We start from the raw sequence: 136,838 nt of genomic DNA on the forward strand, positions 1-136,838 counted from the left end.
GTCTCCCTTTTTCCTTTATGTTTTCTACTACATTTGTGTTTTTTCCTGGTTAATTTATTACCACGCCTTTTCATTGAAATAAATGAAATAATTGTAAAATAATCACGTTTACATAACGTATGACTAACGCAAGATGTAATTAGAATTCAACTTACGTCTGATCCAAGTGAGGTTTGCTGCGATTATTATTCGATAACATTTACTGGGCACCTATAGGCGGCTCAGTTAGATTCGAGCGCCAACAATACCGAAAGCAAATTTTAAACGCGCCATTAGGCGCCAACAGTAGCGAAAGAGTTAAAGAACGAAAAGTTGTTAAACTCCTTCAGCAGTCTTCGACTTTTTAATTTCACCGACTTCTCGACGAATCCGTCGAATGCAACCTTTTGCTTTTAATTACGCAAGAGATGTTAATGTAAGAAACTTTTCTAATGATCGGTTCGGTCTAAAATGACTCGAGATGGAGTGACTATCATCCGCTTCTCCTCGGCAGTTGCGGAAGCAAAGAAAAAGAAAAGGGAAAAAAAGAAACGGGAGACAAATGGCAGAAAAATCGAAAGGGCAGAGTCATTGAATTTTTTTCGAATAACTAGACCAACATCAGGAAAAATAAAAAAAAAGAGAGAGAGAGAGAGAGAAATGTTATCGATTTACGAGCGTCGCGCGTATTCCGGATACGTCGGCTCCATAAATACGAGCCCGGGCACACACGCAACTCCTCTCGATATATCGGCTATAAATACGTATTTTATCTGTCGCGGGATTCCAAATGAAAAACAGTCGTCAAGAGCTCATGGGATTGCCGAGGTGAAAGGGTGGAACGACGTTTTTCGAGGGTGTACTGGAGGTGGAAAACGACGCTCGAGGGACGAACGAGAAACGAGCGAGGCTTTCGTCGCACGCGCGTTTTTCCAGCTATAGGTGAATTCATAAACGGGGGAAAACTTCGGTCGGTGGCCATCACAGCCCTCTCCACTCCTCTCTCTCTCTCTCTCTCTCTCTCGCTCTCTGCTACGTCAAAGTCCGGTGGAATTAAATCTGGGAGGTATTTCCACGCTCCACGAACGCGAAACGAATTCTGAACAGACATGACAAATTGATTCTGTCTGATCGTTTCGAACGTTACTCTCGAACGCGTTTTACATAACGAGGCTGAGAGAACTGAGAATTCTAATCGCGTCGCGAATCTCTCAACGACGACGACGTTTCTTCGTTTCTTCGATTCCAGGAGGGGGAGGAATTAGCTTTCGCGCTTTCGTGACCTCGGTTATTTTCACGTGTCTTGCACAGAGGGGACAGCCGAGAATTCTAATCGAGAGAGACACTTGGTTTTTCATCGAGATCGCGCGCTGAGGTTAAGAATATACACCGTACTTGGAACTTTCGACTCTCGCGTAATTTATTCCGATTAAACTTCAACCGGGCAACCGAGTGAGTTGATGGTAGTTTCCACCGAAACACGTTGTATTACCAACCGGTTCGTTGGAAATTCAGGCGAAAGACAAACAAACACAAGCAGGACCGCGGGGGAAATACATGTCATGCGATTCGTCGTCGCAGTGTTGTGCGACTTGATTGCCATCGATGCTCTGATTTGTAATGCCGAGGGAATCCTTTCTTCGACGATTAGCAAGCGTTTTTTCTTCAAGAAAATTCTTTCGTGCAGCTTCTCCGATATTTCGTGGCGCGAACTGAATTTTACGTATTTCATCGTATAGATTTGTAGGATGGGCAAATTCTGGAAAAGGGTCCAGAATTTTCTCCAGTGCCCGATGATTGCAGATGTCCCAAGTGATGTAGCATAAGCAGTAGAGAAAGTTAGGCCTGGGACTTGGGACTGTTTATGGCTAGCCCTCCAGGCCTAGCGCTTAAAACACTAAGTTTATGTGTATGTGTGCATGTGTGTGTGTGTGAATGACGATTTTTTGTGCAGATAAGAAAGGCAGTGAGTGTCGAAAAGCCAAAGAGAACAGAATGAATGTCGAGACGTCAGAGAGAGAGAGCAGAGTGAGCGAGTCGTGAAAGAGAGAAGACAATGAGTTGAGAGTTGCGCGAGTTTAGCAATACTTTAAGAAAGTAGTGTAAAACGTCATTTATAATCATCATTAAACAAATTTCCATTATTTAACCTAAAATAAACAACCATTCTTTTATTAAAATTCCTACAAATTGAGGTTCTACAAACAATTGAATTCCTACAGATTTATCCGACCAAATGCACGGTGTTTCTAAACAATATTTTCAAGCTAATTCGAAACCAACTTTGTTTCGAATATCGATCAATTGTTCCTTCGAGGAACTTTCTAATTTGCAACGAACTTAGAGACTGTTTGAGAACTTCAACAGATTATTGCAAAAGCGAAGGAGAAAGAGAAATATGGGGGAAGGGGAGAGTGAGGATAGAAAGTAAGGGAAAGCACTTTGGAGGTTGGGCGTGAGTATCGACTATAATAACACTGCTAGCCAAAACGGTCTGAAAGCGTGCATAAGGATCCGTCCGTACGACTTCACAAGAGCCTGCGCGCGCGCTCGAGGAATAAAAGATGGCTCTCCCAAATCCTACATCCTTTGCCTTATCTGAGAACTCGCCTGTATCCGACAGATAACAAGGAACAAAACTGTATGCGATCTAACGTACAGCTGGTGAATAATTTCAGGATGGCGGGGCTCTGGCTGAAAAGCTCCCCCCGGAGAAAGGAACGATAACGTTTACCTCAAACAACCTTCCTCTTAGCCAGATTCGAGGCTTCCATCGACTCGCGAAAGATCCGCTATTCGCTGAAACCTGCAGTTTAAGCGAATGCTCAAACTGTTCTTGTTCCTCGTGTATGCATAAACCTCGAAATATTCGGTCCCTTTTCCGTGACGAAAGATCGGCGGCGAAACTTTGTAAGAAATTTTACAGAGCATAATTGCATTCTGTTAATGAAACTATATTTTCATTGTATTTTCTTAATGAAGCTATATCAAAGATAAGCTCTAAATCCTTTTAACACTAGAACTACCGAAGTGGTCGAAATGACTAATTCATAATTTTTTTTTTTTTTTTTAGATATATTACAGGTGCAAAACAGTGTATGTTTTTACAGGTTTAAATGATTTTTTTTATAAAATACACGAATAAAAAAATAAAAGTTTGTGTATTCTATTGTATTTCTATTTTTTTTTTTTTTTCACTTTAATATTCTCTGATGAAAATTCTATGCTTTAGTTCCTGATAATTCTAGTGTTAAAATTGTATTTTACCCGCCACTTTTGCCCTAGAAACTATATTCTATCTGTGTACTAATTTTTGGTAAGATACGCGCTCTGGAATTTCACATATGTACGTAGCTTAGTTCAAGTAGTTCGAGTGAGAAATCATGGATACCTGAAGATATCGGCTATTTAAATAGTAATTTCACAATCTTGAAATAGCACGTAGTGATAAAACCATATCAAGTATAAGTCTAGATCCGTTTCAGCCACGCAAAATAGGAGCAAACAGATTTTAATAAATTTTCAGTGTTATTCCAACTGCAGTGAGGTTTAGTGGATGATTCTAATACAAATAAATTTTTATCCTCCCTTTAGTGCGAGTCAGTTTGAATAATACCGGTTCCAACATGCGACACCATTCTCCGTTACACTCTGTTTCAGTGGATTTCTCTTTCTCTCTTGCGAAAACGCATGAATCCCGGACAGACCGACAGCAGATATCGCTCTATCATTATCAGCCTCGATCCGGTGATTCCGATAAAATCAAATCCGGCAACAGTAGCTGCCACGCGTATCCATTACCCCCCCCCCTCCCTCCCCCCTCCGAATCGCGCGCGTGCGATACACAATGTGCCGCAAGCCGCGCATAAATTACGTCGTGTCTATTTCATCGATCGCGAGCCACGTCGTATTAAACGCGTCAGCCGTCAGGAACCGGTCGGCCGTCGTCATCCGGCGTGCAATCGGCGAAAGCTTTTAGCAAAATTGAAACGTCTTTTCGTTAAACTCCTGGCCTAAACCCCGGTAACCGACAACCTTTCATCCGTCTTGAGACGGTGTACGAGCGCGCGACGCTGCACGTACGCGAAAACCAGTCCACGGCTACGTTACATCCTCGCTGAATATTTCATGCTGCTCGTGTTTCATGCAAGACACTTCCTCTTTAACGGGCATCTGTCGAACTGTTGAGTTCGTTTCCAGCAGCCCTTTGTAGGCGAATTTCCCTCTTTCCTTCCCGCTGCTTTCGATTCTCACCGCGCGTTTATAGCATTTACGAATGCCGCGAAGGAAAGCGTCCGCTTAGTTTCATTATTTCTGTGGAGTTTTTACTCTTAATTTACAATTTTGGAGCCAGTTTTAAGACGACGCTGATTGACAACCTGCTAACTAATATATATTTCACGTAGAAACACGTGCTACAGTACAGAAAGAAAATAAAACAAATAATATAACTTATAAGTACTATAGAACGGACAGCACGCGCAACTTTTTTACTTTTCAGTTTTACATCGAACGATTTTACTTTTACGGACAACGGTTTTTTTACCATTCTATGACTTTTATAAACTGCTATTCTGTTCTATACTAATCCTATACCGTTATACCGAACTGATCTGATCTGGTCTGTTATACTGGTCTCTCTTATATTTTCTGCTATACTGGTCTGTGTTCTGATGACAGACTGCAGCCGTGATTTATAGACCTCTTTCTTCGCTTTCTCACTCTTTTTACGCGCTCATTGTCATATGTACACGTACACCATCTCTCCAGACGTAATTACCGACATGTATTTCTAACAATTTCAAATCGCGGTCTCTTTAAAATCGCATTGAAACCTTGGAACTTTCCGCAACTATCTCGCCATTACTTCTTTCCACTTGAAAGGCACTTTTAATTATTATACACGTCGCGAGCAATCTATCTTCATCACTCGTCGCTCATTGCGTGTATGTTAGCCTCTAATTGTAAGACTAAATTTTGAATAATTGTCAAGCGACGAGAGAATTCGGGGGTTGTGTCGTTGAAAAAGAAACGATCTTTGATAGATTCAACGCGGCGAATGGCAGGACGCGCGACACACGGAAGAAGGGGGCAAATTTCACCGACGGAAGAGGGCAAGGCGAAAAGCAATTTGATTCGCACAATATCCAGCCGGCACACTGGCGGCCGGTGCAATCGTGTCCGGATAGCAGGGTACACCGTTTCGGCGTGTTGGCCGAAGCTCGCAAAATATATTGCACTTTCGGGACGAGGTCAGCTGCGACTGTAATTTTGGTACAACATTTATCTCGCGGTAACATCGCGGCTGAGATCTTTATTGAGTCGGATCCAAATATATCGAGTTTAAACGATCCTGCGTACAAAAGCAACCCCGGTTGTATACAAGCCGTGCCGGCTGTTCGATCTTGTATCCCAAAACGGTGGAAATAATTGCCACCGTTCTGACACAATGCTCCATTTATTCGTTACGCGTGGACTAAAAACAAAAATAAAAAAAAAAAAAAAAGACAAAAATGAGGAGGGAGAAAAATACCCGAGCCGTGATTCTTCAGGTTTGACAACTGCGACCGACAAAGTTTTTTGTTAATGCGACCACCCATGCTTTACCCATGCACTTCAAAATTTTTGTGGCCGCAGTTACACGATCGAAACGCGCGTACATTCCTCGCGTTTGACGCTTGAATGTCGTGAACTTGTGGCGAGGCGTTCGAATGATCTCAATTTAAATAGTACCGAAGAATAATTCAGATTGAATTCGTGTTGAATGGAGAATTTAATAGTTGTCGAATTAATTCTTCTTAACTTGAAATAGTCTTGGGAATAATTCAGAGAACAAATTCAATTCGTTTGTAACAGGATCGTGTTGAATGATGCATTTAATAGTTACTGAATGATGATCTCAATTTGAAATGGTAATATTGTGACCAGGAATAATTTAGATTCAATTCTTCTGGGACAGGATTGCGCTGAATGATGAATTTAAATAATTGTCGAATAATCTTCTCAGCTTGAAATAATAAACTTTTATTCAGATTCAATTCATATGGATTAGGATTGTGTTGAACGATGAATTTAGTAGTTATGACTGGTTGTAATTTATTATTTTTATTAGTTATTATTTATGCCGCGTGTTCTAATTTTTGATACGTCTAATGAAACTATTGAAAACCTTATTTGAAGATAAGTTTACAATTACGTGAAATTCAGATAATACTATAAAATATTCTGTTTATGTTCTATTTTTTATTTTCCACGAAAATTGAAACGTGCACCATCTGACATCGATACGGTAGAAGCCCTAAATGTTACCTCTCAGAAATAATAACATTTGCTCTAATGCTGTTGTGATGAATCATGCGTTAAGAACAAAGCTTTGACAAACTTTCATTAATCAGATCATGGTGGAAAATTCTCTTCTTCGAGCGTCGCTGATAAAAAACGAAGACAGTCAGGTGAGGGAGGTGGAAAATTTTAATTTGGACGTCGACTGTGATCGATCAGCCAGCTTTTGAAGATCACGACACAATGAGAAACACGACGCGACGTCGCGAAAGTAGGACAGTTTTAATCGGTACAAATCTAGGAAACCGCTTCTTCACCCGGTAAGCCCCATTGTCTGCGAGAGACTATGCTTGCCCCCAAATGCATCTGTCAGATCACCGACTATTACTTTCTTGATTCTTGCAGCGCGCCATCGACGAATCACACGCTCCGTTGATCACCTCCAACTTAAAATTGAAATGTCCCTAGATCACTTTTTGTTATTTGTTACTCGATATGAATTGAATATCTTTGAATATCGTTGTCGTACGAACTATTAAATTAAATAATCCAAACGAAAATTTATGAAATCGAAACATTTCAAAATTTCAATGCCACTACATCGAAACACGATTGTCGCGATTATGTCTCGATCAAATTTAACTCTTTTAGTACCGAATAACGACATATCGTCGTAGATGAGTCAATATAGATACTTGTTGTATGCTATGTGCATCATGGAATCATTATTTACTAATCTTTTGAAATATAGAGTGGCTTTATTCCTTTCGGCAAGTTTGTAATTTTCAGCTCAGTTTCAAAATGAAACTTTTATCATTTTTTTTCTCCCCTTCGCCAAACTACATTACTTCAGTGCATTTCGGGATTACTTTTTTTTTCGGCGATACTAAAAGGGCTAAAACCACCCTTTATATTGCGCACGTTCTATAAAAACGTTCAAACATCTCCATGTCGAAACACGACCATTACTCGATTGCATTATCGGATTATATTCGCGAAACGAACGCGAAAGCGTGCAAGGGAAAATTAAAAACACCATTCCAAATCGTATCTCACAAGCATGTCGAAGTGAACTTTTATCGTTATTAAACGATACGCCTTTTATTCTCGTTGAACCGCACTCGCTGATTCAATTACAACGGTCTGGTACACGAACAACTCAATATACGTATGAGTCTTAATTACAGGACGTAATAGAATACGAGCAAGAAGCCTACGTTGTAATACAGATAGTTACAGCGTTGTTCGCTGCGAAGCAACAGCACTGAATTCCCCATTCCATCCCCCCCCCCCCGACGCTGTTATCTTATTGTTATTCGGGGAGACAGTTAATTGCCCTCGCGGTTCCAAATTTCCCAGCTGCGGTGGGAAATTCGGAGGGGAAGAGCCACGTACCGTAGCGAACCACGAATTGTTTTGCAATGCCTAATTCACGAGTCCCGGCGAGCTGGAACCGCCCGCCAATCCGATACACCGACATTTATTTTTACGTTCGGCTCCTAAGCGGACAAGTCGACGAATCAACCGTCGTTTACTATTGACTGAAAGCGACCAAAAAAAAAAAAAAAAATCATTCATCATCGCTGTATGAAGAAAATCGAAGAACCAAGAGAAGATGCGAGAAGCAAGAACCCGTAATTTTTATTTGTAAATTTTACAGTTGCAAATGCATTTTCATAGATAAAGTTTTGGAACGATCTCTCGCAAAATGTTCGAAAGCTTCTTTCTTTTTTTACTTCAATTTCTCTGATCTGAAATCCTACACTTTAGTCGTCGGTAGTTCCAGAATTAGTTAAGTTGCTGAACACTGCTTACTCCGTGGAAGAAGAATTAGAAATCTTTGACGCCACGATTCATTGGCAATAAATTCTTCATTGCAACGTGGTTAACAATTATTTGGATGAAGTACGATATTGGCCGCGTGTACAAAATACTATCGGCAAGAACAGTACGCACTCTAAGCACTCGCGTGCTGGCAACTTCAATTACACGAGCTCCGCACGCTCGTTGGCGACACGATTTAATGGTTAACGCGCTGGTGTAGGTGTTGTTACAATCACGCGTCCCATGTAACCGAGCAACGATGGCCTGCACCTGTGTTTCACAAGCGTGTAGAATCCGATATCCGGTGACTAAACCGTTCGTCCGACTCTTAAACCATTCGGTTACTCGTTATACGCCGTGCATCAACGTTCATAAAGGATTGAAACGCACGTACGTCGATGAGAAAGAAAGTTGAGAGTTAACAAAAGCCACGGATCTTAATTAAAACGTAAATCCGCTGGAAAATGCAAAGAGGACGTGGCTGCAGGAGGGGATTCAGGTACAATGCGCGATTTTTCTCGCGGGAAAGTGCGATTTAATCAAACGTTCGATATTACAAATCCTCTGCAATGGAATTTTTCCCCGATGAATATGTAGTCGAGATCGCTTTCCCAATTCTGTTAATGTTACAAATATCGATGGCAATAACTATATTACTCTTCGACGAGGAATTTCTGCCGTTTTGCCGTTTCTCCTTTCTCTCGCGAACTCTCCTGGCTGCCGTGAAACCCTACGTCACAATCTAGAGTATCTCGTTCATAACCTGCGATAATGGGCTTCTCACTCCTTGAACACACTTCACTCCTTCCTATCTACATATACATATATTCTTATTCATAGAAAATCGCGGGAATATCTTCCCAGCTGATAGAAACACTTCTCGAACGCAAAAGTCCCCATCAGCAGTAAAAATTTCGCGAATGTCCCTTGCAAGTACGTTTGATCAACGATGATCGCCTGATTCTTTAAGGTTCGCGAGTGGCTAAGATTCGTGGTGGAAATCGACTGTGAAACGTCCTACTTTCGTCGTCATGACGTGTCATTTTCACGTGACGTTACTTTCGCTTTCTTTCTTCAGCCAGCAGCCACAGATAAGAGGGTACCGATGGCTGGCGACGTGTTCTCACCGAGATGGTGCGTTCACGGTGAAATTTATCGCCCGGAATGGCCGGCCATGAGCGTTACCATTCTCACGTTATGTTCCCGTAAACTTCTCAAAGAACCGAACACTCTAGTCCTCCGCGTCTCTGACTGAGACTCTGCAGCGTGTTCACAACTTACTACCGATTTATTTACAATGTGTGGTACGATCACCATTCGCGACGGTCTGGCGGTTATTCGCGTGACTCAATATCTCTTAACTTTGTCGTTCCTATTCTTGAAATGAATTCTTGAAATTACTTAGATTAGAAGAAGGGGTAGAAGATTCAATTAATTTTCTCCTATTTTTCACTTAATTTCACGCAAAGGTTCACGACCGAGATAACAAACTTTAGTCTCTTGCGCTGGAATGACGTGCCACGTACGTCGAGAACTTTTTATTCCAAATTGCAACATTTTCTCAGTTTTAAGTATGTTTAAATGCAACTCAGGCAAAACAAATGACGAGTTTATTACTTATTAATAATTTCTATCCAATGATATCATATCGACGAGTTCAAAAGGAAAAGAAAGCGACAAATTATTGTATACGATTCGGTCACTCGTTATGGTCCGCAATCAGTTGCCAGCGCAAAGGGTTAATTTTGTTTAGAGATCGTTCTTTCGTTACGTTGCTATATACACATACTATATTATATATAGCATATTATACTTTAATTTTATATTATACTTTAATATTATATTATACTTTAATCGTCGATAGTTAACCCCTTGCGCTGGAATGACGTGCCACGCACGCCGAGAAATTTTCGTCTCAAATTGCAACGTTTTCTCAGTTTCAAGTATATTTAAATGCAACCCAAACAAAACAAATGACAAGTTTATTACTTCTTAATAGTTTCTATCCAGTGATGTCACACCGACGAGTTCAAAAGAATAAGAAAGCGACGAATTACTGTACGATCACGCGTTATGGACCGACGAGTTCAAACGAAAAAGAAAGCGACGAATTACGGTTCGGTCACTCGTTATGGTCCGCGAACCAGTTGCCAGAGCAAAGGGGTTGAGAGGAGACATGGAAAGCCTGAGTAACTTCTTAATTACATCCTTGCGCAATATTTCGAGCGATAAATACAAATTCTTTCCAATGAGCGGGACTTCCAACGGAGAGACAGGTTCCATTTCTAATCGTACGACGGTTCACGAAGAGAAAGAGAAAGAGAGAGAGAGAGAGAGAAAGAAAGAGAGAAATTTCTTCACGTTGACAACGATGGCGCACGATTCGCTCGCCTCGATTCGTCTTCATGATTTCGCAAAGCCAGTAGCTCATCTGGCCGGTTTCTGCAAGCTCGGCGATCTTCCCATTATTCTTCGTTCATGGAAATAACATCGGCCTCCCACCCCCTCCCCCCACCCCTAACGACATTCGATTCCACGTCGCACGCGCGCGGACACGTAATAAACATTTCCACCGACCCTCGATCCTGCACGCTGCTCTAATTAATCGGTCAACTTCGAGCCGAGGGTCTCGTTGCAACGGCCAACTATCGGAAAATCTTTGGAACTTGCCGTGCCCTGCGACAAACGTTATAATTTTTCGGGGACGAAACGTCGATTCGTTGGCTGAAACGCCGTTGTAATTGAACAAACTTGGAAAATCTCGTGCAACGCGCTTTTTACCGAGTCGCGAGCTTGATGAATACACCGCTTGCAGTTTTGATCGGAACTTCAAGAGTAAATTTCGTGGCAGTTCTTACTCGTTGAGCCGCTCTAATAAACGTCTACGTGATCACGTGCAGGGTGGAGAGAAAAGTCTGTCCGTATCCTTGAATTTCAAGGTCAACTTTTTTCTTTTTTTTTTTTTTGTATTGTATTCTACTCATCACGAAGGAACCATAGACCGCAACCTAACGTTCTTTTGAAAAATAACGAAATAGCTTTTTAATCGTTTAACACTGCTAACAGCAACTTTATGAAGCATGTTCATGAAGTGCAACTTCTAACTTGCATCAGGTGAGCCAAAAGTTTCTTGCCACCACAATTTTTGTTAATAAAGCATCAAAATATAAGGAAAAGCTAATTTTATTAATTTTAAATTAAATAAGTTCAAACATGATTTTCTTCATTATTAACTTTAGAAATTGTTTCTTTCAAATGTTGACCGCCAGAGCGTTCGCAAATCAATAAAAAATAATTAAAAAATTACGAATTTATTTTAGCAGGAAGTGATTTCTGGCCCATCCTAGTTTTAGTTTCTTCCTTCTCAAAGGGGCGAACTATTGTTTAACACGATACTGATCGATAGTTTCGGCATTAAACACCGGAACCGTGTCTATGAGTTCATCAAACCGTTCGTTCGAGCTAGTCTGGAACGGTATCACCATTAAATCGCTGTTTATGATGCCGTTAACGTAACTACCCTGTCTCTGGTACGCAATCTAAAAGCCAATTGCCGTATCTACGACGACGTATCTCCTCCGCTCGATCGTACGTAGACTCTCCGTTACGATTAAACGTCGAGAAAGGTTCATACCGCCAGGTTTCATCAGGGGCCTGCCATAAATCCGCAGGCCAATTGTATACGCCACCGTAATTTCACCCGAAAGGCTCGAACCAGCATCGAGTCTCTTTCTTTCTGATTGCAAAAGTCCAGAGTAATACATGGAGAATTTCTTTCACCTTGAAAGCTACGCATCGTATCGTTGTATATCTTTGTATGAAAGATGTTTTCTCTTCTCCTTTTCGCGTGTCCAAGATACTTTTATCGAACAATTCCCTAATTTATAACGCTTCAATATACAAAATTTCGCGATGAAATCTGAATTTTATAGGGGGTACAGGAATTCGGTACTCTCGAATTTATCTCGAATATTTTGTAGAAAAATTTAAACAAAATTTAATTTTAAACCCACGTGATTTGTAACGAAAATGTAAAGTTCATTAATCTAGGAATCGAAGAAAGCTGAACAAGTCCTGAGTACGACGATGACAAAGAGATATTAAGTTCTCGCGAGACCTGCACGCTCTCACGACTCGATACTCTCTATAACTCTCTCGAGAACACAACTATGACTTGAAGAATTTAAAAAATGAAACGTCAGAAGTAAGGAAACGGAGAAGTTTTAGTTTCTCGATACCAGCTAATCTGGAATGACAATTATACTGGCTCTTAAACATTCTGTCATTGATGTCAATTCAATGACAAGTAAAAATTTTTTGTTAAAAAATGAAATGACTTCATACGTTGCTTCTTGTTCTATCTAGTTTCTAAAATGTAATATCAGGGAAGATTGGTTCTTCCAAATTTACCAAAAAAATAAATAAATAAATAAATAAATAAATCGATCGTCCTGAGTTCACAAACTTGAACTCCAACGTCAATGCAATTCGTAGGTTGTGTAAATCTTAATAATTTTAAAAACCCTCCTTTCCTCACAATGTGAACTTCTAATCGATGGAGTTCAACGTGCTGCCGCCGAAGGGGAGTCACGTACACACGCACAATGAAATGGCAGTTGGCGGAAATTCTACGTTGAATTAAAACGCGGAATCTTTCATTTGGCCGATTGGGTCGCCGATTACAGTGATTTCGCCAGGCCGGTTCGAAACGATCGCATTGAATAATTACGAACGGCCGAAAAAAGATTATTTCGCGAATTGGACACGGCCGGGCCGTGATCCCTGGGTGATCCGTTCCAAAGCTGTTAATCACAGAGGGGGCTTCGAACCGATTCGTCCACCGATTGTCCGACTTCATTTCTCTGTCATTTCCTGTGAGCCGGTCAGCGTACGATTTCTGCTCGTTAGGCGTGCGATTTTCTCCACCGGACGAACGAACGTCTCCGGCCGCAGACTTTTCGCGTTTAATGCATTTACACGGGGGGGAGAAGGAAAATCAGGTGAAATGGTTCTTCTTCTTTTTTTCTTTTTTTTCTTTTTCTTTTCTCTCGAGGCAACGCGGGAAATCATTTCGGCGAGTGCCGACGACGTTACGAGATAAATCAGCCAATTCGAGTTTTTAAGAATTACTTCAGTTTCAGATCAAAGTGGAAAATTATGCTCGAGGGAATGTAGGCGACGTAATGAAGTACAAACTGAAATATTAACGACACCCGGAGGCAATTATATTCGCGACTGCAAACGTGTAACTCGATTGCAAATTAATTAGAATTGTGTACTTCAGAATCGGCGGAAAGCATGCCGATCCATCGATGAAATGAGTTTATTTCTCTCTCTCTCTCTCTTTCTCTCTCTCTCTCTCTCTCTCTCTCTCTCGTTGGCCGAAAGTAAAATAAACAAACCAATGGAAAGAATGGAACTAGTTAATCATCGTCAGTGTAAGAAATTTGCACAATATTTTTTTTTTTTCTTTTGCGTAAATCATCGGACAAATCTTTCTCTGAATCAATCGATCGAAAATTCCAGTTTCGAATGATTGATCTGACAAGTAATGAAAAAAAAAAAAAAACAGAGTGGCTCGTTCGCCCTACTAATACGCACCGACTTTGAATCTCCTTGCGGTTCGTCACTCGCGAAACCGGCGATCGACAAACGCATTACCGCGAAATAAAGTCCACGGGCGCGAGAAGGACGGGAGAAAAATCGGAGAGCGAGAGACCGGTCGTATGCAACCGAAACCCGCCGAGAGAAATCAATATCTTATCTCGTATTCTTTTTTTTTCTCCCACCCCCTTCCACCCACCTCGCTTCCAATTCCAATTCTGAACTCTTTTATCTTGACGTTTCCGCTTGTTCAATTTCCAGAGTACTCGTACATACACCCCCGTCGTGTCCCGCTATCTTTCTTTCCGCATGCCTTAATTAAAATTCGAGTTTGTTTCTTCTTCGGGTTCAAACCTCTCGGATCGTTTCACACAACCGGCGAGGAGCGGAGCGTACCGTTGTGTGACGTATCCATTTCGAAACCTCCCTCTAATCGTATCCTGACCAAGGTATTTGCTTATCGCGCGCGCTAATCACATTCGACGAACGACCACGTGGCCGGAACATCGGCCAATTTCGCGGACGATCATCGTCCTCGTTAATTATGAACGAGTACGACGACCGAATGCTCTGATCAATAGCTCTAGCTTAGTATCGAATACACGAGTTTAAAGGGGAATTGTGAAAGTCGTCAAGGCAAATTTATCATGACAGAGAGTAGTTATTTTTGAAAAATCACCTATCGGCAGTGGTACGTATCAATCATTTCGTTTCACTTTGCTCGAAGTTAGTGTCAGTTCTTTCAATAGCATTGCCCTTGTCGTAAATTTCATCGTAAATTTCAAGTACGATACGATAACGACGGGTTCTTAACAGTTCTCAACATCGCAGGGTGGAAATCGAAGGATCAGAACAGAATTCACTCGCTCTCGCGTGAACTTACTCTCTCTTCCAAAAGGGAATGCGTTAAGGACGTGATGAATGTGAAAGCAGAAGAGGGCATTTCAGTCATACACTAAGTCGAATTGTGAGAGGAAGAATGATTTTTCTACACATCGTTACATTCGTCGTTCAAAAAAAAAAGAACACTGATTTTATCAATTTACACAAAATGTATGTCTAATAATTTCCGAGATATTTGACAAAATATTTTCCAGACCCCCAACTTTCATGATAGTTTTCATCCCTTCGACATTGACGATTGCCGATAAAAAAAAAATACGTGTGCCAAATATTTTCTAATCGCAGAATCGATGATGATTCAACACACTTCAGTATGTTCTCTCGTGAGTGTCAATGAATTCGATCAATTCAAATTTAGTCGCAGTGTAGTGTAAGAGAATCAAAGAGTTTCAGAGAAACAGTCGTAACTTCATATACACGCAAGCACTGGTCAAATAAATTAATCCTTTGACAAATTTTTTTCGTATCATCTGCCAGCAATTTATTTACGAAGCATCGTCACTTCAATGGTTCAAGCCATACTTGAATGGCCCTTCGACCGTAATTGCGCAACGAGTTCTTTGAGCCTCAACAGAACTCAAAGAACCGAATCGACCTACAAAATAGCAACAAACCAGCCTATATCGAAAGTTATAACAACAGAGAACTGAGAGAGTTGAAAATATGGTGAAAACATCACGGCGCGAGATTCCACTCACATTTAAAACAAGCTTGCCATTATAACGTCAAAAACAACCCAAGTGTCGGAACACTATCGCGGCCATTGTGTTTCCAACGACTTGAGCGTGATAGTCATATCGGTGTCAAAGGAATGTAAAACGCGATTGGGGAGGGGGGGGGGAGACCGAATTTTCTCGGGCTCTTTCGACACTGTGTGCCGTGGTTACCGAACGTTTGTCGAACGGTTCAAAGACCGATGCGCGCTGAGTTTCATCCGATACGCTCCGGTTCGCTCTATTGATTCCACACTGGCATAAAAACCAGCTTTGAATCCGACAATGAAACAGAGGAGGCGATGTGGCTGGAAAGGGCGCGTACCGCGAAATCTGCGACGATTTAACGCCGCGGCGAGCTACCGAGTGTCATTTTTCTATCGACCGCCGTAATGACCACTCTTTAATCGCTGCTGTTTCATCTGTCGGTTCGTCGGGCGCTCGCGGTTTCGATTTTGCGTGCAGGAAATTTTTCTATTGAAATTGCTATTTTCTTTTTCTGAACTGAAAGCCGGCGCTGTATTCTGTATTCGAAGATTCGCGAAGATGTGAAACAAACGAGACATTAGATAGGATAGGATATTGTTGAAAAATTCGCAGAGCCGAACTGTTTGAAAAATTTTTTTCCTTTCTTTGACCGACCGAAATTGGGTGTTGTTGTTCTATGCTTGGCAAAGAATGTGTCAAAGTAAAAAATTAAGAGTGAAATGTAAAGTACTGTAATAAAAAATTGGAGCAAAATGTAAAATACTGTAATAAAGAATTAGAGTGAAATGTAAAATGTTGTCGGAATATTGACAGATTACGGTTTACGAGATCGTTAGCGATAGGCTGCGTACCAACGGTGTGTGTTTCGAAATTTTGTTAAAATGTTTTGTGGGATTTCTTCGAATGAATGGTGGTTGAACAGTGAAGTTAAATGTAAAATTAACTCTTGCAAGTATTATACATATTTCACGTTGAATACTACTGTCTCGCGGATCTGTTGGATGGAATATTTACGCTAAATCGTCTACGTGACACACCGGGTGAATGATGTTGGCAGAATTTCAAAAGGATCAAAAGGTATCGATACTTCTATTTGCAAAAATGACATTGTGATGGATATAGTGAACGATGTTTCACGGCTCTGACCCCGAGGGTTGCAGTCGAAAGATAATAGCGATATTTTGACGAAAAAAATATCACGAAACACAACGAAATATGGAAATATACGCGGATATATTCGAGAAAAGAATATAAAAGAATGTAAAAATAATTTACACGTATAAATCAATGTAAATAAGTAAATAAAAGATACAAATCAACGTAAGTAAGTACAATAATACAAGTTAATACAAGGAAATACGATGTACGAGTTTAGCAAGTAGCATCAATCGCTAAGTAGCGTAAAACAATGTACGCGAGCAAGTAGTGCAAGTCAACGTAGTACGAACCGGCAGAAGCAAATTGGTACAAATACAAGTTTCAATAAAAGTAAAAGCAAAACTTCGAAAAATATATTCTACAAATTAACCACTATTTCAATCAGAAAAGAAAAAAAAAACAATTCCTCGAGCCTCAATTGAATCCTCTACATCGTTCTTCCTTAGTTTTCTTAAAATCCTATTCTCCGCTGATCGGTACAGTCTCTCGATCGCGATGACTCATCGAAAGAGGAATCGGGTGGTGAAAAAGAGAGGACCGAGCGTCGAACCGTTACCGATCCGAGAAATTTGGACGACGTCCAAAAGCGAGAGCCGCGTTAGCGGTGCATAACTTGCACGATCTCGCAACAAGCGCAAACCGACGCCAACAACCGCACCAGCGAGGATCCAGTTTTATTGTTCGCCGTCGTGGGCTTAATCGCGTAGTCGAGTATCAAAAATTCGGAGGGGGAAGGACGGAGGAGAGAGTTACGGAGTGATACGATATCGGAAGTGGTAATTCGCCTACGTTCAAAACAGCAGAGAGCCGAGACCCGGTGAAAGGATCAACACCGTGTTTTCGTTTCGTTCGTTCCGTCAGTTCCGACAAAGGCAACGCATTCGTTTTCGCCTGGCCATTGTGAATCGCTTATCGATCTTGTAAAACCAGTATCAAACGGACGTGCTGCCTTTTGTCGAGGAACAGTTGTTCCGAGCAACATTCCGAAAATCGTCTGGCGATTGTTCATCGAACACAAGGATCGTGAATACGATTCTTCTGAATTAAACGAACGACGAAATCGCGTCGTTTCTGTTTACTCGTCTCACGTCTCTAAAACAGACTGGAACTGCTCGCAATTAATTTGTTAATTGCCTGTATACGGATCGTGAACGAAAGTGGCGTCATGTCGAGCTGTTTCGCGCTGGAGCTTGCGAGAGGAGAGGAATTCCTTTTACGAACGAACGAATCCTTTAACGTAACGTTCGCTGAGTGAGAAGAGTGTTCGTTGTGTTCATCGACGAATTTACTGCAAAAGTGTCTACACTTCTCAACGAACGCGTTCTACGAAGTATTCTGAATTATTCCGCGAGTTTCTTTGTAATAACAATTTCTTTCTATTGGAATTCAACGTTCAGATCCACTCTGACCTTTTTTACAATTTGGAAAATCTTCTACCCAGCAGGATCTTTCTTCCAGCAGCAAAAAATCTCTCCTATCTCCGTTTCACCTTCCTTTATTTTTTAATATCGAGTTAACGCCAAGCACAGAAGAATTCCAGATCCATTGAGCAGAAAGATCTCGATACAAAGGTGAAATTAAAAGATAGAGCGTTACAAAAGGTAGAGAAATTTACATAAGGATCTCGCGATTAAAGATTAAACCGACTCCAGCCAACCGGCTTGAATCTCGCGACGGGTCGACGAGCTTGGTTCGCTGCGATTATATAATAACAGTTACAAGATTCGGCGGCGTTAACGCCGGCAGGTTAAGGAAAAAGGACAGCAAGCAGATAAAACCCGTTTCAAGTTGGATGCTCCCGAAGCGTCGATCAAAGGACCAGAAAGACGTTCCAGTCTTTCATCAAATACCGGGCAACTTTCCAATTACGCTGCTATGTTCTCGAGTCTCGATGGCTGAGCCTACGCTTTTACCGATCTGCCACAGATTTCGGCAGCTGGACAACCCGCAAAAACTACGATATTATAGGAGAGCCACAATGTGAACGTTCGTTCGAGTGGAAATGTTATTGGCGCAACCACGGTTTCATTTCTTTGTGCACAATGTTGGATGTACATTCTTTTTTTGATCATATATATATATATATATATACAGATAAATAAAATAAAATTAAGTATATATATAAATAGTAAAAAATATATACATATATATAGTATATAATATATATTATATATATGTATAATATATATATACATATATAGTAAAATATATACATGTTCAAATAAAATTAAGTATGATCGAGTAAACGTTCAAGTAATTAATAAATAAAACTAAAGGTTCGAATTTGTCTTTGATTTGAGATATAATCAAGTACAACCAGAGTCAATTATTCAACAAATGAAAATATAAGAGAGATGTAAATTTATATACAAACTTATATTATATTATATTTAAACCTACACGTTTCATTTGATCACAGGCAAATCAAATTACGTACGATCAAGTAGCCAGCAAGTAGAAACCGTAGGTTCGAACTTGTCTTTCAATCATCGATTTCAGATATAATCAAGCACAACCGAAGACAATCAATTGTTCAACAAATGAAAATACAAGTTAGGTGTAAATTTTTCTCAATCTTTGGCCAAGTGCAGTGGATTATTCGAATAAATGGAGGTATAAGTTCGAAGATTTTATATATTTAAAAAGGCTTCAGCAAGAGATCCCGGTGACGGGATCAAAGTGCAAAATTCCGCAAATTGCCAGAATAATCGATGTCCTGGCTCGATACGTAGAGATGACGTCCAGCCGCACTCTGTCCGTACCCTTGTTACGGGGAATTGCAGTTGACACTAACACCTTATCTACAGACTAGTATCTAATGGACATCGGTACCGCGCGGACGCGCTTCATCACATCGGGACTGTTAACAGATCCAGACAGTCGGTTATCGAAACGTCCATGTACCAACAAAGATTATTCAGCGCCGGAATTAATATCTAATTATGGATATGACGGGAGGGGGAGGAGGAAGCTGTCGGTAACAGTATTTGAGCGTCCGCTGTGCACACATCGCTCGGTTAGCCGATGTTGGCAACATCCAATGGTGGACAGAGCCAGCAGGAATCAACGTAAACCGATTGTCAATGATGCAGCCCCGGACACGTGATATCCCATTTCCATTCGAAATGAATCCCAACAGCAGGGACAGAGACAGAGAGAGAGAGAGAGAGAGAGAGAGAGGCAGCACTTCCTCGAGATTTCCGATACGGTGCTTGCACGTGGCGCTCGTGAACCCGCGAAACTCCACGCCACTTCCTGCATATGATGCTTGTTATGCAATCGGATGCGAATTGCATTGTGCTACCCCGGCTGCTCTTTCCATCTCTCTCTCTCTCTCTCTCTCCTATCCATCGAAATGACAATTATAGAAGATCGGTCGTTCGTTCTGATTCTCAAATCAAATCGGACCGGGTCAAATCGGATCCGATTCTCCTTGGCGGATATTTATTTATGCGATGAACGCCAATCACAGATCGTTGATATCGTAATCCTACGTCTTGAACTTCTCAAATTCAATTTATTAATTAGACATTATTAATTACACAGTGCCGATCGTTTTAATTATTTTATTTAATATCTCTCGATACGTGTGAATTTTTTCGCTCCTTATGTCGTACAACGATAGATGTATTCATTTTCGTAATTTTTTTGTAAGATTTTTCACGCAGAGCATGCAAAATCCAAACGTTCGATCGCTCACATTCGTGACGATGATTTTGAGAGTGAACGATTCTGAGGGATCGTTCTATTTCGAATCGGTCCTTCGACCTTACTCGTCGCTTACGTAAGAATGCAATTTCCGGTAGAGTCGCATACACACGGGCAAAGGGAAATGCGTTTAATCGGGCAACAACGTCGTTAACAAGATCGTTTGCTACGGAAGCAATTTGCTTATGAGTTTGTCTCTGTCCCGTTCGCTATGTTTCATTCCCTGAATTTTAATTAGCTTGCCAAGCTAACCGCCACCGTAGCCGGTTTACCATTTCCACGAAAACAACTTTGACATCGATGTTTATTAAATAACCTGGAATTATTAAATATAATTTCGTCGCTGAGATCGCGATCGAAAGATACGCATTTACTTCCGACGAGTGATTGACATTCCCAATTAACAACAAGAGAACAAGGAATAAATTGTACTAAGTACAAAGCACACCTTCATTCGGGACCAACGATCAAAGTCAAGATACAAGTCAAAGCTTCGAGATCAATTACAGGTTGATGAAATTAACGTTCCGTGACAATAACACTCGTAATTAATGCTTTGTAGTAATAATAATGATATTGTAAGTAAAAATAATACAAATATTTAATATAAATGTAAACAAAGTTTATTAATTAATTTAGGAATTAACAGATACTGGTGGCAAAAGATATTATTTTAGGCTCTCACACAATCACAACTCGTTACTCGCTATAATATTATAATCTCTAGTATGTCTGTATGACCTGCACCCTTTCACGACTCGCGACCTGTACTCTCTGACGTTTCGCTATTCTGTCTGTGATTCCTTCAGGATATACACCTTTGAAACCTTCATCCATCACACAAACACAATCATGCCCTAATATTTGACGTTCTAGACGGGCTGAAACAAATAATCCCAGGCCTAGCCTAGCATAACAATTTCAAGGGACGTTCAGCACTCGAAACGTTCGATAACGAAGAACTAGAGAGAGAATCGAGTCGAGTTTAATATAATATATAATGAAAATCGAGTATACAATATATATATATAATAAATATATATATATAATATAATATATAATATAATAAGAATCGAGTCGAGTCTTCTGTTAATCCCTATTTCAACCCTCGCGTAACACCGGGTCACCGTTGGCCCAGAACTTGAGCGTAGCAAAGAAGCAAAATACAGTTCAAAGACAGATATTTCTGGAAATTTTAGCTGAAGCATTATATAAAAATAATATAAACAAATTACTAGGTAACATCCTGTACCAAAAATTTAAGTGCAAAGCAAGTAATTAAGCAAAAATTTAGCCACGCGTCGCTCATTTAAGTCGGCTATCCGAGAGTTACTAAACAACATCTATATCTATTTTAAACAACGTAAGGTAAAATATTCTACTGGTATTATTAAAATTGTCGGGATTGAACCGAACGGATTCCTACAATATACTGATTCTCAGCTAAATTCTCTGCCTCGCAGATTTTTACTGAATTTTACTCGTTCGATATCGAGATAACACCGCCAGACCGAGGAAAAGAGAGCAACGGCGAGTGGAAGTTTCGTGGAGGAATTTTTGCGGTCGCGCCCCCATGATTCGCGGGAGCTGTGGCAGCCACCGTGGAGTCAACACAAACGGAACGGCGAGTGAAGAAACTAACGAGCAAAAGTTTCGTTCCCCGACCCGACAATTTAAAACTGGAATCCCATTCTCCGCTCGGACTGTAAATCGGTTACTTTCAATCGACTCCCTTTCATCGGTTTTTATCGCGATTCCGGATGCACTCTCTTGCAAGGAGAGAAACTCGACGACGGGGGGGGGGGGGAACTATCATGAGATCGGACCGCGGTCTGGCCGGGGCCGAGCCCCGAAGAGTGCTCGCCAAGTCGAAAACTTTCCGAATGACTGATCGAACGCGATTCGTTTGGGCGGCCGGTGATTCCGTTTAAAGGACTTTGTTGCGCCAAACTTCTCTCTTTTCGATCCGTGTATCCGTCAGTTGCAACCCTATCTCCTGCTTGCCGTTCCAACGATTTCTAACCGAGATCATTTCAAACAATTCCGCAACCGGCCAATAATATGATTACGCTTGTCGAATAGTTGGCGAGTGAATTCGGAAACAGAGAGAGAGAGAGAGAGAGAAAGAGAAACTCGATCGAAACGCTTTCTATCCTGGAGTGCGGTCATTCGTTTTTTTTTGTTTTTTTGTCCCTGCTAACTATTCTATGCGATTGACGCTAATTATTGGATCGAATAAAAAGTAATTTCGTATTCTCCCGATATTAGCATAATTCTGATTTGGCAATACTTGGGGTAACTAAAACGAAAGAGTTTGTTTGTTTAGTCGAAAGTTATTGAAAAGAGTCTTGAAGGTATGAATGAAATTAAAAAATTTGTGACGTTTATAGACGTGATGCAGTGTCAATACGCGTGGTACAAAAGTTTTCTACGGAATTACGGTTCTATCTCAAAAACAGTTTTGTCTCAAAAGATCGTCAAACAGAACGGCACATATTTGGTTTAACAGACTTCATTCAAAATATGAAAGGAATTCATATTTCGTTTCACTTTTTGCAATAGAATAGGAAATTACTTTTTACTCAATCCACGTATAATTGTGCGAGTGAATTGTATTAGAACTGAATCACTGGTTTTAAGCACATTTGTTTCGCAGTGGAATTTTCAACTGTGAAATACCTTTCAACTGTAAACGATCAAGAGGGATAGAGGAAAAGAGAGACGGAATTTTCGCTTTTGTGAAAAGTCCCGTCGGGGGCTATTCGAAAGTGTTATTGGGTGAATGGGGTGAAAATCGAACCGACGAAAACAAAATAATTGGACGAACGGGGATTGACGATGACTTCAGACGCATGGCCGGCCACGATTTCAATGTTATATCCAATGTGAAATGATACATCTCGATACGCCGAAAATTGCCCCGAACAATTGCAAAATTCAATCTCGTGATTACAAACATTTGGTGTGTTTCGCGGTAAAAGACGAACAATTTGTTGCCAATTGCTCCTGTCATCCGGTTGCGAAAGACACGCGATATTCGATGTACGCGTCAAAAAATTGACTGATTGATCATTCTCGTTTGTTTCGCGTTAAAGAGAAACAATAAGAGGGGGTGGTGAGCGTGTAACGTAATAAAATGCTTATTAACACACCGAATTAAGCAGATGTTCATTTCGTTTGAAAAAACGAACAATACGTCGCTGTTACGGAACATTAAAATCTTGACAAGGTTACGATTAATAACAATTGTAAAAAATCGTATAATTACACCCACTGACGGATTCGAATATAATTTGAATAGCAATTACTCCCATCCATTAATCCAACGTTTGAATAGAAATTATCCCCGATCGATGGGAACAGCAACGCGTGATTTATTATCGTATTACCATAATTAACTGTGGAGAAAAACTGCGTCTTGCCTCGTCGTGTCTTCATAATCTGCGAGATTTTTCATTGAAATTTCCGAAAGGGAAAGAAACAAAATTCCTTCAACATCCCCTCGAGCGCGCATACGTTGAGAATATCTCGCGTTACGAGATATCATCTCGTTTTCCCCCACATACACCTCTGATCTCTATCGTGAGAAAGAATTCGAAGTCACGTCGCGACCTCGTTTCCCGAAACACGATACAACGCCGCTGCGCGAAAACACAGATACCTGTTAACGGTTTCAAACAAAACCTCGACCGATATCTCGATACATCAGCACGAACGTTCGCAGAGAGGGAGGCGAAAGTCTGGCGGTGGCAGACCACTCTCGTCGAGAGATATCCCAATGTGTCGCGAGGCTACGTGACTCAACTTACATTAGTCTTATCAAGGGAGGGGGGTTATACCGGGACGAAGCTGAACTTGCCAGACCTAAATCGTGTTCGGCGAGCAACTGTGCAGCAGATCCCGGCAGTTGACGCGCGTTCAACTTTGAAATCGGCTTGCGTTAATATAACGGAGATAATACGGTGCCCCGGTTTCCTCCCCCGAGTTCGCAGAAAATCGTCAGTTCACGCCCGAGTGGAATCCCTCTCGCGCATTCGAGGCAGATCGACGCGTCCACCAACACGACGACAACGACGGAGGAGAAACGAAAATCTACACCAAGCTGAACAGACAGTATTTACGAAATGATTGGCAATATTCCGCGAATGTTCGCGCACAGTCGCGAACTTCTCTTCGCGTATTTTTTTAGAAATACGAAATTCGTCGCTTCGCGATTCGTTTTATCGAGAAACTCGCGTTACGCGTTACTATTATCTGTCGGAGCAGTTTCAGTCCGTATTCCAGTGAGTTTAGACGCTATATTAAGTTTAGGTGATATATAGTCAAAGATCGAGAGAAATCGTGATGAACAAATTTCGTAATTTCGATGCGATTTATTGGTAAAAAGAGATTTTGGTTCGACTCTGACGTGACCCTTGGAACTTGGTGCACTAACTGTGCTCTCGTTTTAATTAACGGATGAAAGATCGTTGACTTCCCGAAAAAGAAAGACTTGGTACAAAATTGAAACAAAAATTAACAAGCTGAGAATGGAAAAGAAATGGACATTTAATTCTGAAATCAAATAAAAAGGAAGACAATCAACAATGCGTTGAATTCAACTCCTCTATGGAATATGATTGTATGATTTATTCCGATGCTACGTTAACTAACTCGTTCTACTTGCAAATGTCTGACTATGGACGAGCTTGTTCTATTTTCGACTGTCTGACTATAGATGGATTTATTCTACTCGTGAGACTGCCTGACCACATACGGATTGCTTCTATTTGAGATTATCTGACGTTCGAGCTTATTCTACTTGAGAATATCTGACTAAATACTCGTTCCACTCGCAAATCGATCTTTCATAACTATTTCAAGCACCGAAATCAATATTATAACTGTTTTCAAACTCTGGTTGGAACAAAATCTACACTTCAGAGAAAATCTTTAAAGCGTTAATAAGTCGAGAGAAGAATCTACTAATAGATGCGTAAAATGTAAGCTTGAATCTGTGTGAAAGTGGATAAGCAGGAGGCTACTCTTGTGATTATAAAACTATGTGATTAAAAAACAGAGTAGCATAATACAACTGAAGTATAATACAACGTCGAGGAAAGTGATAATTTAAAATTACCATTCACCTAAAAACTCGAGAAAAATTCAGACTAGAATGAGGAAAGAGCGTTATAAAAGTTATAATTGCTAAACCATAGACTGATGAAGGATGCCAATGAAATATTTCTCATTCGACGAAACAATTAAAGATGTTATCAACTAATTCGATCGAGTCACTGCTACAAACTACCGAACCACATAGAATCGCAGCAACGAAATCGAAATCATCATTGGCATCACGACACTGCGAGAAAAATGTAACGAATTTAAAATCGAAAAAGACATTGCTTCGAGACAGAACGGACGAAGATACGAGAGCGATTCGCGGAGGATGGTTCGCCAGGAAATGAAAGGCTCGTTCGCAAAGTGGCAGAACACGTCGCGGAGACTTACTCGCGGCGGTGTCGGGAAGCGACAAACGAGTCGCGAGGCTCCTTTTGTTACAACACCGACGACGATAACGCGTGGGGGAGGAGAGGAACTCGCGAGACGAGCAGAGAGGTAAGTATTGTTCGGGCAGGAAATTCGTCCTTCTCTTCGCCACTTCGAGAGACGGTCAATATTTGCGAGCTAGTCTCTCGGTTTCCCGTCCCGAGGAATTTTCTTCGTCGCCGCCACCCCCTCCTCCTCCTCTTTCCACCGGGCCGAATTATTATCGGCGGAGAATGAAGGAAATGAGAGAAATCCTTCGCGACAATCCGACGCGATACCTTCTTGTTCGACGTTTCTACGGCCAAAAACCTTATCCCCCACCCCACTCCCGTTTCTCCCTCGAACAACCCTTTTCGAACATCATTCGACTACGTAATGGAGTTTGAGGTTTAACTAACTAGCCGTAACTTCCACGCTGCCCACCGTAATAAAGATATCACGGGGGAATAGCGAGGCTGCAAGCAGGCCTCCCGGTAAATGGACCGTGTACCGCGCCGTTGCTTTTGATAAGTCGAACCGTGTAAGGTAAATCGAATTAACGAAGATTGTTGGAGAACCGGGAGAAAGAATTCGATCACGGAGCAACGAGTGACGAGCAACGTAATTTAATTACTTAACTTGTTCGAGGATTCTCTTCTCCGTTGGCCCTAATATTTAACAACTGCAGCTGCTGCGTTTACAGGTTTTATAGACCGTGAATAGAAAGAGAGAGAGAGAGAGAGAGAGAGAGAGAGAGAGAGCTGGTAAATTTGTTTCCCCTCGCGTTGGAAACTTTCCTACGTCTTATTACGTTACCAAAAGATCACGATCTTTCTCGAGCCTTCTAAGCTCGTTGACATCTTTTCATTCTCGCTACATTATAGTATCAGAGAGATACTATAATTCCTTGAGCATTATACCCACGCTTAACATATTTGCCCTTTACGCTTCGAATTCAGAGAGAGATGTTATATACGCGATCTCACAAGGAATTAATTAGAATCGCGGTTCGGGCGATATTTAAACTTCGTCCTAATGCGGGTACCACGATCGTAACTAACGGTACGGCGCGGTGAATAAATCAGCCGAGCATTTACTTCGACCAATTAGGATGTAGCGCCCAAAGGATGATCCATCGCGTAAAACGAACCTGGCAATCTCATGTTCCGCCGAGCTCGAACTTTTTTCTTTTCTCCCTCCGTGGCGCACAAGACCGAAATATCGCAAGATCACTTGCATGATGCACGAAACACATTCTCCGAGATTATTCGCCGGGGCGAGAGACGACCAGGCATTTTTAATTTCTCACCCGTCTGCCATTAAATTTTTCGCGTCTGTCTCTCTAAACTCGGTCCCCTTGGATGGTCGAGAGTCGACCCTGCTTTTAATATACTTCCTTTTAGTATACTTTTATACTCTCTCTCTCTCTCTCTCTCTCTTTCGTGTTTGTTTCGCTTTGTGTCAATTTTTTTTACGTACGAGCATTTACACGAGATATTGAAAACTCAAGCTAAATAATATAACAAACTGATTTGAAATTGACAGTTTTAAGAGATTTAAGAACAACCAGAGAGAATAATAATCGAGAAACGTCGACGAGAGGTCATCTAGAAACGATAAATTCAAGCATCGACAGGACGATCGATGCCAACCTGTTTCTAGATGTGCCAATATTCTTGCACTAACACGAACAAGTAAAATCTTCGAACGTCTCCAGTTTAACGATAAAGTGGAAGAGAGAACGATACATCCAACAAACAAACAAGGTGGAACTTCATCGATGTGAGAAGTGTAAAGTAATTTATTCGCGAAAGCGAACGAAAGGAATTCTTTTTTTTTTCCGGACGGCGAGTTAAACTCGCCTTGACTGAGTTTAAGAAGTGACGGCAGCAAAGTTTCTCAGACGACGGTGGGTTACTCGAGGGTGCGCTGACCGAGGAGTAAAAGACGGAAACTGCGAAACGAAGGTCTAAGTAGCGTAGGAGACGCTTAAGCCGCCACGTATGCAGCGTAACACGGGAAGCATATGGCCCGAGGAGCTCGACGAGTAATCCGAACTCTACCATTCGCGGCCCACGAAAACTAAGCTACGTGAAACGAATTATTATCAGACGACGGAACGAGCTCAGCTAAGGCGCGCGCCAGCTTGAGGAGAGCTATCAGCCTTCGTCCTTCCTTCCACCGGACCGGTTTCTCTGAATTTACCTAGGCCGCGCCGCGTACCGCCGCTCCTTTTTCTCAACTCGATTCTCGCTCAAAAGCCCTGGAAATTCGTAGCTTTCGTGACGGCAGCAACGGTTGCTTAAATTAGCACGTAACGTATGTACGTGAGAATTTGACGATTGTTCCGAGCGGAAAAACCGCGGAGAGCAAACCGCTTCGTACGGTGTCTGACACGCCACGCCTCCGTGACTTAATCTACTTGCCTGGCTTTGTCCTCGCTCACGCTAGCGTCGTGCATGCGATACTGTCACCATACTATTGATACCACGTGCTGGTGATTGTGTAACAAGACAGCTCTGCATCTTAGTAACTTGCGTGGAAAATCAGAAACGAAGAATTTTTGTTACTTAGTGTTACGCTACGCGTGGCTCGACAATGTCTGGTAATTCGGAACGACGTTCAAGATGGGAATTTCTACAATTGAAAGTAGGAATGGAGAACTGATGGATTAAATAGTTCAACAAGCGATTTCATCGTGTGTCGCGAGCCAAGATGTGTCAATTATGACCCAGTATACACCCAATGGATGTGTAACCCAGTCCAACACAGTATGGTAAATCAGGAATTTGATCACTTAGGAAACTCCAAACAAGGCGCCCCGTAAATTTGGATCAACCTCAAGTACGACGAGATCTTCCGCATCATAGGGATAACCATGTCATAGCAAGTGCGTACTCGAAGAATACGCGACGACATTGTTTTCACAAAATAACCGTTCAAGAGCTAGCAATGGAAAATTCGAGAACTTTTTCTGACACTTCCTGATTAATCCTGAGATGTTCTCCGCTCCACAGAGTCCTTTGGAAAGAGTAATCCAAGAGTTATTATAAAAAAAGGACTTGGGGATTAGTCAATCTGTGGTCACAGTAAATTAGTATCAAGACAATAATCAAGAAGTTAATTAGTAAAGGCAGTTTTTTGTACAGTTATTGTTTTGGCGCAGAACAGAACCCTCCGAGGCGTCAGTCAGGTCAATTCCTACAAAGCCTCGGCCCTGCCGAGAATTGCCAGATGTACTAACATACCTCTCACCTAAGGACACTTTCTCTGGTATGTGGAAAGACTCGGTAGGGCATAAACAAAGCCTAGTCTAGGCGCCTTGGCCTGCTCCAGAAAGTCGCATACCAATTCTAAAAGCGACATAGATTCACGTAGCGAACAGACGATTCGACAGTCACACGTAGACCACTCAAGGAGTCACAAGCAGTCCGTCAGAGGACTGACTCCGCGTCAGTTATACATTCATTTTCATTTACAACATATCAGTCCAAATACCGTCTTGTCTGCGTCAATCACAAGGAGAGCTAGCGTGCCCTCTCCCGACACATCACACATACAGTTTATAACCACTTTGTATTAGTCTTGAAATATAAGTATTTATTCCACATAACGTCTCATTCATTAAAACATCTCTCCGGGGGCTGTAAAAGGCACGACGAGAGAGCGACTAGCGAAGCGGGTAGCAACTAACGTTCCTTGCCGTAACAGTTATGACAAATCAGAACAATTGATCAAAGTTAGAAAAAAAAGTTACAAATTATAGTAGAAGTCAAATAATTAAGTTGACAATAAATCTATTATAGTTATTCATTTCCCACCCTAAGGGACATAAGGAAACATACGATTGACACCAGTCGTGACTGTCCTGAACACCGTGCAAACAAATTATTTATAATCGGCGAATGTTCTTTGTATCTAAGAAAGAAATTACGAAATAACTCGCAAAGTTATTACTACACGCGAAAGGATCATCAAGGTAGATTTTAATCCGACAGAAGTTCCACTGAAAGCAGCCTCCTGGGCGCGAGTTCAAACGGAAGTTGGCCTGGAATTGACCAAGCAGTTGAGTTGGCCGAGCAACGTCTGGCACCGTTTTTATTTCTCCTCGCGAGCATTTTCAGTCTCGTTTACGCCAACTTCGAGACTGTTTACGAGAATCTCACGAGCGCCACTACGTCTTCACGCCTGTTCGATTAAACCGATCGCGTTCCACTCTGAGACCATTATAGCTCTGTCGTCCAATTCAAAAAACTGAAGGATCTACGAGAAGCAAAATGGGAGAGAGAAAACGTGTCGAATATTTAAGACTTGATCGAGTGCTTTATACTCGGTCAGAAATTGTATTGCTTTATGACGAATACACGTCGCTACGACCCTGACGGGTTTAACCTAAACCGAAACTCTGTCGCCGTTCCGCGTGCGCGGCATGTTGTTCCGTAAACCGCGGCGATCTATCCCTGTCACTCTCGATTCAAACCGACCGATCTTTTTCTCATCCTTTCGCATCGGACACACACACACCAAGTATCCAGAGTGTACAGTGAACTCTTGGCGTGGTCTGTTAGAGTTGCAACGTTCCGCAGGAAAATACGCAAATAAATATTACACGACGCGACGAAGCATCCATTAGTATTGCATCGAATCCAGAGCGAAGTTGCACCCACCGGTTACTCCATAGGAGATTTCCCGGTGCCTCTAAGTAATTAGAAATATCGTTGCCCGACAGCTGAAATATTCAGCAACTTCTCAACTCGGGCCGCGCACGTCAATCCCGTCCTTAAAGCATAATGGCTAGAGAAAAGGGTGATTTCGTGCGAAATGCGTCGCACAGCTATCAAATGTAAATATAAAATATTCCTTTCTTCTTTGTACTTGTGTTCTGCGCTGTTTTTGTTCTTTGCTGGCACTTAATTTTATTCGTTTTAATTGATATTATTATCGTAAATGGCATTTTGCCATTTTATTCGATACAGTGTGGCACTAAAAAGAGTACACGTTAGTTGTGTGTTGGTCGCTTCCAAATTATTACAACTTATGTTAATCAGGCGGGAATGTAAGCCTCTTGTTAACATTCGTTGTCTCTTGTACTTCTTGTACCGCGAATAATGAAATTTTTATCATTTATTTTTATACTATCACGAATACGAACGAAACTATTCTGCAACAAGCACAACGAAATATTACTTTCATTTGTTTAATATTTGCTTGTATAACATTTCATCGCTCGTTTATCGCCAGTTAACACAAGGACGAATTCAACGATCACGTAATCTCTGATATCTCAATATCCATCACAAATTCGAATTAATTAACGTTCAAGCGACCGGTTTTATTATGTCCGATCGGTCGCCAAACGAATCAATCAACGTAATAAACTCGAACGCGACACGAACGAACAAATTGTGGCAGAAGTGTATGTAGGATATATAAAATACGTGGCGTTAGTTTGGTCACACGTCCGTGTTTCGTTCCGCGTCGCTCAACGCGAGCTGTTGTAAATACCGAGCCAAGAAGTTGCCCCCGGTAAGAACACCGGAAACGATAGCGCGCACGAGCCGCGCTCAAAATGTGCGGCTCGTTGGTAAGAAGTACGTGGCGATAAATCCCGAGCGTGACCCCGGACCACCGGCATTCCCGCAGCGTTTTGGTCTGCTTGCGCTACAGCTCGCTCGGCCACTGCTCAGAACCAAAATATTACCGCCTTCTATAAGCACCGGCCGTTCCATGCGACCCGGGACGAATAATTTCGCGACAAACGCGTCGTACGATGGACAAACCAATACGTATAGTCCACTGGAGGAAATTTAACGTCATCGTATGATCGATCAAACACGAGTGTTTGATGCTTGATCGTGAGAAACTCGAAGATGAAGGCTCGAAAAATTGATCGCAAAAGTTGAAAGGAATGTATATGTACTAATGGCTTTCGCGAAGTCTGTGAATATATTTAGCAAATATATTAGGATATTGGTACATTTGTATGTTATTGCCATGATTACTTGTTTATAGAGATATATATATATAGATTCCATTTTAGAATTAGTTATTCATTCCTTAACTAACATTTGTTGAAAACATTTATCTATTTTTGCTATAAACTTCATTATATAATTTATTATAATTTATAAAAAGTTATTAAAGTTACAAAGTTCTTATTTATTTATTTATTTATTTATAGTATTATAATAATATCATTATAATCACTATATGATTGTGCTTCGTGGTGACATCTGTTATGGGAGAGAGGACCTAAGAAAGACAGGAGTGTATGTATGATTTGATGGTGTGAAACAAAAGAAGAGAGAAGTTTCAAGAAGTTGTAACATGTTTGATGGAGTTATAATAAGAGCGTGCCAGATACCAAAGGAAAAGCAATATTGTATAAACATTAACATAATAAATATATGTTTATATATTATATAGATAAAGAAATAAAGCCCTAACTTTACAAAGTAAGAGTCTAGTTCATTGGACTTTTTAAAGCAAAAGTCAGCGAACTGGCGGCCTGCGGGCCCTTTCCCCCTTCCTTCCTGACCCCCCCTCCACTGCATTGAAATTTCCTCGCAGCACTAGTGATCAAGAAAGTAGGAGCAAGTAGCCGCCAGTTAGCCCGCTCTGTTTCAAAGAATCGTCTGTTCGATTTTTATATATTTCTTTCCTACAAAGAAATAACTTTCCTTTCTTTCTTGCAAAGTTAATTTGTGTAAGATTTTTTCGCTAATTAGCTCTGCTACCAAGAGATTAAGAGTTGTTGGAGACCCACCATGGGTTTTTGCCACGGGGGAACCTAATACAGAAGAGCTTCCAGTAGGAAGCTTGATCCGTGGTTGTACCGACTGCCACTCGCGGTTTCCACGGGTTATGTTTGGATTCTGCCGAGGAGCATGTGAATGGGCAAATTGAAATTTCGAGTGCACGATTTGCTACCGTCGAGTGAGTGTTTAGATGCGTTCGAAGGGGAACGTTTCGAGTACTGCTTATTCTGACAACGTGTCCTCCGCTTCGTTTACGTTCACCAATAAGGCAAGAGAATCGATATATTCCCTTATTCCCCGACGAAGCACATTTTCAACGAAGCCTTTCAACATCTCAGTTCTACTCGATTAAGTCAAATTTCTATAGTCGTTCACGAAGTTTAATTAGTTAATTATCGTGAAATTTAATTGATCGAAATCGATTGAATCCTACGATAATAAATTCGAATAATGGAAAATACAAGAACTTTCTCGTAGCCATTATTATTATATTCAAGTTTCATTCTCGTACAAAATTGGACAATTGCACGAACTTATTATACGCACGTTTCAACGTTATGTTTTATTCGCGATTCCGAAATCACCGCGGATAATTTCGCACTGCGAAATATTCCTCTTGAATTTTGTCGACCTTTCGGTTCGAAATTAATGCGTACGCATCGAGCAGAAGGTAATGATACTTGATAAACTAATTACAGTTCGCAACGAGACATGCCTCATCTCCTTTCGTGATATTGACTTCCCAGTAAATTAAATCCCAAAACGCAAACACATATTCTCTCTCTCTCTCTCTCTCTCTCTCTCTTTCTCTTCCTCATCTATCATATCTATCTATATTCCTTTTTCTATTTGCTCGAAAGAACGAATTAACGTTCGAAATCTTGGACACGAACATCGAAGCGATCGAAAGCGAAAGCTGAATCGAAGTTGCCCCAGCGGACGAATCTACGAACAAACAGGCACACAGAAATCGCATTTACAGAACGGGCTGTTCCGTCTCGCGTTAAACAATCATATTTGATTTGGATCGTGTGTCTGTGACACAGGGGGCGTGTAATCCATTCAAGCGGCTACGTGTTTAGAAACCGCGCGAGATCGCCAGACAAAGCGCAATTAACTCTAAAATGATAGGGACCGCACGTTGAATCGTAATTAACGGTACGTAGAACCAATTTCGCGGAATTATGCGTAAAATTATATCTGTGAACAACGACGAGCAAGTGTAAGTAAAATGGACCAACAATACCGCGAGGCATACGAACAAAATTCGTGTAGATATTAGGCACATGTCGAGAAAATATTCGGTGCCAGTTTTCATCAGTTATGTGCTACGTATGATGTATCAGTACTGGTAACAAGCTTCACAATTTAAAAAAAAACAGATCATATACAGAGTGGGTCACCACATATTGTCATCTAGATTTACGTCATTATTATTACGCGTAGCAAAAAATGTTTCAGATGAAGTTAAATGGATTTGCGTGAAAGAAAAAGACAGTATACATATAAGAATGCTATCCTTCTTCTTCCATGTCTTTCTTACGATAATTTTACAAAATTAAAATTAAAATATCTCCTAAACTAACGACTTTTTAACATAAAAAGGTTAATACTTTTTCGTAAAATATATCGAGATGCATCAACTGATGCAATAAAAAATATATGATTCAATTTAAAAAAACGTTAACGATCTTTATATGTCCTCTACACGTCCACCTACAAGAAACCATTCAACTTCATCTGAAACATTTTTCGCTACGCGTAATAGTATATACGCGTAATGGCGTAAATTTAAATGGCAGTGTGTGGTGACCCACCCTGTATACTATCAATACGATCAAAGGTCTGCTCGAGAGCTTAGGAATAGTAGACTGAGAGAAGAGAGGATGAACGAGAAAACGCTGTATGTAAAAATCTCGCACAACGTGGCTATGGCCGTCGTTATGAGAATTCCATAGGAGTGGTCCTCCGGTGGGGGTGGTACGCGAGACGCTTATGAAATTCCGTCGAAACGGGACTACCGGCACGATGATGTTATAAATTCGCGGCGGAGGCAAGTGTTCGACGTTCGTTGGCCACGTGAAGTGTTTGCGAATGTTGATCAATTTCCAGTAGGTCACAGGTATAAAGGTAATATACTCTCGCGAATTCTATACGATCGCGAGTACTACCATCGTGAAAAATTCATTGTTTGCGTTCGTTCTGTATTTATTTAAGGTCGCCAAAACCGATTACATTACAACATTTTATAGAACCGTGGAATAATGTGAGAGCCAGTGACAGATTGAACTAGTCGCGGGACAATCATCCTGTTAGAAACATAGAGCGTCGAAATTTCACCAACGTTACAACGCTCTGTACTCTATGGTACTCTAAGCTTTTATATTTTTATATTTTTACAGCTTTTATATTTTTACGGCATATTTAGAGACACACAAGGTCCGATGAATCTCTCGATAGCTTGCAATCCCACTATTGATGACATAAAGCTGTCAGATGTAGGTGTAACTTGCGAATGTAAAAATCGCAATAACATCTCGCTCTACGCTCTACTTCGTCAGATCTTGTCGCGCGAAAAAATTGTCGCGAGTGCTTGAACGTAGAGGAGAAATCGAATTACACTCGTCCATTGATTAACCGCCGCCGCTGTTGTCCCAGCTGCGGATCGTTAATGGAACAATAATAGACGCGCGGGTGCCCGTATTAACGACAGGCAAACGATAAAATTACGAAGCCGGGTAATTAATGTCCGATAATAGCCGCGGGAGAACGCTCGGCGAAAATTATACTCTCGTAGCCCGAGTTTTACGCGGTCCGGGCTACAATGTATAATCTATCGGCCACTAAGTCATGCATAATTCACGCCGGTATAAATTATTGCCCGCAATACGAACGCCTGACGTCCGGATGATCCCGCTCGAATCCGTTCCGTTCGTTTCTCCAGCTGCTCGGATGCTCGCAGAATTTCGCAATTCGCGGGAACCCGAATTCGTGGAATTTCGCGTTTTCGAGGTAACTCCGACGATGATAGTCACGGTAATTGTACGGGAAGAAGCAACGTCGTACATTCGTTTTATGTTACGAACGTGACTCCTTTAGTTTCGCATTTGATTTCGTATGCAGTCTCTCGGAGTCGTACGCGGGAGTTTTATCCGGGCGCGTTTATGACCGGAGAAATTGCGGGCTCTAATTAGAACGTGGAATTGCTCAAGGCTTTTTTCCACAATACCGCTTCTCTCTCTCTCTCTCTCTCTCTCGCAACTCCTCCTCTGTACGTTATCCAACCCCGTGAAATGTATTTCGCGACGAAGAAAAGTAGTCGAAGTGATATCGTGCGTGTATCGAACAAAGGAGCGCGTAACCAAAAGCAGAAAAATCCAAGCCATTTTGTAAAACTGTCGCGGGTGCAACGCGAACGATTTCGCGATACGTTTTCGACGTGGAATACGTGGTGGTCGTCGATCAATTTCAAGTACGCCGTCTGCGAGGGCATTATTCTCGACAAAGAGCCGGCAGAAACTTGCGAGTTTGGTTACCCTTAATTACACCCGGGCTCGGACGGAAAAGTTGAAATCTCGGCGTTCCTCGCGTCCCTCTCCCTTCTCGGTGCCACGGAGCGAAGGAAAGAGGAAGGGGTGGAAAAAAATCGACGAAGGGAGAGGAAAGGGTGGTGGGAGGGATGATCGAAACGCGAGACATTATCGGCGTGTCAAGAGTTTTCAATAGTTAACGAGCTTTTGATCTGATTATCGGCGAAACTTTCGAAGAAGTGTGACAGCTTGCGCTCTTGAGCAGCAGCAGCCCCCGAGATAGAGTATAATACGGGCTAATTTCGTCATTTCAATCCGCGACCCGAAACGAACCGAAATAATTTACAATGGCGGTGGATTGGCGGTCGCTGCGGAATAAGATCTTATCCGACGGGACGGATGAGGAGAAAGGGGGAAGAAAATTGAAGGTCGCCGAAGCAAGCCGAAGGACGATCCGGTTTGTCCGGCCAATTTCTCAGTCTCTCTCTCTCTCTCTCTCTCTCTCTCTCTCTCTCTCTCTCTCGCGACATCCTGTTTGACGCCACTTGACCTCATCCACTCTATATGTGCATGTACTACCACCGCGTGTGCGGATTTCCTTCGAGACCCTTTCTCCTTCTCGTCTCTTTTATCTTTCCGTCGGAAAAGCTGTAGCTTCCGGCCAGAATTACTTAGTTCTCTATAGAAAACGCGAAGGAATACGGACGAACGAGTCGACTCGTCGCGGCCGTGCTAAATCTCTGAGAGCTCTGGCTCTTGATTCTCCGTTCCAACGATTGAGAAACAACGGAGAGAGAATCAACATTCCTCTTATACAGAGGAGGAGAAAAATATCAAAACAATAACGGAAGCGATCCACAGGATGGCGGTATACATTTGTCACAGTTACTTGGTCGCGAAGCAAGTAAAAACGGTCCTGTTCGTTTCTCAATGGCTCGCGGGTGTACAACGAGAAAAACAGAGAGATATTTCCTTCCGTCATATACATGCGTATCTATGTGTGTGTGTGTGTGTATGTATGTTCTCAAAATCTGCAAATATGGCACACAATACCGTACGTGCTTCGGTGAATTTAAGATCAGCTACGGAACAAATCCTCTCACCCCGACAACAAAATGTTTCCAATAACTGTCGACCGATTGCACTGCTCAAAACAGTACACACGACGTCGCGCTTATTATCGTCCGTGACGTTCGTCCAACGGATCGCTCGAATTATTATTTCCGAATCGAAAAGAGAGAATCGACGATCGATTTTACGATTCTTACAACGAACAAGCGCAAAACGAAAGCGAAAGAAAGTTTTCGTGTAGAGGAAAAATTCTCATTGCGAGGCTGAATTTTTGTTTCGAGATTAATAAATACATTTTTAACAGTAATATTTAATATTTGTATATTTAAATAATATTTAAATAAAAATATTATTTAATGTTTAATTTAGGAATGTACTATTGTAAAATTTACTATCTAATGCTAAAGCGTGTCGTTATCGTCAAAACTGGGAATCTTCAGCTCTGACTGATGACACAGTACGCACGTTATCTACGCGTTATCGATCTTATTGTGCCGCAATTTAATGTCTATTGGCGAAACGAGATAGACACCTCGAGCTGAACACGTACGGCACGTTAATCACCATCTACTAGAACTGGTGTGTCTTTGACTGCGCAAAATCCACCGCGGCAAACTCGCAACATCTGCAGCTACAACCTGCAGGTTATTGCAATCTGTAATTGCAGAACTGCACGCGATCGACGTATCTGATCGACCATCGTTAACCACGAGACGCGAACCAGCTATCTATCCATTTAAAAACCAGACTATCTATCTATGAAAAAAGAAAGGAAAAGCTTCTGAAACGAGTTTCCAAAGTAATTGGGTAAAATTGTACAAAAAAAAAAAAGTATCGTTGCACAACTGAAACCGAAACAACGCGCAAAGTAAACTCAATCTCGCGTCGTAACGCCACTCTCGTTAATTCAATCTCGCATTCAGAATCTTCGACCAGAAACTCTACGTTTATTCATTCTACTTTGCATATTTGTCGCCGCCGATCGTCGTGCCTATTGAAAGCGCCGCGAAACAATGGAACCGTATCAGAAATTCACTCGTTCCTCCACGTTCGCTCGTTCTACTTTCCATCTTTCTCGCATATTTGTCACGACGATTGTGTATTCAAAGCACCTTGGAACACTGGAATCGCGGGATTTGCCCCCGCGTACCAACCTTTAAATCGAACCGCAAGACGTCAACAGGCTGTTTGCCAGCGACACTGGCAACCGCATACACAGAGAGGGAGGGACAAACTCTCTGTGGTTGAAACCACCACGATTGCTCGGCGGTCGCGTCGCAGAAAGGGTATGCGGAAAAATATTTACATTGAGCCGAGTGTTTTTTCTCGGAGTTTACCGAGCCGGACATTGTTTCGTTTCGCGGAAAAACGGGTCAAGTGGCTTTTAGCCTGACTGCAACTTTATCGGCAACCGGCGTACACCACTGGCTAGACCACAGAGAATCCCAGCCGTCGCGCTTTAACGTACTCACATTTGATTCGCTAATTAAGACCTTCAGCGAGCTCTCCGCTCGAACGGAGACAGCGGAAAGTGTCTGTTACCCAAGCAGGAGAAACATGCTCGTTACTCGAGAAAAAATGATTGAAGGATCTCTTCAAGAATCGCACGATTCGAGAAAGAAACAGAGGAATAAAGATAAACCTGGTGCTTCTACATTTCAGACGCGATTTGTGTCGTACTTTTTAGGAAAATGGAAGAAACTATCGAGATCTTTCGCCAGGAGTAACGTGTTACAATCACGAGGATATTTCGCGAGTCAAGACTCTATTTCTCGTGCATTTTGCATGAGATGAAGGTAGGCAAAAAAGGGGGAAGTTTCTCGTGCGAAATATTGATAACATTTTTGACAATACATCTACTGGTCGAAACAATTTTAATTTCCCCGCCCCTTACACAACCTGGTTCGATATCGATCCAAACCGAATATGCAAGTTGACCCGGATTGAAAAGTCTGCTGGAACGATCTTAAAACACAAAGAAATGAAAACGACTGTATCGCCGATTTGTGGATCTGACTTTCCATTAGCGAAATAGCGTTTCGCCTTCGCTTGGTTTCCACTTTCAGATACACCGTGTTTCTCTTGTCTCTCTGTGTACCTGTTTCTCCCTTCTTTCTCTTTTCTCCTTCCTTTTTCTTTTCCACCAGCTTCTCTCCCCTTTTCCCATCTTTGCTCCCTTTTACCGGTAGTTCCCGCAGAAATTAAGTATCGCGTAACGCGGCAACGAAAATATCGATACTACGTTTAAGCAAGAAATACGCGGGATAATGGGACGCTATTATGTTTGGCAAGCAATAATGGAACTAGCAGTTTTATAAAAGTCACCATTAGGGAATGAAGAGCAGTCATTTTATTACGTTAAAGAGCGTGTATAGCGTTATGCCGATCGCAATATTCGAGGCTCGTTGGTTGAACGGAGTTCCTCCAACGTAAGTTTTCCTCCAAGCCAATTATTTCGTAATGAAGAAATAACGGTGTAAATCACGTTACGAGATCACTACGCCCCCGACCGGAATTCTAATCGTTATCACGGGCCGAGGATGAAGATGTTTGGAGAGGAAATATATTATATCCGCTCGTTTAACGCAACAGTTCATTCAATTATAACTGCGTGTACGATAGTAATGCATTTTTCTATGCAGAATCTTGGCTTCAAGTGGTTCGATCTCCAAATTGAAGATAAAAGAAAAAGAGAGCGCGAATTTGTTTTCGTTGAATTTTTTAATTTCAATGTTACTCTGCGAAATATTTTAATACGAAAGCAAAAATTTTGCAGAAACGAAAAAACACAATTAACAACATAATTTTGTTGAGACAAATGGTATTTTAACACCGCGACAAGCAGCACGTTTGATGTTACAACAGTGACATTTCCAACTGAAGAATTTATCGAGACAGATAATATTTTACCATTAGGGCAAACAGTATGCTTGAAATTGTAAAAATAATATTTCCAACTGAGCTCGTTTCAGTTTAATCATTTCAGAGGCAGGGAAAAATTATTTCTACCACGAGCGTAAAAACATATTTTCGTTTTCAGAATGTGCAGCTGCATTTAGAGCTCTCCTCGCTTTTTTCACCTGTGTTTATTAATTTAATAAAATATACAGACTTGGAGATATGAAGACTCGAAGACTCGTAGCAAAAACTATTACGTAAATACGAATATTATGATTTGTTTCTGGGAAAATGTAGATTCACTGAGCCCTCTCGAATATGCTGCGTATATGTCGGTCGCAGAACCTTTGTTATTGTTTATATTTCGTAAATTGCGACTTTCAATTTTTCGTTTTTAAATCATACAAAAATACTAGTCTCTGACAATATTTCGAAATATAAATTTTACAATTTGACCGTAATCGTAACATATCGTAAATCATGTTATAAATAATACTTCAGTTTCTAAAATATAACAGAAGAGACTATTTGTTAAAAGAAACTCCGTAACTGATATCGTACGCTATCCGCGAACAGAGTTTCATAACTTTTTTCGCGCATTAGTCATCCAGTCGGTCGTATAATGTAAGTTGAAATTGGACTTACCTAAATTCGTTTAGACATCTTGCACCGACGGGAGAACCTCTGCATTTCGCCGAGATAGATCGACGTGGAAAATCCGTGGAAGAAGGCGAATACCGTTGTCGGTGTCCTGGAACGAGCGCGCAGAAGAAGAGAAATGTCCCATCCGTGCCGACAAATAGCGTAAAAAGAAAAGTTTCGGTCCATATGCACTAGAAAAATCCTTTCGTTCTTCTCTCACACACGAGTGAAAGTATCGTTTGCGGAGAGGTTAACTTGCCAACGATCTGTCACATATTGATCACTCTGATCGATATATCGATACACGACCAATGGCGAACGTTAAGTTGTAGGTTATGTCATAACCGTTCACCGCGGCGCAAACCAATCAAATTTCACGTTTCGCACTCGATACATTTGTCACGCGAGGCGTGAGCCTTCTTCGAAATGAGAAACAACAATGTTTGTTGAAATTGAAAATAAAACAGTCTTGAAAACACGGCCTATCGTTAACGACCGATCATTACACCACTTTTCTTTCAAACTTGTCGCGCAGCTGATCCATGAGTAAAACAAGCTTCGATAAATCGGCGACGACAGCGGAGTTTAGAGCAGCTGGTATCGAAATTCACATCGGCAAACAGTCGATAGGCGCACAGCGTGGCCCACTCTTTGAACGACCTCGTTAATCGACGATTCTCGCGACGAAAGACGAGAAGAACACCTACTCGAAAACCGTGCGCGCCGAGGATCGGGCGGTGACTGAAACCACCATCTCGTCTCGCTCACTACGACCCCCTCTCTTTCGCTCTTCCAACTCACCCCTTCCGTGCGTTCAAGTTAGTTCCCTCTCTTTCCCGTAAACAACGAACGAAAATCTTCTTTTTCTAGTCGCCTCCTCGTCTCGCTGGCACTCGCCGTTTCTCCCTTACACCACGCTATCGTCCCTCTTTCAATTCTGTTCGTCTTTTTCTCACCAATTACCGCGCAGGCATCCCTTCGTCTCTCTCGTACCTGATTTCTCTTATCATTTTCCTATCCTTCTCGTCCTTAGGCTTTTTGCTGTTGAACCGTCTCTTTCCCGCTCGCTATCTCGTATTCTGTCCTCCGATCTATCCGTCTCCGTTACGAGCGTGCATCCATCGCATAATCTGTCCCACTCTACCACGCAACCTCGCTTCTCGTTCGAGGATACCGTACACACCGATGCGCCCTCGTCGCTTTCTCGCGTTTCTCCCTATATCACACACACACACACGTGCGCGCGCGTGTATGCAGCTTCTGTCTCTGTTTCTCGGTGTGCACGCGCAAGCATCCAACGGGCCAGCAGAGAGTGCCACGCCTACCTCTTCTGTATATGTGCCACTGATGCGAGAGAGGCGCCTAACCTCGGACTTCCTGGAGACGCTCGAACTTGAAGCTTTTTTTTCTTCTCCCTGCGACGACGCAACCTGCATCCAAATTCGCCGGCAAGGACTATCGCTCCACGGTTATTGGGAATTCCAGGCTGGATCACCGACACCGACACCGACACAGATTCGATACCGATGCGCCCGCCAACGGTCTCCGCGGTAATTACGCGGCGTAAAAAGCTTCTTAACGCGGTAAACTGTACAACGTCCCGGCTGTAATTACTACGATGGATTGAGTGAACGTCGAAGTTTTTGGTGGTTACACGAAGGTAAAGCATAACGATGATTGAATTCTTTTCTCGTTTGTGACAACTGGTTTGCAAATAAATGCGACGGACGTATGAGCATAATTGTCGCGAGTATCGACGCGATTACCTGAGAGGTTATGTTGACCCGATTGTGTCACCGCGTTGGATTAATGTAACAAATGATGATAAATCGACTGGTTCGCCAAGCTCCTGTGCTTTCCTTCGAAGAAAACGCTGTAATGCATTTCGTGGAAATGTAATTTTGCAAATAGGGACTATTACGGTGGAATATGGAATGTTATGTACGTAACTTACCGGTGATAGTCGATCCCCGTGCTTTCGAATAGAAATGGCGCCAAACGTGGGCGAAATTGAAATCAAATGCGCGCCGCGGTTTCATCGATCAATTCCTGCGCAGTGAAGCAGAAACGCGCATTTCTGTTTGAATGTAGACTATTATCTTTCGATGTATGAACAATGTTATTAAAAATGTCGCGCATAATGTCTCTCTAATCGGTTCTGCTCTTCGCGTCTCGTAATTAAATTTTATGAAGCAACTGAAACGAATAAATCAACCGTCGACCACTTGTTATATCGTAACCGTCCTTTTTCTATCATGGTTTCACCTTTGAAACGAACATGTAACGTGAAGTATCTTCTTTGATAAAAAATTAATGATCCGTGAATCACGGATTGCTTTAATCTGTTTGCTCGCTCTCTGATGCATGCACGCAACCGTATGCAGCAAGAAATAAGCTAAATGCGAGTATAAAAGTGTTAGTTTATATTTCTCATTCCTGAAAAATGTATAAATATTTAACTTTCCCTTTTTCAATGCGCTCTTTTCTATAAATACTGATATCTGTTTCTAGGGTGAGACCTGGCTACTCCATTTAAATATACCATTTTCTTTGTGTTTGCCTGTCCTTTGCACCATGTGAGAGGTAACTGTACAATACGAGACCGTATCACATATTCTTAACAAGACTTCTTCTAAAGTAGCAATGAAAAACCATCCCGACATGGTAATAAAATCGCCGTAAGTAGAATCCTTTTACCTTTGAATATAATTCCGTATTAACTATATTTAAATATTCCTCTGTATAACTCTCTTTCTTTTATCCCGCGATTCTAAGCGTTATTATAATATTTACCGCGGCTGGAGAGAAAAGGAAACCATCTATCCCGTTTTCACGCTTCGTTCACCCCATATCCCTGAGTAAGCCTGTTACTTTCTTTTTCGAAAATTGCACCGCTTTAATATTCCCAGACAAAAGCCAAGCAGCAAGAGTTCGCCGATTGCTGAGACGCGTTCTTCTGAAACGTCACAAAGTTTAGCTGCGCTTTCGTTCCGTTCGGGAAAAGCTGGCGTATAAAAAGGAATCGTTCCAACAATTTGTTCAGGAACGATCATGCTGCTTTGAGCACTCAGTATCGCGTAATCGTTACGCCACCATTTTCGTACGTATCATTTGGCATGGTATTATTGAAAGGAAGAGAGAGAGAGAGAGAGAGAGAGAGAAAGAGAGAGAGAGAGAGAGAGTTACCTTTGAAAAGTATCGCGGAGACGCTTAGAAAGCTCGCCAGGGACGTGCATTATTCCGGTCAATATCTTTACAATGGGGTAACCCAATATTGTTCCGACGGAGTATCAACCTGTGTATCATCAAACGTATTCGCGTTATCTGTGTACAGTTGCCAAGCTGTTATCAATGTTAAAAGTAACAAGGACGACGTTAATGTAACAACACGCGACTCGACGGAGTTTGAGGATTAGTCTGTTTAACCATGTAAAGTTTAACACAGAGGAACCGGAGGGGAATTGTTAATTCTCAAAGAATTTCGGTGTCTCGCGAGACACCGCGGCTACCTCCCTTCCCTCCCCCCCCCCCTCCTTCTCCGTTTGTTCTTCTCTCTCCCCTCTGGAAGAGTTTGAAAGTTTGATCCAGTTTCTTTCCCCTTCAGCGGCAAATTTAATTCTATGTTGCGCGTCTTCTAGCCTGAACAGTTTTACACCGCACACGCTCTCAGTATTCATAGAAGTTTCGGAAGCAGAATTAGTCTTCTGACAAGGGCAAGCTCGCTTGCACGTCCCGCCTCGCAGCTGTCGTGTCATGCAAGAATTAGTATCACCGACGAAACACGCCACATTTCTGTTCCCGCTGTTTCACACCGGCGAACAAACCGCACCCTTTGGGAGGTATTATGCATACATAAGGCATCCGTGTGATTCCTGAGATGCCATCATAGATTCTACAATTCGTATCAACGCACGATAAGGATCTTCCGATTCACCTACGTGACGTTACGTATATTCCTCGCATTATTGTACTTTAGATTCGTCAATCTCTGTGTGCACGTGTCAACCTTGCGTTGGAACGCAAATTGCCTCGAACTACATTTACAAAATGTTGGATCAATTGTTTTTTATCAATATATAATTGACTGCTTAAACTTTATCGCGAGCCACTGTATTATCGTAAATCAATCTCGTCAATCCGCACGGACGTTTCAAGCGTGATTATCGCGACACAGACAGCAACCAGACGATTTATATCTGCGAGAGGTTGTTTTTCTTCGACTCATCGAGAATTCATTGGATAAAACCAACACCACGAGGAATGTTGAATCACGCCGAATTTACGCAATTTTCCGGGAAACGAACACCCATTCGGAATCGCCATCAAACCGTATCGTCCGCGAACTAGCCAGGAGTGAATCTCCTGTGGCAACTATGCAAAGCATTTCCAATTTCCACGTATGGATCCACGTGTAGCCGTCGATGCGGCAGACTTCCTTTATTCTCTGCCTTCCCGCATCGTACAAGTTTTCCACCTCGCTACACTGTGTATGCGCTCCCCATGCTTCGCTCTATCACGATGGAAGAAGAAACGAGCATTCTTCCTTGCGAAAGCTCCATGAAACTTAACTACCCATCGCTAAATATTTCGCTGATGAGCTTTCTTCCCTGCATGCACGCGCTAATGAGTTTATCTTTATGCAAATTCACATCTCCGTGAATATAATAATTTGACAATTTAATTACCCGTTGGAAAATGATTTCCCTTACTAAAGAAGTACTACACCTTGAATATTTTATTAATTTTAAGTTGCCCGCCAAATCGACTCTTTTTGCAGTTTTCTCAAATTTCAAGAAAAATACAGGCACGTCTGAGATATCGAATATTCTTTCTCGAAAGGTTCTCCCTTGAAAGAGTGAACTTGTATCGAACGGAAGCTTTGATTAAGCTCGAGGAGAAGCTCGAAGTGCATGTAATCTATTATGCCTTATTATGCTGGCGTTGTTTCTCTTTTTTTCACGGCGTTCACATAGGCGCGAGAAAGTATGGACATATTAATCAACGAGTCGGGTGCGACGACAGAAGCCGATGTAAAGCATTCCAGAACGGCTGGAAAACAATGGACAATTAATGCACGCCATTCGTCGGGCGCATACCACTGGAACTGAACTGCCGTCCCTTTGCGCACTCCTAGAAGTTGCACAAAGGATGGGCGAATGCCATAGCTGCTCGAGGAATCGCGTAGTCTTGATTCGTTTTTGGAAATGAACCCTTTGACTCTCGTCCTACGTTGGCCGTGCGTATGCGAAATGAGGCACGATAGAATGAAATTCCAACGGGGGGGAAATGATGGTGGCGCGCGCTTAAAAAGGCATCGGAGGATTAAAGAATTTATCTGAATCCGATTTTACCAACCGGTGGGTTTTTTTCCGATGAATGCAATTTCATGACTCAAGTTAAATTTCATGCGTTGAAATTTTAAAATATTAGACGTATTTCAGACGAAAGAAACTACCCTTGGTAATCTTTCAATCTTCTGAATAATGTATTCTATTGCTTCAAGAACAATCTTGACTTGTTCGAGATTTCGTAATTTAATTAAATACAACTCTTAACGCGAAAGCAATTTCTTGCTTCTCTGGAGAAAGACAGACGTGGACAATAGTCGCCTTCTGAAGTTGATTATCAACTCAATGAAAAAATTACCGTAAAACGTGAAATTTGTGTTTGTATTTTGAGAGAATCATCTCGAACAGCGAATTGAAGGATCAAATTTGCGGCCGCGTTTCACTTAATGCCTCTTCGCCCAGCGTATTCAATGATAAATAACGTTTCTCAAAAACGTGTCATTTCTTTGACTGGTGATGATTTATTATTTAACGTTCACCTACTTCCCCCTCTTCCCCCTCTTCCACCCCGATGAGGATGTGCTCGCGAGAATAGCTGCGTTCCAGTATGCGACGAGTATGCGACGAATGATAATTAATTCGTACTGTTTGCCGACTTTCGACCAAGACGAAGAGAGCATAGTTGTCTTGCTCTCTCGTGGGAAGAGGTTCAACGAGGTTGCCTCGAAATGGTTTCTTCTTTAAACATTTTACCAAAGGATGGTTAGAGGGATAGTTCTTCGCTCGTGGAATTTTCATTTTCATTTCCTTTCACTTTGATAATCATACAGAGACAAGTAATAAATAAATCAGAATCGATCAACGCTTATTCGAGCAAACATCTAGTCTCTTAGTTGATAATCAAAGTTGTCCTCCCACGTATCGCTCGGAAATCATGTTTTTTTCTCTTTTTCTCTTTTTTTCAGTCTATCGAACGTTGGAGTTTCCCCGTACATCGGCCTGTGAAGGTAACCACAGACCAAAAACCTCTCGCAGTAACTTCTGTTCAGTTTGTACGTGTCCAATTTCCTGCTCCCAGACGCAAAGGTTGGCCGACGAATTTCAACTTGGTTCGAATATAGCACGGGGGAAAAAATTTACATAACCACGTAGAACCTATGCATTCTGTATTTTTCAATGACTCGCCTGGCGCGGCGCGTGACGACGTTGAAAATTACCTAAAATCCATGGGATTGGATATCGAGGGAGGGCTAATGACCGTCAAGATATTTACGACCGAGGGTGCCAAAAGTCGATTTTACTTTTTCGGCTAGAATTTCGGGCAACGGACCGGTTAATTAACGCGACTCGGGTCCATCGTATCCCCGGTATTAAACAAGAGAGCGAAAAGGGGGAACGATTTATCGGAGCAAGAAAGGTACTTAAAGTTGCCTGCCACGATAATTATAATAATTACTTACAAAAGTTCCTTCCATCCTCCTTCCCCAGTGAAAACTCGACAAAACTCAATAAACTGGATTAACCATCGGGTTCGCGAGGCTTGGACCGTAGACTTTCGCAATTACCGCTTAAATACTGTATACACCGATCGTGTCCTGGATTTTTCTGTTACTTCTACTGCTTGTTTCGTTTATCGTCGAGGCGGCGTAACCGCGCGGCAGATTATTAACGATCCGAGCCGGAACACGCGCCTCGCCGGGATCACGAATTAATATCAACCACCTCCCTAACAATTCCGTTTCATTCAACCCTGTCGAATTAATAATGTATCGGCCGGCTCGCTTCGCTTGTTTCTCCAAACAATCAGATAAACGTCGCCCATTAGCGTGTAAATTATTCCCGAATTCTACGCGTTTGCTCGGTAAGTTTGTAACAGTTGCCGAATGAACCGTATCGAGTCGAGAGGAAGGATCGATTCGTGCGTTCACGGGGGTGAGAAGGGTCGAACGAGGGACAAGCAGGTCCGAATCGATCTTGACATTTCGGTTAAATAGGCTTATAGGCCAGCGACTAATCGACATTTCCACATAAATTTGCCCCCTCTCGCGCTTCTGGGTTTAAAAAAAAACCTCTCATTCTTGCTCTTCCCGACCGCTGGACTCTTTGATTCTAGATAGAAATAATAATCAGGGGATATTCTAGATAAATAATAAATATTTGAGATAAATGATAAATTCGATTCTAGATGAATAATACAATCAGGCCTATCAGAATTCATAACCAAGGCGTTTTCCCCAAAGACACGATTCGATTGTAAAATTCTGCAATCAGGTTTCCGCAATCAGACCTACGAAAGAAACTTTGCAACGATAATTTCTGAAATTCTGCCATATCAAATTTTCACCCTGCACATTGGGCAATCGTCGATCGTAAATAAATTCTTAACGCTAAACGTGTCAACGTTTCGTTTAAAATTGTGACTTAAAATTCTGCATTCGTTGTTACTTCTTTTGTTCAATGAACTTTCGTTAAAATAAAAATGAAAATATATAATTCTGTTCCACTTGTTATCTAAAAGTTATTTCGTGCATCGTTCTCTATATTAAATTACCTGTACTCCTCTTTATTTCATAATCGGTTATATGATCGGTTACGGTAGACAACGATATATAAAGTGCCCAGTACGTTTAATATTAAAACAATGCAAGTGTCAATTCCTTGAACAAATATTATCTTCCTTCTCTCTGAAAGGAAATTTCAACTGAATTTCGCCGAACGCATGGAACGAACGCCAGATCGAACGATCTTGCAAATCATCGATGTAACGATCTCCAACGTCGTTCTTTTTTATTAAATTTGATCGGTTTGATCTCGAACCGCGGCGTTAAAGCGGAACGTGGCGAACGTGCGTTTATTGAAGACTCGGCGCTTCGACATACAGCGATTCGTGCGTTGTTAGCGGCGGCACACTGCGGGAAACCGTTGACCCTCATAATTCCTGTGTTTCGCAGGACGGCTGTAATTTCCAAAATCGTAGCTTCTCGTTTGAAAATAGCAGGCTCGATTCGGTTTCTCTCCCGCCCCGGAATGGGGAGCGACGAGTGCGTGCAAGCTCGCAAGGGGGTGGTTTCGCCCGAGAAAAGTCTGAGCGAGCACGGCACGGAGGAAAAGAGGACGCACGTGTCCGGTTTATCAAGCAATGCCTTCATTCTCTATCCTTCTCCTTCCTTCTCCTCTCACTCAAGGTGAAGAGAGCCCGTAGAACATTCTCCTTCTGTTGCCGTTAGTACGTACTTTGCATTTATCGTCGCACCTTCGGGAATCTGTCCCTCCAGCATAGACGGAAATCGAAGTATGATCGAACGATCCGTTTCACAGCAGACCGGCGCCTTTCACGAGACATGTCCATTACGTGGATTGGCCGACTGGTCGAATTGGAGAATTAGCAGAACGGTGAAATATATATTTTTATGAAGTTCCTCGTGTATTCCTCTTTGCAAAAATACGTTATCTAAAAGCGCGTAAATTGACCGTTCAGATTTTCAAGATTCTTTGCTCCATTCGATTCAAACGAAATCGTCTATGAGATATTATATGCAAAACGCACGAATGTGGTACTTTCCTCGATTTCCGAACTTTAATTCATTTGATCCCCGTCGTCATTTTTTCTTTTTTCTTTTTTTTCAGATTAACGTTAATGAAAGGAGCCATAATGAATGGAGTTACCCGTTCGCAGAAAAATTTCACCCTGGATCAGGGATTCGGCTAATTCCCGATCCAAAGCTGGCTTTTCGTGTTCAATTTCTGATGGAAGTTAATCGCACGCAAAAAAAAAAAGTGAAAAAAAAATAAAACTGCAGCTTGTCGCATCGCGAGCGCGAAATAGGTCGCGCGTCAAACGCATCTCGTCGCGGGCTCGTGCTAGTCAGCCCTCGAATAGAAATGCATATATTTAAAATATATCACGTGATATAAAAAAAAACCGTGTGTCGCAATTTCTGCATCAATGTTTCGCCTCTCTCTCTCTCTCTCTTTCTCTCTCTGTTTCTCTCTCGTGGATTGAACGCTAACAGCCACTAAACAGGTTCTGCTTCATTAATTCGAAACAGTGCGAGTGTGACGTCAATTGTACGCGTTGAATTATTGCCAGCCAGCAACTGTGACTCTTACATAGGCAAGATTTAGCTTCATTCTAGATTTTTATCTAAAAATACGCCTGCTTTCATCCATCGAAGCGAATTTTCGACGAATTTCCGATAATAAAAACGAAAAAGAAAAGAACATTCGGTAAGCGCATATACATATATCCATTCAAGGGATGTATTCTCCTATTATGGTGGAATTAACGTGTTGGATACATCCTATTTCCGGTTGATCATGAATATTTAAAGCGGCGGGCAGGTGCGTAAATTTCAAAATCGGAGCCACCTGTGTCAAATATGTTAAATACATTTGACGCTGACGTTTCGTTCGTCTCTCTTAACCCTTAGGCACATGCAATTTTAAAGAAAAAAAATCTCTATCTGCTTTTTTCAATCTAAAAGAAGGAAAAAAACATTTATTTCAATTATTAAACAGAAAGTATTTCTTAAAATGAAGAAAAAAGTAAAATATTTAAATAAGTAGTATTAAATATTTAATATAAGATAGTAAAATAAGTAGTATCAAATATTTATAATTAAAGTAGTTCAAATTCATTAAAATTTAAATTGAAATTTAAATAAAATATAACAACGTATGAGTATTAGTAATTTCAATTTTCCACCATTAAATGTCAAAAAAAATGTAGGACAATTTTCAAACCCACCTATCCCCAGAGTTAAGTCAGTGATTCAAGTCAACAAATATTCTGTCCGAGCAGTTTCCTTCAAAGATACACAATCTTCTTGGTGCAATCAAGCTTGACAAAATTGGGATTCACAATCGTGTTTAGTGCTCGATCTCTGTAATAATCTACTAGTGAAATCTTATACTTATAATCGGACACTGAGACTTCGTTTTCGAATATCCCACGATTATACTAGGTTGCAGGAGACGAAACGCGACCACTTGTAACATCCGTTGCTTATGTAGGTCGCGTCGTTTCGCGCCTCTAACGTTCGTCCGTTGCGGTGCTTGTTTTTCAATGATTACAGTCGATGCTTTTAAGCTCTCCGTGGAAAGTCGTTGCGTCTAAGGGCGCATAAACTTCGTCGCGTATACAGCCTTGAAAAGTGCTTTAATAATTGTACTTTCGTACAGAAAAAGTATATAATGTTTAACTTGGAATAGCATTCGAATCGGCGCGATGTCTGGGAGAAGAAAATCGAAAGAATACTTGCCAAATTGAAGATAAATAATTCGCCGTTGTATTCTGATAGAAACACGGAAGATTAAGAGGAAAGAAGAAAATGAAAAGCTTCGCAATTCGTGAAAATGATAATCCAGAATCGCCGCGTGAACACCGTGCTCGGGGCAGTCCAATTATCCCGAGACTTATTAGAGGATCGGCCCGGATGATGATTCATAATTGGCCGGAATGGGTGAAAAGGTGAAAATCTGCGTGTAGCGGAGGCACGAGCCGGACTTAATTAAAATCTTAAACGCCTATCGCGATCGCGGGACGGGACGGGACGGGACGGGACGGGACGGGACAGGACGAGACGGAACGTAGCGAAGTTTTGTCGGGTTGACTTATTTAATAGAGGATTTCCAAATTGTAATGCCAGCTGCTGCGAGAACGCCGGTGCTCGCGGCAGCCAATTCCCGCCCGTGGATTTCATACGCGCAAGCTTAAATACATCACACGCTAATGCTTTTATGCGTCGTACACACGTTCAGACTGTTCTGCATAAACTGCGCGCCGCTCGATGAACTCGCTCGGCAAACTTCTCGGCTCCGGGTCCCACGGCTCCGGGTAACCTCGGCAAGCCGAGTTTTGCCAAATTTTTCGTTAATTCAGTGTCCGTCGTTAAATTAATAAATTCCCCCTCCGTATCGCATTCGAGAATTTGAATTGCGCCTCTGGTGTGGCCGGAAAGGCAAAACTAAACCGGTGATGAGTTAATTGAAAACTTTGAAATTCCTTTCATTTAGAGAAAAGAGATGTTGCCAATAATTATTTGGTGACATTTGCTCCCTGACAATTGGATTAATTTCTTTGTTAAAGAGTCGTTAATCTAATTAAATTAATCTAATTAATCCAATTCATTTAAGAGTCGTGCACCTGCACACGTAAATGAAACTGTGAAAATAATGAGAGATATTTAGTTAATTAATTATATTAGTTACATTATTATAATTAGTATATTATTTTAAGATTAATTGTATATTAATTAATTAGTGTATTAATTTAAGATATAATTTGATCTTTTAGAGGCTCGTACCACAATTCCACGGTATTTTGTGAAAATTTGACAGCTGAGTTGAAACGTTGAATCTCAATTGCGAGGAGGCAGACGCCATTAACGTTCGATCGGAATAGATTAAATCCGAAATAAATTAAATTAATCCGGTTAATCTTGAATCAATCTAAATAATAACACTTTAATTGATTAAACGGTCGTGCACTTGCACACGTAAATAAAACTGTGAAAATAATGAGAGATACTTAATAATTATATTATTATAATTAGTATATTATTTTAAGATTAATTCTATATTAATTTAAGATTAATTTGATCTCTGAAAGACTCGTACAACATCTCCACGGTATTTTATGAAAATTTGACAGCTGAATTGAAGGCTGCGATGAGCCAGATGCCATTAACGCCCGATCGGAATAAATCCGACTAGTTCGCGAACGGATCGTCATCGGATGTGCATTAACGTCCTCCAAAGCGACCGCATAAATAAAACGGTTCAAGCTTGCAGCTTGTTACCCGGCTTGAGTATTTTCTCGCTCTCCAAGGTCTTGCGATACAAATCCATACGTGAATCCACGTATCGTTTCGCGCTCAAAAGTGTGCGTGTGTGAATACACAGAATGTACGTACGTAGGGATACACAGAGAGCTAGATAGGGGAGCAGAGAGAGAGAGAAAGAGAGAGAAAGAGAGAGTATTGAGTGACCGAAACAATCTGCACTCGTTCCATCGCGGCTGAATTTTATGAACTTTCACGGGCAACTCGCTGAGCAATTAATTACCCTGCGATGCAGTTCCCTTGTCGGTTCCATTTGAGAATAATCGCGTTTGTCGCGATACTCTGGTGGCTACTCTCAAGAACCTCCCTCGTTTGGCAATTGGGACGCGGTTCGCGATGGACCGAACTTGGGTGTCGAAACGTTGAAATTCTGTCAGGTCATAAATACACGAGAAAAAAAAAAAAACAGAATAAATATACGACGAGTATATTTTAGTCATTTGGTGGCCAGAAATAGAAATAGAAATTGAAGAGGAGAAAGCGGCACGATATTTTATAAGAAACTAATCACATCAAAGATTTGATTAAAACAGGATGCAGCTTAGATTTAGATAATTCGTTTCTAGTTTTAAAGGTTAAATTGACAGACTTTATGTTACCTTACCTAATTTTGTTTTGTTTCGTTTTGTTATTCAAGGCTTAGGCAAGGTTGGGTTAAGCATAGATAAGATGGTAAAGTGTAAGATTAATTTGTATTAAGGTTGTATCGAAATTGTAAGGAGCTCCTAACTGTGAGAAACGAATCACGCTAGTTCCTCCGATTTTCATGTGAAACTCGTTAACAACTGAAAAAAAAAATTGTCATTCCTTGTTAAGACAGTGACACTTGCCTTGGAATTTTGGGATTCTAGAAAAGACAAAGTGGTGTTAAAAATTCCAAGATTCCGAACATGAGCGACGAGAGAAAAGAAAAGAGCGTGGCGAAAGGGAAAGGTATCGATCTAATTGGATCACGTGGCAGCCGTCAAAAGTGCAAAGGTAGCAGCGACAAATCGAGTTACAGTGTCGGCAACGGCGACATGCAAATCGACAGTCACCTGGGTTCGTCCGTTTTGCTCCAATGACCGAGCAACGGTCGGGTTAAAAAGGTAAACCAAAACGAACGAACGATGCTCGTTCCCTTTTTCTAGAAAATTTAATTAACGACTCCGCGCGAACGCGCGCGCCACAGTTTGTCTGTCTGTCTATCATAATCGTTTGGGCAAAAATATCAGACACTTTGGAAAAAGTCTGTCACACAGACGGACAGGGAGATCCGAAAATGTACAGTAACGAACGATGAATGACACCGGCAGTTTCAATACGTCAGAATTCTAATTAAAAATAGCCGTTTTCAACTTTGAAAACACGTCGCATCTGTCAAATTCTTTCACCCGCGATCATTTATAACCAAGGATTAATCTGCTCGTGTCACGAAATCGTTCAATCACATCGGTATACTTTTTTCTCTTTTATCTCGAGAAATTTTGCGCGAGAAAAAAAACAAATCGTTCAGTTTTAGATCTGTTTCCTTGTACGACGGGCGTATACGCCTCACAGTGAACTTTTCGTTCAGGACATTTGGAATTTCCGTTGTAGAACGAAGAATTTCTTGAAAAATTTGTTATAAAGTCGTTTTATCCAATCGTCAGGCATGTATACAATTATTTTTCCCGACTGTCTGTCAAGATCGATTCAATTCGCTATGAAATTTATCAAAATAACGTTAAAAAATTGAAATAACGTTATTAGTATTTAGTATTATTGTATGGCATTATATAATTTATATAACAAGTTATTATTTAATATTATTTATTATCACTTACCACATAAATAATAATACTAAAAATATTCGGAACGAGATCTTTTATTTTAAATTAATTTCGACATTTTGTTAAAAAATTGTTTGTCAAAATAAAATATGAAATCGAAATAAAATTTATTGCTTTCTTCCTCCTAATGCACCTTAAACTCTGAACACTTTTCTTGATAATTCTAGTTTCTACGTTGTATATTATAAAAATTGCAAGACATGCTTCAGAAGCAAAATTATTAATCGTAATAGCGTAGGATGCCCCACGTGGTTTAAAGTAATCAAAAATCCGGTCCGGCGCAGAACAAGATTAGACTGCTTTGCCATTAATAATCGAGAGGCTAGGTGAACGGAGAAGATCGTCGAAGAGCGTCGGATCGCGTTATACGTTTACACGGGGCGAGACCTAGATAGATCAAGTTCGTTGTATCGTCGGGTCCGATTGAATTCGATACGAAACCGATCGAATTTCATACAGTTTTCGATCGACTTTTATTTTATTAGAAATGGTATTACGCGGCTGGCTATCGGAGAAACGATGAAAGGGGAAAAACGTATGGAAACTGAAGGAGAGGGGGGGCAGCCAAAGTAGTCTAAATACAGGGCAGAAATACACCGTAGAAGCCGCGGTTCCGGGTCAATTTTCCCAAGTTTCTCGTCACACTTGTCTTCTTCCCAAACATACGCCGGCAACGGCGCCCCTTGCCGAGAGCACGCCCGCATTTACATAATACCGAGCAGATCCTCTCTCTCGAGAAGCTAGCCGGGGCACCGCCGTGAGGAACAAATTCCAAACGAAACTTATTTCTGTATAAAGCCAGCGGGCGTTTCGAATCCTCCTTTAACCAAGCCCGAACAAGGCCTGAGACGAGCAAACTCGTTAATGCAACGTTGAAAGCACGCCCCCGCGAAACAATCGGGATCGCGGGATGAAACGCTGCTCCTTACTACGAAGCGAACGCGAACAATCGAGTCGAACGATCGAGTTTTACATAACGCAGTTCGTTTTTAACGAGGCTTGAAATAACCACCGAAGAAGAGGGATATCCTCAATTAACCGGCACCTTTTTAAATTGCTAATAATCAATTGCGGACCGTTTAATCACGCGGCTTAAAGATTCAGGTTCGGTAGCCTGGAGGCAAGTGTTCAATTATTCCGAGCCCACGGCCACGACGTCAATTAAGACTTCGGTTTCAATTTCTGAACGAACGGGTTCCTTATTACGGTGGTGATTCGTTATTCCCGAAATAATTCGGAAAAATAGCGGGTGAGAAATGGCTCCGGAGTATCGGCGGGAACAACCAAACCGAACAGATATTAAGAAAGAAGAAGAAGAGGCGAAGTTCCCGGGATTTCGCGTGTTCGCAGCTACTTATCGAGATTACGCCAACACCTTTCCATTCAACTTTCAGCCCACGAATTTCGTTTCGTTCCGCACCGTTCTGGCGGTGCGTCGTCCAGTGATGGATCTCTCGTCGCTGTTTTACTTTCGGAACTGGCTAACCGACGACGTCTTTCGTGATAGACATATAATTACCTATCTGTAATTGATTTAAATCAATTTCATTTGTCAGATAATCGTTTAATCGTTCCATTTAAAGTTTCGTTAATTTATTTATATTAGTTTCATCCTTGATATTACTCATCTATTCAACAGTCCAATCTTTGGAAATTAATTCCAGGTCGAATTAATCGATTAAATTTATTTCCAATCCGACCTGGACACTGTTCAAAAATCTGTGGAATTTATCGTAGATTCGTGCCAATTGTTATTGGAAGGAATTATTTAAATTTTATTAATCAAATGAATAATAATAGAAAAATAATTTTCCGATCGTCTTCCTTTGAAGACGCCACCGAACGTAGACACGCGCTTTCTTTTAAGAAAACCGTCGAAAAGATAAAGCTCGTTACAAAGTTGAGTTAAGGCCGACCGTCACTATACGAATCTTTCTTTTTTTTTTTTCTTTTTGCTTGAAAAGATCCCTGGAGCTCGTTTCATCTCGTCGAGCGATATTTCCCTCGCCGTTTCTCCAAAAGATACGATACGAGAGAGGCTTCGGCTCATAAATCTCATAAATCTCGCACACTTCGGGACCACCGGAAGCACGTCAAATACTGTTTCCGCGAAGGCTGCATACACAGGGGCTAATGCAAGCATAGCTAACCAGCCAGTCGTTCTACTCGGTCTCGAGTTCGTCTCTCGCTCTTCTACTGACATGCCAAGCAGAGAAAATAATCTTCTTTCGCGGAACTTTGGAGCGCATTATACGTGTAACGCGAAAGGATCGGCGACACTCGAGCGTACAATTTACTCGAGCAACAACGTTGTTCAATCTCGACGGAGGCTAAAAAGGTTTATTGGACCCGATATCGATGGCTGACACAGAATGCAGAAACTTTCCAGTCGGAAATCCCAATTCTACGATAACCTTCCTCCGAATAGCGAAAATTTCACGTGTTGCCATCGTGGAATCCATCACCCCTCTGTAAGATACAATCTTATTCGTAAATGGTTTCGTGCGAAATCTAAATCGTCGGAAGAAAAAAGAATCGTTGATCTAGATTTTCCAGAAGAATGTTTTTGTCAGGTGAGAGCTTCAATATGCAATTTTTGCATGAATCAAGAATGTTAAACAACGAGGACTAAATACTGACGATATACATAGCATAACTAAAATAGTGAGCGACTTGAACTCAATTGACGAACTGACTGAACGAATAAAAATAAACTGACTTATCTGATCTGACCAATTTCTTTCTTTTTCCTTTTTATTTTATTTCCTGGGGCATTTTTCGTCCCATTATCTACTAACAGAATGGTAATTTAGGTCTATATTATCTGTTTTGTTGGTTGTACAGATGTGAGTGTCGTTTGTGGTATTTGCAGGAAAAGTTTCAAAAAAAAACCTGCATATTTTACGTTCGAAAGTTTGTTGTAGCGGCCTATAGTCCCTTGAGTACAAGTTTCGAACACCGACTCGTGCAAGCTGCAAGTGGCTGTGCGTCTAGCGATCTTCGACGTTAAGCAAACAAAGTTCGGAACATCGGTAGGATGGGTGACCGGTCCAGCCTAGCGAGTAGTAGTTATGACAACAAGCGTCTGGGGTAAAGGATCGCTGCCATCAGCCCCACTGATGAGTCTAGACAGCGACTCTGAGAAGAAACGCACAACCTTTCCTCACCTTACCTACATCCTTCCTCCATCCTCGCACCAATTGAATATAATTGTATATAATTGTAAATATCATAGCAACCTTAAAACCCTTCAAGTTCATTGAGGAAGAACTGTTTCTAAAACACGCGAGACGAGAGGATAATAAATCCAACGAAGATCCAACGTATCCGTGAGAAAGTCCGTCCACTGTGCGACCATAAGCTGCGTAATGCGATTCGAGAGTTACGGTTTTCAAAACGAATTTCACCGAAACCGCGCTTACGCGTAAACAAAGTTTCGTCCGCATGATTAATTAACGCGCGAATGGATCCAGTAGTTGCATCACACCTCCCCATGGCCACAATTTAAAATCTGATGTCTCGCATGATCTCTCTACTCGAAACTCGCGTCTCGTGCGTTTTCGGGACGCAATGCAAAACGGAGAGCGGAACGGCCAACGAAACAGGGGGGCCATTTTCAAGCTAACGCGCAATTAATATTCGAAATTCGACGAAGTGAATGAATAATTCGCGCTCGCCCGCCCATCTTTCTCGCTTTATCTCTACTTATTGCTCGTTTATCCTGCGCCACGATTATCGCAGGGAAAAAGTGAAATAACCCGCGAGTAACCATGATTCATCAGCGTGCTACCGGGTTTCTCGGAAATTTGCATTCAAATATGATCACCACTCATGGTATTGCTTGCGCTTTCTCCCGTGGGAGGGGCGAGGTAAAAACATACCCGGCGCATAATTCGGAGGTTTCGCAAAATCGCGCCGATATAGCGCTGCCAGAGATACGGGCACGTGGTCGTAAATTAAACTATCGAGGATCTATGCCGATATCTTAACGCCGGTGAATATGAATTGCAAAGCGAATTTTGATACATTGAGTAGAAAACGGAACAAACTTGTTGTTGGATGACCAACCCGGACAATATTGAATCTATGCAAATGTTGACAATGAGCTAGCAACGGTCCACATAAAAGTGGACTGTGAATAGTTAGTCATAAGGGCAAGATCCAATAGTTGGTCATCTATGCTCCTTCCCCTTCCACTTGACGATGATAACCAAATATATATAAGAACATGCTTTAGAGACGTTCGATAGCATAAAATATTCTAAATCATTATAGAGACATTCTATATCATTAAGAGCATTAGACATTCATCATACTCTAAGACTCTATACTTCTAAATCATTGTAAATCATTCTATATCATTCTATTGTTGAATTCCGTGTAATCCGGAGTCAACACGCTTACAATTTAGAAGAGTTTATTCCCTTACAGTCGTGGCCGTGTATGAAATAGGATGATGTACAATGATTTAGAATGTCTTAGAATATGATGAATGTCTAATGTCTCTTAACGATATAGAATGTCTCTATAATGAGTTAGAATGTTTTAAGAGTCAGTATGTCTCTAAAGCATGTCCTTATATATATTTGGTTATCATCGTCAAGTGGAAGGGGAAGGAGCATAGATGACCAACTATTGGATCTTGCCCTTATGACTAACTATTACTTTTATGTGGACTGTTGCATATTGTCAGTATTTGCGTACATTGAATATTGTCCGGGTTGGTTATCCAACACTATTTCATACACGACCACGACTGTAAGGGAATAAACTCTTCTAAATTGCAAGCGTGTTGACTCCATTACACGGAATCCAACACTGTTCCACAAAGTTCTTTCATATTTTTAAGCACGTCATAATTGTTGTAAATATAGTAATAGGAACACGGCTTCAGTAGTAGTGTTGTAAACATAGTAATAGATCAGGAAGGCGACTTCAGTAGTAGTAAAATAGTCAAGTCAGAGAAAGAATGTCGAGTCGAGTGTACACGTGTCCAGAACATAAAATAAAGCAACTCACTCTGCTCTCTCTCTCTCTGACGTCTCGACACTCACTCTCTTCTCTGCACAAAATTCGTCATTCATACACACATACACAGAAACGCATCCATACCCTTAATATCTTGAATGCTAGGCCTGGATGGCTAGCCATAAACATTCCCAAGTCCCAGGCCTAACTTTCTCTACAGTTTATGGTACAGCACTTTGGGACATCTGCAATTGTTGAGCACTGGAGAAAGTTCTGGGCCCTTTCCCAGAATTTGCTCATCCCACATTAGTTAAAAACTAAAACTAATTATTTAAAAACTAAAAAAAACTTTTGGTCCACCCTTGCAATTAACACGGATTAATATTAACGATTAACACAGATTAATTCCACGTCACTGTCGGATCGTCTGTCGCGCCATAGCAAGGCTCGTACCACTCGTTCGCGAGGAATGCAGAAGCATGGCTGAAAATACTCGACGTGGCAGTTATTTTTATTAAAATATTTCACTCCCTGGTCGGTGAAGTGCTGCGAAATCTTATCACGACCCTGCCACTGGACGATCGCTGGATGCGCGCGTACATCGCGCCGCGATAAATAAGGCTGACCCCATTTAACGGAGACACCACTAGCATAGCTGCTCGGTGTGTGCATCCCGTATTCCGACGGTCGCGACGGATCGCTTTATAAAACGATAGTCGCGGCAGCAACATACCAATTAGCCGGTTTTCACGGCGTGTATGTATTACACGCCGCGTGCCGTTTCCTCCTGTCCACGCGACAGGAAACACACCGGTGCAAAAAACGCTCTCGACTCGAGACAGAACGCCGCGTTCATCCGCTTTTGGACTCTCTGTTCCTCTCTCTTTCTCTCTCTCTCTCTCTCTCTCTTTCTCTCTTGCTTGCTCGCTCGTTCTGGCCAACCGACCGCGACGAACGCTGCAGCAACTCTCGTCGCGTGGGATTCACTGGGTTTGAAAACTACAGTCGCGCCTTCGAGCGGTCGAAACACGTGTAGAGGAAATTAAAGTTCTCGGTGCGCGGCCGTGGAAATGAATGAACACGGGCCACGATCACCGGTGGATGCGCTACTGCGAAATGAAGTTTTCGGTAACTTAACGCAACCCCGGGTGGCACGTGTAACGCTCTCGGCGCCAGAGCGAAGTTCTCGCCAAGGGTGGCATCCTTGCCAATGGCAAGACAAAGTAGGGGTGGAACGAAGTTTCAGTTTAGGCGTTCGGTTAAGTGAAATTCCACCGAATAAATTCGTTCGTTCGTTCGTACGTGAATTACCATCTCGCGGCCGGAGGAATAAAAAGCCGAGGGTGCGAGAATCGGTTGGGTTTCTATCGCGCCAGTTTACACATCCACGAGTTTCACTGTCGGTTTTCAGTGAAAGTTTTATATACATATATAATATATATATATATAATTTATATATATATTTTTTATATAATATATAAATTATATATATATATATATATATAATATTATATTATATGTATAAAATATATATTATAATTATAATATATATATTATATATATATACATAAGTTTTCTATATAATATATAAATTATATATATAATATAGAAAACTATATAAAATATATTTATATTTATTTTTATAAATTATATTATAATATTATATGTATAAAATGTATATTATAATTATAATATATAATATATATATACATAAGTTTTGTATATAATAGATATATAATTTAATAATATACATTTTAATGTAAGTATACATATAACTTAATAAAATTTATATATTTGATTTCACGTGTTGAAGACAATATAAAAGTTTCTCTGCGAGAGGTGCAAGCAAATGATTCCGCAGTTCGAATGAAAGGTGCGTGCAAGTTTTCTCTTCTCCCTTTGAACGTACACGTTTCTTAACGAAGAGGGCCGAATGCAATCGTGAATGCAATCACGGCCTGTTCTCGATTTTTCGAGGCTCAGCCTTATTCGATAACCTTGGAACAGGGGCAAACGATCTCCGCACGGTCGTAAAGTCTGCCGAGCGAAATTCGAAATATCACCGACGAGACTAGTTTCCGGTCTCGGAAACTTCGTTCTGATTCCCGTGTTATGACGATCCCGATAATTGGACGGAGACTCTACCTTTCGCTCGCGACACTCAGCGACACTATTCAAAACTGTTCGCTCGCGAAGAGAGAATGAACACCCGGTAATGAATCGTCTTCGCAGATAGAGATTTATTGTCGAGTGTTTTTTTACAGAAAACGCTGATAAATTCTTAAGACTCGATCGACTTCTCGACGTGTCCACGTTGCACAAGTATCCTGGACGATAATAAAGCTTTCGTTCGATACACGTAGTTACATAACTTTCGGTATTTATCAAATTTGGCATTTACATTTTCCGTTTCTTACGATCCATCTCATTTGTTTCATCGTGGTAACGAGCAGATTGTTGTCAAACCAGTCAACGGTCGTGATTTCCGAAAAATCAGACTCCCGTTTCATAATTGGAAAAATATTTGTTTAAATTCTCTGTTGTGGGTAAATATTTCCTCGAACGAGTCGAATGATCGCTGGACTCCACTTACCACGTATCTTTTTCTCGCGAATGCACGAATTGTTATTGGAAGGGCCGCAGGAGCACGAGGCTGAATCATCGTCGCCTGCGAGTCGTGAATCTCCCAGAGCGTCCCATCAACCAGCCCATTCTGGCACTCTTCTCGAACGTGTGTACATACGTGGAAGCTGTACGTACGAGCACAGGCGTGAATACGTGGCCGAGAGGAGGACGTGGGATTGGCAAAGCTGATACGCCACCCCCTCCCAAGGTATCCGCACGCTGCGCTTATCTACCTTCTTTCCCAAGACAATTTTCACTCTTCCGGCAATGTGATTTAGTGGAGCATTGGGCCACGAGAAACGGTAATTTCCATGCATACTCCTCGCTCCGGCAAACAAACCGGCAAACCGTATTTACCGCGATCCGGTGTTGTGTCAAAGTCGTGAACGCGCGAAAAGGATGTTTTTAGGGGGTGACGGGCACGAGATCGGACCGTGAAAATTTAATATTCAAAGTCTGTTCTCTTGACACGCCGATGCGAAAACTTTTCTCTGGTCTGTATTCACTGAAAACGGTCGAACGTTTTTTTTTTTTTTTTTTTTTGAACAGAAATCTGTATGATCGACGTTAATAAATAAATTGCCAATAAAGAAATGGTTAAATATCTGATTCATCACTGATAACGATCGGTTGTCTTTCAGACAGAAATCTGTATGATCGTTGTTAATAAAAAAATCGTTGAGAAAAATGGATAAATATTTTTTTAAAAAACAGAAATCGACACAATTAATGAAAATGTACGTGTGAAGTATTCTGCTTGGAACATATATTCTGCAAATGTTTGCACTTGCTGGAAATAACGTGAAGCTCAAGTGCGTGATGTTCGGTGGTTCGAATAATCGGCGAAGCAATCAAAGCAACACGCGTCGATTGGTCAAAGTTTACGGTGAAATATCGAGAAAGATAATAATAACGATGCAATTCCACGTAAATAATAAAGAAAATAATAAGCAATTCCTTTGCACGTTTCACAGAGAAGACGCCTTTAATCCTCCTGTATAGTTTCGTCGCTTTGTTTCGTTTCGTTTCGTTTCGCTGTAACGATGAAAAATCGTTCTGCTGGAAAAATCGTGCGTGTGTTAAAATTAATGTTTTTTGTGCGCGCGTGTGTTTTTCTTTTTTCAATAATAAAAGCGTTTGATAGCTCGTCGCGAAATAATTTCGCGAGTAATTGCTTCGCGTCGTCAACTGAAAAAAAAGAGAAGAGAAACGAAATTTTTATCAAAAACCGATTTTTGTAGCGTTGCGCAACTTACGCGCGTCAGTTTCTTTCGATTGCCACGCGACGGTAGAAACGAACAAACGTTTCCCATCGTTGGGAAAACGAGAAGTTATTTATAACAGTTAACGAATAATAAAACGCCAATCGTTAACTCATTCTGGCGATCAATTCGTTGAACGATCGAATGCCGTTGGGAAAAAAGAAAAGAGAAAAAAGAAATAGTTGAAATGGAGACATAAAATAGTTAGCAGACATAAAATATTTGCATCTGCATGTATCAGCAGGATGCACCTGTCTCGGGACGTTTTTCAAAACGCGACGCAAGCATAATGCTTGTTAGAATTTCAACCGGCCGGTATATTTGAAAACCGGGATCGATTTTAACCACTTGCGCTGGCAACTTGAACTGCGGACCATAACGAGTGACCAGACCGATACACGATAATTCGTTACTTTCTTTTCGAACTCGTCGGTACGACATCACTGGATAGAAATTATTGAGAAGTAATAAATGTATTATTATGTTTTACCCGGATTGTACTTAAATGTACTTCCAAACTAAAGTATAGTACCAAAGAGAAATATATTAAGTGTAGAGGCAGTGTGCAAATATCATTCTCTGTTAGTCTAATTAGTCTATGTATAGTATAAAGTTAGGTTAAAGCATGCAATACTAGATGTAAGGGAAAAGTAATAAGGGAAAACTTGACAACCAAGGGAATTAAAACGGAAAACAAAATGTAAAGATTAATGTAAAGACACTGAGGTCTATTTCTAGGTCGAAAGGCTGAAATAAAGATTCATTCATTCATTCACTTAAATGTACTTAAAATTGGGGAAATATTGCAATTTTGGAACAAAAGAATTCTCGACGTGCGTGGCACGTCGTTCCACAACGGAAGAGGTTAAATACCGTTCTCTTTTCTTTCTCCTTTCTTTTTTCTTTTTTTAATTCGTTCCCCGCGATCGTTTGATTGTTTTCGTAAAATATTCCGGGCCGGTAATGGCGGAACGTGTAACGGAAGAAAGGAGTTTAAGTGACTCTCGATGGACGGGGGAGGGAGGAAGAAGAGGGGCCACGACCGTTTCTCCGGCGATACTCGGCCAGCAGAAGCATGTGCACGGCCAGAGTGCAATAAAATCAGCGCCGGCCATTAAAGCGTTTCGCAACGCCGATAAATGGAAGGAAACCGGCGCAAATTACTGGCTTGTTTCACTTTGTCGCGCGAAACAAAGCGGTGATTTAAAGGCGCGCGCCAAGTCTCGTCGCGCTATAAACCACCCGACGCTCTCTCTCTCTCTCTCTCTCGCTCTGGCTCGTGCCTCGTCCATTGTTATAAATAAATGTATAAATTCATCGAACTGCCGGCAACTGATCCTGCTACACGTGAATATTTTATCGGACAATTTGTACGTTTTCAATGAAACACGCGACGATGAAAGCGATGGGGGCGATTTCATTATGCATCGGTGCAAAAGGTTATCTCCATTTTTGTGCATCCGGCGCGCGCGAGAAAGAATCGAGAGAGAGAGAGAGACAGAGATTTCGAATACTTTGAATTCTCCCGCCGTTTTAAAAGCGGACGCTCGAATTACCGGACCAACGACGAGCGTCGGAAATTTCTAAGCGCTTTTCATATCGAGGCTCCAAATGAAAATCAATTTTTGCCCGTGATCTACGTCGTGATCTACGTTCGTTCTGGAAGAATAATTCTCGCTAAAGACGGAAAGAAAGAGAAAGAGAGAGAGAGCGAAACGCACGAACGAACGTTTCGCGTCGTGAAATTTTCTATGGCTAGCTGAGGAATCGTACGAGCAGCGAGACACTGGAAACGAAACGATGGACGAAACGCGCGATTTTTCGAAGTTTCGGGAGAATTGCCGGCCGTGGGATGGGCCAAAAGAGGCTGCCGACAGAGGAAAATTCTGGCAAAGGACATACTCTCGCGTCCTTCCTCCCGTTATAACGCGCGGCTATTTTTTGTAACAAATGACCCGTCGGGCCGGATGCTGCGCCGGACGGGCACCGACAAATACCCACGCCGCCGCGCCACGTTGTAAAGTTTTCGCCGGTCGCGTATGGTTAAGTGAACAGAAACAAAGAAAAAAGACACTTGGGGAAAAAAGAAAGAAAGAAAGGGAGAAAAGACGAGAAACGGAAAGAAAAAAAGAAAAGAAAAGAGGGAGGGCCGTAGTAGGAGAAAGTAAAGGACAAAGGAGTAAAAATCGACGGAACGAGGGATGGTAACGGAAGTTCTCATAAATATTTAACGCGAGTAACCTGGTTTCTATGGGAATTTTATTGGCCGTCGTTATCCTCCGCGGAAAGTAAAAGCTTCGGACGGACCGACGTTGATTTTCGTTGGACGGCGACTTCTCCTGTAGAGGAGAAGATCCCATCGCCGCGGCGATGGGACGAAAGTTTCGTTGCAACTTTTCGGTTAATTAACTTTGTGTTTGCCACTCGGGGTGTGAAAGGAGAACCCGGCCACGCAAGAGATCCGGTGATTAATCGCTTATTAACGAGTAGCGGTAGAAAATAATAATCGTCGCGCGGTAAGTGTATTACCTTTCTTACCGAATTTCTCGCCGAGAAATTCGAGAACCAAGGGTTAAGTCGGGGAAGTAACACGTGCTCCTAACTAGCCTCGTTACGGACGACTAAATTACGTGCTACTTTGACGGTTATTACCAAGTCAGCAACCCATTAAGCGAAGTGTGCTTCGAACCGAAGCTTCAGCCCTGTCGTCGAAGTCGTTTTTTTCTTTCTTTTTTTTTTTTTTTTTTTCCGTGAATATAGAATTAAGCGAATAGACGCGATACCATCGCCACTCTTCCTAGTTACCCTAGCACAGGTCGGAGTTTCGTGATTCTTAATCAATTTTTTATCCTCGTTTCGTTGAAATGACAATGACAAAGGCCGAGAAAGAGAGGAAAAAAGAGAAAAATATATACACATTGATCGGGGACCGTTTCACGCTCATTTTCGACGATGGATTTTTTTCTGCGTTTTCGCACGAACGCATCCGGTGAGACATAATTTTTTCGATCGTATCAAACAGCGAGTCCCGCACGCACAGGCACGTGATATTACCGTGATAAACCTGTATCACGCGTCACGGATCAATTTTTCGTCAATTTCTCCCACCCGTTTGGAAGCTTTGCCACGAAGCACGAAATTGTTTCGTCACTGGAAAACGAACTTGTTTTATATAAAAAGGCAGGTCTTGAAATATTTCTGTTTTTTTTTTCTTTTCGTTCATTCATCGAATGCTAAGGGCTCGCGTCGTTTTTTTATTTTTAGCAGCGACGTATTATTAGCGACGGCGTGCTGTTAAAGTTTGTCACGTGTCATTAGTGCCGCGGTCGCTTATTAGAAAGTTGATAACAAACGAGGCCCTCTGCCAGTTATTTTTTTCCCCCCTTTCGTTGAAATCCATTTTTACATTGCTTTGATCTACGTCACGCGTAAACGTCTCTTGGCACGTGGAAATACTACCTCGGCGCCTCGTATCGGGCCAGGCGGAAGAAAGAAAAACAAGCAAACCGACTGGCCTGGCTTCCATTTACTCGCAAATATATTAATTCGCTCTCTCGCTCTATCTCTCTCTCTCTCTCTCTCTCTCTCTCTCTCTCTCTTGCGAAACGCTCTTGCCGCGGCGTTGCATGCATTAACATTTGCATCGGCGCGTTCCGCGAGTCGGCGCGCGCTCGCGGGAAAATTTGAAATTTAAATCGTGCGCGCAATCGTAACACGTGACGCCGGGCACCGCCTTTACCGTGTCGCGATCTTTATTAAAAATGTATCCCCTATAGCGCATAAACTATTTCCATAAGCTGTTTTCTTTATTATTTTCATTCCTCGTCGCTCGTTCTACTCGGTTTCACTTTGATCGATTCTTGAATTTCGATCGAAATCGCGATAAAATTGGCAATATTTATTCACCGGTCTTTCGAGATTACTCGAGCACAGTCCATTAAACGAAGACGAAGGGAATTCCAAAACTCAAAGATCATTGCCGAAATTAAAATAAAATAAAGTTTCCTGGATAAGTCTCTTGGATAAAATAAATAAAATAAATAAACATTTACTTTTCCCTTTCTAGCAAACTGACGAAATTAAAAAACATCACTAGCGATTTTTTTTTTTTTTTTGACTGTGCCTCGTAAGCATCAAGTTGAATGTATAGTGTGTCACGGGTGTGTGATTATTCGCGCGAGGGATTTACACACATTTAGTTTTATCCGCGTTAGTTTGGAACGAGGATCCCCGAGGCATCAATCTCCGGACGTTTCAACGACGCGTTACCCCTGTATTTTTGGCTTGTACACAACGAAACAATATATCGCCGTTCGACACTCAAAGGGTTATTTCAACGGCGCGGTTTCATCCCTCGTAACCGTTCCTGCAAATTTATTTTACGGGCCCCTCCCCGTAAAAACTGTCTGAACGGAAACGCACGCTTCGGAAATGAAAAGCGCCGAAAACCTATAACTCTTCGATCGACCGATATTGCGAAACAATAGCCTTACATTTCATTGCATTTTATATTATTATTAAATTATTTACGAGACTGAACAGTCAGGAATTTCACCGAATTTCTGTAACAGACACTTGCGTGCATCCAGAAATATTCAAACGACGCACTTGCGTAGCAGATGTTTGAAAATTTTCCTAGAAACGCGCTCTCGTTCGTAGAATGCTTGCAGAAAATGAGGAAATGAGAATTGTTTCGATCAATTTTAAAAATTACATCGTAATTGTTAGCTCTATGAATAATTATCGATTATTCGAGAGTCGAATTTTTGGGAACTAGATGAGAAACGATGATGACCGTCGATCAGTGACTAACGCAGATGAGCGACGCAATGACATTTTGATTTCGCAGCTGCGTCATTATTCTTCGAGCGACGAGTATGCGAGCCCATTATTGGAAACGTGAAACGGCCGAGCCGCGCCGCCTATCGACTATCGAAACTAAAATTTTGTTACATCGCAACGACGTTTGCATTCAGTTTTATATTTTTCCAATTCCAAGCCCAATATCGTAGATGCGGCGTCCCCGAATTAAGAAGAGCATTCTGCATCGATAGGAGCGTATCTATATTTGCTCATTGTTTCCTTATCTGTGCCTCCATACTTCTTTCCTCGTTGTCTCTCTTTTTTGCATTCTCTTGATCCAGCGTTTAATTTAATTCGTTTGAACAATTTTAAAAAAATCATTCTTCCCCCATTCTCACGTCTCGGTTAAATGGAAAACAATTAATTCCATTCGTGCATCGTGTTTTTCATTCATCATCGGCGACCTATCGGAAATTTTCAATTACAAACTTCATCGTTTGTCGCCAACTTTTTAAATAAACAATCTCGCGCGGGATAGTTTCGACGCCTCCGTACATCCTCGGCTCCTAACAGGAACAGTAAACATAGCGAGGCACGTTTTCACCTTGGCGCGATACACTTCCGGCAGCCATCTTTGAAATTAACCAAGAATTCTCGGAGGACAGCGGAGGTCTTTGTAATCACTTGACCCGAGGGTTGAACAGATTTTAGATAATAATAGCGGCTCGGTTATAAGCTTACCGGCCTTAATCCACGCTTACGACTGTAAGTCCCTGCTGGAAGTTCCGCTCGTTTCGAAGAGCGTACGTAGCCGCGTTTTATCAAGATTAGATCCGATTAGAAGTTTCGCGCGTTGTCGAAGGAGTGCGTTGAAACGTCGCGTCGCCGTGAGCGTGCGGAGAACACTTTGTTCGAACGAGCGAATCCTTCGCGGATTAAAGCGAATCCCGCGTGTTCAAACGTACCGGAAGTCGGGTCATTTCGAGAGACACTTTCCGTTTCCGTGGTGGATTTTACGGAGCAATAGAGAAGCTATTTGTTTACGACGCACTTGAGACTTGCGAAACAAACGTACATCAATTTCCCGAGACGATTCATTGACGTGAAAAAAAAATTATATGGAAATAATTTATTAAATACAGATTAAGTACGATACTTTTCCCGACGATTTGCGATCCTACCTTTTTTACATAAACGCGTACAACATTTCTCACTTTCGCCGCGCCGCGCGCAAATTAACGATTGGAACAACGAGGGAATCAATTTACAAATCCCGCGGTCATAACGCAGCAAACCGCAGGTCCGTTTTAAGAAGAAAGTAATTACGTTGTACGATTAGATCAAAGGAAAAAGAAAAAAACAGGGAGAAAGCAGAGAGAGAGAGAGAGATTTTTCCAGCTGAACTGACGGTATAATTTAAAGGCCAGCCTAGCGGCGAGCAAGAATATTTGTTTCTCGAGCGTGTTCTCTCGGTCGAGGATCGAAAGCAAGGAGCGGTGAATCGCGGCGGAAATCCTGTAAGCACGCTTCCCTGGCGGGTTTTTGAACGAAACAAGCTCGGTTGGTTTTAAAGGGTAGCTTATTATACCAGTGCGCTGTTCCCAGCCCAGCCCCTTCCCCAACCCTCTTCAGCCTACCGCCCCTTGATATCTCCATCCTGCTGCTCGATGAAATTTTGCTATTGAACGCGCATCGTTGCACCAGCCTGCTTGTGGTGCAATAATTAAGGTGCACGTCTGCATCGTACAGCGATTCCGTCGTTATTGATCCGACAGCGACGGGCTCAATGTTAATTACCGGCTTAGTCAGCCGTTCCTCTGTATATTTTCACCGTGATTAAGGCTAATACCATACACAGTTCGAATTGTAACGCCCTCGTTGCGGGTTAATTTCATTGAAAATTTCACGCCGTTCGTTTATCGCGAACGATACTTCCGAACGGAATTCCCCGTTCTTTCGCGAAAATTCGCTAAAATTATTCGCTTAATATTACCTGTTCGTTTATTTCGTTTTAATCTTATTTATTTATTTTCATCTTTGCTTGTTTATGTCGACCTGCTTTGTAGTATTTCATTGCTCAAGACAGCAAAGCACGCGGAATTCCCTTCGTGTATTTTTATCTCTCAATTGTTTCGTGAAATTCTTTCGCCGCCTGTTTGCTCGTTTATTTACACTGGAAACGTGCTCAATAATCTGATTTCATCCGCGAAATGTGTACATAATAGAAAATTATCCCTTTCAATTATAAAGTTAGCCCCGGAGCCAAGAAAGAACGCAACTTTTTTATTCCCTTGGGATTTATTTCCTCGCGTCCTCCTGTTGCTCGTTTATCTTGCCATTTCGTTTGTTTACGTTCCCCGTTTTATTTCTTTTCAATAAAAGCCATCCCCGCGATACATCCGCGAGCGCTCTCGAGTCGCAAGAAACGAATCCCTTCTTGAGAGAAATGTTCAAAGGGGAGCCACAGTTCGATGCTTCGAGAGTTAATCTTTTGTTCTTCTTTGCCAAATAAAAAGCGGAAGTCCGTCGGACGGATCGCGGAGCAAATGGTTGCGAAAGTTTTCATTCAGCCGGCGAGCTGAGTTCAGCTTATAAAACTTCACCGTGTAACGAAGGAGGGGTGATCGAATAAATAACGTAGGCCGGAAATGTCGGGCGTGATTTCGATCGAAAGAGCGCCGAGAGGGAGGATAGGGGGATCTCGCGGGATCGAGTTAACGTCAAAGATTGATCCCGGCGATAGCACGCCATGCGGCCGTGCGTAATTAATAATTAGTGGCCGACCAGAAAATTATTCGCTATTATGGTAATAGCGATTAAATCATCACTGCTGCGTGTTACCGCTCTAGATTTTCCACCGGGCAGTTGCCTAAGCTCTTGTCAATTTGCGCTCAATGGACCACGCCGGCGAGAGGAGAACGTTGCAAGTTCGAAATGGAAAGAAAAGAAGCTGCACAGCTTCTTCGAGATTTTCGGCAAGCTGATAATCAAACGATTGCTCAATCGTATTTTCGTCGATTAATTCGAAAGGCGAACGCGAGCCGAAGAAAAAAAAATAAATAAATAAAGAAGAATCCACTCCATTTCGTTCCTCTCTATCGCTTTTTATATTCACCCCCGTTGGCGCTTAAAAGAGGCACGTTTCTCCCTCGTGAATTTTTTCGCTCTATCCTCCCGATTCTTTTTATCGCGAGCCACGCAACGATTCATCTCGATATCAAACAGAGGGGTCTTTTTTAATCCCTCCTCCGGTCTAGTCTAGTCGGCGAATGCGCGAAAATGAAAACGAAGGATTGCCTCTCGTCCCAATCGCCGGCGCAGTCTCGCCGATTATCCGTCATCCTGGCGAAATAAAGAGACACGAACGCCGAACAAAAGGGGAGTTTGTTAAACGCTCGAGCCTTCCTCTGTGCGTGGCGCGCGTGTGACGCGTGTTTGATGTGTTCCTTTTCAAACGACAACGGTTTGAAGATTTCCCGTTCTTGGAAGGATGTTCTTGCAATTTTTTGCGAATACTGAGATAAAGACACTGCACGAGCGCCGCGTGCTCGTGGCTTCTTTTTTCTCCACGGGCAGATGAATTCCAACGTTTCGGCCGAGAGGGGATGAACGGTTTGACGGCAATCACGAAAGTGGAAGAATAATACGCGCAGAAAGGAAGATTTACGTCGGCTCTTTTGTTCTTTGGTTTCGGAGAAATGTATGACGCGGGGTATCATAGACGAAAATGTTATGGAGAATGGGCACAGCGGATGAAGATTACATATTGTTGATAAGGATATTATTTAACAATGACGAGGAATGCCGGAAATACGAGAGAGAATGAGTCTCGCGAAAAGAAGAAAGTGAATACGCGAAGATCGCAGGGAGAAATATAATAAATTGTTAATGTCGAAATAATAAAAAATTCTAACGTTTGAACATTTGAAAATTAATTTGAAAATCATGGTGACTTACATCTGTTTAACGTCATCGAATCTCAGCCACGTTTTAACAGGAAACGCGGCGCATAGAAATAAATCGTCGATCAGCCGGAATAAGCGAGCCACAAATCACGATAGCGCTCGTTTGCTGGCCGTTTTCACCAGCGTTTCATCGTTCCATCTTCCACTGCCAAATCGAGGGAAAAGGAGGTCGAAGCGACGACAGCGAAAAGTAGCCACTGAAATCGGGGAGGCATGCCCCTCAGCCTCGTATCTGCCATTTCAAAACGAAGGATCCAACCTATTTCATCTTTTTTGTCACTCGCTTGAAAATTTTCAAATCTTTCTCCAAAAATAAATCTCTTTTAGCCTCGAATACTTTTCGTCTAAACCTGAGAAAGTGAAAGTAATTAATTTACAAAAATATGCGCCTATCTGTCCGTTATGTATGAACAATGTTCTATGACGAACGAATGAGTTTCTATTCACGTGAAAAGAAGCAGAGCGATCGTTCGCTATGTATTTACACTGTAAGTGAAATGTTTACTTTAGGAATCCCAAAGTCTCGGTGGTAAACGTAAAAGAATATCCCAAAAATAGGAAAGAAATATCTGACGCGGGGAAGTTCGATCGATCCCGAATATTCTTGGAAGTTGAACGTTTTATGAAAACCAATTTAGCGCTCGAACTTTACGATGCCGGATTTTCATCCCGATGGACAAGAACGATATATATCCACGGTTCCAGAAATAACATTCTATGGTTGCTCGAAAGGTTCAAGCAGCAAGCACATCCTGCCAGGAGTCGAGTCGATAAGATGAAAGCTTTATACTTGACGGGCGGTATTAACTTCCTCGCGTTTCGCTTATTTTTCACTCGTTTATGAGACTTTCTTTTTCTTTTTCTTTTTCTTCTTTCTCTCTCTCTCTCCTTTTCTTCTTTCTTTTTTCTTGTTCCTTTTTCCTTTGAAGACACGGCCGGCTTGTTGTACGTGCCGACTCGTTCTGTCTTTTAACGAGAACGCAAAGTCGAGGAGATTACGAGACGAACGAGCTTCAAGTCGCAAGAAACGGCTCGCTTATCGTAAAGTTCGGCCTCGTAAAATCCGACGGCTGGACGAACAATGAAATTCCAAGCATGCCATGAAGCTTCGTGTTTAAATACTTTTATGGCGACCAGAGCTTTACCATTGGTCGAGAAACTATGATAAGGGTGTGAGTTTCAATTAACCCGCGAATTGTGAATTCTTCGAGATTCCTTATCGTTATCGTGAAGTATACAACAACACTCGAGAATATTTTCCATGTTTTGAAAATTATTATCGAATATCTCGAAATATCAATATTTCTTTGTAGTCGTTAAAGTTTTTACCATATCTTTATAACAATGATCGATCAAAAAATTTTGCTGCATATTGTTCGTATTTGAAAACGCAATTATTTCTACACTTAAAACTACGCTTAACGTTCTTATCGGTTCTTTATCTTCTTATTATAGATAAATAAAATTCTTGTACAGAAAAATATTAATTTCGAACATAAAAGTTCCAAAATCTTATTGCAGTTTTATGTCTCGCAATTTCAATCAAATTTTGCAGTTTATATAATGTTGTGATGCTTTAATATAGCTTATATGTTACAAATTAGTGTACTTGACGCAAAATAAAAAAACGAAACTCAATCCACATAGATCTATTTAAAAAATATTTTAAGAAGTATTCCAATTTTCGCGCTACGACATTGATCGATTGTCGATAAATTCATAGTAGGAATCTTTATTTACCGTAGATGGTTTCTAAGAATAGCTAATGCGTAATCTATGGTAAATGGTGATGGCACATTTTGTATGTGCTAAATTTTTCATTCCAATTTTCATCAATCTGTTTTAAATCGTTATATTTCTTCATTGATGAAATACCATCATGTTAAATTCAATAAATAATTCCGGAAACATTTAACAATACTGTCCATATTTTTGATTTTAATTCTCATCACCAGTAGTGCTGCGGTGCAAAACTTGAATCGGTACGTCAGGATGTAACACAAAAATGGTAATTAATCAATATGTACTTGCATAGGAATAGTCTCATGTACGATCGTTGTTCTTTTATCTGAGCTGATTCCCTTATCATCATGCGGTGTACAATTGAAATAATCTAACTAATAAAACTATTAATAAAAAAAGACACGAATAAATGATCTTTTAGATTTGTTCATTCATTCAATATTTTTATTTAAATATCTAAACAAATCTAAACAAACATATATTTTATTCTTACACTATATATTATGTCATGAATAAATCATTTAACGAAAGGATGATAATTAAGGTCATTACCATACTCGAATTTAGATTTGGAACGTTTGTTCTTTTTGGCTTCTTCCATCATCTTTATCACACCAGGTCTATAAAATAAAAAAGATATATAAAACGTTTATTAAAAATGCTACTTAAGGTTCTGAAAATGCTTACCTATAAGGCGGTGGTAATAATTCTTCATGCAATGTACATTGTATATTTGAACATGGCTCATTTTGTTTGTATATTTTTACTCTAATAATACCTATATTTCTTTTACAATCATCTTCAAGTCTAAGAAGCTTAGATGGTGGCATATCAAAACAAAACATAAAATGACTGAAAATAATAAATGTTACATTGTTATAATAAATAAATTATCTGCTGAATACATTTTATTTAAATGTACAAAAAAGAAAATGAACCAACACTAAATACATACCCAGCATGTGTATTAGTTTTACCATGGGCAATTGCCTTACATGGAAGTTCTTTATTTCCCCAGTTTTCAATCTTCCTAATAAATCCACCTGTTTCAAATATTGAATTTGCTACATTCTTTAAGGTAGTTGCATATTCTGCCTGTAAATATAATATATTTCAATTGTTAATCATAACAACATTTAGGTTAGAAAGCATATTAATTGTATTTTATGAAATATTATGAATTAATGCGATACCTTGCTTGCCAGTCGTAATAATAACGGCATTTCATAAGTCGGCATATTTCTATAATATTTCTATAATACGTTTACTTTTAATGTATGAATGAAATTTTACTTGAAATGAAACACTATTTTCCTCTCAACTAGACATTAACTAGAACCTATGAACTATATGTAATAACTTGACACGTGATATTTCACAACGTATTAAATGAATCACCTATATAGTAATTTATATCATTTATAGTTTATACGAGTAACAAATATTTAACTTTTGTTAACTTTTTGTCATTGATTAAAATTATCTATAAGTGTTTATTTTGATATTGACGAATAATAAGGTTATAATAACCTCATGCCGCTAATATGTACTTGAGAAAATCTTTCCTCACTTTCACAAGAAACTATAACGTTTTATGCTTAAATCTGATACAACAAAATTTATACTCATATCATGTAAATAAAAATTATGTCCCCCTGCAATTTTTAATAAACACATTACAGTATTCGAATAACAGTCCATCAAAATGTTGGAATTGTAATTTTGTGTACAAATCTGATTTGTTCTGCTCTAAATGTAAAGTTTTGCAAGAACCACCTGAAAATTTAACTTATTTCGATATAATAGGCATTTCAAGAAGTTATGACGTTAAAATTACGGAAATTCAAAAAAAGTACAAAGAACTCCAGAAATTATTACATCCTGATAAATATAGTACCAAATCTGAGGTAAGTGCAGTTTGATAAAGATATTAACATATTTATCTTGAGATATATTGTTGATTTCTTGTTTTATTTTTACAGAAAGAAAAGCAACTTTCTGAGAACTTATCATCATTAGTAAATAAAGCTTATACTACATTAATACATCCTCTAAAAAGAGGACTATATATGTTAAAATTAAATGGCATAACAATATCAGAAGAAACAGATAGCTTAAACGCAGAATTTTTAATGAAAATTATGGAAAAAAATGAAGAAATAGAGGAAGCTACAAATAATGTAGAGAAGATAAAGAAGCTAGTACAAGATAATGAAATTATCCTAAATAATTTAGCAAAGTATTTTGTTTCTAATTAAAAAATGAATGCATTGTTTTGTCACAGATTAATGAGCAGATTTTTTTCACAGGAAAATAGCGGATGCATTTAGACAAGAAGATATTGAAAAAGCAAAATCTTTTCTCGTACAAATGAAATATTATGATAGCATAAATAATAGATTAAAAAAATTAAAACATGATCTAGGTATAATAGAATAAACAATTTTTAAATATAAAACATTTGTACTATAATATATACATTAATTTTTGTGTATAAATGTATGACATATAATTGTTAGCGCGAAAAGTATATTGTCATCTATTTATTACTTAGAAATGTAAATATTTTATTTCTTCTGTTAGTATTTTTACTAATTAACATTTTAATAATATTGAATCATTCTCTTTTGTGTACTATTTATATAGTAATTCTGTAACTTTTTAAAATTGCATACATATATGAAATAAAGACAGTCATTTAAAAAAGTAATAAAATTCATAAAATTAAATTATTCTTGTTCATTATCTATTTTCCATTGTTCAATCCATTGACATATTCTATTCACATTTTCTGTTATTTGATTTAAATTGTTACTTGTCAGTTCGTGAATTATTTCTTCTTTATAAGCTAACCTTGCCTCTTCAAGAATAGTTTGAAATATTTCACAATCTATATTATCTTCTAACTTTTTTCCTGTATAACCTCTGTCTCTTAAACGATCATACAAAATAGTGTTGTCTGTTCGTAATACAAAAACAATATCAAACCACCTTTCAGGGAAAAAATCAGCTCCATGATAATCAACAATCTTTCCACCTTCGCACATAAGGGGTTCCATTTCATTCAATAACTGCAATTGGAAAGTACAATATTTACAATTTAATGAAATTGTAATTAAAACATATTTTATAAATTACCTTATCTTCATCCAAAATAGGACACTGATATACTTCATCATATCCTTCTAGGCATTCTTTTTCAATAGCAAATTTGCTAACATCAATCCAGGTTAATCCAGTCTTCTCAGATAAAATACGTGACATTAAACTTTTTCCTACTCCAGGTGTACCTAAACACGAAGAGTTTATTATTTCATTATATTTGATTTTTAAATCAACAAATTCGGCACATGTGGTACATTGTGCATGTGGTTATTAAACTTACCTGTTACTAAAATGTTTGGAAAATTTCTATCCATATCGATCATCTTCAAAATGACACAATTGTATTTATTTTAATATTAAAATAAATCTTGTCTAGTGAACATTTCTAAAAAATTACAGATCATCGCAGAAGTTTGTTGCTTACATTTATGTGAGTAACGTGTGAGGGCGTCATAAATCATCTTCGACATTAATCCTACCAGACTGAGAAATAAGCTGCAAATTAAATTTTGACAGATTTAAGAATATTTTTAAATTTTTTCAATTTTAACTAATATTTTTAATACATAATTATTACGCTATTCACGCTCATTATTAGTTTAATGTTTTTAAAACTTTTATGAGATTAACTTACTTTTTAAATTTCTGTAAAGAGAAATAAACAATTTCAAATTTATATACAAATTTAAATAAAAGATTAAAATATCTTTTATATAAATTAAATTTCTCTCAATACAGAATCCAATTTTATTAAAATTGTAAAATTATATTTCGATATTTTAAACAGTTTTTAAAAGTACAATAATTTACTTTTCTATGTCTGTAAAATTACAAAGAAAAGTAACTGTCGAAAGTCTATATTTTTCTACATACTTCATGGACATTGATGCAACGTAACACGTGTTGGGTACGTTTATTTAAAGAGAGAGAAGACGTAGTAGTTTCACCAGAAACACGGAATTTTCGTCACTGACTCGTAAGGTCAATTTAATATTAGCATTAAATTTTTATGTATATCGAACAAAAGTATAGTTGCAGCGCCAGTGAAATATTATAATTAATAAATAAGTAACTATCAAGATTGTAGTATTTCAAGGAATAATCGCTCACGGCACGACCTGGTACGACAAGAATGAGGTGGCATAATTCGTTGTGCTCATTATTTCGAAGCAATCGTTTCCAAAAATCCAAAGCGTTTTGCAATGGTGCCGTGTGCCTTGTTTCTGATTGTTAATCGTCGTTATCGCGTTGTGAATCGTCAATCTCGCTTCTTTAAACGATTTTCCTAACCTGAACTAGTATACGTTTATAACCTAATTAGTATCTATAACATATTGTTGTGTAGTTCTTTTGTGAAACGAAATCGGTTGTTTATCGTGTCCATTTATATATCAGTAATGTAATGCAACAAGTCATGTGTACTTAATATTATTAAAATTTACTTGTTTAAACATTTTCTACAATTTCATTATTAGAAAAACAAATAAACAAGATTCTTATAGATACATATGTGAGCTTAGTTCTACAGAATAGTAGTGAATATAAACTTATAAGTCACTAAATTACTAATGATTTGTCGCTATTAATCTTTCTGTAATTTTAGGTGAAAGTAATAAAGGATAATTGGAATAAATTGTGCATACAAAAATAGCTTAGTAAAAGCTGTTTTCCAAACAAAAATAAAAGAAAAAAAGCATCATAGATCATATAAAATTTAAGCATTGCTGCGGTTCAGAAGGGCTCTATGTGCTCCACGTCAGCTTTAGCAAATGGTACTTTAGTTTTCAAGAATATTGTATCAGAACATCAAAGGAGAATTTCATCTGCAAATTATAAACTTGATACACGACAGAAACAACATGCGCAACGAAATTACTGCAGCAGTACTATTCTTAGTACAGCTGATAGAAAAAAACGAAAAATTTAGTCCTGATCAATTGGAATGTTTTAAACGACGTTTGGTGGAATTGTTGACGGAACGTTTCAAAAATCATTGGTTTCCTGACAAGCCATTCAAAGGTCAAGGTTATCGTTGTATTCGTGTAAATGGTCATAATCGGAGGGATGCAACTTTAGAGAGTGCTGCAAATGCTGCTGGAGTGAAGTATGAAGATCTATCATTACCAGTGGAATTAACACTTTGGGTTGATCCTAATGAAGTGTGTTGCCGATTTGGAGAGAGCAAAGGATCATATTGTACATTAGCATCATTTGATGATAAAGAAAATACTGTACCAATTTTTCAAGGAAATCATGAAGGATTAGAAAAGGAAAATAAACAATCCGAGGGGCCGACTAAGGTACAGATTACTATGTAGACATTTGTATTTAATTTTTATTAGTAAAAAATGAAAAAATTGGTAAAAAGTTAACTAAAAAATAACATACTTTTATATTTTACAGAAATCCCCTTTGATTATTAATTCAGATCAGCAACAAAAATCAAAACCACTAAGCTCTGCTAATCAGAATCAACAGCATAGCAATAACGGTACAGGTAGGAAACGCAATCTAAACAGCCCAAGGTTGCACGTAAATAGAAATCGTTCATGGTTTGGCCACTCCTTCATGGGCTATGGTCCTCATCCAATAAGTCAACCATGGTATAACATTATGCCTCCTCACTTCTTGGGTGGTCCATCTCCACCTCCTTTCATGGGTCACAGAGGAAACAAGTGGATTCATCCACCATCCTACCCAACAGGACCTGCCCGGTTCCATCACTGGTCTCCCAAAGCTGCTCTTAAAGTATAAAAAAATCCCTCCTTATGAAAGTAGTTAAAAAATCTGTTCCTTTCTATAAAAAAAATTACATTTTTTATTAATTAAAAAATTTTATGTTTTGATGTAAAAGTACATGACATAATAATATTAACAATGTATTTCTATATTATTAAGACTATTATTTACATTTAAATATTAATGTCTTTATATTAGGAACAGGTTTATTAACATTTCTGACGAAAATTCTCCATTCTGTAATTACAAATGACCTTGTTCGAGTTACGACTAAGGCTTACGATTTTTTATGATGAGAAATGTTGCATTATTACATGTTATATATAAATAATTAATTGGATGATAGATGTTTAATTCCGGATGCAAGGTTGCTTGTAAAATATTAGATTAGTCAGAATTTGATTAGAATGAATTAAGTCATTGATGTGTAAGACATAAGAAAAGGTGAATGTCATATCACTTGTGACACTTTTCCGATTAATTCTCAAAAGGATTTAATAGGAAATAGATCGTAGATGTTTCAAGAGGGAGCAGTATTGATTTGATGCGGGTTACCGAAATTGGATGCAATTCCTCTTTAAATTGTATGTAATAAATTTTAATGCCTCATACAGGCGATCTCAGTTCATTAAATAATATTTCATATATGAAATTCTGTCATGTAGTAGAGAGAAAGAGTTTTAAAGAAAACTCTTCTTTAATGTGTATATATGTAGTTTATTCACAATGACTGGAGCTTCAAAGTTCGCTTCATTTTTCAGTATTGTTATAGCGCCGAAAAGTAGATAATTTAGAGGTATAATCTACCAACTTATTAAGATAGTGATATTCTATAACAATATTGACAAACCATGTAAGCTTTGAAATTCTAGTAACACTGATTTGAGAATAATCTTTGACAAGTTTGAATCAATATTATCTTTTATTGTATATTACTATATTGCGTTAATGAATAGAAGAACGATGTCTTTTTTTGAATTTGCAGGTTCGTATTGCAAAGAAATTTAGAATATTTTTGCTTTAAAAAGCACACTATACCTCTTGTGTAAACATACTGCCTCCAGTAGAGATTCTACTAATAATAATTTATGTTAAAAGATTATTAACAAATGCATGAATTTCATAATTAACGTACAGTTACAAAAATGAATGTTTATTTTAATCATGCTCAACTTAAAAATATATTGAGCTTACGGTTTTTAAATAACACTACTAAAACGTAGTATTTAAGAACATACATCATTGATGTTGGTAGATCTATAGCTTATTGCAGTTGAAACTTTAATTCTATTGTACTAATGCAAACGTTGTGTACATTCAATCTTGTATATTATAGACAATTGATAACATCATAGTAATTTATGCTCTTGCTTTGTTAACAATATAAATACATATTTAACTTTTATTTGGGAATTATGAATCTATATATGAAGGACTCAAAAACCAAGTCAAATAAATTAGCTTTTTAATTGTCACTTCATACAATATTTTGAGTATTACAATACTTATTTTCTTTAGTACTTTTGCATATTGCTGTTTACCTACGATTGTTTTATTCAGATATCTTTGTGTAAATATATATATCACTATTTATAGACGTTTAACAGAATAATATTCTTTAATTTTTATATTTAATATAAACCATTGTTTAGTTTTTGACTCTTTCACACGCACGCAAACATTTTAATATCATACATGCCTAAAATGTGCAATTTTGTTCAGTTTATGTTGTAACATAGAATTATTCATAAAGGTAATTTTCATTTCATTTACGCAATTTTAATGTGAGAATTACTTTTAAGAATGAATTAACAATGTATGTAAAATGCAGTATGCAACTTATTTTATTAATACATTATTGATTTATATGATTGAATCATTTTAACAACTTTCCACAAATGTTTTAAAACACTAAAATTGGTAATGAAATGAAAAATTTGAATAGTATAGGTGTTATCATCTGTTACATAATATAAATCTAGCTGATGAAACAAATTGAAATATTGTTGCTAGATATACTTGCTAGTGTCCTTAGATAAATTTCTAAAGATATAACCAGATACAACATAAATGTTATTGAACAGACTGTATTAGAAAAAAATTTTAATCAAATATGTAGTATAAATTTTGCAACTTTCATGTTCCACATTTAACATTGTTTAATATATGCATGAAACTTGCTGTACTGTAGGTGATTTTTGTGTTCAATTTATTAAAATTTATTCAGGAAGAGACATTTTGTTGTTATGAAAAGTATAAAAATTTTATATAGATATAATGTATATGTAGAGTTAAGCAATGTTGCATTCGGATATATTCTTTTATTAATATAATATATATGATGCTCAACATTTGAAATGTTCCAAACTTTTTAATTGTGTTCATATATAAAAAAGAAAAAAAAAACCACTTTAAACACACTTTATGCTTCATACAGCAACATCTTCAAGTAATAGAAAATATTCAGAAATACTTTTTTTATAAGAAATCTATATTCAGATAATATGTGATAAAAATATGTAGTATTAATGTAAATTTTCATTCTTAACAAAAAGAAAAAATTACATACATTTTAGGCAAAAAAAAAATCCCTTTTATATAAAAAATTCTTTTATATCTGTACCTTCTTAAGTACATGATAGTTAGACATTAACATTTTCAAGTGAATATAGTCTTTTGGCATAAAGATCGAATCGTTCTCGAGAAACATGAAAAAATTTTACACAGTAATAAAAATTCGTTTTTTTTTTATATTCAATATACAGAAAAAAATTTTACATTACATTATTACAATATTACATTATTGTGCATTCTCTTATCGTGTAAGACTGTACTTTACAATCGTGTAAAAATAATGTATTCAGAAAGAAAAACAAATATGGTATTAGGCTTTAACGTTTGGATCATTTCGATTGTAGAGTAAAGCACTATATAAACATATGCATATATTCTATCACTGCTGTGTCATATGTTATAAAACTACTTCTTGCATAATTATGCAATGATAACTATAATCCTGTTCTAGAATCATACTGATCTTCGCATTTTTTCATAATTTTAAATATATATCTCTGTTCAATACTTTGTTTCGTGTTATTCAATAAAAATTATATTACACATTCAAGCAAAATATTTACAAATCATTAATTGTACAACCTCTTTACTTTTAGCATTATAATCAAAATTTATAGAATTAATGAATAAAATCTTAAAATATTCTAGAAAGATTCGTATCTGTACTAAAAAACGTAAGAAATCATAATAAAACCATAATTACAAATTAAGAGAATTATCATGCTTTTATTTTTTATAGGTAATATGTTCTTTTTCGAGATGCGATGAAATCAAAAAAAATTTCATTTCATCTTTGTTAATTTTTGATTTTCGCTTGTGCTGACTTAAAATTATATTAATGCATTTTTTGTAAGTGAAATAATATTTTGTAAAGTCTGTTATTTTTGCAAATATTACATGAAATACATGTGAGTTATAATGTTATATTACTATCATTAACATTTGTATGATTACAAACATTATATACAAGACACTTAATAAATATTTCTGCAAATTAAATGTTTTTTTATTTTTCATCAAATATTTTCCAATCTACTTCATTAATAATTTCTGTATATGTATTTTAGATATCTCTGTAATAAAAACGTTTTCTCATTTTGTATTGCATTGATTCCTATTATGTTTCCGCGTATATACGACAGATAAGATGGCTGAATATTGATACCCAATAAGAAATGCCATTATTTTTCTGAGTCGTTCTATTGGTTACTTTTACGTAGTCTATTAAGTACGATTTTCATTATTGGAAATTTTTTTGAGTTCTTTTTTCATTCGGTAATTTTTTTTCATTTCCTGGTAAATTTATAACATATCACACATAAAAAATCGTGTAAGTAACATGTGCAGTAAAGTCACAAAAGCAGTCAAAACATCTGTAACTCAACCTTAAAGTTGACGATTGAGTTACACTTATGGTTTAGATGTATGGCAGACGACAAAGAAGTTTGGAATCTGTCATTTCGATGTTAATCGTAACAATATTCCCTTAAGCATTAGTAGTTTCATAAAAACAATTCTTACCACAATTACCCTAATAGTTGATGATGTTATAGGAAAATAAATTACGTTGGAACGTGTACAAACTATCCATATTTCTGTACGTCTTGAACAATAGGGTTATGAGGCTCCAATTTCGAAGTCTCGCTGTTCATAAATATTTTTTCAGTGTTTTTAGTATAATTTGTGTGTTACACGATGGCTGAAAAATGTAAGGTATGTATGTGACAGAAACTAAATATTACATATGCTGTAATAACTAATATATGTACAGTACCATCAAACCTTAAAAAAATATAGATATTTTAATCAATCAAATAGTAATTAGCAAAATAATTACAGTTAGAGGAAATAAATTCTTTATATTGAAATGTAATTGATGTTTAAGTATGTTTAATTAACTTTTTATACTAGTATTATTAGGTACCATATGTGAATACAATTTTTTTTCATTGCACATTTCAGGAATGTGGCTGCAAATGCGTGAGCTGCAATCAAAATGATCAGCAACATGGAGAAATGCATTTGCATGTAGAAATAGAAAATTTGCGCCAACGTTTAATGGAAAGGGATAATCACATTGTGACAATGGAGACACAATTCCTAAATGAAGCTGATAAGTTTCCAAATGGAGAATTAGCCTCCATGAAGGAAGAAATCTTAATTTGGCAGGAAAAGTATTCAAGATTATATGAAGCTCATAAACGTGTTCAAAAAGTTAATCAAAATCTTGAAGATAAATTATTGAGGATTGTAGATAAATGTGAAACAGAAAAAAGTGCATTTACTAAGGATATTGCAACTTTATCTCATAGATTAGCTGATGCAAATTATACAATACATCGTTTAACCCAAGATAACGTAGGTTTATAGTGTATAATTTTATATAGTATAATTCTTTTCGAGTGAATAATAAATAAGATTTCTATAAATAATATTTCCCTTTAGGAAAAGTATAGAAACGATGTAAATTTGGCAATACAACTACTCCAGTGTAAACCTTCTAATTTTGTTGGACAAAAATATGATTCTGTAAGTTATTTTTATTATAAAATAAAATAATATGAAATACTGATTAATGTATGGAACAGATATCTGAATGTAAACTTTTTTCAGTTGCCTTCTGAGGTACAAGCCAAAGTTAGGACATACATTGCACAAAAGAAACATTCCAATGATACGGCACCTGCTGATGTAAAAAGTATTACAGTGCCAATTTCAACGTTTCCTCCAACCGCAATGGTATATAATGTAACTAAATCTACAGAAAACAACAGCGACGATGACACAGATGATTCCAAGCCACCAGTGGATGTCGTCTCAGCAGCGATAATGGCGAAAGTTTTAGAAGACCGAGAAAAAGAAAGAGTATTTGGCAAACATTGTGACACGTGTACTTGTCACAAAAGTATCTTGATGGTTGACGCTGAAACTCAGACCAATACGCCCGTTTTTTTTTGTAACGAATGTACAATGAAATATGCACAAAATGTAGAAAAACAGTCTGATAATTTGAAAAATATTGACAAAAATTGCCAAAATAAAGGAAGTCAAAACTCTTTGGTGCATGTAGTTTATCACGAAGGAAACGAAAGTGTTAGTAGTAAAATACATCAGAATAATTGTACAAAGAATGGTAATCACCAACTATGCACAAGAGACAAATTTTTAAGTAGAAATTTTAATAAAAAAAATTCAATACGCCGTAGCGATCCGCAACACCAAAGTGTATTCCAGAATCAGAGCGAGAACATGAGTAAACAGACGATACCTTATAAAATTAACGATACATGTCTTAACAGTAAGATAAATGTCGATAAAGGAAAGCAAACGAAGCTGAATAAAAAGTATGAATTACAAATCGATGGCAAATTCAGTTCAAATTCTTGGAATAAATCTTCCAATTGTAATCACATAGTTCCTGAAAATTGTAAAAATTACTTTGATAAAAAAGAACCGAGTCACGTCGATATTATTAACGATAGATTATGGAAAAACGAGTGGACGAAATTAAAATCGCAGACTAAGACGAAAGAAAATAAAGATAAAGTTAATAGTGATATCGAGATCGACATAATTAACGATAGGGCTTGGAAAAATGATAGATCAACTCAAGACACTCATCATCCGACGCAATTAACTTTAATAGAAGTCAAGAATATTGACAATGTCGCACATCAAAATGATTCTGGGCAAATAGAAATAGCCACTAGTCCAAGTTTTAGTAGCGATAGTATTGTAATTTCAACTTCCGATCCTTCCAGTAGTTCTAGTGATGTCGTTCAATTAACTGGAATGCGTTTGCATAATAATGCTAGTAACTTGAAATCTAATACTCAGAACAGAATAACTGGTCCAAGGAATTGCCTCGTAAGAGTAACATCTGGATCGAAGAATATTCTTTTAGATAATGCTGGACATTATAAAACTGTATTATACACTAGTGGAAATAATAAACCAAACACCGCTTTAGTTCACTCGAAAAAATTATCTCGATCTGGATCCGAAAGATCAATTTCAACCAGTAGCGAAGAAAATACTCCGATGTTGCTACATGACAATAATCAGTTGCAAAGAGTAGCTGAATGGGTTCAATCTTCAGTTCACATGGACAGTTCTAGGTCAAATTACACGGAATTAAAGCCTAATGAAAATATAATTGAGAAAAGTCTTTCGTTAACATACTTGGAGGAGTCGCAAACGAAGTCCAAATTAGTCGAAAATAATCGAGAATTATACGAAGATTCATCAAAGAATAAGTGTAAAAATTTAGCGGTGGACGTCCAAGAGTTTAAAGGAGGCAATTTAAATAATGATGTAAATAATTTTTCATTGAATGTAAATAACACTGATGTAGAAAAGGAGAAAGATTTAATATCTTTCGACGTTCCAACGGAAGAGGAAAATGTCTTGCCTAAAATATTGAAGAAACCAGTCACTGCGGATTTTGATTACGAAGTCAAGATCACTAAAGAAATGGAAGAAACTTATTTAAAACTTGCAGCGAGTTTAGACCCTGTCGCGTTAAGCCTGTCGAGCACAGATAATGCGGATTTAACGATCGAGAAATATAGGAAAAATCATAAGAGATTTCAAAGGAGCCACGATAAAACGGGATCAAAAGTGTAAAGTATTCCAGCAAATATTTCAAATAAATTATTACTATTTCAGCAGGGAGTTCCTTTTAAAGATAAAGAGCATTATTTTTTGTAACTACGTGAAACTAAGGCTGTACCAAGAACAGTAGCGTAGGATAAAGCACATTCTATACACCACTGCAGATAGAATTATATTTAGTATTTAATTTGTATTAACGATAATAGTGCAATATTTTTGTCCTGTGAATAAAAGAATAATTTCACAGCAATCACGCAACATTGCTGAGTACGCTATTATTTAACAGCTACATTAGTCTACATACTTGTGTAGTTTACGTGTATAATTTAGTTCAAATTACTTAAAAATTGAGTAGTTCTTTTTATCAAATTGTTTCTTATATTTAAATGACACTGAAATGCTTTACAAAAGATGTAATGTATCACTTATTTTCTCTCCTTTGATTCTCTACAGTTTTGTATAGATCGATCGGAATCTGAAACATAGCCCGACTAAATTAGATGTTTAAACTTTTATTCTTGTTACTGCGACTAAATATTATAGGACGAATTGCGTTCACGTGTATTCAAACAAGACAATATTTAACAAAAATTCGTTGTCAAAATGTCGTAACACTATGCTCATAGTGCGAGTGCATTAGTGCGTGCTACTTCCAATTATTCGAGCAACATAACGTGAATATTTTACCTTGTGAGTTCTCTTAAAATTCGACATGATAATATTTTACAGCGTTGATGCGTAAACTTCAAAGTTTTATTCAACGATCCTCGCAAATGAATAGACGACAGAACGATGTTATTATTATTATTTTTTCAACACGTTCGATAAAATACAAAATGTATTCGTGACGTGTTTTTTGAAATTCGCGATTTATTTATGAACGCGTTTACGCGATTCATAAATAAAGTAATAAAGATTTGTTTCGCGCAAAGATCATCGTCTGTGTTAAAGAATAGTTACGGCACCAAAGTTAAAAGATTAATACTTCTATAGTACTTCATTAATGTTTCACTTAATTTAATATATAATTATTATAATGTAATTACCTATGTTCGTTTGCATGTCTTGTTACACGTTTATGTTAAAGAATGCCTTGAATCACAGTGAGGAGATGACGATTATAATGTTGCTGGCATGTAATTAAAGTAAATTGGATCGTTACCTGATTTCGATGTTAATACAAGCTCGCTGTACTTTGATCGAATTATAACCGATCTCTTACAAAAAAAAAAAAAAGGTATAATAATAAGGTATAATAAAAATTAAAAAAAAAAAAAAATAGTCCAAGAAGAGAGATAATGTAAACTTTCGCTTTACTAAGTTTTTAGAATTCTAATGTCAAATAAAAGGATTACTTCGAAATTATTCCATAAATTGTACTTTTACAAATTATTATGAATAACCATAAACTGATCAGTGTCACGAATATAGCCTCTAATTCTAATCGAGAGTAACTTTACGATTGTACATCTTAATGATTTCTCTCGGTAAAAGGATTAAATATAAAATTGTTAAATATACGGCTCACGAATTTCATCAAAATAAACCAGGATTGGTTCAGCGGAAGGCAAGTGGATTATAAACGTTACGATTGATTGCAAAATAATGTTCTTCCCTGTTCTTTTTCAATTCACGAAAGATTTATGTAACATGTTTCATCGTGCGTGGAACGGGAAATTACGGAAGTGTCGCGATAGTCAAAGATGTTCATTCAATAGAAATTAATCGCGTCGTGAAAAACACGTTAAAGTGACTAAGTGTAAATATCCATTATACGCACGTGCAGTAAGAAGGGAAGCAGATTCTTCGCTGAAGTTAAAACAAATATTGGGAAGATTGGGTATTTTTAGGTTGTTCACCTATGCAGAAACTCCAGAAGCGATGAAATTCGTACGAAACTCGGCTGATTGATTCTTATCGTGACTCGTTAAGCGCCACGCGCTTTGAATTAACGATCATTAATTAAGAAGGGTGCATGAGTCACCGGTATATTGGCGCATAAGTTCTGAATATACAAAGATCAATGAAAAATATCGATCGAGGAACACGTCGCCAAGTGTATTCCCGTCGGTTTCAATCTTTTCTCTGGTGAAGCGTCTCTCCATAATATCCACGAAAATTGATAAACGAACATGAAAAGTTTGGAGAAACGATCCACCAAAAATTTATAAGTTTCTGATTCTTAAATAATCAACTCTTGAATAAGCAGTCTGGTCGATTTAAAAATTCGCCAAATGATTTTTTTTTTTCTTTTTCATGTACGTTTACTTTAAATTTTGATAAAAGTCTCTTTTTCCGGCCATCGCGGTACAGCAAACGAAATTTACAATTATATAACTCAATCCCTATTTCTGCTTAAAATTGTCAGCAGATTAATGAAACGTTGTGAAGAAGAAAAACAGGAAGTTTAGCAATACAAGAATTAGTTTTGTCGATTCGTGCATTCAATACGTACGTTCGAGACGCGTATTGTGCTAATAGCGAAACGATTGAAAGGACAGTGAGATACCCTCGATTTTCTTGACTACCTCGTCACATTCTTCAGACTTTGATAAAGTTCAGATGGCCTTCGAAGGATTAAGTGAGAACCACGAATTTGACGCGGACGATCGAGGTGCACAGGTATCGACTGAGATTCCATTGAAACAGACTGATCGGTTTGGATCTCGCACGGAATTACATCCGTATAGTAAGCAGTTATCCATTTGACTCGAAGTCGGATGTACCGTATGTAATCGTGGCGACGATTCTGATTATGTAAACTGTCAAATAAAATGTGTTTAAAGTAAAACCGATCGAGTTTTTCCTTTACGGTGTCTCTCTTCGTCTGTCATTTACAATTTCATTCACAATTAAACACTCTTATTTCGCTGTTCATCTACAGATTAAATTCATTCAAAAATTGATCACTTCTCACGGATTTTAATTTGATCGTCGTCGCAATAATGTGAACTAATATAAGTATCAACGGTTTTACTGTTAGTTTTCGCTTCGAGTGGGTTTGATAAATCTGATCTCGATGTAAATTTCTAGCGGCGTTAATTTGGCGCAATCGCGAGTTTCAGCCACCGCGGGAAACACATATGCAGGAAATCGATCACGCGATCGGGCCGAGCCCAGCTCGCTTCAATCAAGCTAATGTTCCAATAATTTGGATCCAGCAAACCTGGCTCGGCCAAATGAATGAATGAACGGCCTCGCCTGCCTCGCTGTATTATAGAATACTCTCGTATAACGCGTACCCTGACCGATATATCTAATTGTCCAAGAGTATTGTAACACTTTTCACCATGTACATATGTAGGCGATCCGGTGCATGGTTGGACGAGAGATTGCATTTTGTTCGGCGATCGATATTACGTAAGGGAATTACAAACAATCCCACTTCCTACTGTTTCTATTTCATCTTACGCGGCTACGAGTATCCTTTCCTTTCATTCAGCAGAAACAATGCCTCTAAGAACACTCATTCAACGCTACTCTCATTATTTACGATTGAAGAACCACATTAATGATACTTTGCATTTAACAGAGTTTCTACAAAACACATACAGCTCTACGACGAATTAAAATTAATATATACGTTCACTTTTTCTTTGTTTTCTAGGATCGTGAAATTAAACTGACCAAGCGATGACTCGAAGTAAATAAGGACTTTACTCAACAGACAAGTATCCATGTTGAAACGAAGATCCCTACTTTCTCTTATATACACCACTCGTTATCAGTTATCAAAATTATGCGTGTACAATAACGAAATTCATATATTTGTGAGTACAATTGTTTCATTCGCTAAATATCGCAAGAGGTTAAATACACGTGCACTCTACGTTTACTCTATGTTTGCATCTTTAAATTTCCGCAGTTACAGAATTACGATATTCGACGAACGTCAATCACAGAGTCGATCTTTTTTTACAATCAGTTTAACGTGATTCTCACCGTGTTGATCATCTAAATGTTGGACGTCCAAGTTGGTTGACAGACGGTCACGTTTCCTCGACGTCTGGTCATCGCGTCAGCGCCTGCCGAGTGACCAGCACGTACCCTCGCTTTCTCGACGAACCGCCGAGCCGGCCAACCCCGCGGCAGTAAGAACGCGTTCGTGCTCACGCGAAGACGCGAACCGACGCCGCGGCACGTCGATGCCGATCACCGACGCTTCCTCGAGGTTTGCATCCTCGTAAATGCACCCTGCCCGGCGACTCCGACTCGCTGTTCACCTGGTAGCCAGGTAAGACGCGTCTTCTACTACTCTCCACACGCTTTCGTCTGGGCTCTTTGCTTAGCTCGTTGAAAGTAGTAGAGTACAAGCATTGAGACCATCACTGGTGACACGGTACGGGCTAATTCGACGATCCAGATGGATCATTGTGAATGTCATCGTCGAACAAGTGAACAAGGAATTCTAGGAAATTTGAAGATTCTCGAAGAGGTTAAAGTGCGGACAAGGATTGGATTTATCTGTTTCAAAGTGTTTCGAGTTGAATGGAAACTAAGATCTTTTGTGGTGTAGAAGGTTTAAAGTTTCTCTCTCTCTCTCTTTGGACGATGGACTATTTTTCAGAAAGCTTCGCCTCGTTTGAATCGAGGTTTCTTCGGAGCAATCCAAATCTCGTTCAATTGTTTTCAATTTCTGACGCATTGGTGGAATTCGCGGAGCGCGTGGCCGCTCTCGTGACTGGCGCACGAGGTCGTACTTGAAATTTCATGGGTCATGCCTTTTTTTGGTTTAATCAGATAGCATCTGTTACGAAGCCAACGTGATTATTATAACGGCCACCTTGACCATTTACTGAGCATACCTCGCGTTCTTCCTACAAAGTGATCTCTTGTTTTCTTCTTTTCCTTCTTGGTTAATTGGTTTGGTTCAATTTCAAGATTTTACGCGAGACACCAACTGATCGCAGGATCATGGACTTCTTCGTCGAGTCGCGATTTGAAAGTTCAACAGGGTGGTTCTTGAGGTTCTTCTTGAAAGAAGAAAAACTTACGCGCCTTCCTCGCGGTGGTCTTCGTGGTGGACGGATTTAAATCGAATCGATAAAAGTCCGACTGTTCCACTTAGATGGGCAAGGAAAAGTCCTGCGGAATTTCCTTCTTTCCTCGCCGGACGATACGTAGCCTCGTTGCAATTCTTTTCTTCGTGTTGGCTGTGTCATTAAGCTCAAGTTAGTTTTTATTACACGGTTGAAACGTAGAGGAGAGACTTGGAGATCGATGAAATCCATCAAGATTCAGACTCGAATTAAGCTCTTAATTCACCGCGTTTTGGGCGAGAGTGTTCTGGAACCAAGAAATGATCACTCTATTTAATATATTGCTTTTTGTCGTGTCCACTGTGTGGAATTATTCATGCACACGCTTATATATTTTCACTCTTGATCGATGACGATTGTCAGGGAACACGAGGACTGGTGAGAGTTTGTCCGAATTAAAGCGGCGACACAAAAGCCGCGCAATTTCGGAGCAAACGGAATGGCGCTTGTACTATATTATGTATATTTGTATATATATATGTATATTTGTGTACGCGTTTCATTGCTTCTGTGTGACGAAGGAGAAAATGAACTCAGGAATTATACGTGAAAATAGTACAACCTGCAATTTCGACTAAATCGGAATTTATCGTTTCAAATTAGCCGCAACTGTGTCACGAAGTTAATAGTTGAACTTGTTCTGGCGACGGAAGGTTTTATACTTGTACTAGTCGCTGCGACGAACTAGCTAGAACGCGGTGACGAAACGTAACTTTGCCCGCGTGAACAATTTTCACTAACTTTCGCAGCTTGAGATTCCGCTTCGTGAAACAATCTCGTATAATTTGCAACGATTGTTTCTCAGCAGCCATGAGAATAGATCAACTTCGTTTTTTACAAACTATTTTCTATTTGCTTCGTTAGCACAAATTATTCGAGTTCCCTTCAAAATGAAAGAACTTTATTTAACTTTAAGAAAATTATACAGATTCAACGTTCAAACAACAATTATACATATTGGTCAATAGGAAAGAGAAGTGGTAAACATTTTTATCTGCTCTATTGAAAAAAAAAAAAAAATACTCCGCAGTTCGGCGTTCAGATAACAATTACATACAGTTGTATGCAAATGCTGGGAGAACGGGGGCTTGCAATTGTCGGTACTCGCGTAACAATTAATTCACTGGTCTTTGCTCGACTGCCCCGTGAAATAATCGGTTGTTACATGATCGTTACGCCGCGCGGAACTTCCTTGGTCCGACAGAATATACACAGGTACTTATATACATACACGGTCGTTGATCTCCCGAGGGGCCGGAGTTGGAAGCCGATTCCAACATTTTCCATTCTCGTTAACGGCTCGTTGATTTACTGTTTCGCTCGCGCTATTTCAGCCGGCTCGGTCTCCCGATAAAGCGTCTCTCCCGCGACATTTCCCATTATAAACGCCAGAAAGAAGCGAGAAAGGATCACGGGGGATAAGCAGGTCTCTTAATTGAAACGTTGCGCAACGAATGCTGACGCGCGTCGCATTGCCGCGCCTCATCGCCGCTAAATCGTTATTTATAACGTCGATCACGGCAAATGTTTCGCCTGGGTCTCGTTAAACGAGCTTCATTAGGCTACCGAGCGTTAGGTTGCCGCGTAATTGAAGCGAATCCGAATGGGAAGAGACGTCCTCCTCTTGTCTTTCCAGATTCGATAATCGGCGATTTCGTTTCGCTTTTTGTTAACTGCATCTGTAGAAAGTTTCAGTTTTGAAGAATAGATTAGCGCAGTCTTTTCCATCCCTCAGTTTTTTTCTGTTTTTTTCTTTTTGTTTCATTTCACTCGTTGCCAGTCCATTCTTGATTAGCTGTTTTTAATCCTGACGCGTATCCTAAATGAGTTTCGTAATATTTTAAACGATACTCTGCCCCGCGGTTTTATCACATTTTCGATTCTTGATTGCAATTAGATAGAGTGCACGGTGCATACAAATGCACCGGGAAAATCGTCGATCATGTCACGTGCCTCCGCATTCATATCTCATGTCAAGGTCACAAATGTATCTTTTACAACGATTCTCGCGCGCGTACCGTAATATTCTACCCGCTTCTTTTACATCAATTATCATACCCGCTCTTTTAGATGCCAACTGATCTTCGTACGAATCTCTATAGAAGTTCCATCCATTTCACAAAAAATGATCGACATATGATAAACCGTTTCTGAACCAGTTGTTACGAAATCGTTTTTAAAACGGTTCTAAAGCATCATCCCCGGACATATACGTCGTTACGAACCGGTTTACATATACTTTGTATACTCGTCCCAGTTCGAGCATCTTCCATTAACGATTTAAGCAACTTAATTACCGGAAACCATTTCGTGCGCTCCTCGACGTTTGCTTGGACCCTGTTTCACAACAACGATTCCTTTCGCGCCTATGTGTCCAACGTTTCTATTGCTGTGCGTGATACTTGCTCCTTCAACAAGAGTAAGAAGGAGAGGAAAGGTTGAAATTCTGTTTTCCGCGAGGAAACAGTCGCGCTTCCACCTCCACGATCATCTTCCACGATCATTGTCGCTGAGGAGGAGAGGTGTTCAGTCGGTTGAAGATCGTTTCGCGCGATTCACGGAGGAGACAGATCTTCCTAGAGAGCGTGCAATAATTTCTTCCCACGGAAAAGGGATCGCGAATCACGCCTCGATCCGCCTGTCCGTTAATTCGAAACAAACGGTCGTCGTAAATCAATCGCGTCGTCGTCGGGGCGATCGAGGGAACGATCGTGAGTCACACATCTTGGCTACGAGGTCGTTCGCGCTCGATCCTTCATGCTGACCAGCCTGTCCCTTGGTGATTCGAGGAATGTCATTGGACACGATGCAGATTCTTCGGGGACCACCGGCATGGTGCAGGTCCGCGCGATGCATCGTCTCCTCCGGATGGTACATGGATCGTCGTCATTACCTCTGTGATTATTTCTTTTCTTTTTCTTTCAATTCTGTTCGCGATTATCTTCGGCATGGTCGGCGATTCGATTGTTTCACTGAGTAGGATTGCTCGAATTTGATACCGGAACTCAAATTTCACGAATGAAACGTAAAAGTTTCCATCAGAGACGTTAAAGTAAAGAAATAGAGAAATTTATTTAGAAAAAAAATTATTTAAAACCTTTCTTTAAAATATCTAACGAAAAAGTATCAAGCATTTTCGAAGGAAATGGAACTTTTTGAGTGTAAACGAGTAAATTTGCTACTTTTTACTCTGACTTTTCGAAATGAGGAACGTACAAGGCGTATATCTTCGAGCGGCGCTTGCAAGAAAATATGGACGGTGAAATCGCACAGGAAGATTTATCGCGATAATACAAAACGCTGTACGACCGCTTTCCATTGACCTATTTTTTTAACACAACACGCTTACAATTTTCCGCGCTAAAATGTAACACGTTCGAATTATAAAACAGCTCTTTTGTAACGCGCGTATCGATACAACCAGTGGATTGAAGGGCTGGTGGAAGACGGCTCGTTAAAATCGTTTACCCATTCGCTGCCGCTGATCATGTAAACTTCTTCATCGAGTTTAATCTCTAAACGAAACAAACGAAAACTAAACAACACTAAAGAATATTAAATAGTAAAGCAGCGAGAGGCAAGAAGGTGGGCAAAATATTTGAAGAAAGAGGGAATATTGCGTGTCCAGACTATTACACAGTCTCGATTACACATATATGTATATCAAGCAGTGATATATAATATATAAAAAAGCAACCAACATTTGTAAGATAAAGCGAGGCAAGAAAACTAAATCCACTTTTCCCTTCAGAAAGAATTTCTCATCGCAAAGATTCGCCGCGCTATCGATCTCCCCCTTTTTATATTCAAGCATCGACGAACGAGCGACGAGCAAAAGAAGAAGTAAGAAAAAAAAAAAAAAAAAAAGAAAGAAAAATCAGAACTAGTAGGAAGAAGCTAGTCGAGGGAGCATACAGAAAATGTAGTTCAACGACGTCACGGTATCACGGCGGTAATAAGCATCGCGCAGCTCTAGCGAGACTGACGCGATCGGCTCGAGCATTCCCGCGTATGAGAGCGTGAATAAAACGCGTAAAGATCGGTGTCCGCTCGACGTGGCCCGCTACAGTCAGAGCGAGCGATTGCGATCGCTCGACGAATAATTACGGATGTTGTACGCGAACCCGCTAATTTGCCAGATGCTGGTTGATTGTTGATTCAGCTTGATCGCCGACGAGTGGAAAACGGGTCGCAGGAAGAAGAAGAAAGACGAAGTCGAGAAATGAATGGAGGCCCTTCGTTCCTAACGTTGCCGTGCTTGTTAGGAACGAACAGGCGGGCTGAATGTTTCAGGGAACTTTTTTTTTTTTTTTTTTTTTTTTTTTTTTGGGCGCGCGGACTTCCGGAACCATAGTGAGGTTTTTGTTCTTCGGGCGGCCGTGCAGAACGAGGGAAATATCCCGCGAATCCGGGGATACGAGACGATTCAATTGCTGTGCTTGTTAGCGATCCTTAATTACCAGTGTGGCCGATAATTCTATAATTTTATAATTTTATTATACTGCGTAGAGACAGATTTTTGTTGAATATATAAACTTTTTCCCTAATCCTTGCACTCTGATTATTCTGACACAATTTTTGGACATTTTCATCGGCAGCGTTAAGGTTAATATGCTAGCTGATTTACAAATTTACAAGAGGACTTTAGAAAAGTTTAATTAATCCCACATTCGTACGAGCTCATCGACAGTGTCTATAAACGAAGATACGGCCTGTTAAAAACTTTTACGAGCTGTTTTAATGCTCCTTGGATGCAGTATGTGGATCTCGATGCAACGTGTTCGAAAAGGAAGGAGTTACACGCGAAATAATTGGCACTCTCTTCCGAGAATTTCATTTAAACGTTCCATCCCATCGAGCTCATAGCTTTTTAATTAACGCAACACGGACACGGAATTTTAACAAGCCAGAGTTTCTCCAGCTAATTTCAAATCTGGATTCTCTCTAATGGTATTTTTTTTTCTTTTCATGACGCCGTTTCATTTTGCGTTTCAGGTGAGAGCGACAACGGATTTTGGCGTCCTCCGCATCCTGCTCGTCTGCATGAAGGACTCGAGGTACCGTGGACTTTCTTTACGTGTCTGACTTAACGTTCTATAAAGTATTTAGCGTTCGAAGTATGCTTTTACGCGAGGCAGCGACTGTTAAAGTGTCACCGGTTGTTATTAACGTGTTCAACGTCGCGCGGAACTTTCGCCGGACAGAGATGCCTCTATCAAAGTATACGGTATACTAGAAAGTTTCGCTTGCGTCAGCTTGCCCCGCCGATAGCTTCGTATCACGACAAATATTATGCAGGAAGCTGAGAATTATGCGTGTGGAGTGAACGAAAATAACTTTAGTGCAACGTTTGAACAGCAGAACGTTGAATCATGGCTGAGAAGATCGCGTTTGGACTTTGGCTATTTTGAATTCGAGATAAACGGATCAGACAATCGTGCAGTACATACGCTAGAGAGTCCAATTTAGCAGAGCCTCGCAGTCGAGACAAGTTTTTTTCAATCTTTGTCGCGCCTCTTTTTGAGTTATTTTTGTTTAAAAGATAAATTTGAAAGTGGATCAAGGGTGAGTAATCTACTATATTTTATGAACTTTTACGGCATCACGGGGTTGTGCTTAACTGTTCTCAGACCGGAACTTTCTTAGTGTCGTTCTTCTCGTTCAATTAATTTGATTTCTAACATTCGATCAAGTTAGATTCTTACCAGGATATGCGTAAGATGTATTTTTAGTAACAATTCAGCTCTGTCAATCGTGCATATAAAGTGGGCCGAAAAATTTCTTTTCACCTATTTTTTTTTTTTTTTTTTTCAATAAAACACGAAAATACGAGAAGAAACTAATTTTATTATAATTTGAATTCAAGTTCAAACACGATTGTTGCATTATGTTTCAAATGTTGAGAAAAGGAATATATAATAAAATTATAATATAAAGAATATATAATAAATAATATAAAGAATACATAACATAAATAAACAATTACGGATTTATTTTAGTAAAAGACGATCTTTGGTGCATTCTGTACTAGTTAACGCTTAACATCCTCGAAGGTAAATGCCGAAGTAATTCGCGATCTCTTTGCAAATCTCACCGCTGCGAGTATTGATTTCAAAATCGATCGTCAATCTTCCATTATTCTCCACGCGATTGTGCAACAGAGAATAACGTCGATTAATTTGGACGTTCGCGATTATCATCGATGTTCCGATGAAAAACGACTCTGGTGACTTTGGCGTTACAGCTCTGGTGCCTCGAAAGGATGAGGCGGCTCGACGACGGCCATGCTCAACGACCGCCTCCGTTTAGGGTGCTCGCGGCAACCGACGGCAATTATCTGTCACCGAATGCGATCTCGCCACCGCCGCCGCCGCCGCCGCCGCGTGCACCCGAGCCCTACAAAATCGCGCCATCCACCGCGTCCTCCTCGAGGGCGCATCGCCGATCCAGTTTCGTCATCATCGCGGACTCGAGGCCCGTTTCCCCGGAGGCGAGGAGTCCGTCGCCGACGCTCGCCGCTGGAAGGATCTCGCCGTTTCGTGGACGCGGTTTCAAGGGGCCGCCACCGCGAGCCAAGTCCAGGCCGCAGTCTCCGGAACACGCGGATGCTCGTAGAAGAGGAAGAAACGAACGACGAGGTAAGACACACATACACAGGGTGAGGTCTCGTAATTTTGTCGTACGAAAAAATGTCTCAGTTGTGGAAGTTACATTGGGCTTTCAGGGGAGCATGTACTATTGTAATCAGTTTTATGTTGTTTTGCTCTTTTATCAAGATACGAAGGTCAATTTTTTAAATGGTATAGTTAATATCTCTTCTCGAATTCGGATGAAGCGTTGAAGTCTGCATAGAAAAGGTTTGTGATATGAAAGTTATCTTCAATTTTTTAAATGGAGTAGTTAATATTTCCTCCCGAATTCGGACAAAAGCGAAAGTGGGGTACATCAAATGGGGTCTAAAATACATAGTTACTGAGATTAATGATCACTTTTCTAATACTCCATAAAAAAATATTTTTACTAATATCTCAGTCAAACCTATGTATTTTAAACTCTATTTGGTGTAATACTTTTTTTTATATCAAGAAATATTAACTGTTCCATTTAAAAAATTGAAGGTGACCTTTGTATGTTGATAAAAAAGCAAAAGAACATAAAACTGATTACAGTAGTATGTGTCCACCTGTAAGCCATGCAACTTCTATCTGAAACATTTTCTTCGTACACCAAATATTTTATGAGTTATTTGACGTCGTCACGTTACGAGAATCACCCTGTATATAACCAGAGTTATCCTAAATATAGCCGTCATATCGAGAGAATACAAAATTACTTTTCACTCGATAAAATCTCAATCTCAAGAGTATGGAGGAATGTATAGATTGCAGCGATCCAAGATCCATCGAGCTTACAGGGAGCTCTAATCGATGTTTGTCGCAATTTGCAGTGTCGGTGTCGCAGCAGAACAGTCCGAGGAGAAGCTTGATCCCGCAGCCGACGCGTCAACGCTCGACGTCCTTGAGCAAATCGACGGAGCGTCTTGCCTCGCCGAGGCTCGGTCGTCGCGCGGACTCGCGGACCCGTGTCCACACCACGGACTCCAGGAATCGTTTGAACGCCTCCGGGAACAGTAGCAGCGCGACAAACCTCGCCGCTCGCCGACAGGGAACAGCCTCGAAAACGCCTAGCAAGCTCTCGCCGATCCAGGGAACACCGACGAAGCCGGAGCGAACGTCGCAGTGCGCGAAGAGGGATCGTTCGAAGGATATGGCGAAGCAACAGAAGGTCGCCGCGTCTCCGTCGAGGAACACCTGGACCGCGAAGAAGCAAAGCCAGGAGAGAGTCACTGGCGTAGGAAAAACGCAGAACAAGGACCGCGTTACGTCACCATCGAAGATTCCGTTGAAAACGAACCGAGTCAGCTCGAACGCGTTGAATCCAGCTAGATTCATCAACATCTCGAACAGCCAAGCCAACGGGAGAAGTAAAAAAGCCGGGGACAAAGGATCGAAGGAGGCACGCGCGAGCACGAACGAACAGGCGATCGAGTCGAGCCAAGGTAGCAAGCAGTCCGACTCGGGAACGTCGAAAAGTTCTCAAGCTAGCAACAAGGGCTCGAACACCGAGAGAAGTCCGGCAGCCGATCTGCATCTCATCGATCTCCTGAAGCAAACATCCGCTGCCACGGGGACGTCCAGCGTGGTGAATACGACAGCGACGACGGCTGTTCAGCCGCTTCACATCGACGCCAACGCGTCGGTTCTTCTGGACGCGGAGGTGTCCGAGAGGCGAGGTCAGCTGGAGAAGAGCCAGCAAGATCTTTCGAACTTGAAATCAGCGAACACGGCTAGCGCCGACGCGGCCGCTAAGCAAGCGCAGAATTTTCAAATGGCGAACGGCAACGAGGATCATCGTCAGACGAATCCTCCGATCTCCAAGTCTGGTAAATCTAACGGCGGACGAACGAAGGCCGGTGGAACGGAGAGCAGAAACGATTCTCCGGTCCCTACCGAGAACGTCGGCAGTCACTCGAAGAGTAACAGCATCAGTCAATCGATAAAAAGCGTGAGCAAGGTGAGTAACGCTGCGAGCAACACTGGCTCGGCGACGCAACGTTCCAACAGGATCGTCCAGAACGCGATCAACGATCAAAACGCGAAAAACAGCAGACCTAACGAGCAGAAGATCGAGGAAACCGCCTCCGTTCAACCGGCGTCGACGAACGTTCAGTCGAGTTCGAGCAAAGCGAACGAGGTTGAGCCGGCGAGTGATACCACGCGAAATCCATCGAGCACGGATGCTCAAAGGACAGCTGTCTCCGTAGCGAGTGCGTCTGTGAAGCAGGAAGATCCCGCGAGAACGATCCCGAGGTCCACGAATAATTCCGAGGCGACGACAAAGGTCGTCGCGAACGCGAAGAACGCGCCCGTTCCCGTGAAAAGCACTTCCGATCAATCAGCCTCCTCGAGGGCGAGCAACAACGTGTCCAACGTGGCTGGTGCGGTGAACAACGACTCGAGGAACGCGAACAGCGCTGGCAAAAACGCGAAAGCTCGTGCCGACAATCACGGGAGTGGCACGTCCGTAAAATCGTCGGCGAGAGTGTCGGTCGATTCGATCGAGAGCGTCCGATCCACGGACACCGGCGTCAGCGTGGACACCGTGAAAGGCGTGTCCTCGCCGAGGGAGAAGACCGGGATGCACGTGGTGAAACGGCCGCAGGAGATCGAGACGTTAAGCGGGAACGTGATGTATCTGGAGCAAAACGGCGAGCCGGCGTAAGTACCATTTACCGTATCGCGTCTCATCGCCATCGTCGTAAATTGTTACGATCCTGAAATTTCCCCCGTTTCGGCGGCGAAATTTCTGAATTTTTATTTATATTGCCTTCACTCTCGGTGAAAATTTCTTACTTCGGCGAAATTTCTTATTTTCTCCAATTTCGGTGGAATCGACACTACACGAGTAACTACGAAGCAGAAATTACGAATGCATTGTCAAGCGCACTTGCAAGATTTATTATACGAAAGCGCGTTTTTTCTGAAAAGAGTTTGTTTGCAGGCCGATCGATTCCATGCATATTTCGGAGAATATTTCACGTTAGATCGAGAGAAAGAGGGAGAGAAAGATCGTAGAATGTTTAGAACACCGCCGACTCGGTGGTTGAAATTAGGCTCGTAGCGTTTCTATCGATTCACTCGCAAGGACTTAAAACTTGCCACCACTTTTCACCTCCCCTTCCCGCCGCGAAATTTCGACTTTGAACGGCCGCTCGTTATTCCTTGATCTCACGAAATCGTATTTATATCGGGACCGGGAGATATTAATCTGGAAAGATCCAGTACAGGCACGGAGGCTATTTATGCCGTCGGAAGCGACAATAAATCGCCGCGGATCCGATGTGGATCCGTATTAAAGGACACGTTGTTAGCGGAATTTATATACGGATGGTTGCGCTTAGTTGGTCTTAGGAACAAAGTGAACGTATTGAAAAGTCGACAAACACGGTCTGTCTAAAAAAAGAGAAAAAAAATTGAACTTGTTCTTTGAAAAAAAAAAAAAAGAAAAATAACAGGATTTAGTGTACAGGATACAGGAAACACACTTCTGCGAGGAAGATATTTTTTTCCTTATTTTTGCGAAGACGTTCGATTATTTTCAAAAGCTTCCGGGGGAAATTTAATGCGACACGAAAGCGGGACATCATTCTCAATTAAAACGAATCGCGTTTCGTGATGAGTCGCGTAACGAAAAGAATCGCTGAGCGGCTTCCGGCGGCCAGAATTATGAGTTACCTTAAAACTCGCTTGTTCGCTTGAAATCGTGCTTGGCCGCGCGCTTAGCTCTCGGCCGAGAGCCCATTTCTCTCCACGGGGCGAAATTGCCCCGCGAGATCTTCCGTTATCAATATCAGTGCATCGTCGCGTAGCTAATCAAGCTACGAAGAGCAGGAAGATTTATCCGCGGGTATCAGCAGTTTATGAAGTGACCGCCGCCTCATTAAGGCCAGGTAATCGCGCGCAAGATCACGAAACGGTTACGTTACCGCGCAGTTATTTATTGTTACGTCTTCCAGCACGTAGATCCAACCGCCTTGCTCGGCCAACTTGCGCGATTTTCCTTAAGCGAGAATTAATTGCGTTGCAGAAAATACTGGACCAAGGTTAAGCTTGACGAATTAGTTTAACGCGGATCGAGTGTCGCCCTTTGCAACTGGCCAGTCTACTTGATTAATTTGCTTTACATCCCCTCACTAACTACGCGACTTTCCCTCAAGCGAGAATTACACTGGACCAAGGTTAAGCTTGGCGATGAACTGGTTTAACGCGGATCGAGTGGTCGCCATTTGCAACTGGCTAATTTACTTTTCACACCGAACACACGTCAACTCTGTAGTAGTGTGCAGTCGTGGCAGAGTTCTACTCGCGATAGGGCAAAATTGCTTTCTGTTCTTATTCTCGCTGCGTGATTATTTTCTTTCACTTTTGAAAAGACAAGAGACAACAGTGGAGTAGTTTTTCAGACGCAAGTTCTTCTCTTGGATTTTTTGTTCGACTGTTTTGAAAAGACAAGAGACAATAGTGGAGTAGTTTTTCAGACGAAAATTCTTCTCTTGGATTTTTTGTTCGACTGTTTTCCGTCGAATTTTATTTCAGCGTCTTCTGTCAGCTTCTACGATCTCTTTTTTACATTTAAATGTCTCTGTCACTCCCATCTATTACATCGTAGAAAGTCAAGGAAGGGAAAGGAGTGTCGCGAGTATGGTCGTTACACGGACGTTGGTTAAATTGTCTTGGTCAGAGCTTGCGTTTCCTGGCGGACATTACTGGACAGGGAGGGTAGTGCGGGAAAACTTGGCCCATCGTAAGATCCACCGAGTTCCTTCACCCCAGCTAGTTGTAAAGCACCACCCTTTCCACTGGTCGATGCAACCGAGTTGGGTTTATCGATCCCGCGGCGATTTACATCGCCACGGCCTGGCTCAAGGGGATTATAAATCAGAATTTCGAATCGCCTTGTTGTACGAGCGTCGCTAATTAACTTGGATCGGATCGGTGGTTGAAAGAGGGGAAAAGGAGAGACGAGGGGGGAAAAAAAGAAAAGCACGAACGACGAAAAGCACGAGACCGTCAAGACCGTGTCTATCGTTCACGCTTTTGAGCCACATAATTCCTTTATTTCTTCTTTCTCGTTCGATAAATTCACTTTTTTCTTTTTTTTTTTTACTCCGTGTAGGTTTGTTGAAACAAACTGAATTGAACTCGTTTATTAAAATGCTTAGATTACCCGAGTCCTCTTCAGAAATTACCATACACAATATCAGAATTTTTTTTGCCTTGTCTTACTAAACTACGTCAACTTCCGGATTCGACACGGATCGTTCATGTCACATAATTCCTTTATTTCTTCTTTCTCGTTCGATAAATTCACTTTTTTCTTTTTTTTTTTTACTCCGTGTAGGTTTGTTGAAACAAACTGAATTGAACTCGTTTATTAAAATGCTTAGATTACCCGAGTCCTCTTCAGAAATTACCATACACAATATCAGAATTTTTTTTGCTTTGTCTTACTAAACTACGTCAACTTCCGGATTCGACACGGATCGTTCACGCCTTTGAGCCACATAATTCCTTTATTTCTTCTTTCTCGTTCGATAAATTCCCTTTTTTCTTTTTTTTTTACTCCGTGTAGGTTTGTTGAAACAAACTGAATTGAACTCGTTTATTAAAATGCTTAGAGTATCTGAGCCCTCTTCAGAAATTACCATACACAATATCTGAATTTCTTTGTCTCACTAAACTACGTCGACTTCCGGATTCCTCAGAAAGTTTTACACGCCGAGCGATTTGACGCTTGTCGATGTTAAAGGTACAGCAAATGAAGCGTGTGTGAGCGTCGTTGCGAATGGAACGATCAAACTTCACCGACACTTTCACGCGAAGCTTCCATTCTCGATTTTCACGACCCATTTCGCCTCGCTTCGTTTTACGCTCCATTTCTCGGATCGTTCAAAAATCACAGTCACAGCGGAGATGTGACTAATTAAGTCACGTCGGTCATTTAATTAATCCATCCAGTTTCGTAACTTCAGCGAGCTCGAAGCAGTTCCTTGTTCACCTGTTACAATGTAAAACTCTTTTTCGAAACGACAGAGCCGACCACGTTTTAAAAATGACTCGGAGAGCCGCAATAGCGTGACGATGCTGCGTATAATCGCAAATATACGTATACGGTGGAAACATAGTGGAAACATTTGGAAAAATATGAGACGTAAGGAGGGCCGGCAATTCGCGGATGGATTCCATTGAATAATTCATCCGACTGTTCGTCTCATTGTCGAAGCTTGTAGCTTTGTTCGTCGAACCAATTCTCGGGAAGTGGTGAATTGCAATTTTCAAATTAAACCCTATCCCGGTGACGCGATCCAGTCGGACTGCTACGTGTGTTTGTTTTCTTTCTCGATTACTGATAAGCCGTGAAAATGGTGTACAATACGAAATCAGGTTCTTTTTTCATTCGTATTTCCACAGGGGAGCCAATTATAAATGCAGAAATGATTGCTCTGAATTTGTGCAATGGAAAAGTTTGAAGTGGAGTTCGAGCGTGAAACACTGACAATGAGCGAGAGCTGCTAACGTTAATGGCCAGCTGTTCGTTTCGATCGCGAAGACACTCTTCCAGCTATATTTAATCATCTTCAATTTTAGTATCGGACGGGCTGCGCTCCGCGCGAGATTAATCGTTTTCCACCGTGATGACGATTTCGTTCGGTGAATCGGTGATGTTTACTTTTTGATCGATCGATCTTCAATCATGCTATTCAATTCCATGGAATAATTTGCGCGATTAATCATCGATCGATCACTTTCGTTTAAGTGAAATGAACACGTTTAATTGTTGATATATGTATGTTTATATTTATTTCAGCCTCTTTGGCCTTGGAATTGACTTTGGTTCTTACATTGCTTTCTCTTAACATTGCACAATTTCACATTGCATTTGTCCTAAATTTTACGTGTAATATTTTTGTATCCTATATTTATATTTATCTTAACTATGCTATTCTTTTGTCTACTTAAGTATCTTAACCTAATTCTTTCATTTTATTTAATTGTTGATGTAACGTGCTTGACCATTGGTTCAATATCAGAGTTAGTAAAGATAAAAATCCGAAGAGAGTCGTAAATTCAACGCACCGTGAAATTCTTCTGAAATTTTTTTCAAAAAAAATTTCACACGCGTGAATTTGCACTCATCACTGGCCCAAGTCGATCCAAGTCGATTTCGTTTTTGCTTTTTTACTTTTCCTCATTGACGAGGTACTAATCGCTGAGGACGCTGAAAATAAACTTCGCCAAACGCTGGACACGCACAATTCGTCTGGTTCGAACAGCCTCGTTTGGGCCGAGCAAATATTATCACGTCTATTATTAGTCGATCGTCCGCTCGGGAAATGGAATTCCTCTAAAAACACGGTTACACGTGCACACCATTTCCGGCCTGTTGAACGTAAACGCAGGCTGGCTCGCGCGATCGATTCGATTTCGTTCCGTTGCACCACAATCTCGTCGAGCTTGCATTACGCATGTCCCTCGTACGTTCGTATAGTTCGTTCATTTCGTCGACGTCAAAGTTTGACTAGTTGGTGTGTCAAACCTTCGAGATCACTGACAATAAAATTCCATTAATATCTTGAAGAAAAGAGTTGTTGCTTGACGAGGTCTGGCTCTCGAGAGACAAAGTGTACATTTGCATACGTTTCGAACATGCAACGTTTTCACAAATAAATGCAAATTTTTCGCACGTGCGATAGCTTTCGTCCGATGCTCCACTTTCGAAAACGGATTTCTTCGTCGAGGGTTCAAAGTTAGCATTTTATCAGCATTTAGAATTTTAATATTTCGAAAACAATTCGCAGTCAGAATTCTTTGCGAAAGGAATTTCAAGTATGATTCGAGGAGAAATTTATTTACAAAGCGCCACCGTTCCGTGTATTTATTAATAAATAATTCGTGCTTGTTTAAACGACCGGCAGCAGATTTATGGTAGCGCGTTACGCTCGCGTAGTGTTATTGAACAACATCGTCCCATTTTAAAAAAATTTTAAAATGCAAACTAATGCGTCGCGCATGTTCCAGTTAATCACTTGGGCGTGATTATTCTCGCGGTAGTCGGAAAGGCACCTCGTTTCTACGCAGAGAAGAAAAAACGAGAGAGAGAGAGAGAGAGAGAGAGGAGAAAAAACACGGAGATAAAGCGAGAATGCGAACAATGTTTCATGCTTGACATTTCGCATATTCAACGGAAAAGGGATCGATATTTGAAATCTGCACGGAGATCCTTGCAAATATCGCGCAGAAGGGAGGCGTCTCGAATGACGCGATCACTCTTCATTTGCCATTTTTCACCTACGCGTTTTCTTTGAGAGAAAGAAAGAAAGCACTCGCGATTGGTCGAGTCTCGAACGTTTTCTATTCTCGCAGAGCGCTTGCACGTGATTCACCTAACTATTACTTAGAATTACACCGGCGATCACACGTCCAGAGCGCTTATTTAATAAATCCCCCGCCAATCTCCATCAATTTCCGATTCTCGCCCTCCTTTCACGCTGACATCAGGAAATTGAAATTTCAATTTCATAATTAAAAATTGAACGAAGTCTAAAGAAAGAAAACGCTGTAATTTCACTTTGTAATTCCATCGAAGAAATTTCAGAAATACACGAAATATACGAAAAAAGAAATTGTTATCTCGTAACAGTTGCAATTGTAGTTGTTGCGATTATTATATATTACGGACATTTTAATTTGTTCACGCAATTATTTTCGCAACTACTCGTTATTCGAAAGAGACAAAGTAAAATTTGTTTGTTTCGAGGGAGACATCATGCGAAAATTAAAGTTAAAATGTCGAGCTGCGTCGATTAATTCCTAAGAAAGATAATACTATTCCATCTAAAAAAAAATATGGATGAGACTTCGAGATTTCCACCTAGACAAATCTAATGGTCGTCGTAAGATAGACCTCCCCCTCCTCGATAGAAAATACATTCTTTGAACAGAATTTTAATTAAAATGAGACAGACCCTGTGTGTGGAAGAACAACGAAAAAAAGAAGGTTAAAATACACAAACACGGAAGACAGCAAGTGTGGAGATAATTAAATAATTAAAATGAAACCTGTATGTGTCGGAGAATAACCAGACAAGAACGTACTCTACCGAAATACGCAAATACAAGAAGCTTTATATTTTTCTCGAAAAAATTCGCCGAAAATTACGGAAAGACAGAAAGCTCGTCTGACTGAAAGCTTTGAAATCTCTGTCACTCTTGACACCCTCGTGACATCCTGTCGTCCGTATAACGTTAGATCACCGTGGAAAATAATTCTATCCTTCCCTCGACGCGTGTGTACGTGTATGCTAGCGCAACCAAAAATCGACGTAACGCGGCTACGTACATAGATTGACCGACGGGCGTTGAGCGTCGCGTGCGGCCAAGGTCGAGCCGCAACTACCCTCATGTATTTCACTTACGGTTGCCACCCTCTTTGATTCGGTGTTTCTTCGCGCACACCGCTTCCGACCGGACGTCCGTCGCTTCAGCGACACGTGTGACTCGAGTCGCGATTTTTGGACAGGTTCGAGCCAGAGTGGAGGCTGAACAGTCGCGTGAGTCGCCCTCCTATTCCACGCCGGATGAACTGGCCCTTCGTGTTTGGCCTAGTTTCGCGCGACACTGACGTCAACTTCATATTCGTCCGCGTTCTCAGTTATTTCGTATCGGCGAATTTTTCAGCTGTCGTTGATACATCGGCGTAGCGTATGTTCGAGTTTGACGAAGCTGGGTTTCCTATCGTCATCGTGTATTGTTCTGGCGATCGCGTTAAACAGGGATGAATGGCGCCAATTTGTATCCTCGTGAATCGCCTCTGTTTGGTTCGCGCTCGGGCAAGATCCGCGGAGATCTAGTCTTGATCGAGCTGACGGGTCAATTAAATTTTGCAGTGGGACCGAGGACGAATGAGATGATTAAGGGAGGATCTAAACTTAGGTAAACCAGGACAAGAGGAAGATTGTTCATCGATCCGAGTAAAAGTGGCGCGGCTGTAAAATTATAAGTAGATCGAACAAGCGTAACGTCAACGCGATCGGCCAAACCCAAATAACGGCAATACCTAACCCAAATCTAACCCAAACCTAACCCAAACCAACAGGTTTTCTGTTTTAAATTACAAACCTGTAGATCGTAATTGCAAACCTTATCCTTCGACATGGAACGTCAACTGTACAAACTGTACAATTTCTATGTTCATTCAATTTTTACATTTACTACTGAGTAAATTCGAAACAGAATTATCCGGCAATTAGTTAACGATAAAAATGTTTGTTCACGGTATCGCGACATAAAAATGTATTTATAATTACCAGAAATTGGCTGAAATTTCATGTAACTGCGCATTTAGTTCGTTCCCTCTTCTTCAAGTGGTCGTAATTGGACGAATTCGAGCGATCACGCGCCGTTTGTCCCAATTTCTCCATCGAAAGCCGATGTTACTTCGAGTTTTCGAAAGTGGACTCGCCACAGGCAGATCCGATTTCGCGTGAAAAATGAATGGAAACACGGGCGTTCGGTCCACGCGAAACCGCAGAGTCATCGATTATTTACTGGAATTTGCAACGCGATTAAGTTTTACCTCTTGTTTATGTTAATTCGCCCTGTTCCCGAGTTAACTATCGGTCACGTAACTTAAAATTAACCACGATATTTGTAACTTTGTTGCTTTCCTTCTTACGGTGCGCATATTCCTTACGGCTGAGGCCTATTTTTGTGGACTAATTTTCCTGCTTGAAAGTTTGAATGTTTCGGGGAAAGTGTCACACTTCCGATCCTAATTTTGCGCAATTTTTCCACAAATTTAGAGATGGAGAAAAAATTTTTTAAATACTTAAAATATCCATAAGTCTCCATAGAGGTAGAGGAAAGATTTTTTAAATATTTAAAATTGTAAAAATAGTTTTTGAATATTCAAGAATAATCCAAGATAGAAGAAAACGTATCTGCGTCGGAACGATTGCATTGTCATACATCGTCATGTATTTTTCTGCGTGCGAAATTCGTATTAAAATTTGCGACAGAATATTCCTCTGGCTACAAGTAACTATTTTACTCCATAGAAATGCAAGTCAAAGAAAATCACCGTGGGAATCTTGACGCGTCTTTTACGTTCCTTTTTTAACGAGCACCACTTTATCTTCGCATTGCATTAATCGAGGAGAAAAATTCAGTTGCGCAACTGAAACACGCTTCGGTCTGGTTTCGTCTCCGTTCGTGGCAGTCGCGCGAGATTCGCAAAGGAAAAGGGCAATTAAAGCGATACACCGCGATCGTCTCATAATATATCATGAGCAACTCCCGGTCGTTTCCTCTCCGCTCACTTTTGTGTTCCTCGTAATTTCTAGTCCGATTATTTCCACCTGGGTTACGGTAATCCGACTGGCCTGGTTACCTGTTGTAAGTAAACAATTAACCGGGAGAAAGTACGCTTTTGCGAAATTTTTAGAACCTAGAATCATAATGAATGCTCCCCCTTCCCCTCAATCCTCAATCAAATTTACACTTTAAACAGCCTTAACTTTAACAACTACAAATTAAAAAAATTTCTCAATTTCTACTTCTTAAAAGCTATCGCGACTGTGACATTCACAGAAATATACAGAAAAAGAAAAAGAAAACTACTAAAGTATCTACAGTACTGATTGCAATAAACTTCAACGAGTGTAATTTCAGTCGCAGCTTCCGCGAGAGAAAGAAATTTCCTCGTCGAAAGGTTTCGAGGTTTGTCAAGTCGCGAGAGAGTTCGAGCCTAAGTCCTCGGTTGAATATTTCTGAAACGGGATAAACGGCCCAGTTTCCACGACAAAACGATCGTGAATCGTTTGGTTTTTGTCGGGCGACGCCGACAATTCTCCGCCTCGCGAGCAGAAGTGAAAGTAGTAACAAGGTAATCATGTCGCTGAAAGTTCCTTCGCTCTTCGAGGGGGAGAGGGGTTAATGACGCCTCGGTTCGCGCACCGTGTAAACTTTTAACTGCACGATTTTGGCGGCACCGCGCGGTAATCGCTGTGTGAATCGCTGCAACGGCCACGGTACGAACTTTCCGCTCGGTGCTGTGCCAACTTTTAATGGTTTTGCTCAACGCGTTTGCACACCGGTGTCCCGACAACCGTGTTTGCACGCGTGTCCCATCAGCGTCCCTCCGTGTCCACCAATTTCCCGGCACGGACACAGCTTTTTAATCCGACAGAGTGAATCGAAATGATCCAGACATTTTCTCGAAAAATATTTCGTGGCCGATAATGTTCCTTTCGCAAGATTTGTATCTTAACTTGTAATCCACGTAGAAACGTGGAAATCACGCAAGCTACGACTTCATTCTTCCTAATTTCTTCAGAAAAACATTTCACGGCTGACAACGTTTCTTCTAAGACTTCTCTCCAGTTCTTTGAAAATTTGAAAATTTGTATATCTCGTCGTATGAAACGTGATGGCTTGAATCCGCGAATTCAGTGATTGAAGCGAACGAATTGTCAGGCTCCGTGTAACGTAGAAATTACATAAGACTTCATTCTTCCTGATTTCTTCAGAAGAGAGTTTTTATGGATGACAACGTTTCTTCTACAAGATTTGCATCTCAACGTACGAGATATGTTAGCTTGAATTCGGGAATTCAGTGATTAAAGTAAACGAATTGTCAGACTGCATGTAATTACACATAGTAATTACACAAGCTACGAGTTCGTTCTTCCTAATTTCTTCAGAAAAAGAAATCTATGACTGACAACAAGATTCTTGATCCAAGAGATAATGAATTCGTAAGTTCAGTGATCGAAGTAAACGAATTGTCAGGCCAAGAGTTTAATATAGAAGTTATCGCTGCAAGTTCATCAGTATCGAGTCATACATTTATGACTGAATACGTGAAAAATACAGTTTGAATGAATTTGTAATACAAAGAACATTCAGGCTCGTTTTACCTTCCGTTCAACGTAAAACATTGAAAGTCGTAGCGTTCCCTATCTACAATATCTTTGCTCTTTATCAGTTCTGAGATCTGAACTTCACTGAACTACTTGATAACGTTAGAACGTTAACACGTACAACAAGTAGACGAAGTTCAAGCAAATCAACTTTCCACGGTGGAACTTTTTAATCAGGCCAATCTCTCGTAGATAATTCGTCAGCGTTTGCTCCGCTCGTCGAAAGGTTTCATTTCAATTTGCTCCTCCTGCACGTTACCGGATTCTCTCACTGTTCTTTGTAACTTCGTTTCGCGTTAATCAGCCGTGTAACCTTCCCTACGCTACGAATTTCTTTTTTTTTTTACGCATAAAAAATGTCCATAGAGAATCGCTCGCTGCGAATGTATTCGCATTCACGATTTCCGCGAGCGATTCGCCACGTGACCAAGCGCAGTATGTTAGCACACGGCAGGACACGACGTTAAATCAGGTTTCGCATAATTTTCCGCACCGCATAATGATATGTTTTCTTACGTCACGGCGGCACAACTCACTTGTCGTTAGTACAACACACTTATCACCCACTCTCGAGCCTTATGATCGCGTGGAATTTCCTTCGGCGACCAGTGATTGACTCGGTAGAAAAAAAGTGTTTCATGGAAACGAAGGGTTCTTTATGAAAAAGAGTTCTTTTACTCTACGTAAAAGAAGAAGTTGAGTTACCTTTTGAGAGGTACACTATTTCTTTAAACGTTGTCCCTTATTTTTTTAATTCAGTGAATTCGTTAGTACTAAATCGACAGCGGCAAAAGCCAAATACGTTGAGAAAAATAATACAATTTCATACAAAATGGTACAATTAAATTTAATTTTTCAGAATAATACGATTATTATGCGTATAATAATTGTGATTGTTGAATTATCTTTTGAGACACTGTATTTCTTTCAACGTTGTCCCTCACTTTTCCAATTTAATTAATTCATTAATACTAAACGGTGAAAGCTAAATATGTTGAAAAAAATAGTACAATTGAACGTTTCTAAAACAAATGGTACAATTAAATTTAATTTTTCAAAATAATACGATTATTATATTATTATACATCGTTGAGTTATCTTTTGAGATACTATATTCCTTTAAACATTGTCCCTCATTTTTCCAATTTAATTAATTCATTAATACTAAACGGTGAAAGCTGAATGAATATGTTGAAAAAATAGTACAGTTGAACGTTTCATACAAAATACGGTACGATTAAATTTAATTTTTCAAAATAATACGATTATCATACACGTAATACAATTATATATAATTGTAATAATAAACGGATAAGAACTTTAGAATTCTTTCGTGAAAAATGAGAAATATCTTCGTGTTTTTCTGACAAATTAATGGAGAAACAGCGATGCAATAGCTTCCTTCTTTTGTATCGCTTGGATTCTTCGATGTCAGTCAAAGTTAAAGGTGTTCGTGGAAAAGCAGTAATTTTAAAGAAACTTGCTGAAGGAGAAAGTTCGCGCCCGATTCCTCAGGGTCTCGCGAGCGGAGCCAGCTCGCACGCACATTCTCGCAAGGGTAGCTCGCTCGGAGTCAAAGTGAAACGCGATTAAAAACTTCGCGAACGTGCCATTGAAACATTCGTCACGGGTTCGCGCCCTTTGTGTTCCCCTTGCACGTTCACCATTCTGAAAAATCCCACGCACTCGTTTATCTATCCCCGGTGATTGCGATTCTTCATAACAGATCCGTCTTCTTTCGTGCAAATGAATCCATGTGTGTGTAACGTCGTTCACAACGTACAGGTTACAGTCGTTAAAGTCACGACTGTGATCGACCAACCATGCTCTAGAGTAACGTTCTGAAGGAGACAAAGACAGGACCAAGCTCGAGAATCAATGTCGTTTCACGCAAGTTCTCCAAGAAAATTTCATGGAACCGGAGGAATCGATACTCGCCGAATGTGAAGAAGATTGTTTCATTGTCAATGAAGTCTGACTAGAGTTATATATCTGGCGTTCATCGACGCGTTCCTTCGTCGTCGAACTAACGCAATAAAAGCTAGAGAAGATAAAGTAAGAAAGAAGAAATTGAAGAATAGAAAGCTAAACAATCGAGTCACGAGAGCTCGAAGGTGGAGGAGGAAAAATCGTGCCAGTGGGAAAGAGGCGCGATGGGAGGGGAGGGGGGGGGGGGTGGCAAGAGTTGACGCGTGGGCACCTTGAGAAAAAAGCGGCGGTGTTAAGGTAAAGAACTTCACCGTGCCCGAGCCGGTGGTGGTATCGATTTCGCGGTCAAGCGAAGGAAGTTGGTAAGCGGGCGGCCGGTTCCCCCTGTACGTGTGAGTAATGCAGTGTCGGCCGCCGAGAAGGAGAAAATCTTTGCGTGACCGGCTCGCTGGCCAGCAAATGGCTCGCCTCCACCCTCGCCCCGCTTCGCCGCCCTTTGTCCTACGAGGTACGTCCTACCCCCGAGGACTGCGGCACCAGCAATCTTCGTGCGGCACACCAGCCGTGCCAGCGCGATGCTCGTTCGCCGTCGCGCGGAGAACGCTCCACTCGACTTTCTTCTTTCTACGCGCCTTCTGCCACTGCTCGCCTTCTGCTCGCCTTCTCAATCGATCCGCCACCCCCGCGGATCATCCTTCGTTCTCGTTATCTTCCGCTATCTCCGCCGTGGCTCGCCGTGAATTCGCCGCGTTTCCGCTCGGCCATCGATCACCGGATCGCGGCGCCCGTTGATCTTTGAACGCGCGGCGCAACAAAGTCTACGAAGCTACGACCGGGAGCACAGGTAAGGACACTCGTATATTTCTCCTCTGCGTGCGTTCAACCTTTCGGCCAGCTTTCGGGGCCAGAAGGGGATAGAATCAAAGTGGAAAGTATATGCGTGGTTGTGGTAACACGTGGGGATTTTCACGTCGCTCTCCCTCCCCCTTCCCCCCACCCCCCCGTTGCTGATCGATAGGATTCTTACGCGTGATATCTTGTCGCGCGGATTTACGTAGCCGCAGGCTTTGGAATTTTGTCGAGGCTAGGATTGGTAATCGATCGGAGGCTTCGTTGGGGACGGAGGTGTCTCGATTTCGAGGTTAATGTGGAGAGGGGTGATTAATTGGTAGTTAATCGACGGAGATTCTGTCGGAGGAACGTTGACGAAATGGTGGTTGATGGACAGGATAATTTATACAGTTAATTATAGCGTGCATGTTTCTAGTACTTTTCTTTGACGCTGTTGATAGCTGCTCTTTGCTTCTTTCGATTCATTGAATTTTGTTTAACTTTTAAATGGCGAGGGAGAAGTGTCAATAATATTAGGGGTACTGAAGAAAGGAGAAAATAAAATATTGTGTTCTCTGTTGTTAATAATCAAAGCAAACGGTCGTCATAAAAATCTTGTTACACATTAATTAAAATAAATAGATATTGTCATAGTTTCTTGTTAAATCTCACAATATATTTAAAGGAGTAAACGTCAATAAAATTTAATAAATTAATTTAGTGACAATAGTTTAACTTGTGCCATCTAGTGACAATAATTTAACTTGTTACAACGTAATCTATATCCTAGTGTAAATATATTGACATTTAGTGTGCTTATTGTTAAATTATATTACTGATTAAAACTGTATTAAATAAAATAAAATTTTGTAGATTTATGAATACCTCTAGTAATTTGTACACTTGAAAAGTAAGATAATTTGTAGATTTAGAATTTTTAAATCGTCGCAGAAGTATCATTGATAACTGGAAAGTAGGTTTCTTCAAAGGACAAGGGGAGAAAAAACAAACGAATCGAGCTGCTTCACGCGCGCTTGACGTGTCTGACCAGCGCGGTACACGTTCACTGGGAAATACTCGATGTCACGAGCACAATGGAACGATCGCTGCAAACGCAACATTATAAGATACAAATATACATAACTGTGAGTGCGGATGTTTCATGGAAATTGGAGAATGCAGAAATATATAAAATTCGAAAGTAAATGTATATATATCCATTTCAATATTTATTAAGCGGGATAGAAATATGAAATTGCACGAACAGCAGTCGAATTGTTATCGTTAATAATTTTCTACGTTGTGCAAAGACAAGGAATAATTCTTTTTCAAAGTGTTGATGACAAACTGCGATATAATATGGACCAATTACATATAGCCTTCAGCTCTAGTACATATAAAAGAAAGAGAATCAATATCTTCCACTCATATATACATATATAATGTAATATCACGTTGTATACATATATAATTTGCACGCTACATATATACATATAATAATGAATAATCTACATATACAATAATATGCGCCGCACACGTACGATTTATACCAACAACCGTCTTAAATATATACTCCCGTGATACCGATAAACCATTCAAACGCAACTTTCTGATCCTTGATCAATGTACAAAGGATATTCTCCACAGTATTAACGCGATATAATACCACATCTGCGTTATTGGAATACCAACTTCAGTCCAACTTCCAAAGAAAATACGAAAGAAACTAAACGACGCTGAATATTAACGATTCCGCTTCGCGGAGACAATTTCACCTCGACCTAGATTCTCCGCCTCTGTGGCGAATATCCTTGAAGGATTCAATGGCTGACAGATCGAAAGAAAGACGGCGGTATCGTTCGATCGCGTCACGGTTCATCGATGCCTGTCATTTCCTTCTTAATCGACGCCCCGAAGGCTCCATTATCGCGCGGAATCGATCGAGCAACCCCTATTTTTAATAATACTAACAGCATCGGGGGGCGCGGCCTCCCATTCTCGATTGCAGGGTGCTGGCAGCGGCGAACGGCGTTGGCGAACGTGCACCCGACAGGCTTCTTACGCGCTGGAAGAGGTCTCTGAGTCGTTGCTGCGAGTGCTGCCCAAGCATGAGGTGTCTGGCGTGTCGTACGGACCCCAAGGGACTCACATGGCCCAGAAGTCACGCCAGGACCACGTTGGTGAACAGGAACGAGCAACCTCTGACCAGGGATAACGTGCCTGCCGGCTGCTGGCCTAAATTCAAGAACAGATGCAGGTACGAAGGGTCATCAGGATGTACGATTCTTCAGACAGAGTGTATCGGATTTTTTTCCAGTTAGTATATAGTTTGATTAATTTGAGTAGCCAGGATGATCAGCCAGATGTTTTATATGTAGATTCGAGAATAGATGCAAATACGAGAGCTGATCGAAGAGTTGCCGGGAATGTACGATTGTTCAGAGAGAATAATTTTGGATACGAGTAACTTTTTTGATATTGTAGTTTCGTTAACATAGATTCCTGTCCCTTCGTTTCTCGAACAAAATAAAAATTTTCCGTCGTTTCTGTCTCTATTATGGAATTCATTATTCTTTCGGATGATTGAAGAAAGATTGAATAAGAAGAAAAGTGATGACAATCGCAAAGTTTCTCTTTGTATTTGTGGAAGAACAAAGACGTCCGGAGAGTATGATATTAATGATATTAATTTCTCTTTCTTCGTGTCAGGTGCAAGCGACTCAGGGAAATGAAATGTTGCTCAAAGAGATCGCGGGTCGCGCCAGCCGAGGCCACCGTCTGCTGCCCTCCGGAAAGAAGGTTCGGCGCCATTTGCCGCCGTCTGTTCGACAACTGCAAATGCAAGCGGAACGCCGAAGCGGAACGCGCAAGAAACACACGTGCCAAGCACAGTCTTACCAGCGTAGCACCGCCCCCGTTGTCGGAGGTAATACTCCGAACACTCGAGAAACTAATTTGAAACGATTGAAATCCGAATTTAAAACTCCAAACAGCAAACCTTATTAGCTCAACTTCCGTTCAATCAGAGATCGAACGTTTCAACGAGAGGCATTAAACCGCCGAAATTAAAAGGTTGAAGACATACTATCGAAATACTAACGATTGCTTTTCCTTCCTTTCCATTGAAACGGCGCAGGAACCAAAAGCTAAGATACCGGATGTTCTGGTAGAGCACAATTCCCTAATGCGTGGCGCCATTCCTTGTCTGCCAGTTCCCCTCGCTTGGTTCTGTCTCGTGTGGAACGTTTTACTGCCTGGCTCTGGTAAATAATAAATAGAAAGAAATTCCTCCAACTAGAATCTCGAGGAACGTACTGAATCTGCTGTGACCTATTTTTTTTCAGGCACTGTGTGGAGCGGTATTTTCAACTTGTGCACCGGCCAGCCGAGATTCTCGGCGGTGGCTGGACTAAAGTCGAGACTAGGCGCGTTCGTGGTGAACCTGGTGGTCGGGGTGGGTCAATTATTCACCGTTTTATTCTGCCTGGTTGGGTGGGGCTGGAGCATTTGGTGGGGCGTCACATTGGTCCGTTTAGCCAGTAAGTAATATTAAACCGATCGATCAACTGAAATCAACTGAATCGTTGCGTGGTAGACAAACCGCGAGAATCTCGTGTTCTCTTGGCGAGTCGTATAATCCAACCGGGTGGACAAGTATAATATCCCTGGCGCTTGGAATGAACTCAATCTCATCCCAAGGAGGAAGAGATAAGAGAATATTAAACCTCTGCGGTACATTTAAAAACGCGGCTCATTCAAAGAACGCCGTTTCCCTTCGTAACTTTTCATTTCTTATCAAGGGACGAATTTTTAATTTCAGTTATAATAACAAAGAAGATATTAATTTAATATCGTTTGATTTCTGGCAAATAAAGAAAATAACGCATTAAAAGAATTAAGTTCACATTTTGGACGATTTCGCGAATGGAAGTAGCTAGCTTTTTTATAGGACATAACTATTAACTGTCCACGTACGTGGCCAAGAGCGTGAAGAGGTAATTAGATTATATAGCCAAGAAGAAGCGTGGCTTCTTAGTTTCTCCATCTGTAAATAAACAAATAAACGTGTTTGTTCGAAGGGAAGTACAAGAGGTTCAAGGCTTCCGAGGCAGCCATCAACGATCCGGAAGCGAAGGGGGGAGAACCAGCGTCTCTGCCCCCCGGTGTACCAAGTCAAGCGTTGAGAGGGATGGAACTGACGCGATAATTCCAAGTCCACGGCCGGGATTCCCGCGGCTTACGTTTTTATATTGTTCGTCTTATAGCGATTCTTCACTACGTGCCTTCTCGAAAGCTGCGAGAAAACAGAAAACGAGACTATTTCGCTTGGTGGGCTCTAAACGTACGCTAAAGATCCGAACGTTCCGAAAGTGAATGAAATGGAAAAGTAGAAGAAAGAATTTTCTCCTCGATCCGCCGGTATGGTTGTTCGTACTTGAACAGAGATCGTGGAATCGCATCGTAACTTTGTTTCGCGATAAATGGATTTTGAAAATTGGATTTCGTGGAAAAATTACTCTTCGCGAGGAAAAAAGGGGGGGGGGGCTACGTACGTTTGGCGCAGAAAAACGAAAACGAGAAGAAATGTAGAACGGCGTTGTATTGTGGCTCGCGATCGAGGAACGAAACGAAGTTCTCGGAAATTAATCGCTTTCAGTGAAAGCATACCTATTCGTGGCGTTCTTTCAAAATGTACTCGTTGCGTCGAGCGGAAATTGCTGTTTATTTTCTCGTTCGTCCTTCCTTGCGGTTCGGCGGTTTTTTTAATTTCTTTTCTTCCATTTTATTTCTCCCGTTTGTTGTTTCGTTTGTAATATCTCGAAATGGGAACGTCGATCGAACGTTTCGCGGTAGAAATCAAAGAAGGAACACAAAAGTAAAATGACCTTACTTTTCTTTCTTACTTTCTTTCACTCCTCTCTGTCTTTCTCTCTCTCTCTCTCTCTCTCTCAGTCTCGTTCGAAGGTTATTTTTGTCTCCTACTGTCGATGAAATAAATACGTTTTGAAAAAACGCACTTTATATTTTTACAAGCGCAACACATATTATATGTATACATACATTCATATATTCAACTATCCGACTTATTCAACTTACAACTAAAAGTTCTTGTAAATATGAAAATATATTACTTACATCGGTTTTTAATCTAATCGCTGCTTCTGGAATTGTTCCCTCCTTTATATCCCCTAATCACAGTGTGTAGAGAAGATTCTACCGTACTTTTCTCTCTCTTTTCTTTTAGCATTTTTCGTCTAAAGACAAATAGCATAGAATTTATTACATGATATATCGATTATTGTCGCAATGAATTTCTTTTTCCTTTTTTTCTTTTTTCTTTTTTTTGTGGAAACTATGCAAACTTCTACAAAGTTTATTCAAGAGAAATGTTTAGCAGAAGCATCGAGGGAGTACAATGCGGATCTTATGTTTCGTCTGAAAAATCCGGTGGCGGTGTGTGTTGTGGTCTAATATCCTGTGTGATACAATTTGCATTAACGTTAAATCAGACATGCGATTGATGTCTTTCCCCTCATTTTTCACGGTGTCCAAATTTATTTTTTTCAATCTTTTGGAAAAATTTTTCAGAGCGTCGCGTGCCGCGAGAATTCAAATTTCCAAAATTTCGAGTTACGACAGGCTGCGCGCAACTCTCGAGTCCCGCGTGTCGAAAGAATGGAAATATTGCATCCTTCTTCTTCAAGGACCCTTCTTCTATTAACATAAATTCGATACGAATATTTCCATACGAAGCCACGCGCGCCAACTCGGTATTCCCGGCTCGCAACACCACGGAATCGGGCTGGTTCTTTCGAGTTTCAAGTAGACACAGACAGACCGCGCGACATCGCTGGCGTGCGACAGTGAAACGTGAAAACGGGCGGAAGTTCGGTGGTCGATTTCCGTGCACCAGGGGGGGACAGGAGGGGAACAAGACACACACACACACACACACACACACATACACACACACAGCCCAAGGATGCTCGACTGTCGCGAGAAACGTGCGCATGCTTACGTTGCCGAGGATCTAGCGGATAACTACTAATAAAAGCCCGCGGTAATCGATTGCATGCTCAAGCAGCTCTATTTCAAGCAGCCTGCTATCAAGATCCTGTTATTTTCGTTTTATCGAAGGGCTCAGCCTGCCCTCAGTCTAACCACTTGCAACGTTTCACCGCGCGTTTCGTTATGGTGGTTACACTTTCACGACTCTGTCACCCCTTTGTCAACGTGCAAATGTTTGTCATGTTGATAGGTGGGTCGAATGTTGATGGTCGGATCGACTCGTGGCTTTGGTGTGCTTGGATCTGTTTAACAAAAAAAAAAAAGAAAAGTAAAGTGATCATGTAACGTGTCGAGAGACGATCTGAAATGACTTTCGTCGAGTAATATATTATTTTTCACGGACTTTTCGATACAAGACCTCCTGTTGACGTCGTTGATCATTCGACTTGATTTACTTTCAATTCTGCACTGTCAATGGCATTTAGATAAAATGAAATAAATTACTAACAATTAATATAATAAAATTAATTATTTAATTATATTAATATTGTATTAATATAATTAAATTATTAATATTAAGTAATATAAATCAAAGATAAAATCATCTTTCACGATCATTTGTGTACGTAATCAATTAAGAGTTTAGATTGACCTTAACGATTTTAGTACGCACATATTTGGAAAATAATATCTTTCTGCCAAATGGAGAATGTCGAATTAAAGGGCAGTTGTTTTTTTTAAATTTAATCGACGCGCTTGTGACTCGCATCGAACGCGGACGTCACACGCGATCGTACGGAATTTACGACCTCGCGTTTCGGTGGATAAAGCGTTCGTAAATATTTGTAGACCATTTCCACGAGAGAAACGTACGAGCCGTCTTGTCGTGGCCGTGTTTGCGCAATCGTATTGCACGCGGAAGTTGAAACGCGTTGTCTCCGCTTTGTGCTCGCCGTGCGAGGAACAGTGAACGGAAAAACGAACGCTCGTAAGTTATGTGAGGCGCGTTGGGTTGTATTCCTTTGTCTGCAAACTGGTGGTGATTTTGTGACAAAGATGGGATAACTCAGTGTCGAGGTAAGGTCGAACGAAAATGTCGGGGAGCAATCTGTTTGGATTTCGTTTTGGGGATAATCGCTCGCTTGGTCCGTTTCTCGGTAAGGAATATTTTTTTGAAGGACTCTTGCCGTTTTCATTTTCGGGGCAATCGCGGACAGAAAATGGAAATTGCAGGAACACAGAACTGAAGATCGTATTCGATAACCGACAAGTTAAATAAACATACACGACGATGAAACGCACTCGTTGAACGAAATTTCGCAACGAGAGAATGGCATTTGCACGGACAGTCGAGAATGAATCAAAGAACGACAAACGTGCAATAATTTCTCAGCGAAAATTTACTCGTAAGAAAACACAAGGATCGATAAATATTAGGAAAATTAGGCTGTTTTTATATTTATATTCAGATCAGGCTCGAACTTTAAAATTCAATTTCAACAAGGCATTGCACATGATTTAAAAATATATATTTTTCACTGAGAGAATCGAACCATATTTATCAAAGTGAGATTGCAATGCACGAACTGATCGTTTTAAATTTCTATTATTTTTTAAAATAACACGTTATTGCACGGACGAAAGAAAGAAAGTAGATCTCGATGGAGAATCCGAGATTCAATTCCATTTGTCGACCGTAAAAGATAAAAGAAGGACCAACGGAACAAACAACGGTTGAAAATAAAAATTGAAGAAAAGAAAAAAAAGAAAAAAAACCACTTTCGACGAATCGGTGATGGCGATGGCGACGCGGTGGAACATTCGCAACAACCGGAAGAAGAAAAACAAATGTATTTTTGAGTAGTAAGGGTCTGCATATAATTATGCATGGTATATATGGTGTGGGTGTCAATGAATTGAGTCGCTGACGCTGAATATATTGAGTAGTATATGTTTTAATGATGTGACTCCATTAATATGTCAATATGCACAGGTAAATATTTCTTGTTATTATATAATAGAAGTGTTACAGTGTGTAATGTGATACGATAATAAATTTAATAGTAATCATATTATAATTAAGAACTTAAAATAACTCTAAAGGGTAAACTACATCACTATCGGCTAGCGACTATTTAGCGATAATAATAGCCTACCATGTCTTTTACTAGCGGCGCTCAGTGAGTGTGCTCCTCTTTTCACTATTCCTTTCCTTTTTTTTTTCTTTTTTTGTTTTCTTTTTGTTTTCTTCAACACACCTTTCATTCTCCCTTTCTCTCTTTGTTTTTTCTTTCAATTTCTCTCTTTCTTTCGTTCTCTCCCTTTCTCTCCCACTCTCGCATTCTTCCTCTCTCTCTCTCTTTCTCTACGTGTAATTATTACTCCTCTGTGCTCGATGTTCCTTTCGTACCCATGTCGTCCTCTCTCTCAAATATTTCTTGCTTGTCTCTTTCTGTATGTTTCTCGTTAACTTGTAGTTTGTTTCACTACTACCCTTTCTCTCTCTCTCTCTCTCTCTCTCTCTCTCTCTCTCTCTCTCTCTCTTTTATCATGTCCCTTGCAACCTGTCGCTTCTACAAACATCAACCGATTCATTCCAGCTTGCTTTTCACGTCTCTGTCCACGTTTTTTTTCGTCCGCCTTCCTCTCGCTCGCTCGTGCACTCCTCCGCGTTTCCGGTTCTCAATTTTTCCAGTTCTCGACCTATCTTAACGAGCCCCGCGCGCGCGACTCGAACGAAACGAACAGCGCGCGCGCGGGAGATTCGAAACAACGAGCATCTGATTTAGGAATCGTTCTCTTAAATAGAAATTTTCATTCGAGATTCGTTTGTCCTCGCGTTTCTTGGATGTACAGATCCGACAGACAGAGGGAAGAAGACAAACATGATTGGTTACAGGGTGATTTCAAGACAGCGGAATGCGAATAGCGGTGTCGCTCGCGTTTCGTGAACAGAGAGAGCTCGAAGCAGGCGTCGATTTCTCGCGTGTCTGTGTGTGTGTGTGTGTGTTTTTTTCTTATATCCTTTCTTTCTCTCCTTTTTTTTCTCGGCAATAGACACACGTGTACAAATGTAGTCCCACAGACTTCTATGAAACGCGGATCGGCGTGTGGGGCATCGAAATTCAGTGGATTGGTTCGCGAAACGTCGCACAAAGTATGAATGAATGAATGAATGAATGAATGAATGAATGAGTCAGACTGTCGGTGATCTTTTTTTGTACACATACACATACATAATAATCGTATATAAACATGGATGTGCGTGGATGGTGGGTGGTTGTGCTGTTGTGTTCAGTGTGTGACGGTTTTACTACGGCATTTAAACGCGATTCTCTTTTATTACACTCTTCGAATACTTATCGTACTCTGTGTTTTACTATTACACTTTGTTTCTCGTGTTTTTCGGTTTCAGTTCAGTTTTACTTTACATATGTATATCTCCTTTGTTTGTTTGTTTGTTTGGCGAGTGTACGTTTTACACGCGGGCTCCGGCGGATTCTTTTCGTTAAGGGGCAGCGACGACGAAAGACGACCGAGACAGAAACGTTGAAAATCGCGTTTGATTCGTCGTCTGATTCACATCCCGCCGGTATCGTTCGCGCCACGATATCCTCTCCTTCGAGAGTTTGCCCTCGAGAGTTCACCCTACGGAAAAAGATCGAGGGTCTCGCGTTTCGCAACGTGCCGCTACTTACTTCAACGATGTCGCGTGAAAAACAGATATGACTGAAGTCGTTGAAAAGTGCCACTAGAAAAAAAAAAAAACGAACTATCACACCTTTCTATCTCTTTCCTCTCATTTTCTTTTTCTAACTATTATCTTCGATTCTATTTATTATTTTCTTTTTTTTCTTTTTTTTCTTTTCCCGTCCCGTTTAATTTTCTACCTTATTTTTTTGGTCTCTTGGTGATTTTTCTTTGTGCACGATTTCTAGGAAAGAAGCAACCGTTCTAGTGGACTTTTTGGTCAATGATCGAAATGAGCTACCAGAGGTTCGCACGAAATGAAGAGGATACCCTCTTGCGTTCTAATTAATTAGGCTGCTAATTTAGCTTTGGAAAGCGAGTAACGAACGATAACGCAGTTTTATTTTCTTTTCTTTTCTTTAATTGTTCGGTTTCTCTTTCTACGATTTTACTGTTTACTCTCTCACCGTGGTTGTTTTATTAATTTCTCTCTTTTCTTTTTCCCCGCTTGCTTCCCCTTGTTTTTGTTTGTTTGTTCGCGTGTTGTACATGAGTGGGGCGGGGAAGTCGACGCGGCACACACGATGAAATTCGGAAAATTCGGTCGAAAAGGGTAACAATTCCAGAACTATTGTGGGATTTCAATTACTTATATTTCATAATCAGTTTTTCTATATATATTTTCATTATTTTTTTTTTTTTTTTTTTTCATATAGAATCTGTAGATATACATTCTTAGCAAATCCGAAAAAACTGATTCCAAAATAGGAACAGATCATTGTGCGAACTATGTATACAGGGTGCAAGTTTTTGTATTTTTTTTTTTTCTTTTTTATTTTGAAACCTTCTTTCATCTTGTATGTATCTTTTTTTGTTGTTTCTTTGTTTGTTTCACTGTTTTTCATTGGGCCTTTTCGTTTCAGCATGTGGTTACTGTATTTTAGACTTTTTTTTGCTAACTGTTGTCGTCGCGAGAAAAACACACGTGCGTGTATCATACATGTATATTCAAATGGGTTTCCCTTTCTGTTCGAAACTATGTATATCTATATAATAATATATATGCTGTTTCCTTTGCGTTAGTGTGTGTGTGTGGGAGTGTTCATTTTTCGTTCGTTTCGTTTTTTTTTTCCTTCTATTTGTTTGTTGTTTTCGTTTTAATGCTCGTTTATTATTATTATTTTATTTATTTATTTTATTTTATTTTATTTTTTTTTTTGGTTCAATCAGTATCTTTCTTTACTTTTTTTTTCCCATTATTATTTTTAATTTTTCATCTGAACGGTGGTACATTTGATAGGGTGCACAGGGCTGCTAGGCACAGATAATTGACTCGCAAATAACTCTTCAAACAACATTAGAGCGTACGACATACAAGTATTAATATACACATTACATCGTTAATTATTATTATTATTATTATTTTTTTTTATCCTTTTGTTTTCGTTTAAAGAGTAATCATATACTGGAGTGTGTCTGTCTGTGTCTCCTGTCTCTTGATCGTTTGTGTGAATGTGTCGCCTCTCTCTCCGTTTTCGATGTGTGACGTGTGTATGTGTTTTCTCAAACACGTCTACGATCGCTTCTACGTGTCGTGTCTGGTGTTTTGTTTTTTCCATTCTCACACTTTCCTTTTTTTTTTTTTTTTGAACGTGCGCTGCGACATCACAGACTAGCCATGGATGGTTAATGCTCGTTGCCCGAGAATGTGTCGAGACATTCGAGTGAAACAAGATCGTTCGCGATGACTGCAGATCGATATATCTGCGATTTTCCGCCATTTATATAAAAAAAAAAAAAATCTAGAGAATTTAAAATACACGTGTCAGTGCACGGATCGGTCACTGAGAATTTCCAACAGCAACGTAAAACTTCAAAATTCCACGACGGAGTTCAGAATTCCCCGCGTCGTGAATTATTCGAAATTATTCGAAGAGAGTTTCGACGTCGTTAAATTTTCGCCCCTTGAGAAAAAAAAGTCAAAGAACTCAAGTCAGTCATCAAGCTTAAAATATTATTCTCGTGGATCCACGATCCGAAGGAACAACACGTATCGATCCCGAAATCGCGGCACGATCCACGTGTTTCTCCGTGACGGTGGGACGAAAACCTCGACTTCACCGACTGTGAAACGCACGCAGCATTACCGATCCATCTTGGGCCATCTTGACGCAGTGCCCGTCGCCTTGGTGTGTTGGTCTCTTGGTGTACGTTCACAATGGCGTGTGACGGTGTGTGTGTCTGACGGTGAGTGTCCGTGTGTGAGTAGTTGCGTATATATCGATGTCACGAGTATTTTTCGAGGGTGTGTGATGTTGCTGATGCGTGTACAATCAATGTATAATAATGTATACAGTGTCAACAAATTCTTATTACATCTAGTTTGTCTTTTTGACGCAGCGATGGGAAGACAGAGCATAGAGACCCTTCTTGGCTCAGATGTACAATAACGAGGTGGATTATGTTTTTTCTTTCTTTCTTTTTTGTTTCTTTTTTCGTTTCTTTACTCTGGGAGCGGGAAATGAAGAGGACCGATGAAGAGGGACAGGAAAAGGGAAAATAGGAGGAGGAGGGAATGATCTGTTCTTCTCACACACGGAGAGAAGGGGGAGAACAGGGACGAATTGGATATAAGATAGAGCCTAAAATTTCACAAAGGTGTATAAACGTGACGCCGAAATAGAGGCAAAAAGGGGATCAAAGGGGTGGGGAAAGAAACGCGTTTGATCGTCGAAAAGGGTTCGTTCTAGGATTAAACGTTCATCGAAACATTGATATGACGCATGGTAGTGCTTTCGGGATACGTAAGATTCTGATATGTGGGGCAGGTATATGTTACTTGGTAATACTTAGAGGGGAAGGAGGGATCGCTAAAAAGGTTACTGCGCTTTGGTTTGTTTTGTTTCGTTTGGCCCAGAGCGTTTTTTTTTTCCAGCGTGAAAGAACGCGTGGATTGCTTGATGCTTCGTGGTGCTCGAAGCTGGTACGAAATAACAACGATGTCTCGGATAACGTTGTCTAGTACGGTTTGAACAAACACTGGATACCGTAAAAGAACGGAAAAGAAAGAAACGAAAAAGAAAAAAAAATAATAAGGGAGAACCAATTCTTCTCAGACGTAGGCTTCGAGCACTCGTGGCATCAACGGATCCGATTAATTGCATAAAAATAGAATCACTTGAGATATGATAAGTTACGAGATCGGAGCGACAGCTTCGAGACTTATTCGAGATATCGACGTTAGCACAGGTACTTTTGTCGTTCTTTTATTCTTTTTTTATTTTTTTTTTTTTTTTTTTTTTTTTTTCTTTCGCGACGTTTCCCTTTTATACATGTCAATGAAAAGAGCAAAGAAGTCGAAAGGATCTCGCGACGCTCGGATATCGCAACGAACGAGAGCAACGAGCCTTCTCGCGGACAAAAGAAATCAAAGCGCACCCGGCAGTAATACCTTTTTTCGCAATACTATCAATCAATAACAATATTAACGATATGTACCTACTCTCCGATATCTACCTAACATTACCTAACTACAAACATTAAACCTAACGCTTTTTTAAACGCAATTATCGGTCGTCGTTAACGTTACTTAATCCGTTCCAATTTTCACAAAATCGGAACTATAAATAATAATTAATAATTAGTTACTCAATAATTAATAATAATAATAATAATCATCTTCATCATCAGCATCATCATCCTCATCATCATCATCACCATCATCATCATTATAATCATCGTCGTCGCGATAATACTAATCAATCATAATTATACAATCAATCGTCGAGATATATAATTGAAAACTTTCATGCGAGCTGCAAATATGTACACGCAGATGGGATATGTATCTTCGTGTTTTAAGACTCAAAAAAACGAACGTGTTTCGTCACTTTCTTTCTATCCTTCTTTCATTTCTTATTTCGCCCACTATCACTCTTCCTCTTTCGACAGTTGATTATCGACACAGATGTGTTTCTACACTCACTCTCACCCTTTCTCTCTCTCACTCTCTCTTTCTCTCTCGGTTTACAACCTCGTAAGTTTCACATTGTTCTTTTTTTTCACATTTTTTCTTTCCTTTTCTTCTTCAATCCTCCGTGTGATGTTTTCTTTTTTTTTCTTTTTTTTTTCGTTTTCTCTTATCTCTTATCTCGTCGGTGTGTGTGTGTGTAGGTGTGTATGCGTGTGTATGTTTACACAGTGCCATTTAGATGCTACCTGGAATACTGTATCGTTACAGACTCTCTACTCAGCTACAATTACAATTTGATTTTTTTGTACATACAGAAGAATCTCTCTCTGTTCCAACGGGAATAATTCAACGTCGGAGGACGAACACACACATGTACGCACGCACACACACAGTTTTATATATATATATATATATTCCTTTTTCTTATATATTTATAATATACACACACGACCTGGGTCCCGAACGACGCGCGCTTCCCCACCATTTTTTTGTACACTTTGTTTCCTGAACATTTCCGTTTCTCCCTTCCTCGGAAGAAGCGACATCATCCACGACAAATTATACGTGCTACGTGTTTTTTGTTTTTTTTTTTTCATTTTTTTCTTTCTTTCCGTGTTTTTCATTTTTTTTTTTTTTTTAATCACGCGACAGAGCGTTCACACACAGAGCAAAAAGTCATTATTTAAGAAGCTATGTACAAGTTTTTGGGCCGAAAGAACACGAACACGCGCTTAACGTTTTTCACAGGCGCGTGATTTGATCTCCTCGCCGTCCGGGACGCGATCGCGGCGTGTCTTTTTTGTTTTCTGTTTTTTTTTCCTCGCCGAGCCTCCAAAAAAAAAAAAAAAAAGGGAAAGAAAGTCGGTGAGAACGCGCGAGGGGGATCAGAGAATTTCTCCCTGCCCCCTCACCGGTTTGTGGAAGCTCGTCGTCCTCCGATGGAACAGCACAGCGATCGTTCAAGACTCTGTGTGTTTGTCTTTAGATTTAACCCTTCCGCCGTCGGTCGATCGTCTAGGCGCAACGTCTTTCAAGAGACACAAGCAGCTACTACCGCTTTCAGAAACTACCTCCTCCCCTTTTCTTTCTTTCTTTTCTTTTCTTTTTTTTTTTTTTAACGCACTTCGAACGAGATAGCACTTTCTCTCTCCCTTTCTCTCATTCTCTCCGCATGTAACGTGTATCCGTTTTTTTCTAAAACGCGCAAGCTCCGGAAACACGCTACCACACTTTGCGTCGAAGTTCTCACACACGGATGCTCGGGTCCACGATCGTACAGTCGGAGGATCGTCGTCGCGTTTCAGAGTTCTAGAGCGCTCGTACGAGCGACGATTCAGCAGCCATTCGGTCGAAATCGATGAGGAATATAACCGCACGACGGTGGGAAGAGCTAAATGTAAAGCGGTGTGAGAAGAGTGGCGGTGATAGCAGTGGCTATGGTTAAATAGCGGGGGTGAGTTCCTTCCGCGTTCGTCGCGAAACGCACGAAGAGAGGAACAGAAAACAAGAAAGAAAAGGAGAAGAAAAAAGAAACAGAGACGCGGGGAGACATCGCTTGAGGGGGGAAGGGGGATATTACTCTGAGAGATTGTTGCTTGCTTAGTTTTTCTTTTGTGTCCAGCGTTGCACATAAAAATACACGGCACACGGGGGGGAAATGTGTGGCTTCTCTCTCTCTCTCTCTCTCTTTTTCCATTTTTTCTTTTTCTTTCGTTTTTTACCAAGTGTTCGTTGTTATACTGTGTATACTAGCGTAAAACTTACTTTACCACACGCGTTCGTCATGTACAGGTAAAGTGTCAGAAAATAAGCGACAGTCTGGCATGCGTGCTTGACCTCTCGAATACAATACGCGTTTTCTTCTTCTTCTTCTTTTTTTTTTTTAATATATTTTACTTGTGTACGTACTGGTTTTATGTCTGCTCTTTTCGTATCTTCTTTTTTTTTTTTTTTTTTTTTTTTTTTTTTTTTTTTTTTTTTTTTTTTTTTTTTTTTTTTTTTTGTAATTTTTCATCTGTCTTAATGGGTTCTCGCTTTCACGGAGAACGTGCACCTAAAGTACATCACATCCGGAGTGGAATTCTCATCAGGAGGGTATCGTTCGGCCAAGCTATTATTTCTCAACGAAACGAGACAACGTGTCTATCAACGTAATTCCTTAAAAACGAAGGTGCATCTGTTGTTTTGCGTTTTGCTTCGTTTCGTTTCGTACATTTCAATATGACAGAATCGTAAAGTTTGAAAGAATGAATCAACAACTCTTCTTTTTTTAGCGATCCCTACAAGTTGTTTGTATATTAAAGAAAAAAAAAGAAAAAAAAAATTTGGAAAGAAAGAAAACGAAGATAGAGAAAAAGGAAAGAGACCAGGGACTCGAATGTTTTCGTATTTGTTCTTAAAGAATTATTTCAGACAGAAAATTAAATCTTATCTCCTTCTAATAGCTTGTCACATGTCGAATACGTAACACGATACACTCTTGATTTGAATATTGCCATACTCCGCAAATCACATTTAATATGTGTATTTATATACCTATATATATATGCATGTGTTTGCGTATATTGTGTGTGTATAATATGTATATACATGTTCATATCTACAAAACATTATGATATGATTACAAGTCCTAAAGTTGCTTAAATCTACTTCTTTTTTCTTTTTTCCCCCCTTTACCGTATGCGTTAAGTCCTGCTCACTATTTCGAAACGAAAAACTCCCAGATATTCTCCATCGTCGGTTAAAATCGTGATACAACTGTTTTTTTTTATCTCTACCGTAAAACCTATTCTTCTGTAATCCTACATGTATATATAATTACATAATAGCGATGATTAATCATAATAGTAGCAATAATAATAATAATGTTATCGACAACGATAGTAACAATCTACTAGTAATAAAGAAAAGAAGAAAAACGTACGAAGAATGTGATGTAAAAACAATTTTATAGTCCTCCGAACTTGGTGGACACGTTCGAAAAAGTAGGATGAGAAGAAAAACGAAAGGGAAAAAAAAAGGAATATCTATAAATTGTGGAACAGAACACAAACATTTATCGTGAACAGGAATTGAGAAACAATAAATGAACGGGTTATTATCGTCAACGGAACGATCATCGAGCATATCGTTTTAATTATTAATTAGTGTATCTTTTGTTTGTTTCTTTGTTTTCTTAATCATGTTAGCTTTAGTGCCTTTGTCACTCTCCCTCGCTCGCGCCGATATACACATATACGTAATGTATGCACGCTCTACGATTAATAAGCAATTCTTTCCATTCATCGAAATGAGAAACTCTCGTGAAACAGCAACGTACAACGATGTAACTATTTTCCTCCATTACAAGTGATGAGTACGTTGTTTCTTCGTTTTATATCCACTGTGTTCCCACTCGCCTTCGTCTCATCTCTTTATCTTAATTAATCCTCGCCTTTGAATTCTACTCGTTTGACTCGACAATCAACGCGGGTCCTCGCTTTTGTGTACTGAAAACCCCTTAAAATACAACTTATCCTCTAGTTGTATTGTAACAAATATTGCCTTGAATATAAACACCATTTTTTTTTTGTTTGTTTCTTTGTTAATTCTCTTATTTAAGTTGGTAATTCTCATTATTTTATTTTGTTAATTTTTGTTTGTTTGCTTGAACAAGTTAGGTTTCTCTGTCTCACTGGATCAATCGATAAAGATGGCGGACATCTCTTTTCTCTCTCTTTCACTCTCTCGCTCTCTCCCACGCATCCTTTAAAAAAAAAGGGGTAACCGACATGTTTAACCCTTTTCTCGTCCCTTACTTGTTTGTTTGCATTTTGTTTCGTTTCTTATTATCTTACGTTACGTATGGCCGAGTCAAGTATCTATTATTTTTCGTTTTTTCCCTTTTTACATTTATTTAGATTAATTATTTGGTTCGCTTTGAGAAAAACACAACTTATTACCTTTACATGTAACTTGCATTATTATTATTATTATTATTATTATTATTATTTTTATCATAATTATTATTATATTTTTTTAAATTTTAACCTTACACTTTTTTTCGCATTTTCTTTTTTTTTATTCACTTTTTCCTTTTTTGTTTTATTTCTTAAATCGGAGATCTAAAACCTTTCTTATAAAAACGTCCCCCGGCCCGACAAAATATTGCCGTGGGACTACTAATATATTGTGTGACGTCGACTTCATCGTCTTCATATAAAATTCAATTCACGGTCCGCGATCTGATCAATAGTGTACGAGCGCTTGAAGAGAATATAACCATCGGTTGCTTGTTTGGTTTTTTTCTCTCTCTTTCTGGTTCTATTTTTTTCTCTGCCTTTCTGTTTCCGAGATTTTTTTTTTTTTCATTTCTTTCTTTGCAATGCACGGGTATCGTAGTCGCAACCTGAACACTACAGCTCGCGCCAACTTCCTGTTTCTTGTTTCTTTTTCTCCCCTGCTATTTCACCCTTATCTTACGTCCTCGACGAGGAAGCAGAAGACAGCCCGCGATTTTCCATTTTTCCGGTCGATAGACACGAACAAGTCGAGGCGACTTGCTTTCGTTCCTCCTTCTGCCTTTCTTTCTTTCTCGCTCTTTTCCCCTTTTCTTCCATCCATTCTGTCCTTCATTCGTTCCCCTCCTTTAAAAACCGAGACTCGCGAGAAGCTTCCTCGCGCGACACGAAAAAGAAGCGAGACGATCTCATTCTTTAAGTTTTCCATCCCAGATTCCACCAATTCTCACCACCCACGAGTGAATCTCGTTTCACCTGTCTTTTCTCTTCTTTCAGCACAATTCCAAGCACAATTTGTAAATAAAATCTGAACAACGTGAAAACACAAATAGATATTCATTCGAAGCGCATGTATGGATATCAATATACATATATATATATACACAAGTGTAGAGTATACAAAACAACGACAGACAAAGCTATCAGTGATCGGAGAACATTTTTGAGACTTTTGCGTTTCCTTTCTGCTGTACAGCAAAAGATTCTCGCGAGTCGAATCGTTATCTGTTTTATTAGCGTCTATTTGTGTTTCTCTTCGTCCCGTTCGTCGTTGACGGAGGGTAATGCAAGTTTCTTCCTTATATAGGCGGATCTACTCGCGTGCACGATTGATCCAGATCTCAGATAATAATATCCAGTGTGTAGCTTCTAATGGTCAATGAGGAACCTTCAATTTATCATCTATCGGATCCCGCGAGAAATGGTCAACCAGGAACGCGGTGCACTCGGCTTCGAGATCGTGGAGGTGTCTTTTTCGTTGCGCTTGCTTCTTTCGTCTCATTTCTTTTTTTTTTTCTCTTTTTTTTCCTCCTTTCTCTCGTTCGCCAGTTACAGTGTGCACGTTAAAAGTGATGTGTTTTGTCGTAGCTCGTACGTGTGCTACGAGAGAGAATTAAACGAGGTTTTCTTCCTTTAAACGGGCACACGCGCGCGTCACGGAAACGGACAATAGTGGAAAACACGTAAACGGCTCGCCGTCGTGCGATACGTGAAACGTCATACACGCTGGGCCAACGTAGAAGCGACTGCTGTGTAAGTGGTCTGTCGGTTTCGCGAGTAACTGTTTCAAAATTCTCCACTTTTCTTGTTAATTTAAATATTTTTCAAATTTTCCTCTCTTGTTTTCAATATCGATAACTAACAGAGTCGCAAAGTACGCGACGATTTCTCGACAGTTACTCACGAAACGTATTGGTCTTGTTTCCCCAACCCTTGATGATATGTAATCCATACCCATCATGGCAGACTCCCATTAGACGCTCTCTCTCTCTCTCTCTCTCTCTCTCTCTCTCTCTCTCTCTATATATATATATATATATATATATATATATATATATNAAAAAAAAAAAAAAGAAAAGAAAAAAAAACAAAGAAAAATACAAGGAGAACAAAATATAAAAAGAGAGAAAAAAATCCATACGGAAAAGAATGCGCAAAGAGTTGGCCAAGAGTATATAGCAGGAAAGCAAAAAGCAAAACGGAAAAAAAAAAGAAAAGAAAAAAGTAAACGTCGCTGCCTCTCGATGTTTCGCCTTGTTCTCGACTTTTCTTATTTTCCATTTTTATCCAGTCGTGCGGACGATCCTCGATGACTTTCGCGCGGCCCCGTGTTTCGTGCCACGTTCCATCCCGCCACCACCGCCGCCACCGCCGCCACCGCCGCCGCTGCCGCGGCATTCGTCATTGTATCTCCCAGCTCCGTGTTACAATCAGTTCTTCTGCTGAACGCAACCGATTGATTCTTTCAGCAACCAGCAGTGTGTGTGTGTGTATGTGTGTATGTGTGTATATGTGTGTGTGTGTGTGTGTCTATGTCTGATCATCAGGCGTTGTTGTCAGGCGTTGTCACCACGCGGCGAGAACGAGGAGAAGAGGAGTATGACGGTAGCAGCAGCAGCAGCAGCAGCAGCAGCAGTAGTAACAGTGGTGGTAGAAGAAACAGCAGAATCGATAGGTACTGGACGAGGTGGTGTTGTCTCGGTGTGGTTTTTGTCGGTTGTGGTGGTGGTGGCTACCTCGTCCGGCGAGTAGGCCCGCTGCTCCTCTCTCATCAGTACGGCCAGAACGTAGGCAACGGAGGCGGTGGCGGTGGTGGCACGGTAGGATATAGAGTCGGGGTGGCGATCAGGACGCAGGTGGGCGGCAAGGGAGGCGGCACGGGCGGCGGTAAGACCGGGGAGAGTGTAATCGCTGCGGCTGGGTGCAGGGCCGTGCCCGTCGGGGCACACAACGGGTGCAGGGCGAGAGAGGGACGCTGGCGCTGACGCTGACGCTGCTGGCCCTGGACCTCGCCGTTCTATTCCGAGTCCTGCTGCATTTTGACGTGGCCATTACCGGCGGAATTGCTCGACGTGCTGCCGCTGCTCGGCGGGAAGCTCGTCGGTATGGTGCGCGACGACGAGAAGCACAGTTTCATGATGTATGGGAATTTGCCGTCTGCAAACAGAACGAAATCGAAAGCCGATCGATTAGACTCGACGACGTTCCCGATTTTATACGTTCGAGGAGTTTCGTCGCTAAGAGACCGCAAGATGAAAGATTTTTAGTGAACTTTTTTTAGTCTCTCTTTCTCGTCGTAGGACCAAACAATTTCAGCTACCAGTCTCTTAGATGATTTTCATTCTACAATCTAGAATCTAGAATCGTGGAAATGAAATAGTTGGAATTGTTGCAATGTCAGATGGAAGTTACGAATCCTTTGCCCTCGACAAACTTTTTTCGTATCATCTACCAGCAATTTGTTCACCAAGCGTTATCACTTCAAGTAAAATGACATAGCACTGGGAATAATCATTCAAGTAGCGAAACTTTGTTGATTATGTCTTTCTAACATGTGATATCGTTTAAATTTAATGCAATCATCAACGTACATTGCCGGTTTCCTAGAACAAGCATAATATACAAGAGTTAATGATACATAGTTTCAATCTCTGGAAAAATAATATCCTCCACCGTTTCTTCACTTTCGTAAGAAAAGTAACGAGAAGTTTCTAGTTTATGTGAATTATTCCGAATTATGTGAATTATTGTCATTTAGGAGTATTTTCAGAAATGTTCTTCTCTTCACGTTGTTACAGTTTTCATTCTAGGCATTTATTCAGACATTATAACATTATACATCGCAACATGCAAACGTATACGTATCATTGTATAATTATCAGCAAATTATAAAAAAAAGGAAGTCCAAGCTGTTAGCTAGAGCTAAATACGATGTGCCCTCGGAAGGGATAGTCGAGTGCAAAGGGTTAATTCAACCGATTTGATTTATTTTTGTAAATAAAGAGAAATTTCAATTTTGCATAGGGAGTAGACACTAAATTGAAAAAAAAAGAGATCGTGTTCCTTTTTAAATCCTTTATATATACGTACTGCTGTTTTCCAGTGCTGTGTGATTGCATTCCATGATGGCAGCTACCGCGATTCCGACGCTGCTGAACTCGATAAGGCCGGACGACGATCGTTCCGATTTAAGGGGGAACAGTTTCACCGTCGTTGGTGCTTCGATGCCACGTTCCACGAATACGCGATGCACGGTTTCCTCGGTTAAATCCGGGGGCGTGTTGAAAAAATGGACTATCTTCGAGGGTGGTTGTATTCTATTCTTATTGGCCATTGCTGGATTTAGGAACCTGGAATCAACAACGACACGCAACGCGTCGCGTTCGATTAAACTCGAGCGTTCTACGCGGCGACAATCGGTTCGGAACCGATTTCAATTTCGAATGTGTAAATTTCATCGATTGTAATTAGATCATTGTGTCCATTGAAATGCAAAAGCACGCGTCTCGTGTTCAAAAATTACGTTTCTCGCAAATTATTATAACGAACCATTATTATTCACGGAAAATGACGGCGTCGTGCAGCGGATCCGAATCGAAATGAATATAAAGCTTCAATTTCTATTGAATTCCGGCGTTCGGAAACGAGAAAACTCGTAACTAATATCCTCAGAATCGTGGCCAACGAGAAATTACCAGTACCGAGTGAAAAAAAATGAATTTCAACAACGCGATTAAACTCTCGTCGAATAAACGTTAAATCCGCTCGAGGATAGAGAGGAGAGATCTCCCTGAAATCTCCGCAAGTAGGAGCGTCGTTAATTGTACTGTACGTTCGTCAAGTAGTAAATGCCACAGAACTGCGAATTTCTCGTTAACGTTCATTCATCGTTCAGACGATGGGATGGATGTACGGGTACTCGAAATTTACGAGCACTCGATCCGCGAGGTTAGATACGTCAGACGAGGCTAAAACAGATACGTACGTACATGACACGTACGAATATTCGGGTAGCCTGATTCTTTTGAGCAACCCGACTCGTCTTGGATAGCTTGAATTTTTCGAATAATTCAACTTGCTTCAAATAGCCCGATTTTTTCGAATAATTCGACTTGTTTCAAATACCCGATTTTTTTCAAAT

General features: G+C 40.2%; 8 protein-coding genes across 17 annotated transcripts in view; 4 read left to right on the forward strand and 4 right to left on the reverse strand.

The window, feature by feature from the left end:
• The window catches only part of LOC122529236, a 348,092-nt gene extending 306,795 nt beyond the window's left edge, over positions 1 to 41,297 (reverse strand). Inside the window, exon 1 of the mRNA XM_043655130.1 lies at positions 40,573 to 41,297. The gene's annotated coding sequence lies outside the window, so the exon portion shown is untranslated. The remainder of the gene's footprint in view (positions 1 to 40,572) is intronic.
• Positions 41,298 to 46,883: 5,586 nt separating this feature from the next.
• LOC122529278 lies at positions 46,884 to 76,513 on the forward strand. The gene is made up of 4 exons (XM_043655234.1): positions 46,884 to 46,943; positions 75,683 to 75,783; positions 75,859 to 76,115; positions 76,186 to 76,513. Exons 3-4 carry the CDS (start codon positions 75,946 to 75,948, stop codon positions 76,313 to 76,315), a joined length of 300 nt encoding a protein of 99 aa, XP_043511169.1. The 5' UTR covers positions 46,884 to 46,943; positions 75,683 to 75,783; positions 75,859 to 75,945; the 3' UTR covers positions 76,316 to 76,513.
• Positions 74,241 to 75,246, reverse strand: LOC122529277 (probable 28S ribosomal protein S6, mitochondrial). 2 transcript variants are annotated; one of them, XM_043655233.1, is made up of 5 exons: positions 75,070 to 75,246; positions 74,832 to 74,971; positions 74,564 to 74,728; positions 74,370 to 74,496; positions 74,241 to 74,259 (listed from the first exon to the last, which is right to left on the reverse strand). In XM_043655233.1, the coding sequence occupies exons 1-4, from the start codon at positions 75,112 to 75,114 to the stop codon at positions 74,394 to 74,396; spliced, it is 453 nt and encodes a 150-aa protein (XP_043511168.1). In that variant the 5' UTR covers positions 75,115 to 75,246; the 3' UTR covers positions 74,241 to 74,259; positions 74,370 to 74,393. The 2 variants fall into 2 exon arrangements, with proteins under 2 accessions (XP_043511168.1, XP_043511167.1); XM_043655232.1 differs by lacking the exon at positions 74,241 to 74,259 and having other exon boundaries at positions 74,297 to 74,496; positions 75,070 to 75,245.
• Positions 76,514 to 76,600: 87 nt separating the features above from the next.
• On the reverse strand, positions 76,601 to 77,470 carry LOC122529276 (adenylate kinase isoenzyme 6). The gene is made up of 3 exons (XM_043655231.1): positions 77,262 to 77,470; positions 77,015 to 77,166; positions 76,601 to 76,947 (listed from the first exon to the last, which is right to left on the reverse strand). Exons 1-3 carry the CDS (start codon positions 77,302 to 77,304, stop codon positions 76,606 to 76,608), a joined length of 537 nt encoding a protein of 178 aa, XP_043511166.1. The 5' UTR covers positions 77,305 to 77,470; the 3' UTR covers positions 76,601 to 76,605.
• A 377-nt stretch (positions 77,471 to 77,847) lies between these two features.
• On the forward strand, positions 77,848 to 82,844 carry LOC122529275 (protein BTG3-like). Of its 6 annotated transcripts, XM_043655230.1 has the most exons (4): positions 77,848 to 77,957; positions 78,585 to 78,753; positions 78,834 to 79,281; positions 79,385 to 82,844. In XM_043655230.1, the coding sequence occupies exons 3-4, from the start codon at positions 78,841 to 78,843 to the stop codon at positions 79,733 to 79,735; spliced, it is 792 nt and encodes a 263-aa protein (XP_043511165.1). In that variant the 5' UTR covers positions 77,848 to 77,957; positions 78,585 to 78,753; positions 78,834 to 78,840; the 3' UTR covers positions 79,736 to 82,844. The 6 variants fall into 6 exon arrangements, with proteins under 6 accessions (XP_043511165.1, XP_043511160.1, XP_043511159.1 ...); XM_043655225.1 differs by having other exon boundaries at positions 77,848 to 77,962; positions 78,585 to 79,281; XM_043655224.1 differs by having other exon boundaries at positions 78,585 to 79,281.
• A 614-nt stretch (positions 82,845 to 83,458) lies between these two features.
• On the forward strand, positions 83,459 to 89,699 carry LOC122529274 (bromodomain-containing protein DDB_G0270170). Of its 3 annotated transcripts, none has more exons than XM_043655222.1 (5): positions 83,459 to 83,766; positions 83,848 to 84,007; positions 84,257 to 84,652; positions 84,740 to 84,823; positions 84,908 to 89,699. In XM_043655222.1, the coding sequence occupies exons 2-5, from the start codon at positions 83,990 to 83,992 to the stop codon at positions 86,918 to 86,920; spliced, it is 2,511 nt and encodes an 836-aa protein (XP_043511157.1). In that variant the 5' UTR covers positions 83,459 to 83,766; positions 83,848 to 83,989; the 3' UTR covers positions 86,921 to 89,699. The 3 variants fall into 3 exon arrangements, with proteins under 3 accessions (XP_043511157.1, XP_043511158.1, XP_043511156.1); XM_043655223.1 differs by having other exon boundaries at positions 83,459 to 83,624; XM_043655221.1 differs by having other exon boundaries at positions 83,459 to 84,007.
• Positions 89,700 to 90,864: 1,165 nt separating this feature from the next.
• On the forward strand, positions 90,865 to 118,547 carry LOC122529241 (protein stum). Of its 2 annotated transcripts, none has more exons than XM_043655137.1 (9): positions 90,865 to 91,142; positions 96,943 to 97,004; positions 98,192 to 98,585; positions 99,395 to 101,225; positions 116,256 to 116,504; positions 116,957 to 117,173; positions 117,384 to 117,510; positions 117,592 to 117,786; positions 118,327 to 118,547. In XM_043655137.1, exons 3-9 carry the CDS (start codon positions 98,210 to 98,212, stop codon positions 118,452 to 118,454), a joined length of 3,123 nt encoding a protein of 1,040 aa, XP_043511072.1. In that variant the 5' UTR covers positions 90,865 to 91,142; positions 96,943 to 97,004; positions 98,192 to 98,209; the 3' UTR covers positions 118,455 to 118,547. The 2 variants fall into 2 exon arrangements, with proteins under 2 accessions (XP_043511072.1, XP_043511071.1); XM_043655136.1 differs by lacking the exon at positions 90,865 to 91,142 and adding an exon at positions 94,739 to 94,844.
• A 15,423-nt stretch (positions 118,548 to 133,970) lies between these two features.
• Positions 133,971 to 136,838, reverse strand: part of LOC122529273 (heterogeneous nuclear ribonucleoprotein L) — a 19,329-nt gene continuing 16,461 nt past the window's right edge. Inside the window, exons 5-6 of the mRNA XM_043655220.1 lie at positions 135,788 to 136,047; positions 133,971 to 134,854 (exon numbers count right to left, since the gene is read on the reverse strand). Of these exons, the coding sequence (XP_043511155.1) occupies positions 134,715 to 134,854; positions 135,788 to 136,047 (400 nt within the window). The 3' untranslated portion in view covers positions 133,971 to 134,714. The remainder of the gene's footprint in view (positions 134,855 to 135,787; positions 136,048 to 136,838) is intronic.

Source organism: Frieseomelitta varia, unplaced genomic scaffold (assembly GCF_011392965.1).
Source record: "Frieseomelitta varia isolate USP_RPSP 00005682 unplaced genomic scaffold, Fvar_1.2 scaffold_281, whole genome shotgun sequence".
Lineage (NCBI taxonomy): Eukaryota > Metazoa > Arthropoda > Insecta > Hymenoptera > Apidae > Frieseomelitta > Frieseomelitta varia.

What these genes read in the sequence shown, in the direction of transcription:
- LOC122529277 (XM_043655233.1), bottom strand. Translation starts at nt 75,114, where the DNA reads ATGCCGACTTATGAAATGCCGTTATTATTACGACTGGCAAGCAAG. An exon ending in AAAACTAATACACATGCTGG is followed by an intron (nt 74,729 to 74,831) that starts GTATGTATTTAG and finishes TATTATTTTCAG; the next exon opens with TCATTTTATGTTTTGTTTTG. An exon ending in TTATTACCACCGCCTTATAG is followed by an intron (nt 74,497 to 74,563) that starts GTAAGCATTTTC and finishes TTTATTTTATAG; the next exon opens with ACCTGGTGTGATAAAGATGA.
- LOC122529278 (XM_043655234.1), top strand. Translation starts at nt 75,946, where the DNA reads ATGTTAAAATTAAATGGCATAACAATATCAGAAGAAACAGATAGCTTA. An exon ending in ATCCTAAATAATTTAGCAAA is followed by an intron (nt 76,116 to 76,185) that starts GTATTTTGTTTC and finishes TTTTTTTCACAG; the next exon opens with GAAAATAGCGGATGCATTTA.
- LOC122529276 (XM_043655231.1), bottom strand. Translation starts at nt 77,304, where the DNA reads ATGATCGATATGGATAGAAATTTTCCAAACATTTTAGTAACAG. An exon ending in TCCAAACATTTTAGTAACAG is followed by an intron (nt 77,167 to 77,261) that starts GTAAGTTTAATA and finishes CTTCGTGTTTAG; the next exon opens with GTACACCTGGAGTAGGAAAA. An exon ending in CTATTTTGGATGAAGATAAG is followed by an intron (nt 76,948 to 77,014) that starts GTAATTTATAAA and finishes TTCCAATTGCAG; the next exon opens with TTATTGAATGAAATGGAACC.
- LOC122529275 (XM_043655225.1), top strand. Translation starts at nt 78,841, where the DNA reads ATGCGCAACGAAATTACTGCAGCAGTACTATTCTTAGTACAGCTGATA. An exon ending in AATCCGAGGGGCCGACTAAG is followed by an intron (nt 79,282 to 79,384) that starts GTACAGATTACT and finishes TATATTTTACAG; the next exon opens with AAATCCCCTTTGATTATTAA.
- LOC122529274 (XM_043655221.1), top strand. An exon ending in ATCGTTTAACCCAAGATAAC is followed by an intron (nt 84,653 to 84,739) that starts GTAGGTTTATAG and finishes ATTTCCCTTTAG; the next exon opens with GAAAAGTATAGAAACGATGT. An exon ending in TTGGACAAAAATATGATTCT is followed by an intron (nt 84,824 to 84,907) that starts GTAAGTTATTTT and finishes AACTTTTTTCAG; the next exon opens with TTGCCTTCTGAGGTACAAGC.
- LOC122529241 (XM_043655136.1), top strand. Translation starts at nt 94,739, where the DNA reads ATGTCATTGGACACGATGCAGATTCTTCGGGGACCACCGGCATGGTGC. An exon ending in AGGAAGAAACGAACGACGAG is followed by an intron (nt 98,586 to 99,394) that starts GTAAGACACACA and finishes CGCAATTTGCAG; the next exon opens with TGTCGGTGTCGCAGCAGAAC. An exon ending in AAATTCAAGAACAGATGCAG is followed by an intron (nt 116,505 to 116,956) that starts GTACGAAGGGTC and finishes TCTTCGTGTCAG; the next exon opens with GTGCAAGCGACTCAGGGAAA.